The sequence below is a fragment of the Gopherus evgoodei genome, chromosome 14, assembly GCF_007399415.2.
Source record: "Gopherus evgoodei ecotype Sinaloan lineage chromosome 14, rGopEvg1_v1.p, whole genome shotgun sequence".
NCBI classification, from domain to species: domain Eukaryota; kingdom Metazoa; phylum Chordata; order Testudines; family Testudinidae; genus Gopherus; species Gopherus evgoodei.
The window spans coordinates 1,093,647-1,228,919 of NC_044335.1; the positions used below are offsets into that span (position 1 = coordinate 1,093,647).

General features: G+C 54.3%; 13 protein-coding genes across 16 annotated transcripts; 7 read left to right on the forward strand and 6 right to left on the reverse strand.

Moving 5' to 3' along the window:
* Positions 1-1,249: 1,249 nt before the first annotated feature.
* Positions 1,250-20,235, forward strand: PLTP (phospholipid transfer protein). Its single transcript, XM_030532835.1, is given in 20 exon segments — positions 1,250-1,410; positions 3,999-4,120; positions 4,505-4,604; positions 4,942-5,000; positions 5,003-5,069; positions 5,888-5,967; positions 5,970-6,042; positions 6,123-6,133; positions 6,136-6,187; positions 7,757-7,839; positions 8,119-8,171; positions 8,174-8,212; positions 8,409-8,575; positions 8,990-9,053; positions 9,265-9,429; positions 9,622-9,689; positions 9,817-9,859; positions 19,494-19,557; positions 19,631-19,707; positions 19,932-20,235. Coding segments are annotated over 19 exon segments (1,539 nt in total). The 5' UTR covers positions 1,250-1,410; positions 3,999-4,011; the 3' UTR covers positions 20,097-20,235.
* Positions 20,236-21,013: 778 nt separating this feature from the next.
* Positions 21,014-27,766, reverse strand: CTSA (cathepsin A). The gene is given in 23 exon segments (XM_030532836.1): positions 21,014-21,757; positions 22,151-22,173; positions 22,176-22,212; positions 22,214-22,252; positions 22,476-22,565; positions 22,769-22,868; positions 22,962-23,107; positions 23,396-23,474; positions 23,802-23,863; positions 23,865-23,894; positions 24,233-24,267; positions 24,270-24,296; positions 24,299-24,315; positions 25,220-25,287; positions 25,289-25,312; positions 25,755-25,796; positions 25,799-25,912; positions 26,042-26,128; positions 26,600-26,650; positions 26,928-27,039; positions 27,604-27,630; positions 27,632-27,729; positions 27,731-27,766. Coding segments are annotated over 23 exon segments (1,428 nt in total). The 3' UTR covers positions 21,014-21,673.
* A 485-nt stretch (positions 27,767-28,251) lies between these two features.
* On the forward strand, positions 28,252-33,322 carry NEURL2 (neuralized E3 ubiquitin protein ligase 2). Its single transcript, XM_030532834.1, is given in 3 exon segments — positions 28,252-28,517; positions 28,519-29,224; positions 32,035-33,322. Coding segments are annotated over 3 exon segments (897 nt in total). The 5' UTR covers positions 28,252-28,442; the 3' UTR covers positions 32,151-33,322.
* Positions 32,976-35,980, forward strand: SPATA25 (spermatogenesis associated 25). Its single transcript, XM_030532837.1, has 2 exons — positions 32,976-33,122; positions 34,546-35,980. Exons 1-2 carry the CDS (start codon positions 33,002-33,004, stop codon positions 35,364-35,366), a joined length of 942 nt encoding a protein of 313 aa, XP_030388697.1. The 5' UTR covers positions 32,976-33,001; the 3' UTR covers positions 35,367-35,980.
* On the reverse strand, positions 35,084-40,567 carry ZSWIM1 (zinc finger SWIM-type containing 1). Its single transcript, XM_030532832.1, has 3 exons — positions 40,288-40,567; positions 36,967-38,996; positions 35,084-35,169 (listed from the first exon to the last, which is right to left on the reverse strand). Exons 2-3 carry the CDS (start codon positions 38,821-38,823, stop codon positions 35,131-35,133), a joined length of 1,896 nt encoding a protein of 631 aa, XP_030388692.1. The 5' UTR covers positions 38,824-38,996; positions 40,288-40,567; the 3' UTR covers positions 35,084-35,130.
* Positions 40,568-42,281: 1,714 nt separating this feature from the next.
* On the reverse strand, positions 42,282-47,831 carry ZSWIM3 (zinc finger SWIM-type containing 3). Its single transcript, XM_030533381.1, has 2 exons — positions 47,103-47,831; positions 42,282-45,164 (listed from the first exon to the last, which is right to left on the reverse strand). Exons 1-2 carry the CDS (start codon positions 47,255-47,257, stop codon positions 43,142-43,144), a joined length of 2,178 nt encoding a protein of 725 aa, XP_030389241.1. The 5' UTR covers positions 47,258-47,831; the 3' UTR covers positions 42,282-43,141.
* A 286-nt stretch (positions 47,832-48,117) lies between these two features.
* On the forward strand, positions 48,118-53,026 carry ACOT8 (acyl-CoA thioesterase 8). Its single transcript, XM_030533213.1, has 6 exons — positions 48,118-48,300; positions 48,459-48,595; positions 50,050-50,275; positions 50,596-50,753; positions 52,342-52,533; positions 52,607-53,026. Exons 1-6 carry the CDS (start codon positions 48,125-48,127, stop codon positions 52,723-52,725), a joined length of 1,008 nt encoding a protein of 335 aa, XP_030389073.1. The 5' UTR covers positions 48,118-48,124; the 3' UTR covers positions 52,726-53,026.
* On the reverse strand, positions 52,787-60,733 carry SNX21 (sorting nexin family member 21). Its single transcript, XM_030533214.1, is given in 7 exon segments — positions 52,787-54,695; positions 55,149-55,306; positions 55,837-56,112; positions 57,734-57,794; positions 57,796-57,849; positions 57,852-57,919; positions 58,485-60,733. Coding segments are annotated over 7 exon segments (1,350 nt in total). The 5' UTR covers positions 58,546-60,733; the 3' UTR covers positions 52,787-54,023.
* A 381-nt stretch (positions 60,734-61,114) lies between these two features.
* Positions 61,115-65,477, forward strand: TNNC2 (troponin C2, fast skeletal type). The gene is made up of 6 exons (XM_030533215.1): positions 61,115-61,221; positions 62,977-63,031; positions 63,319-63,462; positions 63,549-63,663; positions 64,098-64,234; positions 65,166-65,477. The coding sequence occupies exons 1-6, from the start codon at positions 61,219-61,221 to the stop codon at positions 65,195-65,197; spliced, it is 486 nt and encodes a 161-aa protein (XP_030389075.1). The 5' UTR covers positions 61,115-61,218; the 3' UTR covers positions 65,198-65,477.
* Positions 65,478-66,956: 1,479 nt separating this feature from the next.
* LOC115635299 (regulator of G-protein signaling 9-binding protein-like) lies at positions 66,957-69,525 on the forward strand. Its single transcript, XM_030533770.1, has 2 exons — positions 66,957-67,629; positions 68,470-69,525. The coding sequence occupies exons 1-2, from the start codon at positions 67,389-67,391 to the stop codon at positions 68,982-68,984; spliced, it is 756 nt and encodes a 251-aa protein (XP_030389630.1). The 5' UTR covers positions 66,957-67,388; the 3' UTR covers positions 68,985-69,525.
* A 76-nt stretch (positions 69,526-69,601) lies between these two features.
* UBE2C (ubiquitin conjugating enzyme E2 C) lies at positions 69,602-73,705 on the reverse strand. Of its 2 annotated transcripts, none has more exons than XM_030533771.1 (6): positions 73,608-73,705; positions 73,106-73,133; positions 72,882-72,968; positions 72,555-72,759; positions 70,221-70,280; positions 69,602-69,825 (listed from the first exon to the last, which is right to left on the reverse strand). In XM_030533771.1, exons 1-6 carry the CDS (start codon positions 73,703-73,705, stop codon positions 69,767-69,769), a joined length of 537 nt encoding a protein of 178 aa, XP_030389631.1. In that variant the 3' UTR covers positions 69,602-69,766. The 2 variants fall into 2 exon arrangements, with proteins under 2 accessions (XP_030389631.1, XP_030389632.1); XM_030533772.1 differs by lacking the exon at positions 73,608-73,705 and adding an exon at positions 73,346-73,400.
* Positions 73,706-75,053: 1,348 nt separating this feature from the next.
* DNTTIP1 (deoxynucleotidyltransferase terminal interacting protein 1) lies at positions 75,054-87,056 on the reverse strand. Of its 3 annotated transcripts, none has more exons than XM_030533326.1 (13): positions 87,051-87,056; positions 86,709-86,779; positions 85,476-85,572; positions 84,466-84,564; positions 80,369-80,437; positions 79,770-79,826; positions 79,200-79,261; positions 77,944-77,989; positions 77,364-77,422; positions 77,053-77,113; positions 76,531-76,602; positions 75,927-75,982; positions 75,054-75,545 (listed from the first exon to the last, which is right to left on the reverse strand). In XM_030533326.1, exons 2-13 carry the CDS (start codon positions 86,762-86,764, stop codon positions 75,407-75,409), a joined length of 873 nt encoding a protein of 290 aa, XP_030389186.1. In that variant the 5' UTR covers positions 86,765-86,779; positions 87,051-87,056; the 3' UTR covers positions 75,054-75,406. The 3 variants fall into 3 exon arrangements, with proteins under 3 accessions (XP_030389186.1, XP_030389184.1, XP_030389185.1); XM_030533324.1 differs by lacking the exon at positions 87,051-87,056 and adding an exon at positions 86,949-87,035; XM_030533325.1 differs by lacking the exon at positions 87,051-87,056 and adding an exon at positions 86,958-87,032.
* Positions 87,057-92,012: 4,956 nt separating this feature from the next.
* LOC115635128 lies at positions 92,013-116,301 on the forward strand. Its single transcript, XM_030533431.1, has 5 exons — positions 92,013-92,059; positions 96,351-96,490; positions 97,002-97,215; positions 114,417-114,601; positions 115,800-116,301. The coding sequence occupies exons 1-5, from the start codon at positions 92,041-92,043 to the stop codon at positions 115,854-115,856; spliced, it is 615 nt and encodes a 204-aa protein (XP_030389291.1). The 5' UTR covers positions 92,013-92,040; the 3' UTR covers positions 115,857-116,301.
* The last annotated feature ends 18,972 nt before the right edge of the window (positions 116,302-135,273 follow it).

The following is a 135,273-nucleotide window of genomic DNA, read 5'->3' on the forward strand; positions in this document are numbered from 1 at the left end:
AAGGGGATATAGGGAGGTCAGTTGGAAGGAGGTTGCTGCTGGAATGGGGACAAAGAGCAGCCTGGATGAGGGCAGACCCAGATGGATAGTGCTGAGAGTTTCTAGGCCTGGGGGCTCTGAGAACTTCCTGTGCTGTGTTCAGAGGGACAAGAAACTCTCCTGGGTTACGCTGGCTGAGGGTCACTGCAGGCTAGAGAGCAGGGCTGCGTTGCTCCCCCTGGGTGGAGAAGCCCACAGAGAAAGCTGGGCATGCAGAAGGCTCAGAGGTGTTGCAGTCCCAGGAGGTGGCATGGCCAGAGGGTCTAGCCTCCACGGAGGGCTGTCACCCTGAAGGGGGTTCCTCCCAGGGACTGTACGGAGCCAAGAGAGTATGGGGCCTGGCAGGCTGTGATAAGGTGCAATTCAGGGACAGGACTGTGGCCAGGAGCAGAACTCTCCATACAGTCTGTGGCGTCTGCACTAGTGTCACTGAAGGAACCAGCAGGAGCCATTCCCAGAGAAATCCCACCTGGGAGCCTTTCCCTGTGACTGAGCCCCCAGGTGGGGGCAGCTCGGGCCTGGAGCATGGACATTCCTAGGGTTGCCCTGGTGACTGCGGGGTTAAGAAACTCACTCTGCCCTTGGCACTTCCCTTTGGGCTCATGGGGACCAGCAGCAGGCGAGGTGGGGCTGGGCAGAGGAATGCATCCAGAGCCCCTTGGGAGCTGACTGCGTAGCACCAACAGGCTGCTTCCTGCCTGCCACCTGCCTCACCAGGAGCACAAACTGGCCCCTGTTTGCAGCCTCAGCAGTGGCCAGGGCTGTGGGTGTTCTCCGCTGCCCCAGAAGGTCAGGGCTGCAGCATGGAGGTGGGATGCTGATTGTGCGGGGCCAGTTCTGGGGATAGGCTCGAGGGCCCCGGCACCAGGACTGAATTTGCTAGAGTGGAGCATAACGCCAGTCTGGCCCCTAAGTGCAGACATATCCCCTACTCCCACCTGCCTCACGCCTCCTCCACCACAGCAGGCCAAGTGCTGCTTTGGTTTGCACACATGCCCACGGCCACTGCATACACACGCTGAGCAATTGTGTGCACCAAGGAGCAGGGCAGGTGGCTGCATGTGCAGCTCAGACAGCTGATGTCTGTGAGCCCAGGCACTTTGTGCCCTGGGCAGGGGAAACTGGGTTTGCAGAGTCTGCTCTTGGCATGCCTGAGACCTGCATCCTCTCGCTGCCTCCCAGCCCCCTGTCTCCTCCCAGCCCTGGGCTCATGAGGAGTGGCAAAGAGTGGGATATATAAAGGAAGGGGAAGCGCAGCCAGCCCCTGAGAAACTGTTGGAGCCGGTGGTTCTCTCCTGCCCTGCCTCCCTCCACGTGATTCAGCCTCCCAGCCCCCGGAGGGAGAGCCAGGAACAATAACCCCAGGGCACTGTAAGTACAAGGAATTCAGCTGGTATAGTGCAGCCAGGCTAATCCCCCGGCCCCCACAGACGGGCCAAGCACAGGCAGCCCTGGCCCAGGGAAGGAAAGTGCCTTTGCAACCAGACAGGGAAGTGTGGGTGTCTCTGGGGGTGCCCCCAAGTTCTTTCCATGGCCCGAGCCCAGGAGAAGCTGTAGAGGCCAGGAGAGAGAGAGGCGGGAGAGGGCCCCGCTAGAGGGGGGGTCCCCGTACGGGGCCTGCAGGGAGCCCAGAGGGCCGGTGCTAGCTAGTTCTGCTGCATGAAAAGGCCCCTGCTCCTGTTACAACCCAGGAGGGGGCAGCGGGGGGTGTTGGCCGAAGGCGCCGTGTGCACAGGGTGGCTGTGCTGCTGGGGTGTCCGGCTGGATTGAGGGGGGGAGGCTGTGAGAAGGCGGAGCTGGGGGGTTCTGGTTCGTTAGGTGCCCAGCCCGGGGCCGGGATGGATCTCTCTGCCCTGCTGCCAGTGGCCAGCCCGGCCGGGGCCGGGGTCGGGGCCGGGGAGGGGATGGATCTCTCTGCCCTGCTGCCAGTGGCCAGCCCGGCCGGGGCCGGGGTCGGATCTCTCTGCCCTGCTGCCAGCGGCGGGCCGGGGCCGGGGTCGGGGCCGGGGAGGGGATGGATCTCTCTGCCCTGCTGCCAGTGGCGGGCCGGGGCCGGGCCGGGGCTGGCGATAGCACCCACGGCTGCAGCACTGTCCTGCTTGCCATGGCGTGTGCCGAATCCTGCCGATTCCTGAGCACGTGCGTGGCCTGGCTGCTGCTCGCGGGCGTGGAGAGGGGTTGTGCAGAGCTGTGCCCGGGGACCAAGCTCAGCCAGCTCCCCCCCCCTGTCTCTGCTTTCGGAGTGTGCCCAGCGCTACAGGACAGGGGCCCTGCCCCAGCCCCAGCCCCAGGCAGGCTGGCTAGTGCCGCGGAGCGCTGAGGCTGATTTGCTTTCCAGAGCACGTCTGGGTGCAGGGGCTGGGGAGGGAGTCCTGGACCTGGCGGCTCTGGTGGAAGAACAACCGACCTGCCTACAGTGCCTGGGGGGAGGGGTGACACAACTCTGGCTTGTCGCTGCTGCGGATAATCGGCCCCCAGAGGGCCCGGGGATTTGCAAAGAATGTCAATCTGCCCAAATCCGCTGGCATTAAAGGCAGAGCACTGAGGAAGCAAGGGGGAGGCGGGGTGATGGGCCGGCTGGGTCAGGGAAGGAGTGGGGGCACTCTGACCAGAGTGGGCGAAGCTCTGGCCAGGCAAAGCTCCAGGCTGCTCCTCACAGTCCTGATCTAACCCAGATACATACAGCGCAATGCGCAGCCCCTCGCGGGGCCGGGAACAAGGCCCAGTGGATTGGGTGGCATGAGTGGGCAGAATCCACCCTCTCTGCTCCACTTCTAACCTGTTGTAGAGCAGGACCCCCTCTGGGGGTGCCCATCGCCTCCCCATATCGGTCTGGGCATGCCCATGGCCCCCTGTGGGGTGCCAATCATCCCCTCCCCCCTCTGGGGGTGCCCTTCCCCTCCTCTCCTTGGTCTGGACATGCCCATAGCCCTCTGTGGGGTGCCAATCACCCCCTCTGGGGCTGCCCATCCCCCTTGGTCTGGGCATGCCCATGGCCCCCTGTGGGATGCCCATCACCTCCTCCCCCTCTTGGGGTGCCCGTGGCCCTCCCAGCGCTGCTGCAGGAAGCTGGCTGCAACCAGCCATTTATTTTGTGCTCCGAGCCCAGCAACGGTTCCCCTGGGGACAGAGACAAGTGTGGGCGGCGGGCCAGGCCGCGGGGGGGATGCGGGGGGCGGGCTGGACACAGATTCCACCCCTCCCCGCTGCAGGCGTGAGGCCAGGGAGGGGGGCGCAGCATCAGGCCCCGCGGCGGGGAAGGGGCCGGCGAGCCGAGCCCCTGCCCCGCACAGACGGCCGGGAGCCCGGAGCAACGGCTGAATGCAGCTCGTCCTGCCAGAGCCAGAGGTGGGACCCCAGGCGCCCTGGCCCCGCTGCCCCGTGCCCGGGATTCGGGAGCTGCACCAGGGCCGGGAACCGCGGCGCAGGGCGGGGTGGGGGTTGGTTTCAGCAACAGCACTACCCCCCCATGGCAGCTGGCTCGGCTGGGCCCCCTGGGGCAGCTGGCACACTCCGCCCCACAGCGACTGCCCTTGTCCCTCTCCGGGCCCCTCTTTGGGGCACACATTGGGAGAGCCCTGGTGAGCTGGCACTGGGGGCCGAGGGGGGAACGGGGGGCCAGCCCCGGGAAGCCAAGTGACCTGCCTGGAGGAAGGGGGACCAGTCACAGAGTGCCACTGAGGGAGCATCTGGGCAGGATGCCTGGGGGCTCTGGCCAAGGCTTCCTGCCGGGGAGGGAACCACAGTGCTTGGGGGGCTCACAGGTGGCAGGGTCCTGGGCGAGAGTCAGTTCGCAAGGGATGGTAGGAGGCCTCCGTCACCCTGGCTGTCTGCGCCCACTGGGGAGCCGGGTGTACTGGCATCTCCGACCAGCGGGAAGGCACAGTGATGTGGCGGCTGAGAATGGTGTCCGGCTGCCTGCTCAGCTGGTCTCAACAAGCCTGCTCTGATCTCTCCAGGAAGAGACGTGCCATGGCTCTGCGCAGCCTCCTGCTCCTGATGCTGCCCTGGCTGGTCTCTGCAGGGAGAGCTGCTGCCCCTGGGTGCAAGATCCGGATCACCTCCAAGGGCCTGGAGCTGGGTAAGGAGCGGGTGGAGCCGGAGTCCATTGGCCTGCTCAGGAACCACAAGCTGCTGGCGCAGCACCCGCAGGTGGCAGCAGACCAGGGCGTGCCCACTGTTCTGGGGTTCCCCACAGCAGGATGCTCCCTGCTGCTGGTGCTGAGCCAGCGGGGTGGAGTGGGATGTTCCGCTGTCCTTAGCCCACCCTCCCTGGGGAGCCCGCTGGGGCTGGGGCTGGGGCTGGGACAGATCTGTGCTGTTTACATGCATCCGGGCTGCCAGGAAAAGGACCTGCCTGGCCAGTGCCCTGGGGCTGAGGGGTGGAGTGGGGGTAAGGGCCCCAGCCTCCTTTCCTCCCTGTGGAGCCAAGGCTGGGGCAGAGAGCAGGGCTGTTCTTTCGCAGTGAAGCAGGAAGGGCTGCGCTTTGTGGAGCAGGAGCTGGAGCACATCAGCATCCCCGACCTGCATGGGAAGGAAGGGCAGTTCCAGTACAACATCAGCGGGTAAGTGGGGGCCGGGGGCAGGGCTCTGGGCACTGCTTCACCAGCAATGATGGGGCAGGCAGGGGCTGGAGGGCCCGAGACAGCAGCGTGTGCAAAGGGACAAGGAGCTGGCGGGGGGTGGCTTGGGGGGTGAGCGGAGGGAGGGTCCCAAGGAGGGGCTGGTAGCCCTGGGCTGGGTGCAGCCCTGAAGAGCCAGGCCTTACGGTGTGATGCCACCCAGGGGTGCAGGGGCCTCTCCCATTGCAGTGACTGTGATGTGAGAAGCCGAGCTAGAGATGCTAGGCGGGGACTGGGGCGGAGGCGGGGCATGGGCCTGATGCTGCCCCTGCCCCCGCAGGGTGAAGGTGACGGACCTGCAGCTGGCGCTCTCCAACCTGCACTTCCAGCCCCCGCAGCACTCGCCTTCAACATCAACAACGCCTCCATCAGCCTGCGCTTCCGGCGCCAGATACTCTACTGGTTCTTGTGAGCTCCCCCCAGCGCAGGGTTCGGGCCCTCTCCCTCCGCCCCCCCCAACGCTGGGTCAGGCCCCTCCCCCTCCGCTCCCCCCCAGCCTGGGGTTGGGCCCCTCCCCCTCCGCTCCCCCCCAGCCTGGGGTCAGGCCCCTCCCCCTCCCCAGCCTGGGGTTGTGCCCCTCCCCCTCCGCTGCCCCCCAGCCTGGGGTTGGGCCCCTCCCCCTCCGCTCCCCCCCAGCCTGGGGTCAGGCGCCCCCCCCCCCTCAGCCTGGGGTCGGCCCCCTCCCCCTCCACTCCCCCACCGCCTGGGGTCAGGCGCCTCCCCCTCCCCAGCCTGGGGTTGGGCCCCTCCCCCTCCACTCCCCCACAGCCTGGGGTCAGGCCCCTCCCCCTCCTCCCCAATGCTGGGTCAGGCCCCTCCCCCTCCACTCCCCCACAGCCTGGGGTCAGGCCCCCCCCCTCCCCAGGGTGAGGTCAGGCCCCTCCGCTCCCCCCCAGTGGGGGGTCGGGCCCCTCTCCCTCCGCTCCCCCCCAGTGGGGGTCAGGCCCCTCCCCCTCCGCTCCCCCCCAGTGTGGGGTCCGGTCCTGGGCCCTCTCCCCGTTCCTCGGCCAGCGGCGGTCAGGCCTCCCCCTCGCTGGGCTCAGCCGCTCACTCTGACATTTGCCTTCAGGCTCTTGACATCCCCAGCTCTGGGCTCTGGCTGGCCCAGCCCCCGCCCCCGCCCCCCCAGCTTCCTCAGCCCCACACAGGCTCTGGGGCGGGGGCTCCGCTGGGAGAGGTCCATTTGCTTGGGGGCTGCTCACCTGTTTTAAACCGTTGCGTCCCAGCTACGATATTGGCTCCATCAACGCCTCTGCCGAAGGCGTCAACATCGGCACCCTGCTGACGCTGTCCATGGACGATGCCGGCGCCTGAAGATCTCGAGCATGGCCTGCAATGCCTCCATTGCCCCGGCTGCAGACTGGCTTCACGGCACACTCAGGTACCGCTCGGCAGCCCAGCGCCCCCCAGGAGGCTCTCTGCTCCCCTAGGGCTCTGAGGACTGGGACTCTGTCTCCACAGGAAGGTCTATGAATCCTGTCTACCTTCATCACCACAGGAATACGCTTCCTTGTCAACCTCGGCATGTACGCCGTGGGCAGAGACATCCCCCTTGGGCTGGGGGCAGGGCTCAAACAGTGGGGCTGAGGCAGGCAGGGAATGGTATCAGCTGAGGTCACTTCCCCCTCGCAGCCCCCAGCCCCAAATCATGAACTGCAGCTCAGGGTTGTGGGTGCAGGCGGAGCGGGCGCAGGCAAGGCAGAAGGGGGCTGTGGGCACAGGCAGGGTGGAAGGGGTTTGCAGGTCAGGGTGGTGGGGCGCAGGCAGAGCAGAAGCAGGTGGGGGGACGGGAGCTGCGGTCGGGGGGGACGGGGGCTGTGGGTCAGGCTATGGGGTGCATGCAGAGCAGGGGCAGGCGGGAGGGATGGGGCTGTGGGTCAGGGCTGTGGGGCGCAGGCAGAGCAGGGGCAGGCGGGGTGGATGGGGGCTGTGGGTCAGGGCTGTGGGGCGCAGGCAGAGCAGGGGCAGGCGGGGTGGACGGGGGCTGTGGGTCAGGGCTGTGGGGGTGCTGGCAGAGCTGGGGCAGGCGGGGTGGAGGGGGGCTGTGGGTCAGGGCTGGGGGCGCAGGCAGAGCAGGGGCAGTGGGGTGGATGGCTGTGGGTCAGGGCTGTGGGCTGCAGGCAGAGCAGGGGCAGGCGGGGTGGATGGGGGCTGTGGGTCAGGGCTGTGGGGCGCAGGCAGAGCAGGGGCAGGCGGGGTGGACGGGGGCTGTGGGTCAGGGCTGTGGGGCGCAGGCAGAGCAGGGGCAGGCGGGGTGGATGGGGGCTGTGGGTCAGGGCTGTGGGGCGCAGGCAGAGCAGGGGCAGGTGGGGGTGGATGGGGGCTGTGGGTCAGGCTGTGGGCTGCAGGCAGAGCAGGGGCAGGCGGGGGTGGATGGGGGCTGTGGGTCAGGGCTGTGGGGCGCAGGCAGAGCAGGGGCAGGCGGGTGGATGGGGGCTGTGGGTCAGGGCTGTGGGGCGCAGGCAGAGCAGGGGCAGGCGGGGTGGATGGGGGCTGTGGGTCAGGGCTGTGGGGCGCAGGCAGAGCAGGGGCAGGCGGGGTGGATGGGGGCTGTGGGTCAGGGCTGTGGGCTGCCGGCAGAGCAGGGGCAGGCAGGGTGGATGGGGGCTGTGGGTCAGGGCTGTGGGGCGCAGGCAGAGCAGGGGCAGGCGGGGGTGGATGGGGGCTGTGGGTCAGGGCTGTGGGCTGCCGGCAGAGCAGGGGCAGGCGGGGTGGATGGGGGCTGTGGTCATGGCTGTGGGGTGCAGGCAGAGCAGGGGCAGGCGGGGTGGATGGGGGCTGTGGGTCAGGACTGTGGGCTGCCGGCAGAGCACGCCATTGCACGGTGCCTGGGAGGAGCTGGTCCTTTCGCTCCATCCTTCTCAGGGCACGGAGTGCTGGGGGGCAGCGGCGAGCCCTGCCCTGTGCTGTGCTTTGACACCAGAGGACGAGCAGCTCCGGACGCCACGGGCAGGATGTTCCTGATTCCCATGGGGCCAGCGGCTGGGACCCGGGAGAGGGAGAGGCTTCCAGGGAGGCTGCAGGGACGCCCGTCAGGCTAGATCTTGCTCCCTGCATGTGTGCCGGGGGCCCCTGTCTCGCCGACCCCGACCCAGCCTGTGGTGTCTGTTTCAGATCTGCCCGGCGCTGCACTACGCGGGGCTTGTGCAGCTGAACTCGCTGCTGGGCACTGTGTCGGGTGAGTCCGCGTCCCTGTGGCTGCGATGGGGCTTGGGCTGACGAGACCAGACTTGGGCCCGGCTCTGCCTGGCCTGGGCGCAGACTGTACTGTGCTGCCGTGCTGGGCGGGGGCAGGGGCATACTGGGGGGGGGGGGCAGTGGGCTGCCCAGCGGCTGCTCTGCTTGGGAAGCTGGGGGCAAGACTGAAGGGGCCCAGAGACGGGGCGGAGGGGCGTCAGCCTGGCTGGGCCGAGCTCAGGTCTCACCGGGCAACTGACCCTGCTTTCCTTGGGCACAGTGCGCAGCCCGGTGGATGAGCACATCAGCATCGATTACTCCCTCCTCAGCAACCCCCGTCGTCTCCCCCCGACACCCTCGATCTGGACTTCAAGGTAATGGGGTGTCAGGGAGGGGCTCCAGCGTGGCTGAGGGAGCCACGTCCTGTGATGCCCTGGCTCTGGGGTGCGCACTGATACCATATGTGGGGACGCCGGGCTCCAGCCCGGGCTGCAATGGCCGAGTGCCCCGGGGAGCCTGTTCTGTGGGGCTGGGGTGGGGGCCGGGACTCACTAGCTCTGTGCTGCCCAGGGCATGTTCTACTATCGGTGGAACGAGACGCTGGTGAACCAGGCGGTGGCACCAGTGATCAAGGAGATGGAGCGCATGGTCTACGTGGCTTTCTCTGAGTACTTCTTCAACTCTGCCATGGACGCCTACTACCGGGCGGGGGTGCTGAGCAAGGAATTGCAGGGGAGGAGGTGAGGAGGGACGGGATGCTGGGCGTGCAGAGGGGGAGGAGGGGCAGGGACATTAGGAGTACAGATGGGGGGAGGGGCAGGGGTGCTGGGTGTGCAGAGGGGAGAGGGAGAGGGAGGGGCAGGGACACTAGGAAGACAGATGGGGGAGGGGCAGGGGTGCTGGGCATGCAGATGGGGGGGCAGAGGTGCTGGGAGTGCAGAGGGGAGGGGGCATGCAGATGGGGGAGGGGCAGGGGTGGTGGGTGGGCAGAGGGGAAGAGGGGGAGGGGCATGCAGATGGAGAGGGGCAGGGGTGGTGGGCGTGCAGAGGGGGATAGAGGCAGGGGCACTGGGCGTGCAGATGGGGGGAGGGACAGGATAACAGCAGTGCACCGCGGGCAATCTCTTTACCCAGGACGGTTGCGTGTTGTTTCAGGTGCCCAAGGATCTGGAGGTTTTGCTGAGAGCCTCGTTCCTCGGAAGCATCATCATGCTGGTGAGAGCGGTGGCCGCGGGGCGGGTGACCTTGGGAGGAGGCCATTTCCGTGGAGGAGGTGCAGCTCCTTGGGCTGGGGGGCCAGTGCAAGCCAGGGCCCTAGGAGTATGGCAGTGAGGCTGCTAGTGAGAAGGGCCAGCTGCCTTCAGGGCCCTGGCTCAGCCCTGTGCTGCCTGCCCCCTGCTTCCCTGACCCTGCTCTCTCCTGGCAGAGCCCCGCTGTGGTGGACGCGCCCCTGAAGCTGGTGCTGCAGGTGTTGGCACCTCCACTCTGGACAATCAAGCCCTCGGGCACCTCCGTCTCGGTTGTTGCTGTCCTTAACATCTCCCTGGTGCCCGTCAACCACCCCGCCATCCAGCTTTCCAGCATGACCATGGTGAGCTGCTCCCCGGGCACAGCAGGGAGCCCGGCCCACCTGTTACAGTTTGTGCAGTTGTGCAGAACCTGGTCCCATGAGCCCATGGCCAGCAGTGAAGCTGCCGCTACAAAACGACAGGGTGGCATGGGGCAGGGCTGTCTGCTCGGTGGAGTAGGCATTAATGGGGCTGTGGCCTTGTCTCCCCTCCAGGATGCCAAGCTGAGTGCCAAGGTGTCATTGCGAGGGAAAGCACTGCAGGTGCAATTGGATCTGAGAAGGTAACTCCCCTGCCCCTGGGAGCCCCTCACTGGGGCGTCTGGGCAGTGTCCCAAGGCAGACTGCAGAGCCGTCCCAGGGCTGGAGCTTGGAGCTGTGTTCACAGTGCTCTCTCTCCCGCCTGGACAGGTTCCGTATCTACTCCAAGCAGTCGGCACTGGAGTCCCTTGCGGTGAGTGGGGCAGCGCGGGCTGCAGAGAGCCCAGGGCATCAAACTGATGGGCCCGATCCAGCAGAACCGGGCTGGCAGGAGCTGAGATCTGAGCCCCTCCCTTCCAGCTGCCCTTTGTGCAGCTCCCAGATGGGAAGCCCCTGGCCTTGTGGCACAGCCGCAGAGGACCAGCTCTTCTCCCTCCCTCCCCCCCAGGGAAATTCCACCAAGGGATTGGGGAGAGCAATGGGAGGCCCCTGCGGTGGTGAAGGGAAAGAAGAGGGGAGTGGGGAAATGTCCAGGTCAGGGGGGATGGTGCCTAAAGTGGGGCAGTGTGTGGAAGAGATGGGGGGCTCTCACTTAAAAAAAGAACCCCCAGCCCAAGGCCTACAGCTGCCCTTGCTTGGCCCTAACTGCTCTGCTTTGTGCCCTGACCCCAATGCGGGCCTCGGCCCAGCAAACTTACTACCCAGGCCGACCACAAAGGGCACAAGAACAGTCCGCCTGGCCCAGTGGCCAGCGTCAGGGAACAAGCAGAACAGGCAATTACTGAGCGATCTGTCCCATCTGGCAGTCAGAGGCCTAGGGACACCCAGAGCCTGGGGCTGCATCCCCAACAATCTGGGCTTAAAGCCGCTGATGGATCTTTCCTCCAGGAACTTATCCAGTTCTTTTCTGAACCCAGTTATAATTTGGCCTTCACAACATCCCCTGGCAATGAGTTCCACAGGCTGAGTGTGCGATGTGGAACTTCCTTGTGTGTGTTTTAAACCCACTGCCAAGTAATTTCACGGGGTGAGCCCTGGTTCTTGCGTTATGTGAAGGGATAAATAATGCGTCCTAGTCACTTTCTCCACCCTAGTCACCATTTTATAGATCTCAGTCATATCCCCCCTTAGTTGTCTCTTTTCCGAGCTGAACAGTCCCAGTCATAGAACCATAGAATCTCAGGGTTGGAAGGGACCTCAGGAGGTATCTAGTCCCACCCCCTGCTCAAAGCAGGACCAATTCCCAACTAAATCATCCCAGCCAGGGCTTTGTCAAGCCTGACCTTAAAAACCTCTAAAAAAGGAGATTCCACCACCTCCCTCGGTAACCCATTCCAGTGCTTCACCACCCTCCTAGTGAAATAGTGTTTCCTAATATCCAGCCTAGACCTCCCCCCAGGGCCAGTGCAAGGATATTTTGCACCCTAGGCAAAACTTCCACCTTGTGTCCCCCGTCTCCCTTTCCCCCCGGAGCATCCCTTATTATAAACTTTCAAAAATGAATCCTGCGTCATGTGGCATTGTTCATTAGAATTAATACAGGGGGGTCAGAGGAGATGATCACAATGGTCCCTTCTGGCCCAGGGGAACTTGTGAGCAAGGAGGAGCCTGAGAATGCCCCCAACTTGCAGGGTCTCTAAATGTTCCCAGGCTCTGAGTACTTTGCTCTCTGGGGGAGACCCAGGGGCAAGGAGGCCAGAGCTGGGCTCTCCCAAGGAGCAGGTGAGGATCTCCCTGGGGATCAGGGCTGACTCCCCGCGTTGGCACAGTGCCACCGGTGGGGGGCAGCATTTGGAAGGGGCACATTTGCCAGCCCTTTCCCCTCTGTCACGCTGCGGGGTTTAGTTTCACTTTCCCTTACCTCTCTCTCCTGTGAAAACTGACCATTTATTCCTACCCTTTGTTTCCTGTCTTTTAACCAGTTACCAGTCCCTGAGAGAACCTTCCCTCTTATCCCATGACAGCTCACTTTGCTTAAGAGCCTTTGGTGAGGGACCTTGTCAAAGGCTTTCAGAAAGTCCATGTACATTATATCCACTGGATCACCCTTGTCCACATTTGTGGACCCCTCAAAGAATTCTAATGGATGGGGGAGACATGTACAAAAGCCGTGGCCTCTTCAACATATTGCATTAATTTATGTGGCTGCTAATTCTGTTCTTTACTGTAGCTTCAACTAGTTTGCCTGGTACTGAAATTAGGGTCACCGGCATGTAACTGCCAGAATTACCCACTGGAGCCTTTTAAAGAAAATTACCTATCCACCAACCATCTGGTACAGACATAGACACTGACTGCGTGAGTGCTTGGGGGTTGGAGCACCCATGGGCAACCAAGCTCCCCTCACCCCCTGCCCCACCTCCTCCTCCCCTAAGCGCACTGTCTCCCGGCTCTTTCGCCTGACTCCCGCCAAACAGCTGTCTGGCAGTGTTAGCATGCTCTGGGAGGGAGGGGTAGGAGTGGGAATGTGGCAGGCTCAGGGGAGGAGGTGGGGCTGGGGCAGGGATTTGGGGAAGGAGTTGGAATGGGGGCAGGGAAGAGGTGGGGAGGGTCCGCTGGTCCCGCCGCTCCGGTGGAGCATCCGCAGCCATGCCTGCGGGAGGTCTACCGGAGCCGCGGGACCGGCAAGTGGCAGGGTGCCCCCCGCGCGGTGAAATGTTTAGAGCCGGCCCTGTTCGGCGGCGGGGGGCCCTTCCGTTCCGGGACCCACCGCCGAAGTGCCCCGAAGACCCGTGGTGGGGGCCCTCTGCCGGCGAATTACCGCTGAAGCGGGACCCGCCGCAGAAGTGCAGCCTGCTCTTCAGGGGTAATTCGGCGGCGGGGGACACCTGCCGTGGGTCTTCGGGGCACTTCGGCGGCGGGTCCCGGAACGGAAGGGCCCCCTCCCCCACCTCTGAATTACCGCCGAAGACCGGGTTGCACTTCGGAGGCAGGTCCCGCTTTGGCGGTAATTCGTTGGCGGGGGTCCTTCCCCCCAGAGCTGAAGGACCCCCCCCTGCCGGCAAAGACCGGGAGCAGAAGAAGCTCTGGGGTCCGGCCCTGCAAGAGTTTTCCGGGCCCCCCGGAGCAAGTGAAGGACCCTGCTTCAGGGCCCCCGAAAAACTCTCGTGGGGGCCCCTGCGGAGTCCGGGGCCAATTGCCCCTCTTGCTCCCCCCCTGGGCGGCCCTGGGCCCCATGGAAGGGGTAGCATAGAGGCAGGGCCGGGGACAGGGGGCTGAGCACCCCCAGGAAAGCGGTGAAGTCGGTGCCTAGGGGTACAGAGGCTGAATTAAGCAACACGTTGCATAGCACAGTCAGTAGTTCTGCAGTTTCCTTCAGAATTCGTGGGTGAATCCCAACCAGTCCCAGTGACGTTTAATTTAAAAATATGTCCCAAAAGCTCCTCTCTTGACACCTCAAGCTGGGACTCCTAGAAAGAAGATCTCCTAACGTCCTCTGCAGCAAAGAATTCATTTAATTTCTCCGCAACAGACATGTCTTCCTTGAGTGCTTCCTCAGACCCTGGATCGTCCAGCGGCTGCTTGGCAGCTTCCTGTTTCTCATGTCCTGAGCTGTTAGCTTTGTGCAGCTTTTGCTTGTTCCTCCTCAAAGTCTTTTTTGCCCTAATTAGATTTTACACGTGACGTGCCGGAGTTTCTGTTCCTCAGGAGAATCTGACTTCTAATTGTGAAAGGATGCCTTTTCAGCTCTAGCCCCCTGCCTCTCTTTAGCCAGGTGCCATATTTGGTCCTCTTATTGTTTTTTTAATTTGGGATTTAGTTCGTTTGAACCTCTGTTATGGAGTTTCCATGCAGCTTGCAGCTATTTCACTCCCAACTGTTACTTTTAATTTCCATTAACTCGCTGCCTCCCTTTCGTGTAGTTCCCCTTTCTGAAGGTAAATGCTACGGGAATGGGTTTCTTCGAGCCCCTCCCCCCCGATAGTAAATTGAATGACATGATGAGTATGAAAAGGACAGGAGTCCCTGTGGCACCTTAGAGACTAACACATTTATTTGGGCATAAGCTTTCGTGGGCTACAGCCCACTTCATCAGATGCATGTAGTGGACAATACAGTAGGAAGATATATATGTATTGTGATGGGGCAAGGCCAGATGGCTACAGTAAAGTATTGAGGAATAGGTATGTTTAGCCCCAGGCTAAACAGATCCCTAGTATCTTGGTAACCAAGCAGAGCCCCTGCTACACAATCCCTAGCTCTGTGTGCAGGTGGCAGAGTCCCCCGCGGTGCACCAGAGGCTGGTCTTGGCGGGAGTCACCAGGGTCGGAGACCTCCTGGACTACAACCGGGGCGACTGGCTGGATCCCCTGACGCTCGCTCAGCGCATGAGGCTCTCCAGACCTCATACTCCCCAGCGCGTACTCCAGGAGGTGGAGGCCGCTTTACTGCCTGCTGCTCGGGCCTACCACCACTGGGTCCTGCGGGAGGGCACACCCTGCCCATCCTCCACCCCGGGCCCCATGGACCCAATCGACACCCTCACCCTTTCACTGCCAGCCGGCTGCATGATCTGCAGCCGGTTCTGTTCCAGACCGCGCCACGGAAACATCTGTACACGCTCATGCTCCATACCCTTCTCTACCTCACCCTCGCGTCCCGCCCCGATACCAAACGGCAGGACCTCCTACCACCTCTCGAGGGTAAGAAGCCCCTGTGGGCCAGCTTGTACTCTGCCCTAGTCCCGAGGCCCACCGGGGATATCGGTTGGCGGCTCCTTCATGGGGCTGTGAGCACGGGTGTGTACTTGGCGCAGTTCACCCGTCCCTAGCACCTGCCCTTTCTGTGGTGAGAAGGAGACCTTGGCGCACATTTATTTGGAGTGTGCCAGGTTGCAGTCCCTGTTCCGGCTCCTCTTTTAATATTTTCTTCCGTTTTTGGTTGCACATTTCCCCTCACCTGTTTATCTACACGCTCCCCATCCATGGCCCCACAAAGTCGCGGGATCCCTTCTCAACCTCCTCTTGGCCCTGGCCAAACTGGCCATCTACAACACCAGGGAGGGAGGTTGGCCGACGGATTTCCTGCGACTGTAGGGCTTATTTCCATTCCTCGTCTGTTCACACTCTGGGCAGAGTTCCTCTGGTGGCGTCCACTGGCTCTCTTGATGCCTTCGAGGAGCAGTGGGCGTTGTCTGGGGTTCTTCTGCTCGATGTCCTCATCAGGTTCCCTTCATTTAGCCCTATAACTTCACTCCCGATCCTGTTTTTTCATTAGTTGTCCCCCGTAATTACTTAGTGTCCCAGACCTGTGGGTCCTCCCCTTAGGCTGGGGGGAGGGGCTTTAGAAGTCCGCCCACCCCCTCTGGATGCCAAAAGGACCCTGGTAACCAAATGGCAGTTGCTCCAGGTTAATTAAGGCACCTGGGGCAAACAGATCTTTCTAGAAGGCAATGGAGAGAGCTACATTGATTGGGACACCTGCAGCCAATCAAGGGCTGGTTGGAACTAGTTAAAAGCCTCCCAGTTAGTGAGATTTGTGTGAGGAGCTGGGAGTGAGAGGCTGTGCTGCTGGAGGACTGAGGAGTACAAGTGTTATCAGACACCAGGAGGAAGGTCCTGTGGTGAGGATGAAGAAGGTGTTTGGAGGAGGCCATGGGGAAGTAGCTCAGGAGTTGTAGCTGTCATGTAGCTGTTACAGGAGGCACTATAGACAGCTGCAATCCACAGGGCCCTGGGCTGGAACCGGAGTAGAGGGTGGGCCCGGGTTCCTCCTAAACTGCCTAACCAGACACAGAAGGAGTTGACCAAGACTGGAGGTTCCACCAGAGAGGAAGATCACTGAGGTGAGCAAATCTGCCAATAAGCGCAGGATCCACCAAGGTAGAGGAGGAACTTTGTCACAATATACACAGAGAACATGAAACAATGGGTGTTGCCATACACACTAGAAGGAGAGTGATCAGGTAAGGTGAGCTATTAGCAGTAGGAGAGAAAAGAACCTACTCAGAGGCCATGGCTATACTTACAGTTCTGCAGCGCTGGTAGTTATAGCTGTGTTTGTACAGCTGTGTAGGGCCAGTGCTGCAGTGTGGCCACATCTGCAGCACTTGCAGCGCTGTTGGGAGTGGTGCACTGTGGGCAGCTATCCCAGCATTCAAGTGGCTGCAACGTGCTTTTCAAAAGAGGGGGACGGGGTGGGAATGTGACAGGGACCGTGGAGGAGACAGACAGAATGGATTTTTGGAGTTGACACTGTTCTCAGCTCCCTGCCTTGCAAGTTCGAAGGACTGGAAGACACACAGTGCCTAGCTTCAATCATTTTAAAGTTCTGACCCCTTCCCCCACCCCTCTCTCATTCACTAAATGCAATTATGTACTGCTAAATACCCATCAGACCAGATAAGCATCTGTTCAACACGGACTTCCCCCTCCCCCTCTGCCGTGTGAGCGTGCTGTTTCTCTCTTCAAGCAAACAGCTGTGAACATTCCAGAGCAATTCCCCTGCCTGCCTCCGCTCGCTCAGCAAACAGGAGCTGTGTTTGTTTTTTAAATAAGCAGTTTGGCTGAACTCCGAGCTCTCCCTTCCGGTTTGTTGTGGACAGGAATTCTGGGATACCTCCTTATACCCTGGAGGTCAATAAAAGCGCTGGTGGGGTCCACACTTGCTGACCAGCGCTGGATCACCAGTGCTGGAATCCCTACACCCGAGGCTTGACTGGGTGTACAGCCAGCACTGCAATCAGGGAGTTGCAGCGCTGGCCGTGCTTTGCAAGTGTGGCCACATCCTAAGTTGCAGCGCTGTAACCCCCTCACCAGCGCTGCAACTCTCTAGTGTAGCCATGGCCTGAGCAACTGTTAGATTCACCTCTGGGACTAGGGCCTTGGCTACACTGGCGCTTCACAGCGCTGCAACCTTCGCGCTCAGGGGTGTGAAAAAAAAACACACCCCAAGCGCAGCAAGATACAGCGCTGTAAAGCCTCAGTCCACAGCACTGGGAGCGCGGATCCCCGCACTGCAAGCTACACCCGTAGAGGCTGTGGAGTACGAGCAGCGCTGAGAGAGCTCTCTACGCCCACAGAGGCTGTGGAGTACATGCAGCGCTGGGAGAGCTCTCTGCACCCGTAGAGGCTGTGGAATACGTGGCAGCGCCTGGGAGAGCTCTCTAACACCCATAGAGGCTGTGGAGTACGTGCAGCGCTGAGAGAGCTCTCTACACCCATAGAGGATGTGGCGTACGTGCAGCGCTGGGAGAGCTCTCCACGCCCGTAGAGGATGTGGAGTACGTGCAGCGCTGGGAGAGCTCTCTGCACCCGCAGAGGATGTGGAGTACGTGCAGCGCTGGGAGAGCTCTCTGCACCCGCAGAGGATGTGGAGTACGTGCAGCGCTGGGAGAGCTCTCTCCCAGCTCCCTCCCAGCGCTGGTGCTGCAACCACACTCACACTTCAAAGCGCTGCAAGTGTAGCCATACCCAAAATCTGGGCACTCCTAGAATTGCCTCCCCTTGTGGAGACTTGGCTTGGGACCGCTAAAGACTGAGGATGGAATGGAGGTTAAGGATAATCTAGGCATGGCCCAATATCTAAACAAATACTTTGCCTCAGTGTTTAATGAGGAGCTTAGGGATAAGGGTAGGATGACAAATGGGAATGAGGCTATGGAAGTAGATATTACCACATCCGAGGTAGAAGCCAAACTCGAACAGCTTAATGGGACTAAATCGGGGGGCCCAGATAATCTTCATCCAAGAATATTAAAGGAACTGGCACATGAAATTGCAAGCCTATTTAATGAATCAGTAAACTCGGGTTGTACCATACGACTGGAGAATTGCTAACATTTTTAAGGAAAAGGAAAAAAGTGATCCGCGTAACTATAGGCCTGTTAGTTTGACATCTGTAGTATGCAAGGTCCTGGAAAAAAAAAATGAAGGAGAAAGTAGTTAAGGACATTGAAGTCAATGGTAATTGGAACAAAAATACATGGTTTTACCTAAAGGTAGATTGTGCCAAACCAACCTGATCTCCTTTGAGAAGGTAACAGATTTTTTTAGACAAAGGGAACGCAGTGGATCTAATTACCTCGATTTCAGTAAGGCTTTGATACGGTTCCACATGGGGAATTATTAGCTAAATTGGAAAAGATGGGGATCAATATGAAAATTGAAAGGTGGATAAGGAACTGGTTAAAGGGGCGACTACAATGGGTCGTACTGAAGGGTGAACTGTCAGGCTGGAAGGAGGTTACTAGTGGAGTTCCTCAGGAATCAGTTTTGGGACCAATCTTATTTAATCTTTTATTACTGACCGAGGCACAAAAAGTGGGAATGTGCTAATAAACGTTTGCGGATGACACAAAGCTGGGAGGTATTGCTAACACAGAGAAGGACCGGGATATCATACTGGGAAGATCTGGATGACCTTGTAAACTGGAGTAATAGTGATAGGATGAAATTTAATAGTGAAAAGTGCAAGGTCATGCATTTAGGGATTAATAAGAATTTTGGTTATAAATTGGGGATACATCAGTTGGAAGTAACAGAGGCAGAGAAGGTCCTTGTAGTATTGGTTGATCACAGGATGACTATGAGCCGCCAATGTGATATGGCCATTAAAAAAGCGAATGCAGTCTTGGGATGCATCAGGCGAGGTATTTCCAGCAAAGATAAGAAGGTGTTAGCACCGTTATACAAGGCACTGGTGAGACCTCATCTGGAATACTGTGTGCAGTTCTAGTCTCCCATGTTTAAGAAGGATGAATTTAAACTGGAACAGGTACAGAGACGGGCTACTAGGATGATCCGAGGAATGGAAAACCTGTCATATGAAAGGAGACTGAAAGAGCTTAGCTTGTTTAGCCTAACCAAAAGAAGGCTGAGGGGAGATGTGATGGCTCTTAATAAAATATCAGAGAGATTAATATCAGGAGGGAGAGGAATTATTTAAGCTTAGTACCAATGTGGACACAAGAACAAATGGATATAAACTGGACATTAGGAAGTTTAGACTTGAAATTAGATGGAAGTTTCTAACCATTAGAGGAGTGAAATTCTGGAACAGCCTTCCAAAAAACATATCTGGTTTTAAGACTAAGCTTGATAAGTTTATGGAGGGATGGTATGATGGGAGAGCCTAATTTTGGCAATTGACCTTTGATTATCAGCAGGTAAGTATGCTCAGTGGTCTGTGATGGGATGTTAGATGGGTTGGGATCTGAGGGTATGGCTACATTTGGAATTTCAAAGCGCTGCCGCGGCAGTGCTGCAAAAGTGTGAGTGTAGTCAGAGCGGCAAGCGCTGGGAGAGAGCTCTCCCAGCGCTGCATGTAAACCACATCCCTTACGGGTGTAGCGTGCAGCGCTGGGAGCCGCGCTCCCAGCGCTGCTGCCCCTGATTACACTGAGGCTTTACAGCGCTGGTATCTTGCAGCGCTCAGGGGGGGTGTTTTTTCACACCCCAGTTGCAGCGCTGTAAAGTGTGAGTGTAGCCACGGCCTGAGTTAGTACAGAGAATTCTTTCCTGAGTGCTGGCTGGTGAGTCTTGCCCACATGCTCAGGGTTTAACTGATCACCATATTTGGGGTTGGCAAGGAATTTTCCTCCAGGGCAGATTGGCAGAGGCCCTGGAAGTTTTTCCCCTTCCTCTGCAGCATGGGGCACAGGTCACTTGCTGGAGGATTCTCTGTACCTTCAGTTCTTTAAACCACAATTTTCAGACTTCAGTAACTCAGACATAGGTTAGGGGTTTGTTACAGGAGTGGGTGGGTGAGATTCTGTAGCCTGTGTTGTGCAGGTCAGACTAGATGATCATAATGGTCCCTTCTGACCTTAAAGTCTATCAACACTCAGTCTAAACCGGCTGGTCGTTCCCAGGACATAGGGGGGCAGTGCATGTAGGGATAGCCCTGGGGCCCACCACAGCTCTAACACTTCTTCCTCTCTCCCCCAGCTCTTCCCATTGCAAACCCCCCTGAAGACACTGCTGCAACTGACGATCATGCCCATCCTTAATGGTAGGGACCTGGGCTGCAGGAAGGGGCTGGGCACCGGACCCAGGACACTCTGACTCCCTTTTCTTTTCTGCAGAGAGGACAAAGAAGGGCGTCCCGATCCCCCTGCCTGAGGGCATGGACTTCACCAAGGAGGTAGTCACCAGCCACATGGTACGTGTGCCCCAGGGAGAGGGCCCAGTTACTATGCAGAGCTCAGGGCCCCACAGCTCTACCCTGAGCTCTCTGCACCCACCCCACCCCCAGCCAGCCAAGTCCAGGCAGTGAGGTGTCACAGTGCTGGGCCCCATGACTCTTTGGCTCAGGGATGATTTGGGGGATGGCAGCAGAGATAAGGCCCCTGCTGGGCTAACATAGCTTCTCTTTGCACTCTGCAGGGATTCATCACAGTGGGGGCAGATCTCCATTTCTCCAAGGGACTTCGGGAGGTGATTGAGAAATACCAGCCTGCCCAGCCCAGCCCAGCAACAGCCCCCCCTGACTCTAACTCTTCCCTGCTGAGTTCCTTTAAGACTACGGAGCCCCAGGCCAGCCTGAGCTAGGAAGCAGGTGCCTGCTCAGCCTGTGCCAGGGAGATGGCAGGAGCCAGCTCCTGCAACCCACAACTGGCCCATGGATGTAGCTACTCCAGGAGGCATGGCAGCAGCTGCACTGTGACACTAATAAACAGGTTAGACACTGCCTGGGCAGTCTGGGCATCACTGGCTGAGGAGCCTTTTCTAGCAGCTGTCAGAGACTGTTCCCCCTGCCTATGCAGCTGACGGGGGCCCAGGCACTGGGGCTAGAGGCAGCTTAGGGACATGTAGTGCACCTGCATGCCACAGCAGCAGAAACAGCCCTTGCAGTAACCAAGGCTCCCCACCCCCGATTAGGGAAATCTGGGTCTCCAGTCCTGAGAGAGCTCCCCCCAGCTCAGCTCCATGCTGGCCCCAAGGACACCATGGAGCATAGCTGCATTGGCAGGGTAGCTTGCAGAGATTCCAGAGGGAGGTGTTCTTGTGAACCCACGGCCTCTTGCCTGACACCCCTCAGCCTCTGGAGCTAGCCCCTACTGCCACCCCCTCTCAGCTCTTACATCTGGGCAGTGAGCACTAGGTGCCTAGCTGCTCCCTCCCACCTAGCTGGAATAGCATTGCCCTGGCCCAGGCTACCCCTTTCACGCTGGGGCCCTCAGAGCTGCTCAGGGGCTTGCACTGCACTGCCCAGCACTAGGGGCAGGACAAGGGTTAGTTGCCTCTGGGGAGCAGAGAGCCAGGCTGGGGTAGAGGTGAGGCCCAGACAGCAAGGGGAAAGGGGGGGGGGCAGGGGGAAGAGGGAAGAGATGAAGGTCTCCTCCAGCCCCTGGGAAGCTCCCATTCTTTCCCCTACTCATACCCTTAGCTCATGGGAGCTCCCTAACCCCCTGGGTCCCAGCCCTGGCATCGTGAGCTGGGGGAAAAATGTGCAACAGGCACACGGATCCAGGTTGAGCTGTGACATTTTATTGCAAGGCCCAGGGAGCAGCCCATGCCCCAGGGAATGAGTGGGGGGCAGGGCTGGGACTGTCTTCATTTCACACCACCTTTATCAGGACACATGAGAACTTTCCCAGAGTCTACCTGAGACACAGCACCAGGGGCTGTGGGCTACAGCAAGGCCTCCTGCAAGTACAGGATGATGGGGTGTGAGGCCTAGGAGCAGAACAAGGCCAGGGGATGGGTGTTGTTCCACCCCCAAGGAAAGAGGGCAGCTCCAGGGACCAGGGTAGGAGGCAGCAGAGCCCCAGGAGGGAAAGGCCACAGCAGGAGCTCTGAAGGGTGAAACTAGCCCTGCTGGGAAAGACAGCAGCCTCCCAGCCACTCAGCCCTAGCCCCTACCCCTGCAGTGCACAGCCTACAGGCAAGGGCCTCCTGCAAGGTGAAGGGCAGGTCAGTTTTCTCCAGCTAGAGGAGCTAGGGAGCAGGAGGACACCCACTAGCCTGTGCCAGCAGCCAGAGGCTTTGCCTCAGCAGTGGAAAACCTGTATCTGCTGCAGGTGCTGAGCAGTGAGAGGCCCTGGTCCTGCCAGGAACTGGACCATGGCCTGGGAGGGGAGAGAAGCCACCTCAGGCAGCAGTGCAGGCCCCCCTCTGCCAGGCTGTCAGTAAGGCTGCTGTTGAATGAAGCGGCTGAACATGGTGAAGGCAGCTTGTGGTTGGTCTGTGGGCACCATATGGCCGGCTCCCTGCAGAAGACAGTTAAAGGCACCAGGTCAAGGTGAACCATGCAGGGCTGGAAGGAGCATCCAAGCAGCCTCACTAGGTAGGCCAGCAATTCTCAACCTCTGCCCCTGCCCCAAGAGATCCCAACTCTCTGCAATTGGCCCAGCTCCCTCCTGCCTGCAGGAATGAAGGACACTAGGTCCTAGAGGCTAGGCTCACCAGCTCCAGGCCTCCCCTCCCAGGCCAGCTCTAGGGGACAGTGTGGCCTCAGGCCAAAGCAGAGGAGGTGCTGAATCCCACCCCAGCATGAAGATGACAGTGCCCTGCCCCTTCATTGCCAGTTGGGGAAATGCATAAGGCAGATCAGGCCCCAGGTGCTGCTATGAACACATTGCCAGCAGCCCAGGGCTGGTTACCTTGATGGTGAGGAAGGCAATGTGGTGAATTCCTTCACAAAGCCCCCAATCTGGTCTTCAGTCACCATCGTTGTACAGCCAGGGCCTGCGGGCCACTTGCACCTGGAACCAGAGCCCAACACCCTTAGAACTGGCTCTGTGCCCACCCAGCCCCTTGTGTCACCTGATCACAGTTCTGGGTGGGGCAGGCCAGTCCCTGGACACTCCTCCCAGCAGTACTGCTCTTTGGCCACATCTTTACCCTGATGCTGTCAATGCAGCAGTCCCAGGGCTGGTGTGCCCCATCAGCACCTCACGCCCAGCAAGTCCCCCTCCCCCTGCTTACCTTCTGGTTCAGGGAGTCCACGAACCACTCATCCCCCAGGAAGTTGCAGGCCATGTCGATGTCACCATTGTACACCAGGATCCGGTATTTCTGCCAAGAGCAAAGGGTGTCACCTGGGCTGGAGGAGCAGCAGACTCTGCAACCTCATCTCGGGATCTGCTCAGAGCAGCTGGCAACCAAGGGCAGGGAGGGCTCAGCAGCTGACTGCAGAGCTGAATGTGTCACAGACACAGGGTAGCTGAGGCTCGTGAGGTGCCCTGCCTCATGGATCACTTCTCCCAAAGGGGCCAGGCTAGGGTCTGGGATCCCCCAAACTCACATGGTGCCAAGAGCTTCAGGTACTGGTCGTTCACAGTCATGTACTGCCGCTTGTAGTTGTGGTTCACCTCCGAACTGTGAAGGAACAGGTAGAGTTATGCCAGCAGAGACTCACCCAGTCCTGGCCAGGAGTCCATGTCCTCTCCAAGCCAGAAAACCTCCGCCCACCTGCATATGTGCCACTCAGGTGCCTCGGGAGAGATGTGCAGCGCCTGCCTCACTTCAGGGTGTTCGGTAGGTGGTGGAGGTGTGGAGTTGGTGCAAGGGGGTTCTAGGCGAACCCCCTTTCTGGCTGCTGGCATCTGGAGCAGGTTCTGGGAGAGGAAGACGTTATGAGAAGGAGGAGAGAAGCTGCGCCATGGGGCAGAGACCCAGTTCCTCACCCTCTGCACCAATGCAGCAGGAATTAATCACCTCTGCCCAGGCTGACCATGGGCAGCACTGCAGGCTGGCCAGAGTCAGGGCCCAACCAGAGGCTTTAGAGACACTGCCTGCTCCTGCAGTCTCAGCAGCTTAGCCAGCAGGACACGGGCTTCCCTCTGAGTCAGGGCAGGCAGGTGCCTGTTCCCCACCTCCAGGGAGCAGAAGCCCTGACAACTTACCTGCCTCCAGGCGTATTTCAGGGGCTGGTGGATGACGGAGATGCCCAGGTCATGGCTGATGAGCTGGTCCTGATCATACCTGCAGCAGAGCAAGAGCAGCCTGAGAACCAGGCCTGAGCACTTCCACCCCTAACCCTCATTTACTCAGCTTCCCCTTTCTAGGGCAGAGTATTAGACTCAGGCACTGGCCTCGGATCCTGTTGAGGAAGAACAGAGCCCCAGATAGCAGCCAGGAAACTCCAAACCCAAAGCCCCTTTCTGGAGGGATACTCATCCAGGGCCCCGCAAAGATGGGCCAGCAAGGACCTCTCTCCCAGCTGCTACTGGGCCACAGGACTTTGGAGCAGTGCTGATCTCCAGACTCAAGTCAGCCACCTGGAGAGGGGCTGGAGCCAGCTGTTCCTACCTGTAGCTTCCAGGGACACCGCCAGGACATGGGGCATAGAGATTGTAGAGGTTCAGGCCTGACCTCCTCCACGATCTGGATCATCTCTTGCATCTGCAACAAGCCATGTGGGTTGAATCCAGCAGGCATTACAGCAACTCACAGCTCAACGTACTATCATGGTCTGCAGGGCACTGGACTGATTCAGGAGCTGCCATGGCCCCATCTGCTCAGCCGCCTGCCCCTTTAAACCCTGCCTTTGGATCCAATCCCTCATGGCGCCACACCCATTGAAACAGCCAGGGAAAGGACCTTGCTGCCGTGCAGAACCCAACACAGGGTGCAGGGATCAGGCAGACTCTGCTCTGCCCTAGGGAATGACAGTACTGCTACTGCAGGCAGTGTGGTACTCCAGGGCCTCCCCAGCACTCCTGGGCCTGGCCAATACTCACCCTGAGTGTGCAGTTCAGGTTGGGGTTTTTATGGAGTTGCATTGTCCCTGGGAGCAGCAGAAGCCTGCAGATCTGTCCACAGCCTGGAGCAGAGACCCTTGTGAGTGCAGGAAACAGCAATGCAATAGGCCAGGACATGAAGAGCACCAGCCCATAGGAAACTCCAGTGACTACCAAGCAACTGCACACTTCTCTGCTACACAGGCTCCTGGGCATCACCCCATCCTTACTCCCACAGGACAGCAAGGAGAGTCCTATCTTCAAAGCACTCACGGCCTGCATGCCAGAACACCTACAAACCTAAGGCTCTGGGCTGACAATCATGAAGGATAAACTACTCCTCAGCACAATGGAGCTGTCCACGATCAGGGAAAAGCAGGTGACGGAGCTGGCTCAGGAACGGCTCTAGACTGTGGGACAAAAGACCACCCCAACCTCCCACACCTCCTGCGCCAACGTGCCAGTCATGCTGCTCCAACCAGCTTTCTCCAGTATAAGAGCATTGCCAGTAAGAAATCAAACTTGAAAACCCTTCCACTGCACACAACCCTCCCCCTGGGGAGGGGAAGAAGCAGCCCCATGTGACAGATGGTGCCCGGACAGTGCTCAGACACTGCAGAGGGGAGGACAGGAGGAGCCCCCCCCAAGTAGAACAGAATGGAACTCCCATTCACAGCCAGCAAGCACAGTCCTGGGGGGCATGGGCCAGTCCTCCAATCCTTTCATCATAGCAAATCCCTTTCCTTGGAACAGGCTTCAGCCCCCCAACAGCAAGGAACTGGCTGCTGGTACCTAGCTGTGCTGGGGTAGCCAAGCTTCAAGCGGCAGCAACCCTGGCCAGGGAGGCTGGGCCAGAGCAGAGACTGGCCACCGATGCCCCATCTGCATTCTGATCCTGAGTCCCAGTCCACAATCCTGAGTGCTGGAGGCCAGCACCCTCTAGCAGCAACTCAACAGCCCACAGCTCCAGTACCTGCACATTCTTACCTGGTTCCCAGGAGGCCGTGGTAATAGGCAAAGTAAACCAGGGAGTTGTCATTGATCTCATAGGAGGAGGAGGCCATTTCCCACAGCAAGTCCCTAGAACACAGGGTGCAGGAGTCACAAACTTGCTGTGCATTCCCCACACCAGGACAGAGCAGGGACCAAGGCACCTGCTGAGCAGGAAGCACTTGCTTTGGGAGAGGAAGGGGGCAAGCTGGCCTGGGAAGGGGTCTCCACAAACCCCACCCTGGAGAGGGATAGCCCAGAGCACAGTTTTAATACCCCCCAGTATGGACATAGTATGATGCAAAGCCATATGCAGAGAGCTATCCTCTTGCCACACTCTTCCCTCTGCTGGGGGGGCATCTCCACTGAGGCCACGTGGTGTCCATCCCCCCCGCCTCATCAGCTCAAGGAGTGGCCCATGTTACAATGGGCCAGCAGCAGGAAGAACCTGGGGCTAGTAGGAGTCACATGGCTGCCCCCTCTCCTCACCATATGCTCCAGGGAAGGCGGTCAGAGCCTGCATGTCCCTTACCTTCATGTTGATGCTGGAGTCCTGCATCACCCACTCAGCCAGCTCGTGGGTAGGTAAACGCCAGCATAGCTCTCCCCGGTAAGGAAGAACTCGTTCTTGCTGTACTCCGGAAAGAGGCGGAAGAACTCCTTCAGCGCCAAGTAGTTATCACGGGCCACCTACAATCAGAGGGGAGGCTGAGGCAGGCTGCGCTGCAGGCACCCCAGCTCTGGAACCAACTCCATGCTGCAGGAGATGGGCAGTAAGGGAGACAGGTGTCACTGCCAGGAGCCCAGAATCTCACTCACCTGGCTGTCATTAGTGGCATAGTCTTTGTTATCAGAGTAGGAGAAGCCAACACCTGCTGGGGACTCCAGGTACAGCATGTTGGCAATCTGCAGAGACGCCACAGATCACTCAAGGAGAACAGGTAACAGCCAAGGACTCTCCACTCTGAGGCCCCCTGAAGGGTGCCAGATCATGGTACTAGCTCGACTCCGAATCAGGACGAGGCAGCGGTCTACTGTAGCACCTGCTAACGTGGTCAGGTTAAAACCTGTCTCACTTGTTTCTGATGTTGGCTAGAATATGCTGGTTAACTCTCTACCACCACAACTTTACGTCCTAGTCTAGACAAAGCCTAGGAGGCAAAATGGAAGTAAATAAGGGAGAAGCCTGCCAGAGGCTCCATTTCTATGGGAAAAATGAAGGCAGGGCTTATATGCGGGGGGGGGGGGGGGGGGGGGCAGCACTAAGGCCCAGCACCCTCCTTGGCCTCCACCCCAGCACAGCTGTTGCCAGGTGCACAGGACAGGCCATTCCAATGGCAGGCGGAAGATCAGCCCTTTCAGGAAGTGAGTCCATACCTTATTCCAGGAATAGTCATTGTACTGCAGGGTGGTCCCATCCGGCTGGATCTGATAAAGGAGAAGCCGCTGTTACTGTAACAGAAGAGCCAGTGCAGGAGATGCTTCCTCCAAGGGGGACAGGCTGACCAGCCTGAGGGTGCAGCAGAACCATCCCTGAACCTAGGCACTAGGTTCAGGAGACAGTAAGGCTCCCCCTCCCTGCAGTTCCAGCCCAGTCACCGCCAAACCTTGGAGGGACATTGTTCCCAGCAAACCAGGGCAAGGCATGGATGGGGGTGGGGACTTAGGGTGGCTCAGGCCAAGGAGAGGGATGGTGGTGTCTTACCATGAAGGGGCCATGCTCTGTCAATAAGCCAGACATGGAGCTGCAGCCAGGTCCCCCGTTCAGCCACAACACCAGAGGGCTGCTCTCAGGGTTGCTCTGAGCCTCTGTAAACCTGGAGACCCAGTGATACTCAGACCTCAGTGGTTCAGGAGTCAAATTAGCCATCAACATTACCCCAAAGAGTCAGGGATGTGGGAATTCATTGCTGCATTTACTATAGCACTTTCAACCCATATTGAAACAGTAGGACATGGAAGTATTTTGTGTATAGATCTAATTCTCACAGCAAAATGACTGACAACATTTTATCAACTACAACTGGCTAACCACCGCAGGCAGCAGGTATCACAGATCAGGTCCTGCCCACGCTCCACCCAAAAGCTTCCTCCTACTTCCTGCTCTTACCCCCAGTGGCCCAGCACTCAGGCAGTTCCCCCTCCCCAGCAGCCAGGGTGGGGGGGCTCTGGGCTCTAGTAGGAAATGGGGGAGGGCTAGCCTCCCCCAGGTTAACATAGCACACACAGCCTGGTTAGTGAACAGTTAAATCTAGCAGTGTTTTAGGATCACCAGCTGGAAAGAGCCACCCTCAGTGGAGTATCGCTGCTATGGCCAGGGTACCCCACGACCCGAGCCCCAACCCAGGCGGGGGAGCGGGGGCTCCTCGCCCCACCCCTACCAGTAGTGCAGACGCTTGTGGGGGCGATGCGGAGGTAGCCGAGAACTGCCGGAAGGAGGGCTGCTTGGCCAGACCCCGGCAGGTAGGTCACTCGTCGGCGGAGGGCGCAGCCGCGACGCGGGGGGCCGGCCAGCAGCAGCGCGCAGAGCAGGACGGGCCCCATCTGCGGGAGGAGAGACAAGAGTGATCCGGGGGGAAGGGAAGCCCAGCCCCGCCCAGGCCCCGCTCCCCCAGCCCCGCTCCCCCGGCCCGGCCCTGGCCCCCACCCCGCTCCGCTCCGCTCCCCCAGCCCCGCTCGCCCGGCCCGGCCCGGCCCTGGCCCCAGCCCCGCTCCCCCAGCCCGACCCTGGCCCAGCTCCGCCCCCCCGGCCAGCCCAGCCCGGCCCGGCTCTCACCTCCCGGCGGCGGCGGCAGACTCCCCTTGACTAGGGAACATAGCACGTGATTCCCGTTATATGAACCCGGGCGGTCACGTGACGCTGGGAGCAGCTGATCGTGGAGGGGCGGGGCAAACTCCGAATAGAGGCAATCAGAGCCCAGCGGCTCCCAGTCCCCGCCCTCAATTCCGGCTTCCGCCCGGCGCGCCAGGCCCTGCGGTCGCAGCGCCGCCTGGCGGAGGAATCAGGCGCTGGCCTGGGGCCGGCTGCAGGAGGGGCGGTGCCCTGCAGGGAAGGGTTTAAGTCCCATGCTGGCTGCAGAGCTCTGCCCCCCACAGCCCATGAGTGAGGGGAGCTGGTTCATTTCTCCAGCTTCGGCTCCAGGCTCTCGGCAGCGGCTTAGTGGCACTAGGACCGTGAGAGCTTCAGGGGGGCTCCGCTTTCCCTATTAGGAGTGTACAAATGTCACCACTCTCCCCACACCAGCTGTACAGAGCCAGGTGCTTGAGCCTGACTGGCCTGCTTAAAAATAGCCACAAACCCTGTGCTCTCTGTGAATGCCACAGAGATGGCTGCTGCCTGCCACCCACCCACCCGATTCCACCACGTCCATGGCACCAACATCCGCATTGACCCCTCGCACACTCAGGCCACCAGGGTGGAGAGCTTTGCCAACGGGCTATGTTTCAGCCAGGAGCCCCTGGAGCCTGGACAGATCTTCCTAGTGGAGATTGAGGAGAAAGAGCTGGGCTGGTGTGGCCACTTGCGGGTGGGGCTAACAGCACATGACCCAAGAAACCTGGATGTGGTGCCAGAGTATTCGCTCCCAGACCTGGTCAGTATGGGGGACACCTGGGTTTTTGCCATCACCAGGCATCACAACCGTGTTACTCCAGATGGCTCGGACGCTCGGGTCCAAGGCTTCCTCTCAGAACCCTACCTGCTCATAGAACAAGTCAGGATTCCCCGAGACAAGCTGGTGGGACGGAGCAGGCCCAGCCAGTACAGCCACATGCTGGATGACTTGTACAAGACAAATGTGCTGCCCCCGACAGCCCGGAGGAGCAGGATTGGGGTGCTGTATGCCATCCGGTCTGACGGGATGGCAGACATGCACATCATCATCAATGGAGAAGACATGGGACCGAGTGCCAGGAGCCTCCCTGCCTCCCGCCCACTCTATGCAGTGATCGATGTCTTTGCTTCAACCAAGAGTGTCCGTGTCATCCAAGTGGAATATGGCTGTAGGTATCTGTGTTTCCTCCCCTCCCTGTAGAGCCATCCTGGACAGGCCCCCTTTGGCTGGATCAGAGCTCAGGAAGATCAGAGTGGGGTGGGGCTCCAAAAAACTACTTAAATCCAGTAAGATTAAATGTCACAGTCTCAAGGGGCACAAACTCAGATACCCTGGTGCTGAGCACAAGACTGACAGATTAGACAGGAGAAAGCACTCATTTCCTGCTGGATGCAGCTTCAGCCCTGAAAATTAGACTTAGCTCAGATTCCCCAACACTCATTTCTCTGACCTTCCAGCCTTCCTGCCTCTTTTCTCTACACTCCTGAGGCTCTCACCTCTGTGTCCTGATCTCCACGGTTTCTGCCTCCCTGCCCTGCCCACCTATAGTTTCTGAGCTCCTGACTACTCTCATTTTTGTGACATTTCCAAGTTGGGATCAGCTTGGAGAGGCAGTTCTGGGCTGAGGTTTGGGTGCAAGGAGCAGAAACTGTGTTGCCATTTATGTGCTGCAGAACATCCAGGCACTCCTGTGTTATGGCCTCTGGTGAAGATGTTCATAGACAGGGATAGTAGGTATGGGACCATCCAGCTCACTTCAGTAGCGGTAAAATTATTTCCATCGCACAGCTGTCCAGTGGATGAGGTGTGAAATCAATTTGGTGTGTTAGTCAAACTCCTGATGGGACAGGTGGACATGTCACAAAATCCACCATTGCTAACTAACCACCTCATTGGCTACCTTAGAGAGGCCATGTACTAAGTGAGACAAGGGGCTGTGGAAGAACTCCTGACAGATGTTAATGGCTAGTAACATAAGAATTGCTATGCTGGCTAAGATGCCACATTTGTTGTAATGGACCAGTGCTTATTGGCTGATACCTGGATTCTAGATGTGAGGCCACGTGTACACCACTACAATAAAACCAAAGAACAACTGTAAATATGGACCAGACAGAAGAGTGACTTATCGATGTAGGGGAAGCCTTCCCTTGTTTCACTGGCTTAAAGTTCAGATTATTTTGGCACCAAGGCTAAAATCCAGTGGTTTCTCTGCTAGTTGTTTTGAATTAGTTCTGTGAATGTCCAAACACAGGGAAATAAGATATGCTCTGCTGTGCAGGCTTTTCAGTCCTAGGATGATATTTTGAACCTGACTCATGTATTTGCATGTGCAATTATCAATCATTAAACCTACTTTGATCTAACAGGACCTCAATGCTCTAATGAGTGACTTTGGTAGCAAGCAGCCTCTCATGTTATTCCCGGACTGGACCACACCTTTTGTGGAGGGCCTGTGTCCTGCTCAGAATGTGAATCAATATCTTTTTCCCCATCAGCCCTCTAGGCTGGAAGCTGTGGGGGCAGTTGCAGTACCAGGCAGGTTGCCTCAGGATGTTCACTAGGGCTTCGTAAGATGGCTGGAACTGATGCAGGAGGCAGACTCTGGCTCTTCTTTCACTTAAGGCTTAAGTTATTTCTATTTCTGCAAAGCTTTCTTAGCATATAAAGAGAAGTTTTACTGCCACTGTTTATTGGCCAGGAGACCGTTTGCAGAGTAAACATAGAAAGAACAAGTTGCCGCCCTGATGCTTGTGGGTCACAAGGGAGATTCAGGGCAAGTGGACATGGGGAGGAAGATATTGCTGCAGATAGCAACAGGGACACTTCTTACCTAGTCCCCTGGTCATAACAACCCGAGAGCCCAGTGCCTCCAAGTTGAGGTAAACAAACTATCTGAAAATACTCCCAAGGTCAGGCACGTTCTCTGAACCGTGGTAACATGTTTGGGCTCAGTACTGCTCTACTTATATCTCTGCCTCAGACTGCGCCTCAAATTCCTAGAAGGGACCAGCACTTAAGGCAGCCATTTTACACAGAGACATTGAGCAAGAGTTCAGATTAATGACAGCCTACTGGTTCTTAACCACAGGGCTGACATAATGGCCAGATCATTCCAGCCTTTGAACTCTCCATCGCTCCCAGAGAGATAGTTAGGGGTGGGGCACTGTAGCAGGATAACGTGGCATGAGCAGGCCCTGCTGCTGCCTGGGCTGTCCTGTGGATAGTGAATTCACTCTCCAGGATTCTCTGGTGACTTTTACCAGCACCAAATAACTCAAAGAATTAAGAAAGAAAATGTCTAGAAGCACACTGTAGATTTTATTTTTTCTGTTGAGTGTTGAGAGCCTTACAGGAAATCCGATGGGACTATGTGGGGGGTACGATCAGAGCCTGAGGCCCAGCAGGAGCACTGTTGCGAGGGAACAGAGAACTCACTGACTAAACCAGCTCTAACCAGTTAATCGTAACACTGTTGTGAAACCAGTCTCTCTGGGAAACCCCAGCCAGAGCTCAGAGGGATCCAACATTCAATCCTGCTGTGTTTGCTAACTCAGGGACAGGAAGAGATAGAAAGGTTTGCTGGGGATCAGAAGTTCACGCAGCATTTAGATGAATTAATAGGGCCTTTTCAAAATCCATCATGAAAATGCACCAGCACAGGCACATAAACTGCTCTCCTAGCCTTTACTGGGAGGATAGAAAAGTAAGTGCTTCCATCCTTCACTCTCGTGTTGTGCTTCTGAGCAGTAGCTCTCCCAAGGAAAGCAGGAGAGCCTTGCCCCAGCGTAATCAGCAGGCAGATCTTTGTGAGGCTGAATTAATGGTGTCCTTGAAGCAGATTAATCTGCTGCTGTCCCAGACCAAACTGCCTTCCAGGAGCCACTGTCCCAGTGGCTCTTCTGTGACAGAGCCACCTGCCTCCTAAGGTTGCCTCACAGCAGCAAGCTCAGCTTCTTCCTTTCCTTCCTCTTTCAGTCCCTTCCTTGCAGACCCTCTGTCGACTGGTCATCCAGAAGCACATTGTCCACCGATTGGCCATCGATGGGCTGGACCTGCCTCCACTCTTGAAGAACTTCTGCAAATATGAATGAGATGGCAAGATCTCTCTCAGCAGGCAGGCCCTTCAAACGTGCAGCCCGTGAGTGACCAAGAATGGCCTTCCAGTAAGGGGTCCATGCTTCCAGAACTGCTCTTCCATCTTCACCCAAGGAGCCCCAGGAGCAGAGGTGGTCCTCCCACTTCACAGCAGCTGACCATAACCTCAGCAGTTACACCCATCCTGACATACATTGTGCCATGGAAGTCTGCAGTGCCATAAAATGGCACAGAGACCACTGGAATGGCAGAGCCTTACAGCACAGACAGTCCATAGCAGAAGGGAAGGAATGGTAGCAGTGTGGGGGGGGATTCCCTGCACACAAAAGGACACGGAGGGATTGGTGCATGTGCAGATTGTTGTTATAGAAATGAGAGGATAATAAAGCGCTTCAAAACAGAAGCAAATTGTTAGGAGTACTGACAGGCATGGCCTAGTCTCAGACTCCTCCATATAGCAATGGGGAGAGGGTAGCACGGAATATCCCCCTGAGGTTGTGTCAATTGCTGTCAGTTACTTCAGAGTTATATAATTCAGTGATGATAAACTTGCCCTAACCAAAGGGGTTGGGGGATGTTCATTTCCCATCAGCATCCTGCACAAGAAGGTTCTGACGTGACAATCCAGGTAAATGTGGAGCCATGGCTGCTGCTTCCAGGCACAGAGGGACTCAGCGCTATTAGAAATGGAATAGATGAAGCAGAGGGATAGTTCCCTGGTTTGGAGGATCATGGGATCTTAGTGGGGACGGACAGAGTTAGAATTGTGGCATAAGCAGGGAGGGAGGTCAGTGACTTGCTGGTTCCAGTGTGAGGTAAGGTCAGGGCCTGTGATGCTGGTTCTAGAATGGGGAGAGGTCAGTGCTGGTACATCATGGGGAGAAGAGGCACCAGCCTGATTTCTACACTGGTAATGTCTTATTTTGTGAAGGAAAAAGCTTCTTCAGGTTTTTTAACTTCCATCCAAGGTAACTGTTTTTCCTTCCAATATGGAAGCATTTTGTACAGAAACCAGAAAGTGATTGGAAGGGGACTCAAATATCTGTTTGCTGCATGGCAAATTTACCCATCAAATAGGAGATTTAGGATTAAGGGCTCATTACATCACAATCCACACTTCATACGGAGACCCAAATAAAATGCCATCCTGAGGTGGCACGTAAAACAGGACATGACTATATCATAATTATCTCAGCAATCCCTGCTCTGCGCAAGACCTTTCCATGGTCCAGGAACAGTTATAATAGTACAGTCCTATCTGCCCTGCATATTAACCGTGTTGGAGCTCCCCGTCACTGAGCTCTAATCTGCCATCCCAATCTGGATGGGAGGTGATTCCACCACCCTTCCCCACCCCTAACCTAGCTGTAGCTTAGCTGGTCCATTTTTACAGATGACTGTAGAAATGTCTCTTGCTGGGTCAGCATCACTCTGTCCCATAATAGGGCAGCAACATCCAAGTCTGCAGGATCTTCCTTATTAAATTCCGCAGGAAAGCCTGCCTCATACCCCTTAGAATTAACAGCTGGCTCTCCATGTTCAAAGCAATGGTCAAATGTTAACTGACTCTCACCACGCTACAGAGAGGGCGCTGAGAAGAAAGGCTAAAGGCCTCAAGCCTGGACTCCTTTCTTTCAGCCGGAAACAAAGAGAGCCAGCATCATGTGAGGATCAGTTCTTCGCAGACTATATCTGTCAATCCCACCAATGGCTGGGCAGGTGTTTGCACACACAAAGCCAGTCTCTCTTTGAAAATCGGGCCCTAGCTCACTAAGAAAAAGTACAGAAGAGCTGGGATTGGAATGCAGCTGCCAGTGCAATGTCCCATCATTAACCCATGCGGCATCCAGCTCACAGGGTGGAGTGGGATGCAGGAGGAGCGTTCTCCTGAGCCCAGCAAGTGGAATGAAAATTACAGCCCAGGTCTCATTCCACTGGTGTAATTTCTCTTAGGAAAGATGTTTACTCAAAAATAGAGGTGACTTATTTCCAGTGCTGCACGTGGAAAGGAGGATGTAATGGACAGCCATGTGGTATGAATGCAGCGGAAACCCTGGTACAAACTACGTATATTGTAAATCAATTCTGCCACAAACTGATTTCTTGCTCTTCAGGCACCTATCTAGGAACATGCAGGACAACATTTTCAAAACTAGGCCTCAGATTTGCAATGCCCAGTGCTGGAGCACACCACAGAAGTTAATGTGCTCAATCAGAGAGCATAGCAAGACCCCTCTGAAAGCATGGTCCCTTGGTTTCAGTGGTTGAAAGGCAGTTTATGCAGAGACCTGCCTTAGCCCTGGAGCTCACCTGCTGAGGATTGGCAGAAGCACAATTTGCTATTAATATTCAGTCTGCTCCTACATTTTATCTTTTCCTTCCCCCTCACAGATGCCAGCAGACAGCTCCAAGTGGCAAAGAGCAATCTACTAAGTGTTTATCAGTCTGGGGAGACATCTCTTCTTGCTGGGCTTCTGGTTCCAGAAGTGCTCAGAAGGAAAACACAGGAAATTGCAGCTCCTTCACATGTAGAAGCAACCCTTGTGTATCAGCAGAAGACACTAAAGCAGCCTTGTAGTAGTGCCCAGCAGAGTCCAAGGTTCCCTCTCAGTAGCAGATCAGGATACAGGGACGTAAGGTGGGAGCCTTATAGTGGACACTATTGTGGAAGGTATTCTAGAAAGTTTCCACAGCATAAACGGGATGAGATCTCTATATGGGATTATGCACCCGAACGGGTCAGAGAGAAGCAGCCATGTGGCCTCTCTGGCATCTATTCATGTATCTCTGTGAAAGGATATCCTCCAACCCAGCAAAGGAATGGGCAGCACATTGGTGAGCTGGGCAGCCCAGGGGGAGACTTCCCACTGGCTACCGGTGGATTTCCTCCCAGAGCTGCTTTTCTTATGCCCATAAAATTCAGTAAGAACAGAGGTCAACAGTCAGTGCAGAACCCTCCTCCAGACATCTGCATCCTCACTCTTGCCATGATGATAGCTGGCATCCCCACAGTGCCTGTGCCAGGGATTAAAGAGGAGGATCTGCTCAGAGCTGCACAGAACTTCATGACAGAGAATCTAGAGCAAGGTATACAGGGGGAGATAACTCCAAAAAGGACAGGGGATGCACAGTTCTGGAAGAAAGACAGACAGAGGAAGAGACCAGTAGACAGAAGCTTCCAGCCCCCTTCCATAGCACACTTTGAGAAGTAAAGCCAAGGAGAAATTCACAATTCAAAGCAAAAGGCTTCCAGGAAAATATTTGATGCTATATTTACATAAAGGAGTTTATATTACAGAACTCTAGCTCAAAAGGAAATTTCTGACCATACAGTAGTTCTGTTCCTGTGAATGGAGTGTTGATTCTGATGTTAACAAAACTGTAAATGAACCATTGAGCCAAAACACCCCCACAAACAATTTGACATGACATGAATAAACCAGGCTGAGCTAGGGTGGAACAAATTACTGACCTAAATAGCACCTTCTGTCCTATTCCCTCACCACTCCCTGTTGATTGGTACAGAAAATTATATCTACATCTCCCTGCCCCCAGGGTCTTCTTGCCTGAAGGTGCTAGAGAGGGACCGTGTACCAACCCATCCAAATATCCTCATGTCGTGCAGCAGCTTTTACTGGCTAGGACTGAGACTGCTCTGTCCTCTGCATGCCCCCCTTGTCCCGCTACAGTACATTTAAATCTCTGATTTCTCCACTTCGCTGTTTGTCTTACAGTAACTCTAATTTCAGATTTATGGATCAGGGGGTAGCCATGTTACTCTGGATCTGTAAAAGCAGCAAAGAGTCCTGTGGCACCTTATAGACTAACAGATGTATTGGAGCATAAGCTTCGTGCGTCTGATGAAGTGGGTATTCACCCACGAAAGCTCATGCTGCAATACGTCTGTTAGTCTAAAAGGTGCCACAGGACTCTTTGTTGCTTTTTACATATTTATGGTAACATTGATTTGTTCCCTCCTCCCATGTCAGTGACACAAGCCTGTTGAGGAGAGGGCAAGTTTATGTGGAATTAAGAGCTGACATAACCAGCCAAACCACTCCAGTGCTCCTAGCAGAGGCTGCAGACAGCAGCTCCCTGGTAGCATGGGTTGCTACCCTCTAGGGTTTGCGGCTCCTTAACAAGCAGGTTCAGTTAAATAATTAGAGGCACCGAAGTGAGAAGAGAAAAACAAAAGATGTGGTTTCAAAACAAAGGTCTGACTTCACATGAGCAAATCCTGTTCTACCAGACTAGTGGGAAGCCCCACGTCACCATGACAGGAAAGGGAAGGGAACCACAGGCTGGCTCAGATACACACACCTACCAGTCTAACCAAAACAGATACATATCCTGGGACTAAACCACATGAACCAGCTGAAACAACAGATAGCAAAAGGATCCCATGAGGGTCTGAATGCACGAACTGTGGGTCAGACAAGTTAGTCCCAGGTTATCACTCTCCTCCCCCATTCCATTCCCAGCTGGGTTTCCTGTTGGTTGGGCCAGAGACAGAATTCCTACCTACTTCCACCTCCTTGGATCTCATAGCAAGAGGAAGTGTTCACCCAATAGACATTTAGGATCTGAAGCCAAAGGGGAAACCATCATGATGCAGATTTAAGGCCCACATTTATACAGTTTCTAAGGAGAATAAAGTGGAAGACATACCACTGGAGTAATTACATTTAAACAGACATTTTTCTAGTATTTCACATCTAACTTTTCCCAAAGGCTCAGAAAGCAGGAGAGTCACACATCAAAGAGGCTGAGAGCAGAAGCACAGAGTTCTCCAGTTCTGAACTACAGCTTCACCTGAACATAAGGTCCAATCCAGCTATCAGCCAATTCTCGGAGGGTGTTGTACCTCCGATCAAACTCTTCACTGCTGCACTGGTTAAGAAGCCGACTAATCTCCGCTGTAAGAAAGGACACTGCTAAGGATTTATCCAGGGACTCATTCCAGGAGCTTTTCAAAACCTCCAAGAGGCCATCGGTGCCATTCTGTCCTGCCTGAGAGAGATTAGGTTCCTTCTGCCATTGCTCACTCAGCATCTCCGGCTGTAAGATCTTCTTATCAGAGTTCAGTATAGCCAGGATGTGCCTGCAGGGCAGCTGGAAAGCTTGACTGAAGTGGCAAGTGCAGCTTTTCAGGCCCCTTTGGTTCACTTTGTGGGTGTCTTCAAGGATCTGTATATTGACTATGTCTTCATTAGTGCCTATTAGCTGCACAGACTTCTGTGCCACTGCAAACTCGTTCAAGCATAGTCTGGCTGCAGGCTCTGTGCAAATGTCTCTCAGTGACTGCCTGATGCAGTCTTCAGTCTCTTGGTTACACTCCACATCTTGGTCACCCTTTGGGTCTTCAGTGATGATCTCCAGTTTAATTTCATGGGATAAAGGATTCAAGGGGCTCTGAGGGTTTGCTAGCTGGTTCTGAGGAAGCAGAGGACTCTGAGGGGCAGGCAAGGGATTCTGAAGAACTAGGGGATTTGGAAGGGAATTCTGACCTAGCCATTTCTGATGAGCTGCTGTGAGACTGAGAGAAACTGGTGAAGAATACTGAGCTGGCTGGTTTTGAAAAGGGAAGATCTGAGGGGCTGCCAGCTGATTCTGAAGAAGCAGGGGGCTTGGAGAAGCTGGCAGGGGATGTGGAACAAGAACCAAGGGATTTGGAGGGGAATTCTGATCTGGCCATTTCTGATGAGCTGTTGTGAGACTGGGAGAAACTGGTGGAGAACTCTTAGCTGGTTGATTCTGAAGAGCTATTTGGGTGTTGTGAGAGGTTGGTGGCGAGTCCTGAGCTGGCAGGCTCTGAAAAACTGTCTCAGTAGACATGGTACTGCTAAGAGGGTTAACAGAGAACAACATAGCGTCAGGGGGCCTCTTTGAAACACACTTCTGGTAGTGTTTCGCTAGAGAAGTGATGCAGATCTCCAGAGACAGTCCAGTGCAGAAGACCTGGCTTAAGCCCCGTGTGATGATCTCCAAGTCTTTAAAATACTGATTGCATTCCATCCAATTCCTCCATCTATGCATAGCCCATATCTTGTCATTGAGAAGCCAGTGAGTATGAAGCTGGGGAAGCAAGTCTGGTTTCACAAAGTCACTCAGGATTGTATGCATCATTCTCAGGTTGCTTTCAGTGGCTGCACACATAGTGTTCCTCAAGGCATTTAAGATCAGTCTCTCTGAGACGCATTCCAAAGACATCTGATGAATCTTCTGCTGCAGGTGCTTACATACATGGAAAACAGATAGTTGCACCTCTGCAGATGGAAATGCTTCAGAAAGAGTCTGCAACAATCGAAAGTGTGGATCTACCAGAAAGGTCTTAATTTTCTTCCACTCAGGGTTGAAGGCCTTGAAAGTCCTATACATGTGAGCCAGGCTTTCTGCAGATTCTTTAGCTGGGACAGCAAAATGAATTACCTTAGTCATCTCACCCTGCAGCTTCAGGAAAGGTCTGTCCACCATGAACATATATAGAGCTTTGCCCCTGGGATTGTGGGTTCTGTGGATGAATATAACATCAGGAAAATGCACAAATATGTTTCTCATGAGAATGGTCTGGAAGCTGATAGAGTCCAGCTGAGAGTTTTTATCTAATTGATAAGCTACCAGCGAACCACAATCAAAGCTCAGCAGTTCCTTCACGGTAACTAGGGCCATTGTTAATATGAGGTGTCTATTCCCCCTTTTGTTACAGCATTCACCGCCTGATTCTCTTTATGATTGGGTGATTCTCTATGATCCAGCCACATTGGGAATGCCAGAGTCCTGGTTACCATCACAACATCCACACTGCCTCAGCCAGATTCATACTGCACTGTATGGTGATGGGCCTATTGGGAAGGAGGAAGAAGGGTGAGTAGTTAGATGGCAGGACAATGAAATGCAGCACTTCCCAACACTGGCAGACACAAGACTAGAGATTAACAGAGTGATGCCCAAACTTTGCCCGATGACGTGTGTAGCCTGCAGGGGGCAGAACTTCTCTGGCATGAAGCCCAGGGAACTGTACTATGTGAGGTGGGGCCAAGGGACGGGAGAAGTCCCAGCACCCACTACTCCAGTCCTGTCCTAGTATGTGTGGAGGAGAGGGGCAGGTGGGCAGCCCCACCTCCCAGCATGTGCTGCTCCAGCCCCACCCTAGTGTGTGTGTGGAGAAGTGGGGGCCCCCTCCCAGCATGCACTGCTTCAGCCCCACCCTAGTGCATAATAGGGGGGTAGCCCCCTACCAGCATGCACCGCTCCACCCCCGCCCTAGTGTGGAGGCCCCTCCCAGCATGCAAAGCTCCAGCCCCCTCCCAGCATGCAAAGCTCCAGCCCCGCCCTAGTGTGTGGTGGGATGCCCCTCCCAGCATGCCTGCTCCAGCCCCCTCCCAGCATGCACTGCTCCAGCCCCGCCCTAGTGTGTGTGGAGGGGGAGCCCCTCCCAGCATGCCTGCTCCAGCCCCCTCCCAGCATGCACCGCTGCAGCCCCGCCCTAGTGTGTGTGGAGGGAGGCCCCTCCCAGCATGCAAAGCTCCAGCCCCCTCCCAGCATGCACTGCTGCAGCCCCGCCCTAGTGTGTGGAGGGAGGCCCCTCCCAGCATGCATTGCTCCAGCCCCGCCCTAGTGTGTGGAGGGAGGCCCCTCCCAGCATGCATTGCTCCAGCCCCGCCCTAGTGTGTGGAGGGAGGCCCCTCCCAGCATGCATTGCTCCAGCCCCGCCCTAGTGTGTGGAGGGAGGCCCCTCCCAGCATGCATTGCTCCAGCCCCTCCCAGCATGCCTGCTCCAGCCCCGCCCTAGTGTGTGGAGGGAGGCCCCTCCCAGCATGCATTGCTCCAGCCCCGCCCTAGTGTGTGGAGGGAGGCCCCTCCCAGCATGCAAAGCTCCAGCCCCCTCCCAGCATGCACTGCTGCAGCCCCGCCCTAGTGTGTGTGGAGGGGGAGCCCCTCCCAGCATGCACCGCTCCAGCCCGGCCTCGCTCTGGGAGCGGGCGGTGGAGGGCAGCCCCGTGTCCCGGCATGCACTGCTCTAGCCCGCCAAGCCCGGAGCCTGCAGGAGGCCTCTGCACGAGGACAGAAGGCCCCGGCGTGACGCGCTCCCCGGGCCCGCCCCGCGCGAGGAGCCCTCCTGGCCCCTCTCACCTTAATGCGGCGCCTGGCCCGTCATCGCCGCCATCTTCGCTTGGCCCGGGGCACTGACTGACAACCAACCACACCACCAATCGGACCCCCAGCCAATCAGAAGAGATCTCGCTCTCTGTTGGGGAATCTACCAATCACAGTCCAGAGAGAACGGACAGACTAACCAATCAGAGTATAGCATTGCCGTAAGCGGGAGTCTGGTCTCCATGGTTACACGTCCTCCAATGGGAGCTGCGGAGGAGGTCGCGGCAACGTTTCCTGGACCCGGCGCACTGGGACTCCGGCAGCGCAGGCCGGTCACGTGACAGTGGTGGAGTGGGTCATATGACCCCCACGGAGTTTACAGGCGGCGGGGGCGTGTCGGGCCCGCCCGGAGCCGGGGAAGGCGCTGGCCAGGCGCTGCCCCCAGCAGAGGCGGAGCCCGCCACGCTGCCCCTGCACCCAGCCCCGCACGGCTCCAAGATTCCCGCCCCCTGCAGCCCCAGCAGGGAGCCCGCGCTCCTCCGGGCCCGGGTCTGGGGCGTCTCCTGCCCACCTAGCGCTCCAGCTGGGGACTAGGGGTGAGGCACGGGGGCTTTCCCTGCTCCATTCCTGCCCAGCTCTCTTACCAGGGATTTGGGGGGCGGGGGGGGGGAAGCAATTGGCCAGGGCCAGAGGCACAGGCTCCATCATGTCTGTAAGTAATTTGCTACTGTCCCACCAAGGCGTGGCCCTGCTTCAGCCCAGACCCTGGAGCTGCTGCTTCAGGGAGGCCCAGATCTAGACCCTGCATAGGAGATATGGTGCCACGTCAGAGATGGATTTGGGCATCTCTACACAAGCTCATCTCTGACCTAAAAATGAGCCTCAAGGTCATACAGTTTTAAAGTTAGCATGCAGAACCCAATCATTTGGTCTGACCTCCTGTATACCACAGGCCACCCAGTACCACCCAGCCCCCCCTGCACCAAGGCCAAATCAACCAAGAGGATGAGACCCATAGATTGCAGCTTTCAGAACACTAAGCTAAAGTGTGCCCCAGACAGAGAACTGGAGGGAGTGAGGCTCACCTCTGGCCAAGGCCCTTCCAAGTAGCAGGAAACTGACTTACTGATAGATACAGGTGAGCTTAAGCAGCAACCCACTCCATGCTGCAGTGGAAGGTGACACCCACCCCCAAGTTCTTGCCCATCTGACTGGGGAAAAAATTTCTTCCCAGTTTGGAATGGGGAAATCAGACCCTCAGCAAGACCCATAAGCCAAGCACTTGGGAAAAAGAATTCTGTACCACCTCAGAGCGTTGGCTCACGCTGTCCCAATATTCCAATTTGATGACATTACAGATGACAGTCTCATAGGGCTCCTCTGATCAAATGACACAGCTAAGTCTGTCCCCTCTGTTGCTTTCAGGGGAGGAAAAGTGAGTTTATCTGATCTTTCAGAAAGGCAAAATAACCTCCATTATGTGTGCACATTCCCCATTGTGGAAGTGTAAGCTCCCCTTAAAGCCACCATGGATTAACATAGGGTCTGGAGCATGATAATAGCTTAGCAGCAGTTTAGTGCAGACAAGAGTCTACTCTGAGGAGTTAGTTTTGCTTCCTGTGGCACTGCCCCATGCTGCTATTCCAAGTTTCCCAGTTGAAAAGAGGTCCCTGGCAGCATCAACTGAAGGGAAAGGGCCTGTTTATCTTTCCTTTTGAGTATGGACAGTGGTTCTACGACACCAAACAAAAATCCTCAATTAAGTGAGTTATTTGTATACAAAGATATTAAATTAACACTTGTTATGGTGGAAAAACAACTTTTCCATTCAGAGCTCCCAAACCACTTCCACTTAGGATACTTCCACACTGAATACAATTCAGGAAGGCACATGTGTTTATAGGGCTGAAGTCCAAAGACTGCAGCTGATAGCTGCCTCAGCAATACTTTATATGATTTTGGTTAGAAGCCACTATGGGACCATAAGCAAAAGAAGCATTTTAAGCCAAGCATGAAGGACAGGCTATGGCCCAAGACAAAATGGATAACAAATTTAATGACAATAAAGTCAGAACCATATTTTAACAATTAATTTGGTCTAAATACACAGCAGCAAACTGACCACTGCTAGCAGTGGTCTCAGCACAAACAGAAACATACAAACCATAAATGCATTATTGCACTTTCTTCCAGCTGCTACTTAGAGGAGAGCAGCACACAGCCCTTAAATAGTGCACAACAGAGGATGTAGGGAGGAAGGCAGCTGGACTTGCATCTCTCTGCCTGTTCAAAGCCAAAAACACCGAATTTAAAAAAAAAAAAAAAAGAGAGAAAGGAAAGTCTTACCACAGCAAGCAATGAACAAGTTCACTCCAAATTTAAAAACCAGAACTAGTTTTCAGAAACCAAAGAAGTGAGTTAGGAAACTTATTTTATCACTATAACCAGGTTTTGAGTGTAAAGCCCAGGTTTGAGTGTAAATACCAGGTTCAGCTGAGTATTCAGGCCTCTGTGGCAGATGACTGAGCTAAGGAGACCATCCCACCAGGGAGCATTACTGGCCTGATTTCAGCAGCCCTGAGGTTCTTACACAGGCACCTAGCATGTACTCGGCAACTGGGAATTGCCATATTATAACCACCTATAATCTCTTACAAAAAGAAAACAAAAACCCCATAACATGGCTAGTCTGAGAAGACACATGAGCACACAGGAAAGTCTCAAGTTTATTACCCAGATCTTCAACAGTCTTTGAAGTTAACAGTTAACCCTGAGTCTCCTGGGACTGGAAATGGGGAGAGAACCATAAGAGGCTGGGGGAGAATTAAACCATCAGCTCCCACTAACAGCTTGTTGAATCTCCAAGTTTGAATACAGAATGTCTGGCATTTCAAATCAGGAACATGTTAGTACCGGTCAGTGATCTCTCAGAGGTTGCACCTGCATCCTCTGTTTCTATTTCTTCCTGCTTTACCCAAAGAAATGGCAAGTCCCCCACATTTCTGAAGTTAGGGCATTTCCCAGCCTCTTCCACTGGCTCTGAGGATTTAGCCCAGATATCCACAATCATTTTGAGTGTGGAGCTGCGCTCCTCTAGCTCTTCCCCATCGCACTGCATCAGGAGATTAGCAAGCTCCTTGCTGAGGGACTGGATTTTGTCATATCTTTCTTCCGCTGCTGCTGGTTGGTTACCCATTGAGGGCCCAATATCGTCTAGGAGGTTATCTCCCAAGACTGAAAGGTGCCGGTACTTCTTCTGCCAACGCTTGCATACCATAGCTTCCTCCACAGCCTTCTTGTTGGCATGCAGCACAGACAAGATGTGCCTGCAGGGGAGCTGGTACCGGCAGTGGAAGTAACAGCTGCAGCTCTTGCAGTCTTTGCTGACCTGGTGTGTGTCTTCTAGTAGCTGAACCACAATATTGTCTTTCATGACATTAATGAGCTGAGTTGACTTCTGCACCACCTCCCACTCATTCAGACACAGCTGGTAGCCTAGGTCTGTGCAACTCTCTCGGATTGCTGCCAGCATGGTGCCAGGGGGATTTGCAGGTTTCTGTTTGGCAAGTTGGTTGGGCGGTTCAGGACATTTGTTTTGAGGTTGTGAGGCAGCAACAGGGGTACGCTTCATGGAGGCACGGGTACGCACCTTAGGCTTTTCCACATGTTTGTTCCGATTCTCCTCTTCAACACTTGAGAAACCCTGGTTCAGGTTTTCTAGACCTTTGGTATTGAAGCAATCGGCATATTCAACAAAGTGAAGGATACTGGTCTCCAGGGACAACTGCTTGTTGAAGAGACTGGATATTTTATGAGTGATGAGATCCAGACTGTCTACATATGTGCTGCAGGAATGGAGACCCTTCTTTGCATGCATGTACCACAGCATCTCACAGGAGAACCAGTTGGCCTGAAGATAGTCGTACAACTGTTTGTCCACCAAGCGCTTTACCAGCTGAGACAAGATGTCTAGATTTGCATTGGAGGTGGAAAAAACCACCTCCCTCAAAGCCAACTTCAGTTTATGCTTGAAGGAAACAGTGGCCACTGTTTCCTTTACCTTCTTCTCAAGGAATCGGACAGTGTGGTAGACAGAGAGAAGCACCTGGGTTGAGGGGAAGAGCTCCTGCATGGTGGCTTTGTGAAGGAATGACATGTCCACAAAGACCACCTTGACCTTCTGCCACTCAGGATTGAACTCTTTGAAGACAGTCAGCATTTTGCTTACATTCTCACCAGTGTCCTCCTTCAGGACAGCAAAGTGTACCATCTTCCCTACTCGGTCCTTACTCTCCACAAGAAAGGCGTAAAGTACATGCCCTCTCTCACTCTGCACCCTATGCAGCAACAGGCTCTCAGGGAACTTGACAAACAGGCTCCTCATCTTGCTGGTCTGGAAGTTCAGTCTGTCTAGGTCCTGGCTGCTGCCCACACTAATAGAGGCCAGTGAGCCCATGTCCACCCTCAGGAAGTTTTTCATGACCTCTGCAATTCTGACTAAAGCCGAAGTTGAGACACTTTCCTTCACTGCCTCAGGCTGCACAGCAACCTTGCTGAGTGGAGCAGGGGATCCATTCAAAGTCATGTCAGCCATCACACACTCCTCACTGACTGTTACAGTGGCTTCTGCCTCTCTTGATTGTTGTCTACGCAGTTTTGTTGCAGGGCTGCCATCTGCCATGCAACTTGCAATTTGGGTTGTGGTTCTCATCACTAGAGAAGAGCTAGTACGGGCCAAGGAAGTTCCCCCCGGGTCTACATGGATGTGATTACTGTTCAGTTCAGTAATCACCAGCCGGTCTATTTCCTCGTTATACTGCAGGACAAAAAAAGCTGGGCACAAGCTGGGTTGTGGTTTCCTCTTCTTACTGTATTCCCGTGTCCGGACACAGCCAAACTTCACCTGGATGAACCTGGGGAAATGGAGAGACAATGGAACAGGATGTAGTCTGATCAAACAGAACTGGTGAAGAGCTGTCTCCCTCTCTGACATGCCAACACTATAGCCAAGGACTGCAGGACAAGCACATATCATGCAGGAGATGTTCGGTGAAATCTTTTCATCCTAATATGGCAAATGTTCTACACCCAGGTCAAGAGAAAATGCTAAAGTGATACTTATAATGTTTGATCACTGTCCTAGGTTGGACTGAAATCTCCATCTCAGACATTCCCAGTCCTCGGAGGTGGCAAGGTCAAAGCATATCATTGATACAATCACTTCATGAAATTTTATTTGCTATTACACTAATCCTTTGCAGCCCAAATTACTCCTACTGTGGTCTGCTACATCAAGAGGAGCAGATGACAAGTTACTTTAGTTCAACATAGTAAATGAAGCATTTCCTATCATGCATCAGGAATTTATGTTTAAAGAATGCAAGTCTGGAGGAATTAAGAAACTGGAGTCTGATCCTTCAGCCTTTTACTCACGTGACTAACTCCACTAACTTATACAGAAGCAGAATTGGGCCCATTACTTCAATAGGGCTGCTCGAATACTTAAGGTCTGATTATGCAGGTCTTACTTAAGGTGCAATGGAAGGCAATATTAAAATCCATTAGTGTGAAGGTGGCTGGGGAATTCAAATAGACACTAGTTAAGGCACACAACAGACAGTTCCTTGGAAAAAGAAAATTGCAAGAAATAAAAGTTAACAAATATAGTCTCGTAAGTCATCAGCTCACCGATCAAGGTTAAAAAACCTGTCCTGGAAATTAAAGGTAGGCAGGGGAGGGAGAGGTGGTGAGCATAACCACAAACAGTCAGTAGGGAAAGAACCATGAACAACAAAAATGCAAAATAAGGGAATACTATCAGAGGAGCCAAGGGGAAGGTGAGAGAGTATATTATGGGAGGAGATGGGTACTAGCCATTAGTCAAAGGTGAAGGTGTGAAATTAATACAGACTCAAAAGGGGACAAGACTCTGAAACTGGCAAGTGTGGCACATGCCCAGTGAGTGCCTGCATACTGGGTATTTGCATTTAAGTTAGGCACACACAAATGTACCCATCTGACTTAAAAATCTGGCCCATGATTTTTAAGTAGGAAGTGACAAAGCCACAACTGATCACTTCAAACAGGTACACATAACTCTCATGCCTAGTGGCTAGAGCACCAGACTAGGACTCAGGAGACCTGGGTTCCATTTTTGGTTCTATCACTAGCCTGCTTTTTTTAATATGGAGATATACCTATCTCACAGAACTAGAAGGGACCTTGAAAGGTCATTGAGTCCAGTCCCCTGCCTTCACTGCAGGACCAATTTTTGCTCCAGATTGGCCCCTCAAGGATTGAAGTCACAACCCTTGGTTTAGCAGGCCAATGCTCAAACCACTGAGCTATCCTTCCCCCCTGTGCACTAGGAATGACATCTCCTTGATCAGTGCCTCGGTTTCCCATTCTATAAAACCAGGATAGTTACATTGACCTCCTTTGTAAAGCATGTTGAGATCTACTAATAAGCACTAGAGAAGAGCTGGGTATTATTATCCCAAACACTTCTCAAAGGACCCACTTCTTCCCCAGTGAAGCACAGCCATCTCTGGGATGGACCAAGGCAGCAATTTAACTACATATGGCATGCAGTTTCAGACAAAAAGTGAAAAAGAATCCCATTTCCAATGTAGACTGCAGAAGCTATTTAGTTAGGCAGCACAGACTGAGTCCATGCTGGGACTTGGTCAGGCACTAAGGTTAATATCGTATCCCTGGTAGCAGGCCAGAAGATCTTTAATGACCACAAGTGGTCAGGAAGGATCTTGGTCTTACCTCAGGAAACAGAAGAGTAATTTCATAAGTGCCTGAGGCCCTCTTTCTTCCCACCCCCAGAGCACAAACAGCCTTACGTGATGTCCTCACGGATGCTGGTCCCATGTTTCCGGTTGTAAAAGCGAACAGAGACGCAGTTCTTTAAGCCATAGTGGCACTTGTTCTCTTTCTTGTAAGTGTTGAAACACTCCTTGAAGTCATCATAGTTTCTAAAGCATGAGCCAATGTCCATGGCTACTCAGTCCCCTGCATGTGCTCTATCGCCACTGCCAGGCTCTCTGTAGCCTCACCCGAAGTTTAGAGCTGGGAATATGACTTTGATAAAAGAACTCCAGCTTCATTGCACAGTATGCCACGCACTTCAACTTCTATTATAGGCAATATCCTGCATGTCTCAGGACCAGGGCCTTTGTAACCCCACCTCAGATTCCCAGATTTCTACTTAGCCTCATTAGCCCCCCCTTCTTTTCCCCAACTTTACAGGGCATCCCAAGTTGTAACTGAACTTAACCCTTTCTGCTCCCCATTCCACCCCAGCAACCCACTTCCAGGTCAGGGTAGGCTCCCAGGCTACAACTGCAATTTGACCAGCCCTGCTCCCCCCATGCCTGGAATGAGCCCAAGCCCCAACCCTGCCTAGGGAGGCAGACTAGCCCCTCTACTTCCTCCCCCCCCCCCCACGGGAGCTCCAGCCTCCTGCCCTGCGGCTCAGCCTTGGCACGGGACTGACCCCACCTCCCTCTATGGCTGATAATGAAGATGGAGACAATACGTGAGCCAGCTCAGCTCATATTAACCCAACCACAGCCACCGCCCTCCTCAGCTAATTGGCCAATCAGAGGCTATGATCCTGGATTGACAGCAGCCTCACCAATCAACACACAGTTTTTGATCACGTGACTAGTAAGTGACAATTGAACGGTCCAATAAGATCGCACATCCCGCCCCCATATTTTAGGTGGGTACTTCCTGCTTCTTCGAGAAGATACCGGATGTACAGGATGATGGATAAGTCCTAAAGCCAATCAGCGGGTGTGTTCGTGTGAACGCCTATAGTAGCCCGCCTTAGAGGTCGTTTCGCGTCACGTGACTAAAGAAGATGGCGGCCTCCACGAGCACTGGCGGCTTCCGGGTTCTAGCGGCGGGGGCCGGAGCCGAGTCTCCCGGGAGCGGGGACGTGCCCGAGGGGGGGCAGCCGGCGGCCCCCGGCGACCTGCGCAGCGTCCTGGTCACCAGCGTCCTGAGCCTGGAGCCCCTGGACCTGGACCTGTTCAGGTGCCTGTCGGCAGCCCCGGGGCCCGAGCCGGGCGGGGAGTCCCGCCCCTGGCTCCCCGCGCGAAGCGGCAGCTCCGTGGGCCCGGCCCGGCCCGGCGAGTCATGCCGTGCGCCAGTGTCCCCTCCCCGGGCTGAGCCGCCTCTGCCTCTCCCTGCAGGGGGAGGCACTACTGGGTCCCTGTCACACGGAGGCTCTTCGGCGGGCAGATCGTGGGCCAGGCTCTGGTGGCAGCTGCCAAGGCCGTGAGCGAGGACGTCCATGCCCACTCCCTGCACTGTTACTTTGTGCGAGCAGGTAAACATGACGTCAGGAAACCCAAACCCCGCTCCCTGCGGGGAGTCGGTGCTGGGCCCAGTACAAGGGGCATTTCTTTGATCTTGAGTGCGCTACCCTAGCACAAAGAGCGACGTGCAGGGAGTGGGATACAGGAACTCCGCACTTAACATCATCCTGCTTCATGTTCTTTCCTTGTCGCTGACCTGTTAGGGAGCATGCTCGTTTAAAGTTGCGCAATGCTCCCTTATAACGTTGTTTGGCAGCCGCCTGCTTTGCCCACTGCTTGCAGGAAGAGCAACTTGTTGGAGGTAGTGGTGGGGGCTTCGAACCACGGTGGGTGGGCAGCCCCCCTATTAACTACCCTAACTACACTGTGCAGCAGCTGCCCAGCAGGCTATCAATTGCTAGGCCTCCCCCCGCTCTCCTGCCTCCCACTGCCATGTGCTGCTCCTGCCCTCTGCCTTGGAGCGGCCCCTGGGAGCCTCCTCCTTGCTGTGCAGCTGGTGGGGGGAGAGGGAAGAGGGGTGCTGATGTCAGGGTGTCACTCTCCTGCCACTCCTGTACCTCATCTCCACAGAGCAGGGGGGAGGGGGGACACAAAAGGGCTCAGGACGGAGGGAGCTTGCTGGCAGCAGCTGCTGTCTCAACTTGCTGATCTACTTAAAAAGGCAGTGTACTTACAGTGGGGTCACCGTACTTAAAGGGGCAATGCATGTCTCTCCTTCTCACACACTTACACTACATGTGTCTCTGTCTCTCACACGCTCCCCGACCGCCCAGCACTTTGCAAAGTGGAGGGAGTGGTGCTATCCCATGGGATAGCCTGGGTTCATCATCACTGTTCAGTTTCTGCACGGAATATTTGCAGCCACTGCCATGCGTCTACTGTGTCTCCTCCCTCCATTCGTGCTGCCTTGTAGAGTGTGAGGCTACATTAATAATGTGTTAACCCTCGAGGGCTCAGCCGAGTGCTAGTTCATCATTTAGCAGTAAGGCATTCCCTGGGAAATATCACCCCCTCCTCCACCCTCTGATTCCACCACCTCAACCAAGCTTCGAAATCATCATTGCCGTGTACAGTATTTAATTGTTTGTTTAAAACTTATACTCTCTGTGTGTATATAAATTATTTTGTCTGGCAAAAAAGATTTCCCTGGAACCTAACCCCCCTATTTACATTAATTCTTATGGAGAAATTGGACTCGCTTAACATCGTTTCACTTAAAGTCGCATTTTTTCAGGAACATAACTACAACGTTAGGCGAGGAGTTACTGTCCGTAGTTGCAGAAACAAGACACTTTGTCCCAGGTCAGAGGATGAGAGAACTACCATGGGGGCAAGGCAGAGGGTCCCCTCTTCTGTCAATGTAATCCCCTTCAAACTGCAGCGGTTAGGGCTCAGGTGCTTGACTGCCCGTGGGTAGCCAGGACGGAGATGTTGCTCCATGTCACACAGCCTTTCCCTGTTCCAGGGGATCCCACGGTGCCAGTTCTATACCAGGTGGAGCGCACACGCACAGGGAAGAGTTTCTCTGTTCGCTCAGTAAAGGCAGTTCAGCATGGGAAGCCAATCCTCATCTGCCAGGCCTCCTTCCAGCAGAGCCAGGAGAGCCCCGTTCAGCACCAGTTCACCATGCCTACTGTGCTGCCTCCGGAGGAGCTGCGGACTCAGGAAGAGCTAATTCAGAAATACCTTCAGTGAGTGAATGCAGAGGAAGCAGGGCAGCAGTTTCTGCCCTCACGTGCGTGTGCTGGGGACTGGTTGGGGAAAGGCAGCTCTCACAGCCTGCTAGGCAGACTCAGCCCTCAGGGAGGGGTCCAGCAGCAGCAGAGGAGAGCGACTGTGATTGTCTGCCACTGGGAAGCTCCCTGAGAGCTCTGCCAGAGCACCTCCATCCTGGGGCTGTGAGCTGACACTACTGCAGCTGGGGTGGGGATTCCCCGCCAAAGCAGCTTGGCCAGCTGGGCTGCCCTTGTCAGAAATCTAGGACTAGTGTCATTGTGTTTGTTTTCTCAAGGGATCCCAACTTGGTGGAGAAATACAGGCTGGGACTCAACAAGATTCTGGCCCAGGAGGTGCCAGTTGAGATCAAGCCTGTGAACCCATTGGAGATACTCTGCCAGCTGCCTCAGGAGCCCAAGCAGCTGTTCTGGGTTCGGGCACGAGGCTATATTGGTAAGTCCTGTGTCAAGGATTCAGTAACCGCTTCCAGCGTGCACCCCCAGGGCATTCCCCATGACCTACTCCAGGTTCCCAGCAAGACAGGGTTGCCTAGCAGGTGAGCAGGGAATGGCAGCTAAGAACTCCTGGGGCCTATGCCCAGCTCTGCCACTGACTCATTCTGTGGCCGTGAGCAAGTTCTAGTCAACACTTGCCTGTGTCCCCCTCTGTAACTTGGGAATAACGATACTGGATTTCATCCTAAAGGCCAAGTGCCGCAATGCAATTGGTAACTGGTGCTGCCTTGGGGTGGCCAGAGCAGTGCCCCTTGGCGGAGGCCTGAAGCCCTTTGGCCACACATCCAAGATGTGGGGCTGGAGTTTTACAGAGAAGCCTACTCCTGGGGGAATTCTGTACGTGTAGAATTTATGTCCCCTGCAGATTTCTTTGCTTCCCTGCAGAAAAATGACTTTCTGAGAGTGGTCATATAAGTCTCCCCAGCAGTATGTTTCAAGTGCCCAGGTAAATCACTGTAGGGAAGAGGGTGGGATTAGGAAAGACTCAGCTCGTGGACTCAGCTACTAATCGTGGCTGGGGAGGACGGGACTTCCTCTTCCTCTGCACAGCGTCCGGGGCTGGGTCAGACCCACTCCCAGGTTTCTCCCCCAGGTGCAAGAAGCTCTGCAAACTCCCCCCACTGCTTCTTGCACCCCTCACTTCTCAGCTGTAGGAGGAGGGATCCCTGTACAGGTAGCAGCTCCCCCATCCACCCAACCCCCATATATCCAGACACCCTCATAACCGGACCCTCCTGATGAGCCCCACTCCCCCTGCACCTGGACCTTCCTGACAAGCCACCAGATTCCCACCCCAATAAGCCCCAACTAGTTTCACCTGGACCCCCACTGTACTGAGCCCCACTCCCCCAGCACCTGGACCCCCCACTACTCCTCCCACACTAACCCCCTGTTGAGCTCTCACCCCCACATCTAGACCCCCCCCCCGCTGAGCCCCAACTACCATCACCTGGACCCCCCCTGCAGAGTCCCATTGCCATTGCATTCAAAACCCCATAAGCCCCTGTGCATCCAGATCTCCTCCGCATTCAGATCCCCCACTGAGTTGCCTGCACCGAGATTGCCCTACAGAACCCTCTCAATCCAAACCTGGATCTCCCCTCACTAAGTCCCTCCATCTGCCTTGCTGAGCCTGCTTGTGTGCCCACACCTGGCATGGAGGGGCAGGGCCGGTCCTTGCGCTGTGTCTGGATTGGGTGAAGCCTCACCGCTGAGTCCCTGTTCCAGGTGGGAGCTGCCAGTGATCTCCCAGCTCTCGCTCCCAAGCCTGTGAGCACAAACATGTGCACAGCCCCACTGCATCCCTAACCCAGGATAGGCCAACAGTTCAGGGTGCAGCAGGCTCAGTCACTGTGTTCTTCAGCTCAGTGGCCAGGTATAGCGCAGCATCGGAGGGGGGCCTGGCCCACGGTTCTCAGAGGAGCTGAGCCCTCAGCAGCTCCACAGATGTGTCCCCCAGGCACCCGCTCTGCAAGGATGAACCTGGCACGACAGGGCTCATCTCTGTGGTTCTGGTTGCCTGGCAGGGGAGTGTGATATGAAGCTGCACTGCTGCGTGGCTGCCTACATCTCCGACTACGCCTTCCTGGGCACGGCTCTGCTCCCACACCGGCAGCATCCTGTCAAGTTCATGGTGTCCCTTGACCACTCCATGTGGTTCCACGCCCCCTTCCGAGCCGACCACTGGATGCTGTACGAGTGCGAGAGCCCCTGGGCCGGTAAGTCCTCTCCCTGCTGCAGGGGCTGGGGAGCTGCTGGGCCACAGGGTAATGATGCTGTTTCCCTGGGCAGGTGGGTGCCGAGGGCTGGTGCATGGGCGGCTGTGGCGCAGGGATGGAGTCCTGGCTGTCACCTGCGCACAGGAAGGCGTCATCAGGGTGGAGCAGAGTCCAGCTGAGAGCAAACTGTAGCTGGACAAGTCAGCAGCAGCTGCCGCCACATCCCCACCCTGCTCGGGGGGTGCGCAGAGATGGGCGCGACCAGGCTCTGGGGCAGGAGTGGAGAGAAGCCTCAAGCCAGCAGGATCTCAGTGCAGCTGGGAGCCTCAGCACAGCCTGTGACCGCTGCTGCTGCACCGGAGGAACCACGCAGTCACACGCAAGCCGCCGGAATAGCAGTTTTATTGACTGTTAGTTACAGAGTGTCCTGTCAGATGCTGTCCTCAACCTCCCCCCCACCTCTAATAAAGCCTCCATGGCCCATCAAGACTCATCCCAGCCTCCATGGCTTTTATAGCTCTGCTCTGCAGCAGCGCCCTGCTGTGGCTACGACTTACTCAGAAGGGAGCCCCCAGTGGGAGCGGAGGAGGGTGGAGACCCAGAGGGGCTCTGAGGAGAGCCAAGCGGGCTGAAGCTCAGGCTGTGCCAGGGAAGAAAGCTGCTGCAGAGCCCTTACAGCTTCCCTTTCTCAGTTATCCTGCCCCACCCGCTCAGCTGCAGCTCCTGCTCTCCCCGTAGGCCCAGGAGGGGCAGGCTTTGAGAGGCCCCAGGGGAGTCCCAGAAGCCTAGCACGGCAAGGCCTGGCAGAGGGTGAGGGTGAGAAGGATCGACTGTCTCCTCATCTCAGACAAAGCACAAGGTGGGGGGTGGGTCTGGGGATCTCTCCTCCCACCCCCCCACTGCTGCCCTAGCCCCTAGGGTTGTTGCTGAAAGGCTTGAGAGCTGTCTCCTTGCCGTAGGGCTAGGGAGGGCTAATCTGAACATGCTCTGGGGAGTCTCGGCCCCTTTTCCTACCAAGTCTTCAAGTATTAAAAGCTCCCAAGGAGAGCCCCAGACTCTGCCTGGAGCAAGCGAATCCCTTTAGTACAGTATCAGTATGGCCCGGCTAGTTCCAGTGGCTCCCTCCCCTAAAGGCAGAGGGGAGTCAGCCTGGATCCAGGGAGGCTGCGCGCCCAGCACTGGGGGACGAGCCGTTTCCAAGAGCACAGGTCAGCAGTGCAGAGACCAGCTCCCAGGACAGGCAGGTGCTGGGCCAGTCCAGGGCCCCGCCCCACCCCGCCCCTCCACCAGGACCCTGCTCTCCCCACTGCACCTTCCAGACACAGCCCTGCCACTCCACACTGAGCCCAACCTGCAGCTCCCCCTCTACCACCCTAGGCCGAGGCTCAAGACACACCCCAGCCTTGACCTACAGCTGCTGCTCTTCCAATGCACAGTGCAGTCTCCTTCCTTGAGCCCCACACTGCTCCATCCCCCCACAGCCTGGGCACTCACTCCAAAGCCTCCTTGATCAAGAACTCCTTTAGGGTGGGCTGCTGCTGCAGAGCCACTCCCGCCCCCAGCAGCCCCTGCAGCCTGGCCTCCGACTGGTGCTTATCTTTCCCCACCTTCCAGGACAGGTGGACGTGGGCCTGAAGGAAAGGCTCCAGCAAGGGGTGGCTGTCTTGGGCCTCCAGGAGCTGCAGAGCCTGCTCACAGGAGCGATGAGCCTCACTCAGCTCATCCAGCTCCTGATGACAAACCACCAGGCCGGCCAGCGTGAGGAGGAAGTGGCCCGAGTTGCAGACGCCCAGCCTGTCCTGGAGCCGGTAGGCGTTGCTCCAGCTGGCCAGGGCCTCGCGGTACAAGCCGGTGCAGGTGAGGCGCTGGGCTGCCTGCAGGTCGCGCAGGAAGAAGAATTCCAGGAAGTCAGAGGAGCGGCGGATCTTGGTGATGGAGTGCAGGTGGGACAGGAACTGCTCAAAGGCCCGGCTCCGCTTGGCGATGGTTTCTGCCGTGAAGTTCCTGCGCAGCCTCTTCCTGGGGAAGGAGACACCCGCCATGTCGCAGCCAAACTGAAGGCGCAGGCGCCGGTTCAGTCTCTCAAAGTCCGAGTAGCGCCGGGCAATGGCAGCAGGGGCCTTGTCAAACTGGCCAGAGCGGATCAGGTAGATGGTGTAGAGCTATGGGGAGAGCAGAGCTGTGAGGGTGTGCAGGCTCTCCCTGCCCCCGCCCGAGGGAGGGGAATGCTGGGGGCAGCAGCTCAGCGAACTGATCACGCCCCTGTGCACATGCTGGGCAAGGGGCCAGGCAGCAGAGACCCGCTGGGGGCAGGGAAGGGGGAGGAGAGCAGGCTGGGGAACAGCAGCAAGAGTTACCTGAGGCTCGTCTGAGCCACCAGCGCCATCAGAGCAGCATGGGGAGAGACAGAGACAAGAATCAGCTCCAGCCCCCCCCCAGTCACCCTGCCCTCCCTCCACCCCTGGGGGCAGCACACTCCCAAGGGTCTTGGGACCTAAGCACTTTTCCAGTTGTGGGAGGAGCAGGGGGCATCCAGCGCCCTGCAGGATTGGGCAGCCTGTACCCCGTCACCCCCTCCAGAGTCCCAGCCTGGCCCCCTGGCAGGTGTCACTCACCACGTATTTGGAGGAGCGCTCACTGACGACGCTGGCGCTGGTGACCTCGAAGAGCAGCCGCTGGGGAACGAGGCTGCTGCGCGATCTCCTCCACAAGTCCTGGAGCTGGCGTGTCAGTAGGTTACTGCCCTGGCGCTCAGCTGGAGCAGGGCTTGGATCTGCACCGGAGACAAGCCAAGCACTCACCCTGCAGGCCAGCAACACTGGCTAAGGGAGGGGGAGAACTCACCGCCCAGGCTCCCCTCCTGCAGAGAGAGGCCTGGGGAGCGCAGGGCCCCCTGGTTGGTGCAGGCACATGCAGTCCGTTGGCACTGGCCCCTCATGTCAGCCCACATCACATACAGGTCACATTGGTGCTTTCTCCCATGCTGCCCTCACCCTTCGGTGCCGCCCCTCCCAGGCACATTGCGCTGAGGCCTATAACCAACCTCAGCCCACTGCCCATCAGGCTGCCTGTGTATCTCACTGGTTCCTTGTGCTCCCCTGTCAGCTGGGGTCTCCTCTCGAAGCTCCCTGGGGCTGCCTATACCCTGGGTTTGTACAGCACCTAGCACCAAAGGGCCATGGCTGGGCCTTGCTGGCACTACTGGAATAAAAGAGCCTCCAGCCCCACCCCAGCAGAAAAGGATCTTGGCTGGGCCAGCATCCCCACCCCAGACCCTAGTGAACAGAGGACCCTGGCACCTGCCTCCAGGGTTCTTGGGCAGCCCCAGCTCACACAGATCCCCCAGCTCCTGGCTAGCGGAATCATCCTCATTCTCCTCTGCCGCCTCCTCCTCCTCGTTACTGGTGAAGCTCAGGGTGCCGCTAAGCCGTGTGGACAGCCTGTCAGTGTCATCCTCCAGTTCGGAGCTCTCTGGGAATTCCTCCACCTCTGAGCCACCTCCGCCCTGTCCCTCCCGGTCGCCCTCTCCAGCCAGGGCATGCCGCAGGCGGTGCAGGAGGCGGGAGGCCATGGGCTCGGCTCAGCAGCTGCAGGAGGAGAGGCTGGTCAGCGGGGGGGGGGGGAACGAACCTGGGCGATGTGGCTTTGCACAGAGAGCAGGTGCTGCATGGGAGCAGGTGCTTGCACCCAGAGGGGGGAAGGGAGAAGGGAAACGACCACGGTGAGCAGTCAGAGCTGAGGGTGGGGAGCAATTCTCCACCTGCCACAGGCCAGGGAGACCCCAGGGGGAGGAGGGGGGTCAAGGTGGAGGCCAGGGTTCAGGAGAGGGACAGGGGCAGTCAAATGCTTCCCAATCAGCTGCTCCAAGTGCTTTGTGGTTCGCTACAAACTTGCAGGGAAATGAGGCCCCAGGCCCCCAGCCTCAGCGGGGTCGCTGCCCCCTCTGCTTGCCTTGCCTTGCCTTGCAGGGGCTGCTAGGTCAGCAGCCCATGGAGGGAGTGGGGTAACTGGCTGGAAGGAGGGGCAGCTGGGGGCCAATGGGGAGGGGCAGGGGTCAACTGGAGCCGGCAGAGGCATTTGGAGGTCAGTGGGGGCCGGGCAGCCAGGGGGTTAATGGGGCGGGGTGGCTGGGGGCATTTGGGGGTCAGTGGGGGCCGGGCAGCCAGGGGGTTAATGGGGCGGGGTGGCTGGGGGCATTTGGGGGTCAGTGGGGGCAGGGCAGCCAGGGGGTTAATGGGGCGGGGTGGCTGGGGGCATTTGGGGGGACAGTGGGGGCAGGGCAGCCAGGGGGTTAATGGGGCGGGGTGGCTGGGGGCATTTGGGGGGTCAGTGGGGGCAGGGCAGCCAGGGGGTTAATGGGGCGGGGTGGCTGGGGGCGTTTGGGGGTCAGTGGGGGCCGGGCAGCCAGGGGGTTAATGGGGCAGGGTGGCTGGGGGCATTTGGGGGTCAGTGGGGGCCGGGCAGCCAGGGGGTTAATGGGGCGGGGTGGCTGGGGGCATTTGGGGGTCAGTGGGGGCCAGGCAGCCAGGGGGTTAATGGGGTGGGGTGGCTCAGGGCGTTTGGGGAGTCAGTGGGGGCCAGGCAGCCAGGGGGTTAATGGGGCAGGGTGCCTGGGGGCATTTGGGGGTCAGTGGGGGCCGGGCAGCTAGGGGGTTAATGGGGCAGGGTGGCTGGGGGCATTTGGGGGGTCAGTGGGGGCCGGGCAGCCAGGGGGTTAATGGGGCAGGGTGGCTGGGGGCATTTGGGGGGTCAGTGGGGGCAGGCAGCCAGGGGGTTAATGGGGCAGGGTGGCTGGGGGCATTTGGGGGGTCAGTGGGGGCCAGGCAGCCAGGGGGTTAATGGGGCGGGGTGGCTGGGGGCATTTGGGGGTCAGTGGGGGCCGGGCAGCCAGGGGGTTAATGGGGCAGGGTGGCTGGGGGCATTTGGGGGGTCAGTGGGGGCAGGGCAGCCAGGGGGTTAATGGGGCGGGGTGGCTGGGGGCATTTGGGGGGTCAGTGGGGGCAGGGCAGCCAGGGGGTTAATGGGGCGGGGTGGCTGGGGGCGTTTGGGGGTCAGTGGGGGCCGGGCAGCCAGGCGGTTAATGGGGAGGGGGTGGTGGCAGCAGCTGGGGGGCTTGGGGGTCAGTGAGGGGGGCGGACTGGCCGCGGGAGCGCAGCCCGCACTGTCCCGGAGCCGCTCCCCGGCCGCTCGAGCTGCTCACCGGGGCTGCGGTCCAGGCTGCGATGGCCGCTCAGCCGCGGCTCCTCCTTGGATCCTCCCTGCCGCAGCTCCGCCTCCGCCCGGGAACCCGGATCCTGCCCAGCCCGGGGCTGGCTGATCCCGACCGGGCTCCCTTCTGTGCACGATGCGTCGTCTAGATCCGCCTCCGCCCAATCCGGAGTTAATCCTGAGCCACACAGCAGCGTCCAACCAATCCGGATCCATCCCTCTCTCCCACCCTGGATGTCCCGGAACCCCGTGCGCAGAGCACCCAACCGCAACAGCCTTCTCCTCCCCTGCCCCCGACCATCCTGCCAATCCAGACTCAATCCAGATCGAACCCAGTGTGTGGATTCAAACTTGGTTTAGTAGGATTCAATGCTCCATGCCCAAGATCTGGATCCAGCCCAGGGGCTCTCTACACATACACCTAATCCGGATCAAAATATCCCTGAGCCAGTGCACAGCACCCAATCAGAACCAGCCCAGCAGTCTGTATCCTCCCAGGGTGGGTTTATCTAAAAACTGCCCAGTGCCTGAGTGCATCCAAGAGAGCCTCAGGGAGCTCCCCACATCAGGGGGCTCAGCCCTGGGACCCCCATACCTGAGGGGACCCCCCTCCCACTCTCCCCACAGGGACATGAATGTTTCAATACTTGGCATGAGCAGCTGGCAGTGTGAGGGCAGGTGCCCAGGGTCTGGCAGACACTGTCGTGGGGCCAGGATACAGAGACACACTCAATCTCACTCACCCGCTCCCTGTTCCTGGGGCCCGCAGGCCTTCAGGAGCCCCATGGGTCCTGTCCCTGGCATGGGTGAGAAGCTGCTAGCTCCCCAGGGCTCTGTGTCTCTCCAAAGTCAGAAGTCGGCCACAGCCTGGGCATCCTTCCCAGCCCCAGCCTAGACCCAGCTGCTTCTCTTCCTTATTTAGAGAGAGAGGCACCCGCTCCCTCCTCGGCAGCTTTTCTTAGGAATGTCTATTAATATCAGACGAAGCCCAGCCCAGCTGCTCCCATCACTCGGAGCTGGGACCAGTGCACCCCGGACTCTGGCCCCACTCCTGCCTCCTCGGGCTATGGGCTCTGGCCTCAGTGGCCACCCAGGCCTGGAGGAGGCTCAGCCCTTAGGCAGCATCTACCCTAAAGCCTGAGAACCACTGCTGGTTTGAGAGGGCCTGGAGCCACCTTTCCCTCCCACAAGGAGGCCGGGCCCTTCTCTGCCCTTAGCAGGGTGGGGGCCTAGGAAATGGACAGGCAAACTGGCCCCCAGCTCCACTAACCCGGCAGGGATCAAGCACAGGTTCCATGTCAGATGCAGGTTGATTCCCCTCAGAGGGAAGCTCTGTGCCCTCCCCCAGGAACCACGGGGGCTTGGTGCACGCAAAGGGGGGAGAGGGAGCAGGAACAGAGAGAAGGGGGGTGGACTCGCTGATGACGACCCTGCTTCCAGAGTAACACACTTGCTGATGCCCAAAGCGTCACACACCTGGGCACTGACTGTGCAGTTCCCAGCCTTGCAGTGCCCGGGGAAGTTTCCCTCAGCCTGCAGCCAGCATGGACCCTTTGTGCCCCCTCTGCTCTCAGTCATGGCTGTATACATGGTATCCACTCCAGGGTCTGGAATGGCCTGGCCAGGACAGTCTGGGCTCCAAGTAGCCATTTCTGACCCTGGCCATTCCCATGGGCCCCCAGGGCTGGAGGGGGACTGGGGTTCCCCTTCTTTTGCTATTGCTGTGTTCCCAAGGACAGCACCCTTCCCTACATCCCAGATGGGTGGGAAACCGGATCCCCATGTAAACAGGAAAGTGACGACAGGAGAGCTCCAGAGGGTGCCAGGAATCTGAGCCTCCATGCAGGACAGGGCTATCTAGCCGGGGCTCCCAGCCTCTCCTCCAGCCCTGTAGTGATGGTTCCCCTCCCCAAGCAGCCTGCATATGGGTTCAGCCCTCTCCTCTGGCCTGTGCTGCTGCCCCCTCCTGGAGAAAGGATTAGGAAGATGCTGTGAATGCAGCTCCCTGGGTGGATGAGAAAATCCAGGCCTGGCTCTTCTCCCAAGGGCTGTGCTCAACTGTGGAGTGGATGGGCTTGGCAATGCCAGAAGCAAGCAAGGGTCACATGACATCCTCCTCCCCTCCTTGGACTGAACCCTGGGCACTTTGCTGGCACTTGCCATCCATGGTGCTGTGACAGTGCCTCCAGGCACAGTTGGTGCTACAGCGGGACCCAGCGCTAGACAACTGTCATGCCTGGCCCTTCGGCCACCATGCCGGGGCCACTTGGAGCCAAGCTGGTCCCATCCCCTCTTTCTCCAGGCCAGTCTTTCATTGCAGGGCGTTTCACTCCCCAGGCGCAGAGCCAGGTGGTTCCTGCTGCTCCTTGTGCTCTCCAGCCGGAGGCTTCTTGGGGTGAGATGTTTGGAGGACAGTCAGGATGGGCTCTGGCCCCAGCGTGAGGAGCCAGTTCCTGGAATGCAGGCAAAGGAGCCATGGGGCTGAGGAAGTGCTGGAGCTGGGGAAAGACAGGACAACGCAGGGACATCTGAGAACTGGGGGCGAGGGGGCTAGAAACAAGGAATAAAGTCAGCCCCCCCAAATAGCTGTAGACTTTGGCTGGCAGGAACCCCAGAGCATCTGGAAAGAGAGATAAACACACCAAGCCACATGTCCCAGCTGGGTTGGAGATGAGCCAGTCATGGGACAGTGGCACCTAGGAAAGGAGGCAGGCTGAAGGCTGGGCAGGGGCAGGGGCAGAGCGTGTGGCATGGCATGATTTGGCCTGGTGCAGAGTGGCTGCTTCTGCCACTCGGGGGCCTGGAGCTCACAGGGGTTCCTGAGCTTATAGCACAAAAGCAGGAGACGTTCTTGGCCTGGGACGGGGAGCAGGCGACTTCCTCCTTCCCCAGTTCGACCGCGCCTTCCCCTGCCCCACCCCCTCTGCACTCCCCAGCCTGGGGGCCCATATGGAAGTCACCCTCCTTGCCGTGCTGAAGGCAATAGGTCGGTCCCCCCCTCGCCCCCTTTCTCGGGTGGCTGTGGGCTCTTCCTTGGCAGGCCGGCCAGCCCTGGCCCCGGGACGCCAGCTGGCTCTAGCTGGAGCCCCCTCCCTCCTGGGCCAGCCCACGGCAAGTGCTTAGCCCATGCAGGAGGGAGAAGCCGAGTCTCCAGTGTTCTGCTCCCTGGAAGGGTCGAATTCCTCGCTCGACTCCCTGACCTGCTCCTAATCCCCACGACTTGGCCAATCAAGCTTTTGCTAAATTAGGTAAAATGGCCCTGCCACCAATCAGGGGGTGAGGGCTAACGGGAGGCAGCTGATAGGCTGTTGTGGGAGCAGCACCCGGTGACACCCAATGGTGTGGTGCTGGGAGGCAGCGTGCTGGGCGAGGACAGTACAAATTGGGGGGCCAGGGGTGGAGGGGAAGCTCCTGGGGTCTGTGTGTTGCAGGTCGTGGTGACTCTGGTCTGTGGGCTCTGCGGGGTGAACAGCCAGCATGGTAAGAGCCTGTGTGAGAATGGCCTGGCAGCCTATAGAGCAGCCTGGGGCCAGGCCCTGCAGGAGGCCCCCCTACAGCAGGGGCCAAGGGCTTGTGCTTTCAGAGTCTGATGTCCGGGAGCAGGAGCTGGGCTGGACTGTGAGGGCATGTGTGCGTGGTGGAGGCACGTTCCCCCGGTGGGAGATGGCCAGCTCAGGCCCATTGGAGAGGCTGGCACAGGAGCCACGGGACGGTCAAGTCCTGCAGGGCAGCGGTTATGCTTCAGGAGATGCCACTGCCCATGGGATCATGCACGCGGGCGACAGCGCTGAGCACAGGGCGGCTCCCAATCAGAGCGTTAGCAGGGCTGACGTCGGTTGGGCTGGTTGTATGAGATGAAGGAGGATTGAGGCTGTAGGGCCAAGGTGCCTGTGGGGGATGTGCTGGTGGTGGGGGAGCATTTAGGAAAACAAGGTGATGATGCTGCAATTTGCAGAGTTGTCCCATACTGGCCCCCCCCCCGCCCCTGAATAGTGCTGAGCCAGGGGTGTGGAACAGGGCACGGGTTCTAAGGGGTCAGGAGGGCTGGGTGAAGAATGGGCAGGGGCTGCTCCCATCTCACTCAGCCGAGAGAGGAAGCCCTGAGGCAGCCCCTGTCCTGCACAGGGACCCTGGCGTCCTAGCATCCAGTCACTTGGGTGGGTCAGTGCTGCACTGGGGGGCAGGAGGCTGCGTTTCGGCTCCAAGGAAGCGGAGGTCTGGCTGGGATTCAGGAGCAGCATTGAGCACAGGCTGGCCAGTAAGCTGAGCTCTGAGTCATAAGACACCCGTCTGCAGGCCTGCAAGCTCCCGCCAGCTGCTTGGGCCTGGCCCTCAAGGAGTAACTCAATCCGATTCCCAACAGGTGCGTGGGCCTGGCGTCCCGCTGCTCCCCTAAAAGGGAGCTGAGTCTCTGCTAAGAATAGATGCATGCGTCCAGATCTGGGAACGCCAAGCACGCAGGTCCTGCTGCTGGTGTCGATGGAGCAGCCTGGCCTGGGCTAGTGAGAGCTGGGAGCCGGGCGCTCAGGCTCATGCCCGGCCTCGAGGCTGCTCCCCCCAATCCCAATGACCCAGAGAGGGAGAGGACTCTGGGGTGGGGGGGGGGACACGACCATGTGCACCAGCAGGGCAAAGGATTGTGGGAAGTGGGGGAGCTGCCCCTGGACCTAAGCCTGAGAGCAGGTCATGGCAAGGAGGGACCCAGGTTCCAGCAGCAGCAAGTGGCCATGAGTGGCCTGTTCATGCAGGCCCCTCCCCGCAGCCTGCAGGATCTTGGAGCCAGCTACGGAGCTCACCAGATGCTCGGCAGGTCAGACGGGGCCTCCCCACGGAGGTTGGCTGGGGACCTCCCAGGACGGTGCACAGCTAACAACGCTTGTGAAGTGCTGATAGTCCGTGTAAATCACGTATGTAACACGCCCACGCCTGCCTTTCCCTGGCACACGCCCTGCACCCAGATGCCCATGGACCATGGTGAGCAGTGGCCTGGGTGGCAGGTGCTCTGTGGCAGGGCTCTGGGACGTGCGACCGAGCCCAGAGTGCATGGCTCTGAGCTCAGGTGCTGGGGGTGGGTGGCAGTGCTCAGCCTTGGGGTCTGGGTGGCTCAGGGACCCGCCTTGCTTGCACCCTGCTGCAGAGAGGAGACAGACCTGGCAGCTCCCTGCCTGCTGTGAGAAGAGGTGGCAAGGCCCGGGCTGGAGCTCTGGGTGAGCAGCTGTTTTGTTTACCTTGCAGACGACGGACCAGCAGGCAGAAGCGCGGTCCTTCCTCAGCGAGGAAATGATTGCGGGTGAGTGTAACCGAGCCCCTCTGGGCACAGGGCAGGAGGGGCTGTCAGAGCTCCCCGCAGAGAGGGGAAAGGACAGGAGCTGCTGACCCAGGGTGACTCTGAAGGGGGACCTGCCCCCAGGACTCCCCCAGGACCTGCCCTCTCCTGGGAAGGGAAGAGGGTGATAGACCTGACCAGCACATCCTACTCCCAAGCCTGGGAGGGCACTGGGGGATGCCAGGGGCTCAGAGGCAATGGGCGCTGGGCAGAGCTGAGGATCACTCTGCTAACTCAGCCCTGTCCTGCAGAGTTCAAGGCCGCCTTCGACATGTTCGACGCGGATGGCGGCGGGGACATCAGCACCAAGGAGCTGGGCACCGTCATGCGCATGCTGGGGCAGACCCCCACCAAGGAGGAACTGGATGCCATCATTGAGGAGGTGGATGAAGATGGTGAGCAGTGTCTTCCTCTTGGACCAGTCGCTGGGGGTGGGGCCGGGACTGGTGGTTCCTGACCTTGGGGCGGCTTCTTCCCGCAGGCAGTGGCACCATTGACTTCGAAGAGTTCCTGGTCATGATGGTGCGGCAGATGAAGGAGGATGCCAAGGGCAAGTCGGAGGAGGAGCTGGCAGAGTGCTTCCGCGTCTTCGACAAGTGAGTCAGCATGGCCTGGGCCCAGCCCCACCGGCCTGGCTTGGGGGACACGCATCTCCCCCTGCGCAGATGGGGGCGGAGACCTGCAGTGGAGCCCAGCTCAGCTCAGCTCAGCGTGGGGGGTTCACATCACTGCTGAATTCTTCTGAGTCCTGCTGCCCCCGCAGGCTGCAGGAAGGTCCCTGGCCCAGTGGCCATTCACCAGGCTGCCTCCCCCATGGCCACCGACCTCTATCCCATGAGTGATGTTGCTGCCTCTCTCTCAGCCCAGGGGATGCCCATCTCTGCCCCAAGTTCCCTCTGAGCCTGAGTCATCCAGGCTCCTGCGTTGGCTGCTAGAGCAGGGGCCAGGCTGGAGGCCCAGAGTCCCCTGCAGCCCCTGCTCTCCGCCCGCCCACCCGGCCCCGCTCAGAGCCGCATGCCCTCCCCCACAGGAACGCAGATGGGTACCTCGATGCCGAGGAGCTGACCGAGATTTTCCGAGCCTCTGGGGAGAGCGTGACTGAGGAGGAGATTGAGGAGCTCATGAAAGACGGGGACAAAAACAATGATGGACGCATCGACTTTGATGGTGAGGCCCAGGGCTCCCTCACCCAGGCTTTGTGGGGCTGCCCAGAAGGATCTGTGCTCAGAGCTCTCCTAAGCCCCAAGAGCTCCATCTCCCCAACCTCTCCACTGAGCTGAGGGATGTCACAGTTGGGTGCTGGGGCCAGGGTACCTGATAGTCCAGCGCATGGGGATGTTTGTGAGCGTTGTGCTGCATGATGGGTGTGGTGCTGTCACAGAGTCCCCAGGCGATGCTCTGGACTGCTCCCCACCAAGCCAGTCAGGACTTTGGGGAGCCTCCTCTCCCTTGGAGCAGACTTGTTCAGGGCAAGAAGCTCACACGGCTTCACCTCCTGGGTCTCTCCTTGGAGCATTCAGCATCCTCTGCCCCTCCGTGCGCTTCCCACAGCGAGCCCGCCCCAGCGGGGTCCTGGGGAAGCCACCGGGTTCTGCACCCCCACTTTGCAGTCAGACGTGACTCTCAGCCAGCCAGTAACACTGAGGTTTATTCGATGACAGGAACAATCTAAAACAGAGCTTGTAGGTACACAGAACGGGATCCCTCAGCCATGGCCATTCTGGGGCCCAGTGAGCCAGACCACCCCGTCTGCCCTCACTTCCCGTCCCCAGCCAGCCCCAAACTGAAACCCCCTTCAGCCCCTCCTCTCTGGCCTTTGTCTCTTTCCTAGGCCAGGAGGTCACCTGACCTCTTTGTTCTCCCACACCTTTAGCATCCCCTTGCAATGGGGAAGGGCCCGGGCCATTAGTTGCCAGGAGACAGAGTGTCGGCCAGAAACTGAGGCCCCCACACAGTATTCAGAGGAGCCATTAAGAATGGTCCCATTTTGTCACAGGTGCACCCCCACCATCCCCAACCCAGCCCCTGAGCTCCCAGCAACCCCTCCCCAACCCGCACCCGCCCGGCACTGACCAGGTGTCTGGCTGCTTGTCTGCAGAGTTCCTGAAGATGATGGAAGGTGTGCAGTAAAGGACCGACGTTCCTGCAAGCCAGGCCCTGCTCCATGGCCGCACAGCCAAGCCAAGCCCACTTTGGGAGCAGCCTCCAGCCAGAGCACCTGGTCTCCCCTGCCCTGTGAAGCGCTCACTTTGTACAGTTCCACTGCTCCCTGAGACTGGCTCCCTTGTGGCCGTGCCCCGGGGCTGGTGGGCTGTGGACTCACCTCTCACATGGCTGGAAAGAGCCTTTCCCCCATCTGTAAACGCTGTGTATAGTATTGAAGCCTCATTAAAAGGGTCAAAGGTTTGAACCTGCTGGAGCCTGGATTCTAGCTGGCTCTGATACGGGGAGTGGAGCAGGCGGGGGACCCTCTGGCCAGAGACCCCAGCACAGGCAAGCAGGGAGGAGTCTGCAGGAAGCAGGTGGGGGGATGTGGGCATGACACTGAAGGAGCTGTCCGGGCCTTGGCGCATGTCACTGGAGTTGGGGCAGGGAAGGGGAGTGGGGGGAGTGTTGCCAGGGCCTGGGGTGCGTATGAGCACGTGTGGCCGGTCCAGCCCTCCTACAGCGCTTGGTAACCGCTCAGAGCAGCACCTGGCGCTCCACTCAGCAAGAAGGGCCATTGTGCCACACACTGCTGCCATCTCCTGACAAGTGGTCCCTGCCCCCGGGCTTGCAGCCTGGGTTAGTGCCAGGCAGGCACGGGTCACAGAAGCAGTGGTCTCAGCTGGGCTGCCTGTGCACGCAGGGAGCAGCTGGGCTCATGCTGACTGGGGGGCCCAGGGGGTTGCACTCTGGGCTGCCTTTCCCACATGGCCACTGGGGACCAGGCCAACAGTGAGCTCAGATTTTCCGCAGGGGAGGAGCTCGCTCACTGGCAGCTCTCTGCACCTCACGGGGGCTGTGGTGCAGGAACCAAGCAGCAACCCAGGCCCTCCCTTGTGGGGCTGCAGGGTCAGCCGGAGGGGCAGGGCCCGGGACCAGGGCACCACCGAGGAATCCCTTTACCTCAGGGCAGGACTGGCGCACAGGGCACAGGGGCTAGGAACATGGGGGCGCTGTTATTCTGGGGGGTGAGTCACACTGAGCCCCTCCAAGCCAGGGACCTCGGCAGCCATCACTAGCCTGGCATAGCAGAGAAGCTGCATGGTGATCGCACGTCAGGGCCCCCTCTGCTCTCCCTTCCAGGAACAGCTTCTGCTCCACTCACCAGAGCCATCACAGCTCGGGCTGCCGGCCCCACCCCAAGGAGGCTTGGGCCAGCCCCTGTGCTGCAGGGCCACATGCACGACCATGGCCCAGGCAGCGGGGCACTGCCTCCCCCCAGGAGGGGCTTCATGCTTTAGAGGATCACTTTCAACAGCCCCTTAATCATTCAGGGTGAGGCGGCAGACAGCCAGACTGGGGCAGGCCCTGGGCCAGGGGTCTGGGCCTGCTGCCCATAGCGATGCCCCCTGAACCCATCAGCAGGTGGGATCCCACAACCAGGGAGCCCGGAGCCACAAGCACAGGCCACGGCAGCCCGAGACACATTCCCAGCTAGGAGAAGATGCAACTTTGGGAGCCCCCAAGCCAGGACTCCCCCTCCGGCCTCCTGGGCTAAACCCACCCATGGAAAACAGCGAGGCAGCGCCATGCCCAGTGGTGCCTCTTGGCTGCCTGCCTAGACCTGCTGCAGCTCCCCTGGGACCCCAGAGCCCGCCCCTAACAATCTGCCTCAGGCTCAGCCTAGCCCCGCCAGAGGAGACTCCAGTACGGAGAGGGGAGCGAGGGAGCGGGCTGTGGCGGCGCCGACAGCCAGAGTTTGCAGGACTGGCAGCGCTGGCTCAGGTCTGTTCCCACCGAGAGAACTGCATAGCATTGCGGTGACAGGACTGGTGCTGGTGCGTGGGAGAGTCCGGCTCCTCCAGAGTGCCGACAGCTTCGGCACAAGCCGCCTTCCCATTTGGAGAACAGCTGGAGCTGACAAGAGGGGTCCTTCATCACAGACAACAGCAGGCCCCAGCCTGCACGAGGCCCCGAGTGGAAGAGAGAGCCCTTTGGGGCACAGCCCCCCTGGCTACACCCAGGTGTGGAGGACCCCACGTCGACAGCAGGCCCCAGCACCAGCCTGCTGTGCAGCCCAACCCACCGGCTGGTGCCGTGTTCCCGTCCACCAGCAGGCACTGGAGCAAGCCACGCACAGCTGAGGCCCTGGTGGAGCAGGTCCTGGCTGGGCTGCATGCGGGTGCTGGAGAGGGAGCACCCAGCAGCAGGGTCCCTGCCTTGGCAGATGTCCCATGTGCCCGACTCCCAGAACATGGGGGAGGTGAAGAGGGAGTGTGAAGCCACCTACACCTCCCTGAGCACAGTCATTGTGTGGCACAGACAGCTGGTGCTGCAGCTGGGGGCTATGGCTGACTCGCCCCGGCTGCGGGAGGAGCTGCAGGAGCAGAGCAAGGAGGCGCACGAGCTCAGCAAGGGTAAGGAACTGAGCCCAGCCCGTTATCAGCTGGTGACTGCCTGCCAGGAGCAGGGCAACGGGGACAGGGAGGGGGGGATGAAGCCATGCTGTCCTGCCTGTGGCTGCCCCACGGCCAATGCTCCCAGCTGAAGGGCACAGCAGCATCCAGTCCAGCCCAGCCCCTGGGTGCTCACTGCACAGGGGCTGTGCACTGGGCACCTGTTCTTCCCCAGGCCTGGGGCTACAGCGCTCGCACAGCTGGGGCTGGTCTAGCAGAGCGCACAGACCACCCTGCCCATGGCCAGCTCCTGCTTTCCTCTGCATTCAAATGGGAGCCGGCTCCCGAGGCCCACCTCCCTCTTGTCCCGCATCTTCTGCCCCAGAGCCAGGACTGTCACTAGTAGCAGTAATGGGCAGTTCTGAGAGCCACTGCCTTGTCCCCCTGGAGAGTAACAGCCAGCTCCCATTTCCAGGTAAGGGAGCTCCTTGAGCTCAGGTGGGGCATTGATCCAGGGCTCATCCCTCTGGGGGCCGTGGGGAGGTTGTTTAATCTCCTCCCACTGCCCCTCACCCCATTAGACCTACCTGGCAGCTGGGAGCAGAGTTCTCTGCCTGTGAGGGTGTGCATGGGACCACAGCCCTGGGTGAGAACACACCACATGGCTGTCTTGGGCAAGGCCACTGGAGAAGCACACGGCTGGCACTCAGGGCTCACGGTTTGGCCCTCAGGATATTCTCAGCTGGCTTACTGCTAGGGAAGCTGTTTGGTTACCTTCCACTCGAGCCCATCCGGTGCTGTGCTCTGCTCTGCTCGCTTCCCTCCCAGGGATGGTAACACTGATTGCACGTCTCCCTGCAGGCCTGCGGAACATGCTTCTAGCCAGGCTGAGGCAGCCCCTGGCCAGCCCAGAGGAGCGGCAGGAGCTGGAGAGGCTGTGGGTGCTGTCCCTGTCAGCTCTGGAGCTCTTCCACCAACACCTGCACAGGGCCCATAATCTCTGCCAACTCTTCCCCCTGCAGGGGCAGGGGGTGCAGCTGCTGAGCACTGGAGTCACAGGGAAGGCCACAGATGGAGGGCACAAGCCCTGGAGGAGGCCAAGCCGCAAGGGTGCCAGGAGCACAGAGCAGCTAGGTGCTGCCCCTGGCCTGGAGGAGCAGATTGAGCATGTGGGGACCATGCTGCTGGAGATGGAGACCAGAGTCAATGTCCCTGTCTGGACAGTGGAGGCCACAGAAGAGGCCGGGGCTGAAAGCAGCTTGGCCTTTGAGGCAGAGGGGTCGTGCAGCGAGAGACAGGCTGCAGAGGAGGCAGGTGGCCCAGGGTGCTGCGGGCAGCGTCCGGGCTGGCCCACACTCTGCTGTACATTGTCATGACCAGCCCCCCATGCAAAGGGGCAGGACTTTGCTTGCCCCAGGAGAAGACCCAGAACAGGGACCCTCGGCCCCAGCAGTCCAGAAAGGCAAGTTTCTTTGAGCACATGGAGTCCAGCGGGGAAAACCAGGAAGAGGTGCTCTAGCTTGGGGTAGGAACAGGTTGGCTGAGGGCTCCCCTGCCAGCAGGGCAGTCAGCTCAGTGAGCACGTAGGACAGTGGTGGCAAGGTAGGGGAGCACTGCAGGGTGGTGAAGAGCCCCCCAGCCCTGGAGGGAGTCACGGCAGAGGAGACTGTTGGGGGATTAATAAACCCCGTTGTTCTCTCACTTGTGTTCATTCCCTGTAGAGCCTGCAAAGTGCCCCTGCCCCAGGGAACCATTTCCACACCCACAGCAGTGGTGGTGATGGAGGTGCCTGGAGGTCATAGAGATCTGGGCTTGGAATCCCCATCTGCTGGTGTGACTGGCCCCAGGTGGCAGGAGATCAGCAGCTGAGAGCTGCCTCAAGCCAGGCCCTCTTGGTTCTAAGTGCCCTGAGCTCAGTTCCATGGCAGCCTGGCCAGAGAGGGTCACCGCAGCCCAAGACACCACCCAGCCAAATGCAAGATCTGGGCAAAACCAAAGTTAAAAAACAAAGAGTTTATTTATATAGTAACCATGGGTTCCACCTGCAGAATTAATTTAAAAACAGCGTATGATACAGAGTCCTGTACAGAGCAGTCAGAGGACAGTTCCAGGGAGCAGACAGGGACAGACAGACAAAGAGCTGCAGCTTGGACAGGCATCAGGTCTCCTGGTTCTTCACCTGCTTTGCGTATGTTTCCTGCAGGTATTTCTTGAAGGCTGGGGAGGGAGGGGAGAGCTGTTGGAGAGGGGCAGGCTCTGCAGAAGACCACAGAGGGGTTCACCCTGGGCTCTCTGCACTCAGGCTATTGTAGCTCCTGCAGCTGGTGAGAGGAAGTCACCCTGTGACAGGCTAGGAAGGAAGACACCCTCCTCTACTGGGCCAGAGCTCAGCAATGAAGCCAGGCTGAGTGAGTGGCCAAGTCCCAGGCCTCCCATCAGGTACCGTCCCTGGGGAGGGTGATTGTTACCCAAACAGGCCTGAAGGCAGCTGTCCTCCTCTCTATGCCTAGGCGCTGGAGGGCAGCTGTAAGCCTGTGCTGGGCCTGTAGGCAGCTCAGCCAGGAGTAACCCAGAGCCATGGTGCCTAATGGGCCCCGATGCAAGACACTCACCTGCTTGGTTCTTCCAGAGTTCGGCCGCGTGTGTGTTCAGGGGGCTCTCAACGTTCGGCTCTGAGGATTGGGAGATGTGAGGGGAGGGGGTCAGTGTGAGGAGAGAGGAGGCTCCTGTTTCTTAAACAGCAACGCACTCACCCTACTCCATAAGAACGGCCATACTGGGTCAGACCAAGGGTGCCCCAGAGGGAAGGAACAGAACAGGGAATCACCAAGTGATCCATCCCCTGTCACTTATTCCCAGCTCCTGGCAAACAGAGGCTAGGGACACCATTCCTGCCCATCCTGGCTAATAACCATTGATGGACCTGTCCTCCATGAACTTATCTAGTTCTTTTTTGAACCCTGTTATAGTTTTGGCCTCCACAACATCCTCTGGCAACAAGTTCCACAGGTTGACTGTGCATTGTGTGAAGAAATGTGTCCTTTTGTTTTAAACCTGCTGCCTATTAATTTCATTTGGTGACCTCTAGTTATTGTGTTATGAGAAGTAGTAAACAACACTTCCTTATCTACATCAGTCATGATTTTATAGACCTCAATCAGGTCTCCCTTTAGCCGTCTCTTTTCCAAGGTGAAAAGTGCTAGTCTTATTAATCTCTCCTCATATGGAAACCCTTCCATACCCCTAATCATTTCTGTTGCCTTTCTATGAACCTTTTCCAATTCCAATACATCTTTTCTGAGATGGGGTGACCACATCTGCGTGCAGCATTCAAGATGTGGGCATACTATGGATTTATATAGAGGCAACATGATATTTTCTGTCCTATTATCTATCCCTTTCTTAATCATTCCCAGCATTCCGTTTGCGTTTTTGACTGCTGCTGCACATTGAGTGGATGTTTTCAGAGAACTATCCATAATGATGCCAAGATCTCTGAGAGCAATAGCAGCTAATTAGACCCCATCATTGTATATGTATAGTTGGGATTATGTTTTCCAATGTGCATTACTTTGCATTTATCAACATTAAACTTCATCTGCTATTTTGCTGCTCAGTTACCCAGTTTTGAGAGATCCTTTTGTAGCTCTTCACAGTCTGCCTGGAACTTAACTATCTTGAGCAGTTTTGTATCATATGCAAATTTTGCCACCTCACTGTTTACCCCTTTTTTCCAGATCATTTATGAATATGCTGAATAGGACTGGATTCAGTACAGATCCCTGGGGGACACCACTATTTACCTCTCCATTCTGAAAACTGACCATTTATTCCTATCCTTTGTTTCCTATCTTTTAACCAGTTACCAGTCTCTGAGAGAACCTTCCCTCTTATCCCATGGCAGCTTACTTTGCATAAGAGCCTTTGGTGAGGGATCTTGTCAAAGGCTTTCTGAACATTTAAGTACACTATATCCACTGGATTCCCTTGGTCCACATGCTTGTTGACCCCCTCAAAGAATTCTAGCAGATTGCTGAGGCATGATTTCTCTTTTCTAAAACCATGTTGACTCTTCCTCAACAAATTATGTTCATCTATATGTCTGACAATAAATATTGTTTGTTATAGTTTCAACCAGTTTGCCCAGTACTAAATTCAGGCTTACAGGCCTGTAATTGCCAGGATCACCTCTGGAACTCTTTTAAAAAAATTAGTGTCATATTAGCTCTCTGCCAGTCATCTGGTACAGAAGCTGATTTAATGATAGGTTACAGACTAGTTAGTAGTTCTGCAATTTCACATTTGAGTTCCTTCAGAACTCTTGGGTGAAAACCACCTGGTTCTGGTGACATATTACTATTTAATTTACCAGTCTGTTCCAAAACCTCCTCTGATGAAACGTCAATCTGGAACAGTTCCTCAGATCTGTCACCTAAAGAGAATGGCTCAGGTTGGGAATCTCCCTCACATCCTCAGCCATGAAAACTGATGCAAAGAATTAATTTAGTTTCTCTGCAACGTCCTCATCTCCTTGAGTGCTCCTTTGGCATTTCCATCATCCAGTGGCACCACTGGTTGTTTAGCACCAGTGTTTAGCACATGCTCCCCACATAATGCCCTCCTCCCCGGCTCACACCCCAGCCTGCTCGCTGTCATTCTATTTGTAGCATGGTAGCACCTAGGAAGCCCGGTCTGGACAAAGCCAGGAAGGCCTTGTACAAACCTAACAAAAGAGCAGTCCCTGCCCCAGGGAGCTGACCTGACAGTCCCAGTATCAGATGAGACAAGAGATGGGGGTGCACAAGGAAATGATGAAGCAATCAATACTGGTCAGCTGATGGGCCAGCCGGGGACAAGAACATGCTTTGGGTGAGCAAGGAGAGCAGAAGAGGCTGCCCAGGGACTCAGAGCCACAGGACACCCTGGGGATCCCCAGGCAGCCTCACCTCCCAGCAGGCTCTGAATGGACAGCAGGATCGTCCGGACGTCGTAGAGCGCAGACCACTTGTCCTTGAGGATGTCCAGGCAGATATTGCCCTGCGTGTCCACGTTGGGGTGGTAGCAGGGGGTGAGGAACTTGACAGTGGGGGCATTGTAGGGATACCCGTCGGGGAACTCCAGGGAAAGCTTATACCTCAGCTCCTCGTACACCTGGGCAGGCAGGGAGGGAGGAAGTAGCGAGTTAGCCTGAGGGACCCAGGCCCCTCCGTGCCCCAGGGAGGCCGGGCAGACACACGGGGCCCCACTGCACAGCCCGGAGCCCCCTCGCTCACCGTCCCAGCGGCGCCATCGATGGTCCCGATCCAGCGGAAGAGGTTGTCGGACTCGGGGAAGGCGGAGATCCCTTTGTCGCCGGCCATCTGCGCAGGGACGGGACCCGGTTAGGAGCCAGCGAGCGCCCCGGCCCCACCCCCCAGGGCGGGCCTGGGGCCACCCTGCCCCGCGGGACCGGCCGAGACCCGCCCCGGCCCAGCCCAGCCCAGCGCCACCCACTCACCATCAGCGCCACCAGCTCCTGCTGCAGCCTGCGGGGACAGAGGGGCAGGGTCAGTGGGGTGCAGCCCGCAGCTCCCCGGCCCGGGCCTCCGCTCCCCGGCCCTCCCGACCCGCAGCTCCCCGCCCCGGCCCCGGCCCCAGCCCGCAGCTCCCCGCCCCGGCCCGGCCCTCCCGACCCGCAGCTCCCGGCCCCGGCCCGCAGCTCCCCGCCCCGGCCCCTCCCGGCCCGCAGCTCCCCGACCCGCAGCTCCCCGGCCCGCAGCTCCTGCTGCAGCCTGCGGGGACAGAGGGGCAGGGTCAGTGGGGTGCAGCCCGCAGCTCCCCGGGCCGGGCCTCCGCTCCCGGCCCGACCGACCCGCAGCTCCCGGCCCGGCCCCGGCCCCTCCCGGCCCGGCCCTCCGATCCCCGCCCCGGCCCCTCCCGGCCCGCAGCGCCCCGGCCCCGGCCCCTCCCGGCCCGGCCCTCCGATCCCCGGCCCGCAGCTCCCCGGCCCGGCCGCTCACCGCTTCCCCACGGAGCCGCGGGCCGCGCTGCCGCCGGGCTCGGGCCCCTTGCGGGCGGCGCCGGGGCGCGCCGCGGGGTCCGCGTTCTGCGAGGCCATAGCAGCGCTACTTGGCCCCGCCCGCGTGCCCGCGGCCGCTCGCTCCCGCTCCAGCGTTTGAAACGGACCTCAGCCCCCTCAGCCAATCAGCAGCCCGTTTTTTTTGATTCAGCCAATCGCGGCTCGACGGGGGCGCCCAGGCAACCGGCCTCCGGCCCCATCGCCTCAGGATTGGCCCGGTGGAGCGTCAATTACCCGGGATTGGCTGTGAGTGGTGACGCGCACGAACATGGCCGGGAGGCGGGGCAGGGCCCTTAAAGGGCCAGTAACCGGCAGTTCCAGCTGGGGGGCGCGGGTGGGGGGAGAACCCCAGCCTAGGGACGGACAGGGTGACCAGGCCACAAGTGTGAAAAATGGGGACGGGGGGGGGGGGTAACAGGAGCATATGTAAGAAAAAGCCCCAAGTGTTGGGACTGTCCCTATAAAATCAGGCCAGCCAGTCACCCTACCTGGGGACCAGGGTGGAGGGGCCTGGCTGCTGGGAGAGGGTCAGGCCAGCCCAGGGCTCCACCTTGCAGCCTGGGCCTGCACTGCCTGGCCTAGGCAGCTGAATGGGCCTTTGCATCTACAGCCTCCTCCACCCCGTGCAGCCAGCCCAGCCCCAGGGAACACACACGTGTAACAAAGAAAACACCATATGCCATGTGCCAGAGAGCCCAGACTCTGCACCACAAGCAGCTTGTTTTCCATTGCAGCCCTTGAGTTCTCTATTCGGTAGCAAGCTCCACAAGGCAGAGATCCCCCCACACTGCCTGGGCAGGGACTAGGGTGACCAGACAGCACATGTGAAAATTGGGGGGGGGGGGGTAATAGAAGCCTATATAAGAAAAAGACCCCAAAATCAGGACCTATGGTTACCCTAGCAGGAAAGCTCTGTGTACCTGAAAGCTTGTCTCTCTCCCCTCCAACAAAAGACATAACTTCACGCAGCTTGGCTCTATGGAGCTACGTGCAGAGTGGGGTGCTGGATAAGTCATCACTTCTGTCTATAAAATCACAGCTCCACAGAGGGGAGCCAGCTCAGCACAAACAGGAAGCAGACTCCATCTTTCAATGACAGCAGCCGATAGATGCCAGCAGACTGGCTGTGGCTAAAGCACTGAGGAATATAGCAGCACAGCAATTCAAACTCTAGACCCTCTGCTATATCAGCAATGGGGACACTACCTTCTCCATGAGGAGGCAGGAGTAGCAACTCGAATGTTCTTTCCCAGATCCTGGCCCCAAGAAGTGGGAGAAACTCTCACTCCTTCCCCCATAAGCTCTGTATAAGGAACAGCTCCATGTCCCTCTTTCCCAATACAGCTATTTTCCCCCACAGTAACTGCCTTTGCATGGGCACGGCAGGTTCTGGCAGCAGCATTTATTACAAATCTGTTTGTACACAGAGGATCTGAAACAGGAAGTTCACACAAATAGAAAAGTGCAGCTCTGAAGAGAAGCAGGAAGCAGCCAGTGACTTTGCTTACTACCAGCCACCACCGACTAAGGGGAATGGCCCAAACGGCTCTCAGGAGGTTTCATCACAGCTGCTGCACTGCTTTTCCCTGTGGGCAGCATTCTGGTACCTGGGCCAACAAACGCACAAGCCCCAACATGTCCAGTGGAACACAATGTAAGGAAAGAGAGGGAAACTCCTGTGAGAGTCCACGTTGTGACAGGATGTGACTGGGTGCCGCTTGGCGGGGAGGGTGAGGTTTCTTATGTTTCATGGGTTCCCTCTGGAGGCTGAGAGTCCCCTTCATGGCGAAGTGTCTCCATATATTTCTGCATCTTTTCAGTCATCCATGCCGGTGGGATAAAAGGTTTTAGTTCCTCCAGCTTCAAATCAAGAGAGCCCCTGGTGAACAAGTGGGAGATAGGAGTGAGCATGTGGGGAGGGACACAGACACTCTCTGGTCAGTTTCAGGAAAGCTCAGCACCCACTACTGAAGTAAGATTTTCCAGAGAGCAGGGCTCCCATGAGAAGTCTGATTTTCAGGAGAGTGCAGCAAGGTGGGCACACACTGGGTGCTGAGAAGTCTCATCCCAGTTGTGGGTGCTGAGCACAAGATCATGCTGAGATCATCTGGTAGTGCACAATACTAGGCAGGACCTTGCTCGCTCTCTTGTGCCCTGGGGACAGGGCGACTCCCCCATCCCCTCCCCCAGTCATTTCTTGTTTTATAAGGGCAGAGGGCAGGGGTCTCAGCACAGTTGAAGTCTTGGTTCCTTGCCTCACCTGTAATCATCACTGGCAGCCAGATCCTGAATATCCTCCTCTATGAGGAGGTAGGCCTGCAGCAGTTGGGAAACAAGAGATGGTTAGGAGCCATTCTGGTTGATCATACACAGGCTAACAAGATTTTCCACTTGGCTACTCAGAAATGAGATCTGCTGGCATGAAGTAATGGCACTAGCTCTGTAAATAGCACCCCTCCCCCAATACCTCAAAGAAACCAGGTCAGGTGTGAGCAGAATTGCTCCTGAGAGTCCAGGGGAAGTGGTTTTCTGCATCTCACGGTTCCACCTTGCTCACTCTTAAAAACCCTCATCATCATAACAGTCGCATCAAAGCTGATGATTTCCCAGGCTGAAGCAACAGCTGCCAAATCTCAGCCGCAAGTGACAAGGTGCAGAGAGTGGCCTGCCAGACGGTGCTCTGAAAGGGGCTGCTGTATGGACGAGCCCATCAGCAAACCCAGGCCCCTGGAATCCCTGCTGCTTACTGCACTGGGTTCTGCTTATTTGCACACACTAATTCTGAACCAGTTTACTTTACTATTCTCTCCCAGTCCCCATCAAGACCCCAGGCTGTGGCAGGAGCCAGGCCCGGCCACACTCACCATCTTGCCCCCTGTGGCCCTCATGTGCTGCTGTTCTGCCAGCCAGTGCTTGTCTTGAGGATCAGCCGCATACTGCAACAGAGCAGTAAGGTGAGAACACCACAAGCAACATACCATCACCATCATGGGGCAGCTTCTGGGTGTGGACACAGAGCCCAGGCCCAGTCCTTCTCTGTGGAAACCCAGGGGGTAACCCGTCTCCCAGTAAGAGATCTTCCTATGAATAAGGACTCAGCACCATCCTGCTTACTCCTCAAAGCAGAGCCTCTTGTGCCAGCCAAATTCATCACTCCACAGGAAGCAAGTCTAGTGTATGACATTAGCTTTAAACACAATTTTTAAATCTATTGTGAGGTAACATCCACAATGTGCTCAAGTCCCTGCCCCAGGAGCCGACAAGCAACGTCAGCAGGGTGTGAGAGGGAATAGAACATACAAGCACAAGTATATATTCCCCACCCTCGTCACAAGCAAGTTCTGAGCAAACCCCCAAAAAGGAAACGTTGTGCTGATGTTTCTGACCTTAAAGAGATGGGGGTGTTTGATGTAGAGTCGCCCTCTGGTTCCTCCCATTCCGAGAGCCCTGAAACAAGAACATGATGGGGGAAGGGGGGTTAGGCCTGTGCACAGGGGCAGCTGAAGAGTGATGTATGGAGGCTTCCTTCTGTTCCCAGAGCCAGTGCCCTTCCCACTCTGCTTCAGAGTGCAGAGATATTTAACTAGTCAGAGGAGCACCATGGGCTCCAGCCCCAGAGATAGTGCCGCTGCCCCCTTCTTCCCCTCACCCAGAACCACAGGGCACAGATCCAGCACCCCACAGGGCAATTCCTTACTTGTTTGCTCGAGATCCCAGCACAAAGGTTGTGGACTCAGTCAGCCGGGCTGGATCCCACTACAGAACAATTGGAAAAGGGGCAGAGATTAGAAACCCAAAAGATCCAGCACCCCTACTTTGAGCCTCAGATTTCTGTGGCAAACTCCTGCAGGGGCCCCACTGGCTCTAGTGGGGCTGACAAGCGGCAGGCTCATGGGCTCCATGGAGGAGAAAATACACCTCATATCTTGACTGATTGAACAGGTAGTGGAGTTTCTCTGCCCTTCCCAGCGGAACGTGCTGCTCTGGGACAGACCATCCATAGCCAGGAGGAGTCTACATCCTCCAAGCTCCTGGGCTGCACTGGGGAGTGCTCACAGGCTGTGGGTATGGAGGCAGGAGACGAGGGCCTCCACCCCGCCCATTGCTCTCCCCGCTTTGTCACTGCAGGGAGGTGGCAGAGCTGGGTAAAGCCTCTGTTCCTGTAGGTGGCAGGATGATCCCTGCCAAAGGCAACGGGGAGAAGGGAGGCTGCACGGAGCACTACTGAGCCGAGCCAAGCCAAGCCCAGTGAAAGGACAGCCAGCTGCACACTGTACCTTTGGTCCCTCCCGGCGCGCTGGCTCACAGGATTTGAGCTTCCACCTGATGGGGAAAGAACACATAATAGGCCTGAATTCCCAGAGGGCTCATGCCAAGAAGCCACAAAAGAATTGAAATCAACCCTGGATAAAAAGCACTAGGAAAGGGCCTGCCAGGAGCAGACCCTGTGGGGAGGGCTGGTCATCTTGCCAGCCCTAGATTTCACTAATCCAAGCTGCCTATGCCTAAAAAGATTCTGCTCTCCTGATCGGGCTATACATCCCCTCCCCCTCTCCAGACAGACAGAGCACCCCTGAATATCCCTCCACCCCCACGCGCCCATTTTGCTGGTTCTAGATCCTCTTCCGCATGAACCCCTCTCCTCTCCAGAGTCCCACAAGACTCATGGCCCTCTGCTCTCTTGTATCTCCCCTGGCTCCTCTGATCCCCGCCTTGAACCTTACTTGACAATACTCGGCCACACATTTCAGGCCCTTCCGTGACCCTCCCCCTAGCCTCACTGACCAGGCTCATTTAGCTGAAGAAAAGCTGTGCAGGTCTCACAAAGAAATGCTTCTCTTGGCCAGGAGGAGCCCCCAAGTTGAGCTCCAGACACTCTTCTTCCTTCTTGACTCAGACCTTCCATTTCCCTCCAGAGGCCCTACCCTGAATGCCAAGCTTGACCATGGGTTTTCCCTCTGCATCCCCCATTGCTGCAAATGTCATTGCCACCTGCGTGACTCACTGGCCCTGTGTGCAGCTGCCTTGACTTGGCCCAAATTCTATGCAGGTCTCCATCTTCTCGGCAAATCTTCGTCAACTCTGTTACTGCAATTTCCTTCTCTATGGCTTCTGAGTCCCTGCCCTCCTGTCTCCAGCATATGCACTATGCTGCCTTCTCACTGGTATGGAGTGGGGTCATAGCACTCCCATCTACAGGTTCCTCATTCGCTTATTTGAGCTTGCATTTAAACCCCTTTGTGGCCAGGCTCCAGCCGACCATGTGTGTCTTCACTCCCCTCGCCTGAGCCTCCTGTTTGCCCATATGCACAATCTCACCACAGCCAAGAACCTTGTGCCCTGCAGCTCTCGTGTTTGGAGCTGCCTGCCTGTAGGGCTTGGACTCAGAGAGAGGACGAGTCAACCTCAGCTGAAAGCATCTTGCCCACTTGGCAATCCATTTGTGCGAGACACCAGGAGAAAGATAGCTGAGCTGGGCTGCCCTACCCTTCTTCAGCCAGCCCTGTGTCTCCCCTCTTATCTCCACACTTACGTGGCCACACCTGAAGCTCCACGATCATTCAGCAGGCTCTGCCCTGGAGGTCGCCCCTTCCTCTGCAAGAGAGAAAGCCCTCATTTGATCACTCACCTGAGAAGCACACATCTATTCCCTGCTGGTAAGGCAGCTCTCCCAACCACATGATGAAACTGTTAAGCGCAGCTTTAAGATATGCTGAGACAGGGCAAAATAGCCAGCACTGCAGAGCAGAGTGGGGGCCACAGGCTGCCCTGGGGGCTGCCCCCTTCTTAGCCTTCTCTCAGCAATAGGGAGGGAGCAGCCAGTGAAGCGTGCACAAGAAATGATGGCCAAATAATAATAATTAATAATAGGAGATATACCAATCTCCTAGAACTGGAAGGGACCTTGACAGGTCATCAAGTCCAGACCCCTGCCTTCACTAGCAGGACCAATTTTTGCCCCAGATCCCTAAGTGGCCCCCTCAAGGATTGAACTCACAACCCTGGGTTTAGCAGGCCAATGCTCAAGCCACCGAGCTATCCCTCCCCACTCTGCTTCCCCATGAAGCAGTGTGTTGGGGTGGAGTCCTTGCATGGTCCTTACCTTTTTGGGAACAGGGCTTCCCCGCCTACTTGATTCCTCTTCCATCTGCCGGGCACGCTGGCAAAGAAATTAGCAATGGGATGAACACAGCCCTTCTCCCTTCCCAGTCTCTAGCCACCCAGACAACTACTATCTTCTCCACTGCACCTAGAAATGCACGCCACTCAAGCAGGTGGAGCCACCCCAGCCTGATCCTTAGAGATGGGCACATGAGGTTCTACCTGCTCAAGGCACAGACCAGGCCTGGGCCCCTCACTGCTCTGTCCAAGTCCTCTCCTTTCCCAGCCTTCACTCTCCCCAATTCCATTTCCACATCAGTAGGACTGACACAGAGGCAAGAAATCCACTTACACAGAGGTCTCCTCTGCAGCCAAGTGGCTTTACAAAGGACAGACTGGCTAGGAGATCCCTGCTCCACCCCCATTACAGGTTCTGGTTCCATTTCTTGATCATCACTATCAGCAGGTAAGAATCGAATACTGCTGTGGGCCTCTCCTAGCTTCTGCCAAGCCACTGCTAGAGAAAAAGCAATTAGAAGCCCAAGCCCAGACTCCCAGCGCAGGTCCCTGAAGTTCAACCCTCTGTGATAGCAGCTCTACCTTTGGCACTGGCTGCTCGTGGGTCAGTCTGGGTATCACCTTCTTGCCATCAGAGAACAGCAGCTTGGCCTGTGGGGAGAGAGGGAAGGGTTATCTGCCTCCAGGAAGCTGCTATACTTCAGGGGCCCCAAGAGGACCAGGAAGCAGGCTAGATGTGGGACAGGTTCTTTCCCCAAGAGGAATTCACAGATGGATTTGATTCTTTAACAGCCTTTACATGTGGCGTATCTGGCTCAAATCACTGGACTAACATGAACGCAGAGTCACAAAGGCCAGAAGGGACCCAGCTGATCACCTAGTTTGACACTGCCCCGACCACTCAAATAACACAGGTCAGAGAACTTACATGAATTAATTCTTGTTTGAACTGGAGCAGATCTTCCAGAAAAAACATACACGTATGATTTAAAAATGTCCAGTGATGGAGAATCCACCATGACCCTTGGTATATTGTCACAATAGTTAATTACTCTCGCTGTTAATAATTTGCACCCTATTTCCAGTCTGAATTTGTCTCGCTTCAACTTCCAGCTGTTAGATTGTATTAGACTTTCATCTGCTAGACCAGAGGTGGGCAAACTATGGCCTGTGGGACCCTCTTGCCCGGCCCCTAAGCTCCTGGCCCCTCCGCCGCAGCCTCAACGTGGCGCATCGCTGGTGCAGTGCTCTGGGTAGCAGGGCTGCAAGTTCCTGGGGCAGCACAGCTGCAGAGCTGCGGCCTGCCCTGGTGCTATGTGCTGCACGGTGGAGTGGCTGGCTCCAGCCGGGTGGCACAGCTGTAGCACCGCCAGCCACTGGTGCTCCAGGCAGCGTGGTAAGGGGGCAGGGAGCAGGTGGCATTGGATAGAGGACAGGGGAGTTCGGGGTGGTGGTAAGGCAGCAGGGGTGTGGATAGGGTTCGGGACGGTCAAAGGGCGGGGAACAGGGGGGTTTGAATGGGTGCTGGGGTCCTGGGGGGTAGTCAGGAAGGAGGAGGGTTGGATGGAGTAGCAAGGGGCAGTCAGAGGCAGGGGTACTGGGGGCAGTCAGGGAGAAGGGGTGGTTGGATGGGGCAGGGGTCCCGGGGAGGGGCAGTCAGGAATGAGAGGAGGGGTTGGATGGGGTGGCGGGGGCAGTCAGGGGCAGGGGTTCCGGGGGTGGTCAGGGAGAAGGGGTAGTTGGATGGGGGCAGGGGTCCTGGGGAGGGGCAGTGAGGAATGAGAGGAAGGGTTGCATGGGGCGGCAGAGGGCAGTCAGGAGTGGGGGTTCCAGTGGTAGTCAGGGGACAGGGGTGTGTGGATGGGGCAGGGGTCCCGGGGGGCATTCAGGGAACAGGGTGGTTGGATAGGGCAGAAGTCCCGGCCGGAGGGCACGTTAGGTGGCGAGAAGCAGGGGGCTGGATAGGGGCCCGGGGCCGGGCCACACCTGGCTGTTTGGGGGAGCACAGCCTCCCCTAACTGACCCTCCATACGATTTCTAAAACCCGATGTGGCCCTCAGGCCAAGAAGTTTGCCTGTCTCTGTGCTAGACTGAAGAGCCCCCCTTATACACTGGGATCAAGTCACCCCTTAACCTTCTCTTTAAGCTAAATAAATTGAGTTCCTTAAAGGCAGGTTTTCCAATCCTTTAATCATTCCCATAGTTCATCTCGGATCCCCTGTCTCCAACATCCTTCCTGATGTGTGGACATCAGAACTGGCCACAGTAGCGGCTGAACCAGTGCCAAATACAGAGTTAATGCAACCGCTTTACTTGATTTCCCCCTTTTTATTCATCCAAGGATTACATTTATCCTCCTGGCCACAGCATCACACTGCGAGCTTGTGTTCAACTCATTATCCACACAGGCCTCCAAGTCTTTTTCAGAGTCACTGCTTCCCAGGCTAGAGTCCCCCACTCTGTAAGCACGGCCCACGTTCTTTATTCCTAGATTTATATGTTTACACTGAACCATATGGTTTGCTTGCACCCAGCTTAACAAGTGATCCAGATTGCTCCATCAGTGACTTGTCCTTTTCATTAGTTACCACTCTTCTATTTTTGTGTCATCTGCAGACTATCAATGATGATTTTAGGTTCTTTCAGGTCATTGATAAAAATGTTAAACAGCGTGGAGCCCAAGAACTAATCCCTGCGGGACCCCACTAAAAGCACACCTGCTTGATGATGAGTGCCTGTTTACATTAGAGAGCAGTCAGGTACCCCTTGGGAATCCAGTTCATGTGTACCATGTTCATTTTGTAGCATTCTAAATGTACAGTACAAAGTCAAATGCCCTACAGCCACAGTAGTATATATAAGGCACATTAGTCTCTAAGGTGCCATAAGGACTCCTCGGATTTTCTACTATTCCCTTTATCAACCACACTCGTAACCTCATAAAAAAAATTCCAAGTTAGTGTCATAAGATCTATTTTCCATAAGTCCACACTGTTTGGCATGATTTAAAGGAGGGTACAATAATTATTTATAAATCTAACCCTCACTTCAGAGCCCTCAGAAGATTAAGATATGCTTCAGTGCAGAGAGTGGCTTCTGTTGCCCCGCATAGCATGCCCGCTCTGATGTAACATGTTAGTAAGTGCTCTCCAACTCTCTAGGGTGCAAACTCTGGCTGAGGAAAGGCAAAGCTGATCATTCACTGGGAGTCTGTAGCTCCTCTCTATTAATGAGCAGAAAATTGTGAAATCCAATTAAGATTTATTTACTTCAAATTTAATATCAGAGACACGCCTCTCCCGGAATGTAGGTGCCCCAACAGATAATTAGTATTACAACCAAACCCCAGCAGCATTAGAATAATTTTGCAGATAGGAACTCAGCCAGTTAGTCACCTACACAATGGGTTCCTCCTCGCCACTTCCTCATTCTGAGCCGCAAAACCTCAGCCCCTCCAAACCTGCATCAAACAGAGGACTGGGCATTGTGCCTCCAAGGTCACCACATTTGGGTATTTTAGGCCAGGGAGAGCAAGTTCCAGAGTCCTGGGGCCCTCACAGGCAGTGCCCTGCCAGCCGCCTTCTCTGTTCTATAACTAAGGGATCCAATTTGAGTGCCTCTCCAACACAGGCGGTGGAGGCCTGGCCCAGGGAGAGAGGTGTTGATCCCTGAGGTAAGGCCAGTCCCAGGCGATTTAGGGCTGCAGAGACCAATGGGTAGCCAGTGCCAATCCCAGCGCATGGGGTCCTGTGCTCCCAGATAAGTGCCCCGCTCAGTATGCGAGTGCCATGTTCTGCACCAGCGCCAGACTCTGGCTGGCTGTAAGGGGCAGCCCCATGCAGAGCACACGGCAATAGTCTGACCTTCAGGTGCCCCAGGCCTGGAGAACAGTGTCACGGTTGGGACGTGAAAGGGAAGGTCCCAATCCCCTGGCCAGGCACAGCTGCTGTAAGGCTGACTGGGTTACAGCGGTGATGGGATCATCCCAGCGCTGCTGGGGGCCTAGACTCACCCCTGAAATTCCTTGTTGGTTGGCTTTGCATCAACCAGACTTGGATAGAACTAGGGAAAGGGTGAGAGAGGAGCTGGCTCCATACCCCTGGCTCCTCATCTGGGTCATGCTTATGAGGCCAACATCACCACAGTGTGCATGAGCTGGAGAAGAGCATGCAGTTCCTTCCACCACAGCCCTCTGCTGGCTGATCCATACAACCAGCTCCCCCTCAGACCTCAGTGGTTCGGGAGCCAAATTAGCGATCAACATTACCCCAAAGAGCCACAGGAATGTGAATTCATTGTTTCATTTACTGTATAATTCTCAGAGCAAAATGACTGACCATGTATTATTATTTTATAAACTACAACTACTTAATAACACAGTAAAAGCACCCTGATTGGTTAATAATTAAATCACACACGTCATGTAATGCAAAGAGCTGCAGGAGACGCATTAAGGAGCCACTGGTGGCTGGTGAGCCTCAGTCTGAGTATCACTGACCTAGATACAAAGGCATGTTAGCAAGGACATTTTGTACTGTGAGGTTTTGGGCACCCAGCCTGTGATGCTCTGTATCCTCAGGAGATTGTGGGGCAGATATTTCCATCCCTGAGTTCTTTCTTACAAGGCTACTCCCAGAGGGTGGTGACCCCAGCTGCTTGTGGCAATAGCACATCCCTACCTGTTCTAGGCAGCTCCGACATGTTTCCTGGATGAGCTGCTCTGGGTCCACCTCCTCACCGACGTTCTCTCTCACGTTAACTGCTGCCTTCTGGAAAAACTGGGAAGGGGCCCAAGAGATGGTTAGAATGACGCTGGCTGCTCTAACCTCTTTTCACAGGGAGCTGCCTCCTTGGGACTAGGCTCTCATCTGCACGGACAAAGTCAGGGGCTGGTGACTCCAAGAGCCACCTCTGCTCATGCTACAACTGTCACGGAGTGTGAGGGAGTCCGGGCCCTGCAACCCTCACTTCCTGCAATTCACCGTGGCTCTCAGCCAGCCAGTAAAACAGAAGGTTTATTAGACAACAGGAACACAGTCCCAAGCAGGGCTTGTAGGTACAACCAGGACCCCTTAGTCAGGTCCCTCTGGGGGGCAAGGATCTTAGACCCCAGACTTGGGGTTCCCTGCCTCTTCCCAGCCAGCCCAAAACTGAAACTAAAAACCTCTCCCGCAGGCTCTCTTCCCTTGTCCAGCTTACGGGGCAAAGATATTGACTCCCACCCACCCTCCTTCCTGGCTCAGGTTACAGGCTCAGGTCCTGTCCCTCACCTAAAGTCATACCCTGCTCTCCCATCCCCCATGCAGACAGTCCCTACTGCGTCACAACAACCAAATACCGCATGGTCATTAGGATCAGCACTGAGCACATGGGATGCAATCCCATTAGGAAGTTCCGTGCCCCTTGGGAGCAGACTCCATCCTCTCTGGTCACTTGCTGTTGTCCAGCAGAACTAATTTTTAAAGTTTCATCTTAACTGTGTGCATTTTGTCTCCTCCAGAAGGGACTGGGAGCCCTCCGAGTGTGACCCTTTCAGAGTTAGACGGAGCAGCCCTCCCTGCCCTTTTTATCCAGTTTTATCCAGAGGGCGACAGGGCTGGGTTTCACAGGGTCAGTGCCTAACAGCACAGGCTGGAGGTAGACGGCTGATGTCCACTCAAGAGATTTCCCTTTCCTAGTGAGCTTTTACCTTCATGTATTTATTGAAGACAATCTGGATCTCCTCATTGATACTAGGCTGCAGAACAGCTCGCAGCAAATCCATGGAGATGGCAGGATCTGTAAAGCTGAACACGAGATAAATTACTCCACCTGCCCTTACTGCCACACAGTGCTCAGAAAATCCCTATGGCCCAGAATCCCACTCTACAATGCTGTCCCAAATGTTCTCCCCCATGTGGATGTCCACTGGAGTTTACAGACCTCTGCAAAGGACACAACTCTAACAACACAGGCTGCAAGCTTATTTTCACTCCAAATCTAGCAGCAGAATTACCCGCTGACTCCAAACCGAGGTCTCCCAACAGAAAAGAGGTGCTGGATACAACACCCCTCTGAATTCATCACTGCTTGAAGCGTCAGCTAGAGAGGAGTGTGGTTTGCAAGTGATGTAAAAGTATAACTGGGTTCAAAGAAGAACTAGATAAGATCCTGGAGAACAGGTCTATCAGTGACTATTAGCCAAGATGGTCAGGGACCCAAATTCACGCTCTGGATGCCTTTAAACCTCGGACTGCCAGAAGCTGGGATTGGATGACGGGGATGGATCACTTGATAATTTCTCTGTTTGTTCCCTCTGGGGTACCTGGCATTGGCCACTGTTGGAAGCCAGAATACTGGGCTAGATGGACCATTGGTTTGACCCAATATGACCATTCTTATGTTCTTTTGAATCTCCAATTCACCAGGATTGAACAGGCTGCTGAGCCAGTGACCTGTGCTACCACTAGACTCTGGGACACCTCACAGTGACCACCGCCACTTAGCAATTGCAGAGCATTTCAGTCTTCAAAGAACTTTACACACATTACTTCCCTGGGTAAAGAGCCCCATTTTACAGACAGAAAAACCAAGACTGAAATCAGCAAAATGCCTTGCTCAGCACCGCACAGGGAGTTACTGGCAGAGCTAGGATTAGAAGTCTGAGTTCCTATACACAGTGCCTTTGCTCAGTCCTCTAGACAATGTTGCTTCTTCCTGGTATGAAACCGCGTTTGCTTGGGTGTAATCCTATTGTTTAGCGGGTCTGGTGGGTGCCAGAGGAGGAGGAGATAATCCCCGAGTGCCTGCACAGCTCGGGATGCAGCCAGACCCTTCAGGGGGCCCAAGGCGTCTCCCGGGAGTGCCCGGTGTCTGGATGAGCCAGGCTGGGCAGCGGCTGCCGAGCGCGATCCCAGCACGGCGAGCTCCGGGCAGCTCCTACCTTGTGGTCATCTGCGAGCGCCGCCCCCGCCGCTGCACCTGGCGGTGCTTGATCATGATGTTCCAGGGGCTCTGCGGGGGGAGGAGCAGAGGGGGGGTTGGAGCGAGTGTGCCGGGGGGGGAGGGGGGCGGCTCTGGGCTGTCGGGCGAACCCTACGGGCCGCCCCGACAGCGGGGGCCCCCGGCGCGGCGCCGCCCCTCCTGCCACTGCCCCGCCCGCCCCCCGCCCGCTCTCACCCACCGTGCTCACCAGCTGCCCCTCCCCCTCCTCCGGGCCCCCTCCCCCCGGCGGCCCCGGCTGCTGCTCGGCATCCCGGGCGGCCCCCATCCCGACCCGCCGCACCGGAAGCCGCGGCACTGACCTGACGTCATCACCTCTGCGACGCACTCACCAGTAGGCAGCGCGACGGGCTGCTATGGCAACCGGGCCGCCATCGTGGGGGGCGGGGCTGAGTCCCGCCCGGCCCGTCGGAGCGCGGCCGGGCAGGGAGTCCGGCGGGGAGGCGCAGGGGCTGCTCGCCTGCAGGTGGCCCCCGGGCAGGACCGTCCGAGAGTCTCCCGTTCCCAGCGTCCGGCTGAGGGCCATTGCGGGGCCTGTCCAGAGACGCCTCCTTTGGTTCCTGCCAGCGGTGCCCCCAGCCCGTGGTAGGAACTTCCTCAGTTCCCTTCTCCACACCGGTCCTGAGTGTGCAGACCTCGCATAGCCCGGCGCTTCTCCGGCCCTATTGATCTCGCCTCCTCCAGCAGCTGTTCCAGACCCCCCATCATTTGTGTTGCCCCTTTCCGAACCTTTGCCACGTCCAGTATCTCTTCTGAGATGGGGCGACCACATCTGCTGCAGCATTCACGGTGTGGGTGTACCATGGAGTTATATAGAGGCAACAGGATATTTCCTGGCTTGTTATCTATCCCTTTCTTAATGACTAATCCCATCAGCCACGCCATCAGGGGCTCGTTCACCTGCACATCTACCAATGTGATCTATGCCACCATGTGCCAGCAATGCCCCTCGGCCATGTACACTGGCCAAACCGGACAGTCTGCAAAAGAATAAAAGGATGCAAATCTGACATCAGGAATCATTACACTCAAAAACCAGTAGGAGAACATTTCAACCTTTCTGACCACTCAGTAACAGACCTGAAGGTGGCAATTTTGCAACAGAAAGACTTCAAAAACAGACTCCAAGGAGAAACTGCTGAGCTTGAATTGATTTGCAAATTAGATACCATTAACTCTGGCTTGAATAGAGATTGGGAATGGCTGAGTCATTACATTACTTGAATCTATTTTCTTATGTTAACTAGTTTTACACTCTTGTCAACTGCCTGTAATTGACCATCTTGATTATCACTACAAAAGTTGTTTTCCTGCTGATAACAGGTCATTTTAATTAATTAGCCTCTTAGAACTAGTAAGGCATCTTCTCTGTGTGTGTGTGTATATATATATATATATACACACACACACACTCTTATACGCCGCTACCACGATACAATGCCACCCGATATAACACAAATTTGGATATAACGCGGTAAAGCAGTGCTCTGGGGGCGGGGGGGGGGGGGAAGGGCTGCACACTCCGGTGGATCAAAGCAAGTTCAATATAACATGGTTTCACCTATAACACGTTAAGATTTTTTGGCGCCCAAGGACTGCGTTATATCGAGGTAGAGGTGTATGTTCCATTCTCTGCATCCGACTTTGCATTTATCAACACTAAATTTCACCTACCATTTTGTTGCCCAGTCACCCAGTTTTGTGAGATCCCTTTGTAACTCTTCGCAGTCTGCTTGGGACTTAACTATCTTGAGTAGTTCTGTAAAAGCAGCAAAGAGTCCTGTGGCACCTTATAGACTAATAGAAGTTTTGGAGCATGAGCTTTCATGGGTGAATACCCACTTCGTCGGATGCATGTGACAAAGTGGGTATTCACCCATGAAAGCTCATGCTCTAAAACTTCTGTTAGTCTATAAGGTGCCACAGGACTCTTTGCTGCTTTTACAGGTCCAGACTAACACGGCTACCCTCTGATACTTGAGTAGTTTTGTATCATCTGCAAATTTTGCCACCTGTTTACCCCCTTTTCCAGATCATTTATGAATATGTTGAACAGGACTGGATCCAGTACAGAGCCCTGGGGGACACCACTATTTACTTCTCTCCATTCTGAAAACTCACCATTGATTCCTACCCTTTGTTTCCTATCTTTTAACTAGTTGCCAATCCATATGTTATGCTGGGATTTAGAATAATAGAATATTAGAGACCTCAGGAGGTATCTAGTCCAATACCCTGCTCAAGGCAGGACCAATCTCCAACTAAATCATCCCAGCCAGGGCTTTGTCAAGCTGGGCCTTAAAAATCTCTAAGGAAGGAGATTCCACCACCTCCCTAGGTAACCCATTCCAGTGCTTTACCACCCTCCTAGTGAAACAGTGTTTCCTAATATCCAATCTGGACCTCCCCTACTGCAACTTGAGACCATTGTTTCTTGTTCTGTCATCTGCCACCACTGAGAACAGCTGAGCTCCATCCTCTTTGGAACTCTCCTTCAGGTAGTTGAAGGCTGCTATCAAATCCTCCTTCACTCTTCTCTTCTACAGACTAAATAACCCCAGTTCCCTCAGCCTCTTCTTGTAAATCATGTGCCCCAGCCCCCTAATCATTTTCATTGCCCTCCGCTTTGTCCACATCCCTTCTGTAGTCAGGGGACCGAAACTGGATGCAGTACTCCAAGTGTGGCCTCACCAGTGCCGAACAGAGGGGAATAATCACTTCCCTCAATCTGCTGGCAATGCTCCTACTAACTAACTTCTTGTTAACATCTGGAAATGCTAGCAGCCAGGGTGCAGTCTGTGTTACTGTGCCACGGCCTGTGCCCAGCATGCTGGGCAGCTAATAAGCAGCTGGCTCCACCTGAACCCCTCCGAATGCCCTTTAAACAACACAGATCTTGATTTTCAAATGTATGTGCTGCACTGCCTGTTTTGCATGCGTGTGTGCATGAAAATCCAGGATTTTGCATCAGAATTTGCAGGCAGATGTTGTAGATCTATCCTGGGACACAGGAAGGATTTTGGACACGGCGTAAGCTGCTGCACTTGCAATCCAGTGCCACTGAAAGATCATCCTTACAGACTCACCACAGACCAGTCTGGGGGATATTTGGCACTTGAAATTTACATAAGATGATTTTTAAATCAAGGAAATTAGCAGAGTCTTCTGTCTGTCAACCCAAAAGGGGCTTATCATAAAGAAGACAACACGAACTGGAGAATATGTGCTGTGGTTATTTGTCATCTCTCCCACTTCCTGTCTGGTGCTGGTTCCATAAAGCAGCTAGGTGTTAAACTGCCTATAGATTTGCTCAGAGAAGCTTGAGAGTGTAACCCATACTCAGAGCAGCTGCAGAGACGTTTACAATCATTTACAGTCCTTGAAATATGTATTTGCTAAAGCAGCAAAATACAAATAAATAAAGCAAGAGGAGAGAAAAGTGGATTGAAGCTGCAGTTTAGTGTGCAGATGAAACACAAATATGTCATGGGGAGTTAATGAAGAGGAAGTCCAGCCCTTAGAACTTGCCTGACTAGTTAAATATTTTAAATCTTATACTACATGAAGAAACAGTCTTTCTCCACAAGGTCATTTGTACTAAACCTTCAAAAACCTTCATATGTATATATGAAGAAAAAAAAGTAGTTGTCCAAAATTGTACACATCTATAACTGCTGAATTTACAAGACCAATGGGATCTTTTGTCTAGTAAAGTATCCCCCATTAAGATAGCTTTAAACTTGAAAAATACAAGAAAAATTGTACTATTAATTCCAAATCAGGAATAGAGGGATCTTGTAAAGACTGGATTTGGTATCTAACTCAGTTCACCCTGTGGAAGTCAGAGGGACCACAATTGTAGACATTAACCCATTTGCTTCATCATATCACTAGTAAATATTTCCCTCATTCCACCTAAAATAAGCTGTAATTTAACTGGGAAAAAAAGTTGTTGCAGCTTCAATCCTCCATTGGGAGCTGGAGCCTGTTGTCTCTTCTGCACCTCCCTCACCAACCCAGGAAACATTAGGATTGGATGAACATGAAAGATGCCTCTCTTCTGTTTTGTAATCTGATTTAAAACTTCATCTTGATCAGTTACAAAGCAGAGCACAGTCAGAAGAGTTCAACATATGCATTTACGAACTAAACTTTTTTGCTTCAATAAAGGTTTGGATGTAGGCAAACAAAAGCCCTTTCTATTGATTTGAGTGGGTGAAACTTTAGCATTTCTTCTAGTAAAGTGAGCCAAGTGATGGGAGGGTTATCTCTTTCAGACTCTTCATTCAGGCCTAGTTCATGGATGCTGGAGACACTGGACTTCTCCAAAGCCTCCAGCCTACAATATAAAGGAACACTACCGTGTATTATATTGTATTATATTGTTTGACAAAGATTTACTAATTTATGGCCAGATATTATCTGCCTATGCTTATATTTTATCTATCAGCATGCATTAAAATAGCACCCAAAGACATCAGTCAGAATTGGCACCCCCGTGTACTGTGGCGCTTTTCATACATACAGGAAAAAACTCTCTTTGTCCCTGAAGAGTTTACAGTCCAAGACAAGACACCAGAAGTGAGTGTGATGAACGAGAGAAGTGGGAAGGAAGGCCAAGGCTAGTAATAAGCTCGTACCGGTACATCGGTTCACTGGAGCTTTGAGCCTGTATCTATTGAAGTCAGTGGGAGCGTTGTCCTTGACTTAATTGGGTCAGGATTAGGCATTTTGTGGGTAATGTGATTGTCTGAAATAATTAGAAAGTTTTTTCCGCACAATCAATCAATAATATCAGTTCTTCCTAAGCACCCTTCAGCATGGTCATCGTTGACTGGCTGATTTCTGGACGATATCCCAGCAGAAGTGTGGATGAGGAGTCTGAAAGAAGAGAATGTGTTGGCCTTACGGGTCAGTTCTATATGCAGTGAGCAACATGGAGGGAGCATGAAACGCTTTGTGGGAGGAGCAGAGCAATGGCTGCCCAAGTCTGAAAGGAAGAAATAACGGCGCTAGGAGTGTGAGTGGGGAGATGCTCAGTTACAATTTAATGAATTCCTTATCACAATCTGATGAACTCGTGACCCATTCCTTTGCCCCCATGCTCAGGCTGTGTGGCATTTAGGGTTCCAGCTAGTACGTCATATTGTGTAGCAAGGTTTGATGAAGAGCCAGCTTTCATTTTCTGCAAAGCCAAGCCCACTTGTTTCCATTTACTAGAACAGGAAGCTTAGAGGGCACAAGTACTCCTGCGACTGTAAGCTGCCCAGACCATGGAGATCCTGCACTTGGGTGAGTCCTCATTAGGCGTTTATTCATCACCTTCGTATTCCTTTCTCTTGTTGGCTGTGTTCCATGCCAGGGAGTGTACCCTGTAACAGGCTGTGTGTTCCAGCAAGGTGAGGGCCTGACAGTGAAGCAGATCAGGCCAATGTTAAGTAGAATTCCCTAGGGCAGGGTTTCTCAAACTTCATTGTACCATGACCCCATTCTGACAACAAAAATGACTACATGACTCCAGGAGGGGGAACTGAGCTCACCCAAACCCTGCTGCCCGGGGGTGGAAAGTGTGTGGTGGTGGCAAAGCCCGAGCCCCACCGCCCCAGGCAGAGGCGGGGGGAGGAGGGGCAAAGCCGAAACCCAAGGGCTGAAGCCCCGGGCGGTGGGGGGGCCTGTAACCTGAGCCCCACTGCCCAGGGCTGAAGCCATTGGGCTTCAGCTTTGGCCCCAGGCATTTGGGCTTGGGCTTTGGCCCCAGGTCCCAGCAAGTCTAAGTCAGCCCTGGTGACCCCATTAAAACGGGGTCGCCGCAACCCACTTTGGGGTCCCAACCCACAGTTTGAGAACCACTGCCCTATGGGATCGTGTGTTGTATGACTTATTTGTACATTCCAGGGGGAATGTTATTACTTGTCTGAATGGCTGTAACTTGGGAATGGAGTTTATTCTTAAAACCAAATTCAGTCAGGGCCTCTCCTCTAATAGCCTCCTCTCTTATTATTGTTTGATTTGCATCCTGGCAGTGCCAATAATATGCCAGATACGTGAGGAGACACATCCTCTGCCCCAGATGTCACCTAAAGAAGGATGCAAGATGATTTTGTGGTTAAGAAGATTTAGGTTCTGTTCCTGGCTCTACAACAGACTTGCTCTGAGACCTCAGGCAAGTTGCTTAATCTTGCTAAGCCTCAATATTCCCACCTAGAAAATGAGGATAATACTTTCCTACTTCCAGTGGGGTTGAGACTAAAAACATTAATGTTTGTGATGTGTTCAAGGCTCTATGGTAACAAAAACCCTACCCTACAGAGCTCTTAGCGCGTGATAGCAGGGTCTATGTGGCCAGTTAGTGCATGGCAAGCTAGTGTGCTGTAGATTTGCACCCTGACCTGCCATTCACTCTGGGTACATCTACATTTTGAGCTGGAGGGATGATTCTCAGCTCAAGGAGACATACTCCTGCTAGCTCTGATCAAGCTCTCGCGCTAAAAATAGAGCATAGCTGCAGCGGCATGAGCAGCAGGAAGGGCTTGCTGCTCTGAATGTGATCCTCCTGAGACACTAGGTGCATACTCTGAGTAGCTAACCCCACTCCCTGCTTGTTCCGCTGTGGCTACGCTCTATTTTTCATATGCTAGCTCGCTCTGAGCTAGTGTAGGCCTGACTCCTTGAGCTGGGAATTTACACCTCTGGCTCAAAGTGTAGACATACTCTAAGTCTCTTTGTAGACAAGACCTAAGACACAATTCCTTGCTGTGCTACAGACTTCCTGTGTGACCTTGGGCATGTCATGCAGTCTCTGTGAAATGAGAATAATGGTACTTGCGTACCTCATGGGGATGTTGTGAGGATAAATGACTTAACAGTTGAGACGTGCTCAGAGACTATGGCAATGGGGGCCATGGAAGATACTCACTTCTATGAAGAGCATCCACGTGCTGTCAGAGAAGCGATTGCTTTCTCGTTCATTCTCCCCGGCGTCTGAGACTCCTGTCTTATGATCCTATAGTGTGACTCAAACAGATTCATTGAAGCAGAGCATCTGAAGGACTGTATAGAATTCCATACCTCTGGCTTGAGAGGATACACTGGCTCTCTTTCCTACTAGTTTGGAACCTTTTTGTTAATTTTTTTTACTAAGGGCTTGTCTACACTAGACGGTGTTTGTAGTATAGCTATACCAGTTTAGCTATATCAGCAAACCCTCCTAGTGGACATACAGCTTATATTGGCAAAAGCTATAAGCCAGTATATTGCCAGTATAGTTTGTATTTAGTCCCTGAACAAAATAAGCTATATCAGCAAAATGACTTTTTTGCTGGTATAGCTGTATCTGGAGCTGTTGCTAGCATAACAATGTCAGTTAGAGGTGTGATTTTTTTCACACCTCTAACTGACATAGCTATGTCATAAGAACGGCTGTACTGGGTCAGACCAAAGGTCCATCTAGCCCAGTATCCTGTCTACTAACAGTGGCCAGTTCCAGGTGCCCCAGAGGGAATGAACAGAACAGGGAATCACCAAGTGATCCATCCCCTGTCGCTCATTCCCAGCTTCTGGCAAACAGAGGCTAGGGACACCATCCCTGCCCATCCTGGCTAATAACCATTGATGGACCTGTCCTCCATGAATTTATCTAGTTCTTTTTTGAACCCTGTTATAGTCATGGCCATCACAACATCCTCTGGCAACAAGTTCCACAGGTTGACTGTGCATTGTGTGAAGACATACTTCCTTTTTTTCTTTTAAACCTGCTGCCTATTAATTTCATTTGGTGACCCCTAGTTCTTGTGTTAGGAGGAGGAGTAAATAACACTTCCTTATTTACTTTCTCCACATCAGTCATGATTTTATAGACCTCTTGTCACGGAATTTGTGGGAGACAAGGCCCTGCACCCCCAGCTTCCTGCGATTCACCATCACTCTCAGCCAGCCAGTAACACAGAAGGTTTATTTAGATGACAGGAACACAGTCCCAAGCAGGGCTTGTAGGTACAGACAACAGGACTCCCTCAGGTCCATCTTGGAGGGCCAGGGAGGCCAGAGCCCTGTCTGGGCTCCCCTCCATGTTCCCAGCCAGCTCCAAACTGCAAACTCTGCAGCCCCTCCTCTCCCTTTGTCTCTTTCCCAGGCCAAGAGGTCACCTGATCTCTTTGTTCTCCAACACCTTCAGTTGGCACCTTTGAAAAGGAGAGGCCCAGGCCATCAGTTGCCAGGAGACAGGATGTCAGCCATTCTCTGTGCAGACAGCATCACACTAGCCCCCTAGGGCTCTGCAACAATCACACACCCCAGACACTTGAGAAATGCATAGGGGAAACTGACGAAGTGGGTATTCACCCACGAAAGCTCATGCTCCAAAACGTCTGTTAGTCTATAAGGTGCCACAGGATTCTTTGCTGCTTTTACAGATCCAGACTAACACGGCTATCCCTCTGATAGGGGAAACTGAGGCACCCACACAGCACTCAGAGAAAACATTAAGAACATTCCCACTTCATCACAGCTCTATCATATCACCACTTAGTTATTTCTTGGCCAAGCTGAAAAGTCCCAATCTTATTAATCTCTCCTATACGGAAGCCGTTCCATACCCCTAATTCCAATTCTAATGCCTTTCTTGAGATGGGGCGACCACATCTGCACAGAGTATTCATGGTGTGGGTGTACCAGGGATTTATATAGAGGCAACATGATATTTTCTGTCCTATTATATCTCCCTTTCCTCGTGATTCCCAACATTCTGTTAGCCAGAAAAACTTTTAAGTGTAGACCAGCCCTAAGTACGTCAGCTGTTCCTAGCTGCCACATAGAAGACTAGGCTGGGACGAGACCCAAACTCTTAGCCCACCTAGAAGTGCATAAGTGTCCATGGGACACTGGCCATGCTGAGAGCATTTTAATAAATATTTTGATACAGGTAAGAAAAGGAAGAAAACAAAACAAAAATCAAGTTAGGGGCTTAAATAAAATTGGCCTGATTTTCAGAGGCACTGATCACCCACAACTCGTTTTGAAGCCAGTGGGAATGGCAGATGCTCAGTTCCCCTGAGAATTAATTGGCTAATTTTGGATGTAGGGGCCTACCTTTAGGCAGCCAGGTTTGAACATGTAGATCAATATGTAAAACAAAGGCAAACTGTGATTTTTATAATAGTTGTAAAATTTAAAAACACATTTTGAAGGCAACTGAGTGACCTCGTTCTCATTCTGCTGTTACCAAGGTGCTTTAAATGTCATAAGTCTCTTCCATATCAATTCATAGCAACTCAGAGAAATAACAGTCACCTTTCTGTAACTCCTCGGACAGCTCAGCCAAAGGACTCTGGGATGAGGCGTGTGTCACGCAGAGATGGAGAAGGTGTGCTGGAACCTGCAAGCGCAAGTAGGTGCAAGAGGCATGTGAGTGGGCAGGCACAGAACTGACAAGGAATCCTCCCAAAGTGTCCTGGGTTCCAGCCCTGGTGGAAGCAGCTCCTGTTGCTATAAGGAATTCTGAAGCGGATTTATTGGTGGCCTTTCTTGTATATATGTCTGGGGAAGCAGGCTGCTAATAACCCTGATTCTCTCCTCTCATTTCTAGCTCTTTGTTGCCTATGGCTTCTGCAAAGAACAGCTGTGGCAGCTGGGTCCATAAGAGTCCAATGTGGGGAAACAGCAATCCTACCGTGTCCCACTGCTGCTGGAAGGATGCACAACTACTGGGCCGTTGGCTGGTACAAGGTAACCATATATTAACCGTCCTGGAAAGTCACAGCCATTCCAAGCCACAGCAAATTTCAATATAAGCTTCTCATGGCCATCAAACCAAGCGCATGTCTCCCTGGGATCTTGTCCTCCCTACATTATTTCACAAGCCGTGAATTGTTGGGCAGATAGGAGAATAGACCCAGTGAGGGACTGTGGCAGTGCTTCTTTCTGTCTTATTCCTTCTGACCCTTGGAGGAGGTGGTAGCTCCTCCATGCACGTTGTCTCAGTTGGGCTGCACCTGTTTCGTATGAAAGAAACATTCATTTGCACATGCAGCTCTGCTAGCTGGGTGACCCACTACCTAATTTATACAAGCAAATGAGGCGTCACCCACTTTTATGGTCACAGTCAGCTGTGCATGCAAATGTTTGCACAAAAATGGAAGTCAGCCCATTTGGATCTAAGATCTCTGGTAACATAGTCCATTGCTCATCCCCGTTCAACATCTGACATGCTAATAGTGCTTCTGTTGGGGCACTGCAGGTAGCCAATAAGAGTCATGAAACGGGGCTGATTCGGAGACACGAGAACAGCACGCATGTGTATTCAGGGACCCAGAGGGAATTCCTGATGGATGTGCAGCAATCCCTGGTCATTCCTGAGGTCCAGCCGGAGGACTCTGGTGCGTACCGCTGTTCCCTGTGGGCCAGAGTTGGGCATTTCAATCAGCAGGCAGACATTGTCCTGCAGGTATCAGGTGAGTTGGCAGCACAATATTAATAGGGCTAGAATCACAGCCAAACGTCACAGGGATACAAAAGCTTTGAAAAAAGACGTGGCACAGAGCTTTTGGCCTCCTCCAGCAAAAGGCAATGGGCTAAAGAAACTAGTGAAATTTGTAGTGATAACCCAGATACAGGGGCATAAAGTAGGTTGTTCAGTTCATTGCAGTTCGCAAGGGCTAGACTGAGCCTTTAACCTCAGCCCTGAGTGGGGAGCAGTATAGAGCTGTGCCTGCCCAGGAAGGACCTGTGATTTGGAGAGTCACCATTCCTCTCCTGCTCCCCCTCTTGCACCTGGGTGGGGGAAGTGAGCTGTGACACCTTTTGAGCCTTCAGTTTAGTTCCCCCCTCATGCCTGGCCAGGCCAGCCAGAACTCTGCCCACTTGCTCCCAGGGGGAGGGTGCAGGGTCGGCTCTAGCAATTTAGCCGCCCCAAGCACGGCGGCATGCCACGGGGGGCGCTCTGCCACTCTCCAGTCCCGCGGCTCTGGTGGACCTCCCACAGGCATTCCTGCGAGGGTCCGATGGTCCCTCGGGTCCGGTGGTGCTGCCGCAGGCGTGTCTGCGGGAAGTCCGCCAGAGCCACGGGACCAGCGGCCTGTCCGCAGAAACGCCTGCGGCAGGTCCACTGGAGCCGCCTGCCGCCCTCCTAGCAACCGGCAGAGCGCCCCCCGCGGCGTGCGGCCCCAAGCACGCGCTTGGCGCTGTGGCCTGGAGCTGGTCCTGGGAGGGTGCTTCCTCTGCTCTGCACCTGGACCCAAAAAAGTCACCCATAGGGTGTGAGGCCTTGCTCTCCTGCATAACCACACAGGACCAGGGTACAATCTTTCCCTATGTTTGTGAAATCGAAGTGCTGCTAGATTCACCTCTGTGTGCATTTCAATAAAGAAATGTTTGTTAAAATTATGGAGTCATTGACACTAAGAAAAGCATTTTACAAAGGTTCAAAATTATTAACATGTACAAAAGTGTTGCCGGCACAGAGCGCCCAAGGGTGGCAACGGTTGGGTCCGTTGCCCGGTGTGCTTCGCAACCAATTCAACACACCAGGGTGGAGAAGTAACCAACTTTATTTGAGCTCAAATAAGACGCCTGGAGCCACACAGGACTCAGATCAAGCGCGCCAAACAAACAGCTTACCTAACTATTTATACTGGAACCAAAACTGATACCCATTATAACATGATCTGTCACTCACACAGTCCCACCCAAGGCCAAGTCTGCCTAGTAACAGTTCAGTTTCCCACCCAAAGGTTAAATCTGCCCAGCAACAGAGGGAGTAGGAGTAGCCCCTCCCAACAAGGGCAACCTGAGGTCAAACATGGAGGAGTAAAACTCAAAATGGAGGAGCTGGTGCACTATGGCTCAGAACAAGAGAGCTTCATCGGCTCTCATGGCCTTCCATTCTCCCGAATTACCTGGGTTATGCCAAGTGCGTCCCCAACAATCCCTCCTTTGAGAATACTCAAAAAGCTCCTGCTTGAGTCTTCTCATAAAATGATGACAGCACTTGGTTTAAATCTGGGTCTGGGGAATGCTGAAGGTGGCCAGCCATCAGCATAGGTGTGACAGAGGTTGTAGAACCTTTCCCATGATAACCTTGCAACAGGTAAGTATCAGCAGAACAAGTAAACATAACACTACCCCTATTATTAAAAAGCGAATTAATTCTGAACCTACCCCACCAAGGTTAGGTAACCAATTGAAGAGGGATTCAAAAAGGGAAGGAGCTTGTTCTTGAGCCTTCCACTGACTAAAAGCTTGTTCAGCAGATAGTATGTGTCTGTTAATGTCCACTGAGTTATCTGGGACATAGGTACAACATTCATCCCCAATAAGGGCACAAACTCCACCTTGAGAGGCCAAGACATAGTCTAGAGCCTGTCGATTCTGCAGAGCTAAAAGTCTAAGTTGGTAGAGTTCAGAACTGAGGCTTTTCTCTATGGCTAAGGTTTCATTAGCAAACTGGGTTAAGAATACTGAAAGTCTACGGTAGAGTTGAGCCATTCGTCCTACCCCATAAGATGGAAGGAGGATCATACCTAACCTATCTCCTTCTCTAATCGGCTCTGGGGTAGCCCACAGAGATCTGCACTGTCTAGGACGACCAGGTGGAGGTTGGTCTAAAACACGAAGGGGAGGAGCAAGGAATCCTTCATAGCAACTTCCATGCCAATGATGTGGTAACCACTTATAGGCAAACTTACCACAGATATAAAAGGATTGGCCATTAGCCACTATACCATTAAATCCCTGCTGAATCATGAGAGAACTATTAGCAGAGAAATATAGGAACCCTTCTCCAGTGTCCTGACCTGAGGCATTGAAGAGAGGAATAGAAACATTGGCCACAGAGGATACATAATACTGACAAGTACTATTACCAGCAAACCAAGTATGATTTGCTGTCACAGACTGCTGATAACAGAGGAGCCCTGATGGAACCAAACGCAACCTGATAGGCTGTGGAAAGTGTGAGGCATTGCCAAAAGGATGCCAAGAATCATTACTTAAGGCATACTGTTGTTCAAGAGAGCAATTATTAAACAGGTTGGGCAAACTGGGTTTTAATCCAGGAACATTATGTGTGTAACAAGACTCGTTTCCCCCAGAAGCAAACCACCATTGACAATGATCAGACCAATTCTTAGGGATTGCCCTCCAAGGTAATCCTGCTGCATGGTAAGGGATTTGAGAGCATATCCAGCAGTTGGATAGATTAAACTCTCGGGCAAAGGAAACCTTTAGAGCCTCATAGGTGTTGGTTGCTAAATCAGGAGTGTTAGAACCCCAACCCGCATGCATTTGGGCCCTAATTAGAGGGACCATAACCAAAAGCATGAACGATGCCCTACCAAGGGAAAATGATACCACACCATACTGAGGGCTTGAACCCATAACGTTTCCTTGAGGTAAAGAGTAGGGAACAAAACACTATAAACTCAGAATTCAAAGTTACAATCAATAAAATTTGTACTATTTACCACCCTTCAGATAGGTACACTGTCCTTTTTCTGACCTTTGTGTCGTTTAAACAATAATCTAAGTCCAAGGTCAGTATTGTCCAAGTTACCAACAGGCTGGACAGTCCACTGATCCAACGACGGGGAATTCTTCACTACCTTGAGCCGGGAATGGTGTATCCAATTTTTATGTCCCTCAACCTTAGCTGCCGTATGGGATGTCAGCAGGACTGTATGTGGTCCCTTCCACCGTTCCTGCAGGGGTTCGTCCTTCCAGGTGCGAAGGAGGACCGAATCGCCAGGCTGCAGGGAGTGGACAGGCACGTCTAGCAGGATAGGTTGTGAATCCTTAGTGAACCTGTGAAGAGAGAGAAGAACAGCAGACAACGAGCACATATACTGAGATAACATTTTATCCCCTATTACCCACTCTCCTGCCAGCACCGGTATTCCATTCATTGGCCATGGTCGCCCAAACAAAATCTCAAAGGGACTTAACCCTAGCCTACCCCGGGGAAGAGCACGAAGACGGAGCAAAGAGAGAGGTAATGCCTCAGTCCACTTTAAGCTAGCTTCCTGGCAGATTTTTGAAAGATGTCTTTTGAGAGTTTGGTTTGTTCCTTCCACAACTCCACTGGCTTGGGGTCGCCATGGGGTGTGAAGTTTCCAGGAGATGCAGAGGGCGGTAGCCACATGCTGAACAACTTGTGAAACAAAGTGGGGTCCATTGTCTGATTCCATCCACAGAGGTAATCCAAAGCGAGGAATAACTTCCTTAACAAACTTGAGGGCTACCGTCTTGGCAGTACAGTTACGGCATGGAAATGCCTCTGGCTATCCCGAAAAACGGTCCACTAAGACAAGCAGGTACCGGAATCCTTGGGTATGGGGCAGTTCAGTAAAATCTATTTGCTACACCAAGCCTAGACCTGGAGTAGGTGGCAAGGTGGCTGGCTGTTCTTGACGTCCAGATCTAGGGTTGTTTTTCTGGCACACCAGACAATCTGCTTGTATTTGGGATGCCAAAGGTCGAAGTCCGTTGGCCAGGAAATACTTTTCTGCTAACTGGACTAGAGCCTCTCTTCCTGCATGAGTGGATTGGTGCAGGGTTTTTAACATCTGCCGGGTGAGGGCCTTTGGAAGGAGCACCTTGTTGTCAGTGGTGTAAAACCATCCATCCTTTTGCTTTAAGTCCAGATTATTAGCTAGTTTATGTTCTTCCTGCATATACTGAGGGGTTGGGAGGTCTTTTACTGCTGGGATGAGGGCTTGCATGGAGACTTCCATAGTTTGCGCTGGCTCTAAGGTGGCAGCTCGTTTGGCTTCTCTATCTGCTCGAGCATTTCCTTTGGCCACATCCTGGTCTTCCTTTTGATGAACCTTGCAATGCATTACAGCCACCTCTGAGGGAAGTTGTACTGCAGCCAAGAGTCGGAGAATTTGAGGGCCATATTTAACTTGGGAGCCCTGAGCTGTTAGCATCCCCCTCTGTTTCCACAATCCTGCATGTGCATGCAACACTCCAAAAGCATACTTGGAATCAGTGAAGATGTTAGTTCGTTTTCCTTATGACAACTCAAGTGCACGAATTAGAGCTATCAGCTCTGCAAGTTGGGCTGATGTTCCAGTGGGCAATGAATTTGCCTCCACGGTATCATGAAGGGTTACAACTGCATATCCTGCCCTCCTTTGTCCATTAACAACTGTGCTACTTCCATCTGTATACCATTCACAGTCCGCATTCAGGATGGGCTGGTCTTTAAGATCGGGATGGCTGGAATACTGAGCATCTATAGTTTCAAGACAATCATGTTCCTGTTCTTCTGTTCCAGGTAGGAGGGTGGCTGGGTTAAGGGAAGAGCAGGTCTGTATGGTGACTTCAGGATTTTCCAGGAGCTTGGCTTGGTATCGAGCTACCCTAGCCTGAGTAAGCCAGAGTTCTTCTTCGAGTGATTGCTCATATCCATTCCAGTTAGGTGTACGCGCCGCGCGTGCACATTCGTCGGAAAACTTTTACCCTAGCAACTCAGTGGGCCGGCAGGTCGCCCCCTAGAGTGGCGCCACCATGGCGCTCCATATATACTCCTGCCAGCCCACCCGCTCCTCAGTTCCTTCTTACCGCCCGTGTCGGTCGTTGGAACAGTGGAGCGCGGCTTAGCTGACCTCCACTTCCCTAGCTACTCGTTTTCTCGTATATAATTATGCAGTTATAACACTTTTATATATATATTTGTATGGTTATACGTGTTTTCTTTGCTAACATGGTTAGTTTAGTTAGCGGGGTTCAGGAAGTAGCCCCTTCCATGAGCCCAGTGCCGGAGCCATGCATGGCTCACCGGGTTTTAAAAGGGGCCCGGCTTGCCAGAAGCCGCGGCCGAAGAGAGATCTACATGACTCCTGTTTGAAGTGCCTCAGGGAATCACACTTGACAGATAAGTGCCCTATTTGCAAGGCTTTTAAGCCGAGAACAAAAGGTGCGGGACTTTCACTTACCCCTCCACCTTGGGCGCCGAGCGATGTTCAAGCGGCGGGCAGAAGCGCCTCCTCGGCACCGGACCCCGCCGGTACCACCAAGGCCTTTCGGCACCGACCGTCGCCGGCACCGATGTCGACTCGGCACCGCTCCCTTCTTCCGAGGTCGAGAGAGTCTACGATTCCTGCTGGTGCCTGGCGGCTCCCTGGCACGCGCCGTGGTTGAGCCCCCTGCTCCCGCTGCTTCCGTGCCACCTGCATCGCAGACAGAGAGCTCGCCTAAGTTGCGTTATCCGGCACCGTCACCTGCAGAGGCACCGATGACTTCGGCTCCGTCGATTCCAGTCCCCCAGGACCATGGAATCCGGTGCCTGGCAGCTCCCCGGCTCGCGCCGTGGTAGAGCTTACTGCTCCTGCTGCTTCTGTGCCAGCTGCACCACAGCTAGACAGCTCGTCTAAGATGGCTCGCCCGGCACCGACGACGTCGGCACCGTCGATCCCGGTCCCACGAGGGCCGTAGAATCCGGTGCCTGACGGCTCCCCGGCACGCGCCGTGGTTGAGCGTATTGCTCCTGCTGCTTCTGTGCCAGCGGCACCGCAGCCAGAGAGCTCGTCTAAGTCGGATCGCCCGGCGCCGACACCTGCTACGGCACCGATGACGTCGTCACCGTTGATCCCGGTCCCACAAGGGCCGTAGAATCCGGTGCCTGACGGCTCCCCGGCACGCGCCGTGGTTGAGCGTATTGCTCCTGCTGCTTCCGTGCCAGCGGCACCGCAGCCAGAGGGCTCGTCTACGTCGGATCGCCCGGCACCGACACCTGCTGCGGCACCGATGTCGTCGGCACCGTCGATCCCGGTCCCACAAGGGCCGTAGAATCCGGTGCCTGACGGCTCCCCGGCACGCGCCGTGGTTGAGCGTATTGCTCCTGCTGCTTCCGTGCCAACGGCACCGCAGCCAGAGAGCTCGTCTACGTCGGATCGCCCGGCACCGACACCTGCTGCGGCACCGATGGCGTCGGCACCGTCGATCCCGGTCCCACAAGGGCCGTAGAATCCGGTGCCTGACGGCTCCCCGGCACGCGCCGTGGTTGAGCGTATTGCTCCTGCTGCTTCCGTGCCAACGGCACCGCAGCCAGAGAGCTCGTCTACGTCGGATCGCCCGGCACCGACACCTGCTGCGGCACCGATGGCGTCGGCACCGTCGATCCCGGTCCCACAAGGGCCGTAGTATCCGGTGCCTGACGGCTCCCCGGCACGCGCCGTGGTCGAGCTAATGCTCCGGCTGCTTCCGTGCCAACGGCACCGCGGCCAGAGGGCTGGTCTAAGTCGGATCGCCCGGCACCGACACCTGCTGCGGCACCGATGACGTCGGCACCGTCGATCCCGGTCCCGCAAGGGCCGTAGAATCCGGTGCCTGACGGCTCCCCGGCACGCGCCGTGGTTGAGCTCCTGCTCCGGCTGCTTCCATGCCAACCGAAGCCTCTGAGGCACCGACAACATCGGCACCGTCGATTCCAGTCCCACAAGGGCTATCGAATCCGGTGCCCGATGGCTCCCCGGCACGCGCCGTGGTTGAGCGTATTACTCCCGCTGCTTCAGTGCTGATGGCACCGCAGCCAGACAGCTTATCTAGCTCGGTTCGCCCGGCACCGGCACCTACCGAAGCTCTGATGACCTCGGTACCGTGGATCCCGGCCCCACGAGGGCCGTCGAATCCGGTGCCTGACAGCTCCCCAGTACGCTCTGTGGTTGAGCCTGCTGTTCCCTGCACGCCGGAGATGTTACCAACGGCGAGGGCTCTCAGTGCCATGACAGAGTCAGTGCTGCCTGACCCGGGCACCGCCGGTACGGGTAATACAGTCTCTTCAAGGGACTGTCCCCTGTCAGTACAGCAGAGCGGCACCGTTCATGATCACGGTCCCGCAGACACTCCAAGTCCTGTCGGCACGCCGGACACCACTGGCAGTCCCGGTGCTGTTTTCCTCGGTACTGGTCACACTCGCTGCACCGGTCGGTATCCCGTTCGCCGACCCGCTATCGGCACCGTTCCGACATCTGGCACCGGGGCAGGTACCTTGACTCCTGTAGCTCTTCTCCGAGCCTCGAGATCTCGGTCGACCTCCCGACACCGTTCTGGTTGCGGGTCTGGATCTCGTTCCAGGTACCGATACGCCTCCCGATGCCGGTCCCCGGTGCCGAGTTGGGCAAGGTCCGAGTGAGTCAGAGACTCGGCCCGTGCCTTCTTTTGTACCTCCATGGCCGTCCGGACACGCATCCGTGTCATCTCATATGCGCAGATTTTATGCTCAGGACCACGATCCTGATATGATGGCCAGCGGGCGCCAGCCCCGAAGCAGAAAGAGCCTTGGCGAATGCAAGGTGTACTCTGCAGGGGCCCTGCACCTCTGGGTAGCAAAGCAACAAGCCTTGCTTAGCTGCGATAATTATAGCACCTGGGTGGAGGAGTTTCTCCCTCGAACCTCCCACCTGGAGTTCGCTGCCGTCTTGGAGGACGGGGGAAAGAATTTACCCTTTGTTGGTAAAGGCATCTTCGCGGCAGAGACAGCCCCAGACTGCGAAGCCTGCTGGACAATAGGGTCCTAATGCGTCTCAGCATGTATACGCCAGCGACCAAACGCAGGCCTTTATGGCCCCAGCCGCCATACTCTGTGCCTAGCCAGAGGCAGAACTCTGGAGAACGGCAAGGCCAAGGTGGTCGCAGACAAAAGTCAGGTCCCCTAAAAAGCCAAAGTCAAGGTCCCTCGCAATTACCACTGGGACAAAAGACGGACCTTCCAAGGTTCGCCGGAGGGCGGTGTACCAGTCGCAGGACGGGATCCTGATCCCGCTTTCTCCTGGCATGGCCCCAGTTACTTTCAGATCGCTGGGTCCTGCGCACGATGGAGCATAGGTACCACCTTTAAATTGCTCCAGCCCTGTCCCCCTTCAGCGGACGAAAGGGGCTAGGGGTTTTACTCCCGTTATGCCCTAGTCCCCCACTCGAACACAGGTCTCAGACCTCCCTGGTCCTGCATGGACTCAACCGGTTTGGGATAAGGTTGAAGTTCTGCATGGTATCCCTGGGAACCATTATTCCATCCTTGCCTCCTGGGGGCTACTATGCCGCCCTGGATAGGAAGGACGCGTACTTTCGCAATGCCATCTTCCCTCTGCACGGGAGATGCCTCCGCTTTATAGCCAGCGGTGAATACTCCCGGTTTACGGCCATAGTCGCCGCCTACCGTAGCTATGTCGGATATGCGTTTTTCCGTATTGGGACGATTCGCTTATCCGAGGAGACTCTGAGACACAAACCACTCAGCCCGTGGGCATCGTCACGGTCTTATTCACAGCTCAAGGCCTGATGATTACTATAGAGCAATCCACTCTGGTTCCCACGCAGAGGTTGGGCTTCCTAGGGGCGATCTTGGTCCCCTACCTAGCCGGAGCCTGCTTATCACAACTGCGGTTTTAGGCGATGGCAACAATCATCTGAGGTCTGAAGGCTTTCCCAACGACCTCAGCTCGTTCTTGTCTCAGTCTCCTGGGTCCATGGTTGCCTGCAAGTTTGTAACCAAACACGCCAAGCTCCGCCTCCGTCCTCTCCAAGTCCGGCCCACCTCGGCGTACCGCTTGGACAGGGAGCCAGTGGTCATGGTAGTCACCGTTCCCTCGAACGCCTTAGGCTCCCTAGAGTGGTGGCTAACTCCCTCCTTGGTGTGGACAGGGATGCGGTTTCATCCGCCCCAGCCCTCACTGCCCCTGACGGCGGACGCATCATCTCTCTGCTCGAGTGCTCATGGTCACCTCCGAGCTTAAGGCCTTCGGTCTTCTAGGGAGCTGGCATTCCTCATTAATGCCCCAAAAATGAGAGTAGTCCGCCTGGCATGCCAGGGGTTCCAGCGGCAGCTGCGAGGCCGTTGTATCTCGGTGTTTACAGCCAACACAATGGCCAGGTGCTTCATAAGTATTCAGGGGGGACATAGTCCTTCCCCCTTTTTTGTCAGGAGGCCATCCATTTCCGGGTCTTTTGCATGGCCCACTCGATGGAGCTGGCGACGTCCTTTCTCCCAGGCGTTCGGAACGTCTTAACTCTTTGACTCAGCAGGTTTTTCCTGTCTTACGAGTGATCACTCTGCCCCATGTGAGGCGTCCCGCTTTCCGGAAGTGGAGATGGTTCCTCACACAGACCTGTTCGCTCACCGCGAAAGCAGGAAATGCCAGGTGTTCTGCTCCTTCCAAGGTCTCTCCTCGGAATCGATCTTGGACGCATTCCTGATGCCGTGGAACGGCCAACTGCATTATGCCTTCCCACTGTTCCCACTGGTTCGTTACGTCCTGCTCAAACTCCGCAGGGGCAGAGCGTGCATCATCATGATCACTCCAGAGTGGTCCAGGCAGCACTGACATACCACGTTGCTCGGCCTGTCAGCCCAGACCTCATCACTCAGGGCAATGACAGGCTTCGTCACTCGGACCTGCAGCCTCTTCGCCTCACGGTGGCTCCTGCGTACCTGAGTCGGGGTGACAGGCAGCCTTCCACCTGGTCAACGTACCGAGCCAGGTGGAAGCGTTTCCTTTACAGCTGCAGTACGCTCGATCTTGCTCCTGCTGAGGTCTCGATCCCCTCTATTTGGCCTGCCTCTGGCCTTCAGCGGCAGGATCTGGCGGTATCATCGCTGAGGATACTCTCAGCAGCCATCCCTACCTTCCAGCAGGCTAAGATGGACGTTCAGTGTCCCACGCTCTATGGGTTCGAGGTCCCTCAAGGGCTTGGAGCGCTTGCACCCTCGGGTGCGCCGCCCAGCCCCGCCCTGGGACCTCAACCTAGTCTTGGCCAGACGGGTCTCTGAGATCAGAGCTCTTACGAAGGTTCCACAAAGACAAGGTGCAGTTATGACCGCACCCGGCTTTCCTCCCTAAAGTGTTTTGGCCTTTCATGTTACCCACAGCTCAACGCAATGGGCATAACCGTTGCACTCCTTGGACATCTGTGGAGTGCTCGCATTATATTGTGCTGACAGAATCATTGCCTAAGGCGCCCCAGCTCTGCCCCGGTAGCGGGCCAAAGGGAGGGCTTGCTTGTTTTCCTCTCAGAGGATCTCATCTTGGGTGATGGCGGACATCCCCACTTGTTATGATTTGGCTCATAGTTCCCCAAGCCACATCAACGTGCATTCTACCAGGGCTCAGGCTTCATCTGCCGCCTTGCTGGCTCGTGTTTCTACCCACGAGACCTGTCGCGAAGCTCCATTGGTCCTCGGTCCTTCCCTTTGCTTCGCAGTATGCCCTGGTTCAGCAGTCAAGAGAGGCTGTAGCCTCTGGCTCGGCAGTTTTATTCTGCCACATTTCACTCCGACCCCACCGCCTTTGTAAGGCTTGGGATTCACCTAACTGGAATGGATATGAGCAATCACTCGAAGAAGAAAAGACGGTTACTCACCTTTGTAACTGTTGTTCTTCGAGATGTGTTGCTCATATCCATTCCGCACCCGCCCTCCTTCCCCACTGTCGGAGTAGCCGGCAAGAAGGAACTGAGGAGCGGGTGGGCCGGCAGGAGTATATATGGAGCGCCATGGTGGCGCCACTCTAGGGGGCGACCTGCCGGCCCACTGAGTTGCTAGGGTAAAAGTTTTCCGACGAATGTGCACGCGCGGCGCGTACACCTAACTGGAATGGATATGAGCAACACATCTCGAAGAACAACAGTTACAAAGGTGAGTAACCGTCTTTCCTCCTTTGGTATCGAAAATGGCCTGCACCATATGAGGAGTATATACCTGCACCATTCCCCCTAGAGTTAACTTCTCAGCCTCTTCAAGCACTATGGCTGTTGCTGCTACTGCTCGTAGACATGCTGGCCATCCTTTTGCTACCTGGTCAAGCTGCTTAGAGAAATAAGCCACAGGACGCTTCCAGGTGCCAAATAGTTGGGTCAATACTCCTAAAGCCACTCCTTTTCTTTCATGTATATAAAGCTGAAAAGGCTTTAAGAGGTCCGGTAGACCCAAGGCCGGAGCCTCCATTAATTTTCTCTTTAAGACCTTGAATGCCTTGTCCTTCTCTGTAGACCAGTGAAATGGATCTTGCTCTGTGCCCTTAAGACCTTCATATAGTGGCTTAGTCCACAGTCTGAATTCTGGGATCCATATCCTACAAAAACCTGCCATACCAAGGAATGCTCTAAGCTGTTTGCGGTTAGTCGGTGGACGAATCTGACAGATGACTTCTTTCCTTTCATTTGAGAGCTGCCTTTCCCCTTGTCTTATATGGAAACCTAAGTATCGAACCTCTGGAAGTGCTATTTGAGCTTTATTCTGAGCTACCCGGTATCCTCGGAGTCCAACAAAATTTAGAAGGCTCACAGTAGCTTTAAGACACTGGGCTACTCCTATGGCAGCAACTAACAGATCATCGACATATTGCAGAAGGAGGACTTCTTCTTTGTTACTCCACTCCTTTAGATCATTAGCAAGGGCTTGGCCAAAAAGGGTGGGTGAATTTTTAAACCCTTGTGGCAAAACTGTCCAGCAAAGCTGCTTCTTTACTCTTTTACTACCCTCCCATTCAAACGAAAAGATTTCTTGGGAAGATGTGTCAACAGGAATGGTGAAAAGGCATCTTTTAAATCAAGGACTGAGAAATGGGTATATTGTGTCCCTATGGAAGCTAACAAGGTATAGGGGTTTGGAACAAGAGGGTGCAGTGTCCTAACACGCTCATTGACCGCTCTCAAATCTTGTACCAACCGGTATGTACCATTGGGCTTCTTTACTGGCAGAATGGGAGTGTTCCAGGTTGACTGGCATTCTCTAAGTATACCATACTTTAAGAACTTATCTATAATGTCCTGTAGCCCCCTTTTTGCTTCCCTATTGATCGGGTACTGCCGAATTCACACGGGGCTTTTTCCAGGTAGGAGTTGGACAGTAATAGGAGTCACATGGGTAGCTTTCCCTGGGATCCCCACTGCCCATACCAGTGGGTATACTTGATCTATCCATTGCTTCCACTCAGGGGCTTGCATAGCTGGAGGTTCAAACTTAAGGGCCATCATCCAGGCATTCTCAGGAGGCAGGGTGAGAGTTATTTCATCTGGGGTGAAGTGCATGGTGGCTCCCAACCGGCAAAGCCAATCTCGTCCCAGTAAAGGGGTTGGACAATCAGGGAGGTAGACCAATCGATGAGAAATATTTCTGTCTCCCAAGGCACATTCAGCAGGGGCATACACCGAGCACTTGGTTCCCTTCCCTGTGGCGCCTATTACAGATAAGGAATTTTCAACAGGCAGCTTGAGGGGTTGGTTAACAGCTGTCCTTGCTGCTCCTGAGTCTACCAAGAAGTCCATCTCCAGCTTTCCCACCCGCATTTTTACTCGGGGTTCCGGGGGTGGGATAGTCCGTCTCCCCTGACACCCCTAGTCCTTATCCTCCATTCCCATCAAGGGGATGGGTCCCCTGGTGGGACACTCGCTCTTCCAGTGTCCCTCCTTGCGACATAAAGCACACTGGTTTTGGCCTAAGCGCCTCTCCTGTAGGCCTGGACTCCCTCGCCCACGGCTCCTCATGCCTTGACCCCTTCTCCCTCCTTGTGGCCTTTTCTCAGTATTTGCCTGCACTGCTGCAACCATCAATTTGGCCTGCCTTTTCTCCTTCTCTTCATCCCTTAGAGTATATGCTCTATTGGCAATTTCCAAGATTTGAGCCATAGACATAGCCATTAGGTCCTCCTTTTTCTGCAGCTTCCTTTTAATGTCAGGGGCTGCACGGCTGGTGAAAATGCCTTTTATTATTGCCTTGGTAGCCTGGTCATCAGGATTTGCACTAGTATTTTGCCTGATGGTATCCCGAATACGCTGTAGAAAGGCTCTCTTTTGGTTCCTGTATTACCTCATAAGGCTTGGCCCAATTGTTATGCCTAACTGCAGAATGTCTGAGGCCATATAGGAGTAATTCCTTATAGACAGTTAAACGGGTATAATCCGGGGGATTGTTAGGGTTCCAATGAGGGTCTCCCCTAGGGACCGCTTCCTCAGGATTGGGGACATGTTGTGGATCCCTCTCATGCCTATGCTTTGCTTCCTCCCTAGCCTTTGACACCACCTGATTGCGTTCAACCTCCGATAAAGTTCTCAGTAAGATATTACAGTCATCCCAATCCAGCTTATGGCTAGCCAAACATCCTTCAAAGACCGAAATAAAATGACTGGAGTTTGTAGAAAACTCCCCAGCTTGCGCTTTAAATGCAGCCAAATCCACAGGGTTAAAGGGTACATGGGTGTAGACTTGCATGGTAGTGGCTCGTTGCCCCTCAGCTCCCTGATGGGCAATCACAGTCTCAGTAATAAGGGGATAAAGCCTGCAGCTTCAGTAACAGACATATTCCTATCACGCATCAACTCATAAGATGGTGGGGGTGCAGTAGCCGAAGGGGACACCGGTTCTGACATTACAGTTTTGAGAGGGGTTTCAGTAACTGCGGAAACCTCAGCCAATGATCCAGTTGGATGCAAATCACAATCATGCAACAAATTACAAACACACAATATATCCGACCTGCTTCTTAGCGACATAAAGAGCTGTACATACATATGTTCCATCCATTTACCAGTTTTCTGACAAAACAAAAGCAACTGAAGGATCGTGTTATACTTAAGTGATCCTTCTGGTGTCCACCTTTCCTGATTCTCTAGCTGATATTGAGGCCAGTCAACTGTACAGTACCTTTTTAGTTGCTGTTTCCTCAGTGGATCTGACCCAAAAACCTTCCAATACTTTAGAATGCATTCTAGCGGCGTACACTGTACCTGCCGCCCCATAGCATGCCCTTGACCCATTGTATGATGCTCTACTGTCCAATGGGAATTACAACAACTGGGCATCCCCAGCCTCGGGCAACCACTCCAGATAGCCTAAGACACCAGAAGGTAAAAGAATCAGGAATAAACCAGACTGGTCTTACCTTGTCCAACGGGGACCAGACCAAGACCGTTGTACAACCCCGCGATCTGGAGGGACCGGTTCTCTACTGACATCTACCTTCCATAGGGGAACCGATCTACCCTAACTCCCTCTTTCTTCTCCACTGTACGATCGCGTTGCACCGTTGTGTCCTCCGAGGTCGGTCTGACGCGTCTCCTTCGAGGCCCCCGGTAAACTCACCGGTCCGCGCTGGGCATCGGCTGCGACTGCCATCTGCCGGCCGTCAGAGGAGTCCGGGCAAGGCACAATTTTGCCTCGAGCCCCACGTTGGGCGCCAAAAACTGTTGCTGGCACAGAGCGCCCGAGGGTGGCAACGGTTGGGTCCGTTGCCCGGTGTGCTTCGCAACCAATTCAACACACCAGGGTGGAGAAGTAACCAACTTTATTTGAGCTCAAATAAGACGCCTGGAGCCACACAGGACTCAGATCAAGCGCGCCAAACAAACAGCTTACCTAACTATTTATACTGGAACCAAAACTGATACCCATTATAACATGATCTGTCACTCACACAGTCCCACCCAAGGCCAAATCTGCCTAGTAACAGTTCAGTTTCCCACCCAAAGGTTAAATCTGCCCAGCAACAGAGGGAGTAGGAGTAGCCCCTCCCAACAAGGGCAACCTGAGGTCAAACATGGAGGAGTAAAACTCAAAATGGAGGAGCTGGTGCACTATGGCTCAGAACAAGAGAGCTTCATCGGCTCTCATGGCCTTCCATTCTCCCGAATTACCTGGGTTATGCCAAGTGCGTCCCCAACAAAAGTGGAAAAAAGATGCAGGCTAGAGATGGCGAGTTGTTGCCAAACACAAGAAGCCTGTGACTGTCTCCTAGTGCTGCAGGACTGTGCCATCCCAGAGAAGGGCCTTTGGACTCCTTTTTGGGACTGTCCACCAAGCGGCCAAATGCAGCCCTGCTTGGTGTAAGTGTGCGCCACGTCATTGAAATCAGTGAGTCACATATGCTCAGGGCTGTATTTAGCCCATTGTCTTTGTTTGCTGCATTGCTAACTTGTGAAAGTGCCCTGGGACAGGGAAGAGAAATTGGGTTCCAGGTTATGGAAATGATTGCCTAATTATTACCATCAGTCCCTGAATTCCTCTACCATTTGTCATACAATGTACCTGACGGACAGTTTAGGCCTGTATAGGAACTTAGACAGATGTCACTTCCCCCAGGAGCTACATGCAGCCATGTCTGGGTTAGAAATCTGTACAACTGTCTAGTCACCAGTGACACTGCACAACGAATATTTGATTCATCTGAAAATCCAGGCAGGGATTTAGGGAGCCAGACTGTGATTTCCTGCATTGGAATCTGGCCAAGAAACCAAGGCAAACACTCCCGCTCTTGAGAAAAGGGTCCAGGGACCTCTAGGGATGGAGCATGGGTTCTGAACTTTCTCAGAAGCTAGAGGATCACCAGTGCCACTGCCTGCAGTACCTGGGTTTTTCTTGGAGGTCTCACGTCTAAGCATTGACCTGGCCTGCTCATGCTTAGCTCTGAGATCTAACATCATGCCTCAGCAGTGTGGCTTCGGGCTGTGAAGTCTCAGTACATTGAAACCTGATCACTGTGTGCTATTGCTGGGGTAGTTTGATATTTCAGATCAATAGCTGGGTGTGTCCAGAGTGAGTTGTTATTTGCTGCAGTTCTCACCTCCCAGGGCACCAGCCACCTAGATGGAGCAATTAACTCAGTGGTGTTTATCCTGCATTGTTGTTATTAATCCATGTTAGACTGAAAACAACTGGCTGTTTGGGATGAAAGCCATAAAGCTGCAAGGTGTGGAATACTGGAAATGCAATAGAAGAAGGTGGATCACTCAGTGCTGGCATCAGAATTGAGCCACAGCCGGGAAGAGTGGAGCAAACCTGTACTTAAAACCTGCTTCTTGCAAGGAGCCTTCCCACACAGATTTCCTCAGCAGCCTCCCACCCCGAATTGCTGCCTCTCTCACTGAGCCTGACTGGAAGCATTCTGAGGCAGGGATCTTGTCTTTCTAGGTTTCATGTGAAGAGCCACATACTGGTTCAGAGGTAGAGAAATAATGTCCAGTTCCAACCAATTTCCCCTGCATACCTTGCTCCTCAGAGTTCGGGGGAATAAGAACTATTGCCCGGCCAAGCTGCAGCTTTCATACTTCAGCCATTTCTGGGCTTGGTATCTCATCTGCTCCTCGTACCTGGTGCATTTGTGTCCTGTGCAGGCTGATCGTGAGGACCTCCTGACATGCTTCACCCCCCACCCACCGCCATTCTCTCACCCGCCCTCCTGTTGGCCAGTTAATTGAGTAGGGAGGTTTTCTCTACTTGTCTGCTCTCAAATGCTCTGGGCCAGAGTCTGACCTGAGTCACACTTGTGTAAATCCAGAGTAACTCTGTTTAAATCAGTTACTGTCCCAGTAACTGGTCTGACCCACTAACTGGTACAGCTTGGAGACAGTCGGTCAGCCTGAAATCACGCCCAAGGAAAAGGAGGGTAAATTTGGTGACGATATATTTAATTTTTAATTTCTCATGAACAACAACCCACCAGATCCCCTCGCGGTAGTCAGAGTTGGGGCTGCAGATACCAGTTGTGGCAGTTGGTAACCTGAGTATGGAAGCCCCATATAGATCCCAGTTTTTTGAACCCCTTTCTCCTCCAGCATGAAGTCTAGCTGACAGTAGTAGGGGCTGGGAGAGGTCACTTTCTTTTGGTCTGACCTCAGCCCTGGAGTAGAGCTAGCACTGCCTGTACCTGGCCTTTTGTCTTCTCAGAGTGCTCAACGCTCCAGTCGGCCACATTACCCAGGGGGATTCTGCTGCTGGGTTCAGAGCAAGGGAGCAGCGTGAACCCTAATTCGACCTGCTGCTGGGGGAAACCGGTTCCTGTCCTTGCTACGGTCCTGGGGCTGTTGGCTCTCAACGTGGGGAAAGGGCTGCTCAGCCTTGCCTTTGCTCTGGTGAGTCTCTGTGGAGCCAGAAGGGTTTTACAGGGTCAACTGGCCTGGGAGTGAAGATGGGAGTTCAAGGCTGCAATTTGTGAGGGAGAGCTCTCAACTGACCCCCTCTGAGGGGGAGTCCCAGCCAAATGACATGAGGCCCCCCAGGAATTAGTCTCTAGTTGGTTGAGGCAAGAGGAGGATGCAAGGAGAGCTGCTTGCTGATGAGATTTGAGAAAATAATAAACATGCTGCACTTGGAATCAACTTGCAGACCAAGAGCAACTTCAGAGAGAACCTGCTTAGCCAGCCCCCTGTCCCTCATCGTGTCTCTCCAGAGATGGTGTCTCCTGGGGCTGTGCAGGAAGAAGTGCCTCCTGGAGAGGGGTGGGAGAATGAGTATCCTGAATACAGTTTGCTTTCCTCTGTGTGAGAATGTGTCTATCCTCTTTGTGTTACACTACAGCCAAAGTGGGGTCAGACAGAGGACAAGCCTAGAGGAGAGAGAACAAGTGGGGAGGGAGTCCAGGGTGCTTTGGAATAATCTTGACTCCCACTCAGCAGTGAAACTTTTGTCCTCATTAATCCAGACTCCAAAACCCCTTGGGTTCCAACAGCACACTGAAGCAAAGCCTCACCCAGCTGGAATACTCTGGGTAAGGATGGGCTGAGGCGAGTCTCAGATGGAGGGCCCTGTTTTCCTTTAAAATATTGTAAATGCAAAACTATGTGAATAGCTGCTTGAATATGGAACAACAACATAAATGCAAAGGGGACTTGCATTTGCAAATTGGAGAATTAGGCTTCAACCTCCAGATCTGCCTGTGCAAATGCTCATTTATGTGCAAATAATCTGAGGGTAAGTGGAGGCCAGCTGAAAATGTGGCCTTTAAGGCTGAACAGGGGTGGCTCCAGGCACCAGCACGCCAAGTGCGTGCCTGAGGCGGCAAGCTAAGGGGGGCACTCTGCCGGTCGCTGCGAGGGCGGCAGGCAGGCTGCCTTCGGCGGCATGCCTGCGGAGGGTCCGCTAGTCCCACGGCTTTGGCGGACCTCCTGCAGGCTGCCGCCGAATTCACGGGACTGGGGACCTCCTGCAGGCAAGCTGCCGCAGGCAGCCTGCCTGCCATTGCTGTGGCGGCAAAATACCTACAGCCGTCCCTGACGCAGAAGCTGTAATTTCAGGAGCTAATATCCTCTCTGCTTTAATGATTCTCTCTAGGTGATTGTCATCATTCTGAAAGGAAAGAGAAGGAAAAAAGTAGGAGAAAGCCTTTAAGGAAGAAATGAGAAGACAATGGAAAGAGAGATTTGCTTCTTTGACAGAGGACTTGGAACTTGCTTGCAGGAACTAGGAGCAGCTGCATTTGCAGCTCGAACCTTTAGCGCTGTAAGTAGGGTCAGAGCTTAAATGACTCGAGTAGCTTTGAATGACTGGAAGTCAGCTAACTTTGCCCATAGCTGCAAGTCTGCTTTTAGCATTTCCTTTTCAAAAACGCCGTGTCTGCCTTGAATGTCCCAACTCCAAGCTCAGGTCTTGGGGGATGTGTGGAACGTTCATATCCAGACACAAGACTCTCATTCCACTCTCTTCAGCCACTTTGAGGCAGGGAGTGAACATGATCAACAGAGAAGAAGCTGGTGAGATTGGAGAAAGAGAGGTGCCATCTGCTCTCTGTGGGATGTGGACTCCTGCTGTTTTTCTCAGAGTTCTGTATATTGTTTTAAAATACAACCGCATACCATAACTGGTGAGACAAGGTGTGTGCATGTCTGAGTGCTGATTACTGCGTTCTCCCACTGCAGTGGGACAGCAGCTGAGGAGAGACTCTGCTTTGGGGGTTACTCTAACCTGGGTTGCCTCTGGATTCTCTCAGTACTTTTCTTTCCTAGTATTTTAATGCCACTTTCTTTGTGCTGTTAGGTCAAGTTTGTGGATGCTCTGAATGTGTCACCTCTCTCCTCTGCCCCCAAATGGTCTCAGGGAGTAGAAGAAACACACCTAAAACTCGGGGACCTGCATGGCTGTCTGGGTACACCATGGAATGCTAGGCAGAGTCGCTGTGAATGGCCCTGTCTGTCTAGGTTTGATGGTGCACCCATTGCTATCCAAGTGTCTTCACACCCCTCTGATAGATGCATTTGTAGTAAGAAACCTGTTCCTGGTCGAGTGTACAGTGTGCAAGACCTAAACGTGAGCAGGGCTCATATTGCCTCACAATTTACAAAAAGGAAAGAAAATAAACTAGGAAACTACAGGTCTGTGAATCTAAATTCAGTTGTCAGTAAAACTCTGGAGACCATAAGCAAGGGCGGGTGCAGCGAAGAGGTTGCAGAGACAGAAATTACTAGCAGAAACCAATTTGGTACATGCCAGAGTGATCTAATCTCCTGTTGACGAGGGCAAAGAGGCTCCTGATGAGGTGAATGTGGATAATGCTGGTTATTGAATGTCCTTCCATGTTGTCTCGACTCTTTCTTTATACCTTGACTTCAGCTGGAGCTTTGCTTCAGGGCTTCAAGGTCTAGTCCTTATAAAATCGACCTAATTTTGTAGTGTAGACAACATAACCTGCACAAGTCAGTCTGGGAGCAGAAGCCAGGCATGTGAGCTGGGTATAGCAGAAGCATAGTCAAATGAATGTAATTGAAAGGAAAAGGCCCTGTAAATGGCACCAGCTCGTAGAGCAGATTGGTCACAGACACTATCCAGAAGATTTAAACTTGTCACAGGAGAAGCTAGGCAAGGGTTGGTGGGCATAGCAGGAATAAATAGGAAGTCATCCACTTGGACCAAAGGGTGACTTTGTGGACAATGAAAGGGACTAATGGGGTTATGTTGGCATTGCCATGGAGTGGTTGCTGTTTGTTCAGCTGCAGCCCGGAGGACCAAGAGGATTGTATTCTGCACCAGGAGTATTGTAAAGCAGGCCCGTCCGGGACTCCTGCATCCAGTTCTGGGCACATCACCACCCTAGGGAATCACAACTTCAGGAGAAGGGGCAGAGAAGAGCTGCTGAACTGATCATATTTATGGAGAGCCTTAGTTCTGATCACAGGCTAGAGAGCCTAGTCTGTACAGTCTGGAGAATAGAAGGCTCCAAGGCAGGTGTGGGCAAACTTTTTGGCCCATAGGCCACATCTGGGTGGGGAAATTGTATGCAAGGCCATGAATGTAGGGTAGGGGTTGGGATGCCGGATGTGGGAGAGGGTGCAATGTGCAGGAAGGGGCTCAGGGCAAGGGGTTGGGGTGCAGAAGGGGTGCAGGAGGGGGTGTGGAGTGCAGCAGGGCACTCAAGGCAGGGGGTTGGGGTGCAGGAGAGGTGCGGGGTGCAGGAGAGGGCTCAGGGCAGGGGGTTGGGGTGCAGGAGAGGTGCAGGGTCCAGGACAGGGCTCAGGGCAGGGGGTTGGGGTGCAGGAGTGGTGCAGCAGGGCGCTCAAGGCAGGGGGTTGGGGTGCAGGAGAGGTGCAGGACAGGGCTCAGGGCAGGGGGTTGGGGTGCAGGAGTGATGCAGCAGGGCGCTCAAGGCAGGGGGTTGGGGTGCAGGAGGGAGTGAGGAGTGCAGGAGGAGTTCGGGGTGTGGGCTCCAGCCTGGCACCGCTTATCTCGAGCAGCTCCAGGGTGGCAACAGCGCGCAACAGGGCTAAGGCAGGCTCCCTGGCTGCCCTGGCGCCATGCTGCTCCCGGAAGTGGCCAGCATGTCCAACAGTGACTCCTGGGGGTGGGGTGGGCAGGTGGCTCTGCCATGTGCTGCCCTTGCCTGCGGGTACCACTGCCAAAGCTCCCTTTGGCCTCGGTTCCCCATTCCTGGCCAATGGGAGCTGCGGGGGGTGGTGCCTGCAGGTGAGGGCAGTGCACGGAGCCCTCTGCCCCTCCCCTCCCCCAGGGGCTGCAGGGACATGGTGCTGGCTGCTTGCGGGAGTGACGCGGGGCCAGGGCAGGCAGGGAGTCTGCCTGAGCCCCGCTGCGCCACAGGCCTGGCAATCCTGTGGGCCGGATTGAAAGCCCTGATGGGCCAGATCCGGCCCCCAGGCTATAGTTTGCCCACCCCTGCTTCAAGGGATGGGGAGGAGAATTTTTTATAGCATTTCAACACTTCCGAGGGACTTAGGTGAGGAAGGGGAATTCATGGAGACTCCTGTCATTGGGGATAAAAAAAAATGATATTTGCCTTAAAAATGCACAGAGGGCTTTTGTTGTTTCCAATCCTCAGCCCAGTGAGGCACTGATAGAATCTGACTGACTGGGCCTTCAGGGAAATGGGGTCGTACGTGTGCCCATGGCTTGTCAGTAAGCAAATGGGATCAGTCTCCTAATCTATGCATAGCCCTGTGCAAATCAGCCTGATTCTTGGGGCTCAGGAAGAAGTCCCCCACAGGTGGCCTTGGTAAAGAAGTTGGGAAGCTACTGCCTCCTCTGAAGCCTGGAGCAAGGACTCTCTGCTGGGCACAGGGAGTATATCCTATGTGACCTGTTCTCTGCGCTCACCAACGGCCCTGGGCATTGGTGGATCTCAGTCCCTCCACTTTCCTCCTTACGTTTCTTTACTTTATCTTCCAAGGCAATTTCTAAACATGACAAGGCCCTGTTCATATCCTTATTCTGTGTGGGCAGGGACAGAGATCTGGAGCTGGTTCCTTAGAACATGGAATTAGGCTAAAATATGGGAGGTCCTTAAAGCTGCTTCCTCCCACACTGGAACCAGCTCCACCTGAGTGTGACTTTAAATTGCAGCTGGCTCAGCTCTGGGCACTCAGACCCAGCTCTTGGCAGCACCATGAAGTCAGGGGGCCTCTTTCTTCTCCTGGGGCTCTTTACCTTCTGGACAGCGCTACAGGGTGCACCAACAAAAAGTGAGTACAGGCAGAGATGGGATGAGGGCATGGAGAGGAGACCTGGCATGGAGGGGCAGGGACAATGGGTGCTTGGAAATACCTGACACCTTAGTTGGTTTGTATCATCAGTGGCCTGACGCAGGGACCAGTAGAAACATCTCTATTGTCAGAGCCACTGGCACAGGGATGGGACTGACCAGAGCAAAGACAGGGTGAGGGGATGAGATTCCCTCGGAGCAGCAGACAGGATTACAGACCAGCTGGACTGGCCGCACACTGCGAGTTCCCGAGATGCTGAGTGACAGGCACTGAGGGCCAGGCATCCGAGGGCTCAGGCTGGCAGGCTCTGGACTGTTGTAGCTGGAGCCTTTTATTATCAATATAAGAATATGCAGGTGCCCAAACTCTGCACCACAGCATCAGCGAGGGGGAACAGGGTTGTCTGAGGTTGAGGAACCCAGGTGCAGATGGGGAGAGAAGAGGGGAGGCTCTACCCCTGGTACTTAATATGGGTCCACAAGGCTGTTTTTGCTCTGAACTCTGTTTCTCTTCTCAAATGTGAAACTCGGCAGGGAAGCCCATCAGGAACAGTCTTTTATGGGCTGCTGGGTGCTCCTGATTGCTCAGGACACACAAACCTGCTTTCAACGTACTCTCTTCTTGGCAGGGTTTGTTAACCCGGAGCAAACGTTGGGGTCCTGCTGGCATTTCAGCAGCCAAACACTAACTTTGCAGGCTTGGAAAGCATCCCCATATGACAGCGCAGCCCTTAGTGACACTACTGAACCACCCCTGCAAAGCCTCTGGTCATTTGCTGAGATCTCTGAGAAAGGGTCTGTTTGGTTTGGAGCATTGTGTGCCGAGTGTAGCCCAAAGGGGCATGTGGAGAAAAAGCCAAAAAAATCTATGCTGCTGTTTTCCCAGTGGGGCGCTTTATGCAAAACACTTGATTCCTTCTTGACTGATCAGCTGTGCCCATATTGCTAGGCCCTCAGTTAGCCCCGAAGGGCAGAAGCTGAAACGTCACCCTTGGCCCGGAGCATGTACTCAGGGAAGGAAGGTCACTTTCCTGTGGCTGAAGAAAATCAAAGGTGGGGATTGCAAAGTCCTGAGTGGTGGAAATGTCCATGCTGTCCATGTGCTGTGGAGAAATGCCCTGCATTACAGCTTCCACTGGAGTCAGCTGGATGAGGTCCTTCATTCTTCAGCCATGTATTGCCATGTTCCATGTTGACCATCCTGTAGAGTCCTTTTATCTAATTCAGCCCAAAGGCTCGAATGTGAGTGCCGGAGATCAGGCTCCTTCAGCCGTGTTTAGGCCCCTGAATAGATTTCCATGGAAGCTGTGGGTGCTCAGCACCTCTGATAATGAGACCACTTACTTAGATTCCTAAGTGTGAGCTTAGAGGCCTGGGTTTGGAAATGTGTGACTTTCATTTCTCAAGCAGCTTGCTAAAAATCCATTCCAAGGAGTTTCTAAGGCTCCACATTATCTGCGTTATCACACAGTGTATAGCTATTTGCTGATGCCACAAACCCATTGGATGAGTTGGAATTGTGTGTCTGTTTGTCTAACTGCCCTGGAAGAAGGTGGTAACAGTAAGAAATCTTTAAATAAATCAGAAGCAGGAAGCCTGCCAAACAGGCAGTGGGACAACTAGATGACAAAGTTGTTAAAGGAGCACTTGGGGAAGACAAGGCCATTGCAGAGAAGCTAAATTAATTCTTTGCATCCATCTTCACTGCAGAGGATATGGGGGAGATTCCCACATCAGAGCAATTTTTTTGGGGGGGTGATAAATCTGAAGTGCTGTCTGTCCCGGAGTCACCGGGCGATGCTCTGGAACTGCTCCCCACCAAGCCAGTCAGGACTCTGGGGAGCCTCCTCTCCCTTGGAGCAGACTTGTTCAGGGCAAGAAGCTCACACAGCTTCACCTCCTGGGTCTCTCCTTGGAGCATTCAGCATCCTCTGCCCCTCCATGTGCTTCTCACAGCAAGTCCGCCCCAGCGGGGTCCTGGGGAAGCCAGAGGGTCCTGCACCCTCACTTTGCAGTCAGACGTGACTCTCAGCCAGCCAGTAAAACAGAGTTTTATTTGATGACAGGAACAGGGTCTAAAACAGAGCTTGTAGATACAGCGAACCGGACCCGTTGGGGCCCAGACCATCAGTTGCTAGGAGACAGAATGCCAGGCATTTAGGTGCACTGGCCCTTTGCTCTGCAGCAATCACACACCCTTATTCCACCACCTAGATATTAAGAACTGCATAGGGGACACTGAGGCACCAACACAGTATTCAGAGCAAACATTAAGAACATTCCCAGTTGGTCACACTGTCCCACACATGTGTGTCAATAGAAGAGGTCTTAGAACAAATTGACCATTTAAACAGTAATAAGTCACCAGGATCAGAGGGTATTCACCCAAGAGTTCTGAAGGAACTCAAATGTGAAATTGCAGAACTACTAACTGTGGTATGTAACCTATCCCTGAAATCAGGCTTTGCACCAGATGACTGGAAGTTAGCTAATATAATACCAATTTTAAAAAGGACTCCAGAGGCGATCCTGACAATTACTGGCCAGTGACCCTAACTTCAGTACCCGGCAAACTGCTAGAAACTACATTAAAGAATAGACTGACCAGACACCTAGATAAACATGATTTGTTGGGGAAGAGTCAACATGGCTTTTGTAAAGGGAAGTCACATCAATCCATTAGAATTCTTTGAAGGTGTCAACATGCATGTGGATAAGGGTGATCCAGTGGATATAGTGTACTTGGATTTTCAGAAAGCCTTCGACAAAGTTCCTCAACAAAGACTCTTAAGGAAACTAAGCAGTCAAGGGATAAGAGGAAAGGTCTTCTTGTGGATCATTAACTGGTTAAAAGATAGGAAACAAAAGGTAGGAATAAATGGAGAGTTTTCAGAATGGAGAGAGGTAAATAGTGGGGTCCCCCAAGGATCTGTCCTGGGTCCTGTACTGTTCAACGTGTCTGTGAATGACCTGGAACAGGGAGTTGAAGAGGCAAAATTTGCAGATGATACAAAATTATTCAAGATTGCTAAATCCTAAGACGACTGCAAATTTGCAGGGGGATCTCGCAAAGGTGTGTGACTGGGCAACAAAATCTCAGATGAAGTTCAACACTGATAATTGCAAACTAATGCACATTGTAAAAAAATAATCTCCACTATACATATCCAATGATGGCTTCTAAATTAGCTGTTACCACTCAAGAAAGAGATCTTGGAGTCACTGGATAGTTCTCTGAAAACTTCAGTTCAATGTGCAGCCATGGTAAAAAAAGCTAATGGAATGTTAGGAACTATTAGGAAAAGGATAGAAAATCAGACAGAAAATTTTGACACGGTATAGATCCATGGTATGCCCACACTTTGACTACTTTGTGTAGTTATTGTCACCCTATCTCAAAAAGTATACAGTGGAAACAGAAAAAGTTCAGAGAAGGTCAGTAAAGATGCCTAAGGGTCTGGACCTGCTTCCATTGGATTAGGGCTGTTCATCTTAGAAAAGAAGAGATAAAGGGGGAATCAGGAACCCACAAGGGGAGAGGCAATTCTCGATTTAGTCCTGAGTGGAGCACAGGAGCTGGTCAAACTAGTAACTATAACAGGACCGCTTGGAAATAGTGACCATAATATAATAACCTTTAACATCCCTGTGGTGGGAAAAACACCTCAACAGCCCAACACTGTGGCATTTAGTTTCAGAAAGGGGAACTATGCAAAAATGAGGAGGTTAGTTAAACAGAAATTAAATGGTACAGTGACTAGAGTGAAAACCCTGCAAACTGCATGGACACTTTTCAAAGACACCATAATAGAGGCCCAACTTAAATGTATACCCCAAATTAAAAAACACAGTAAAAGAACTAAAAAAGAGCCACCGTGGCTTAACAACCATGTAAAAGAAGCAGTGAGAGACAAAAAGGCATCTTCTAAAAAGTGGAAGTCAAATCCTAGTGAGGTAAAAGGGAGCATAAACACTGCCAAATTAAGTGTAAAAATGTAATAAGAAATGCCAAAAAGGCGTTTCAAGAACAGCTAGCCAAAAACCTCAAAAGGTAATAACAAAATGTTTTTTAAGTATATCAGAAGCAGGAAGCCTGCTAAACAACCAGTGGGCCCCTGGACGATCAAGATACAAAAGGAGTGCTTAAAGACAATGAAGTCATTGTGGAGAAATTAAATGAATTCTTTGCTTCAGTCTTCATGGCTAAGGATATTAGGGAGATTCCCAAACCTGAGCCGTCCTTTGTAGGTGACAAATCTGAGGAATTGTCACAGACTGAAGGTTTCAGAGTAGCAGCCGTGTTAGTCTATATCCGCAAAAAGAACAGGAGTACTCCTGTTCTTTTCACAGATTGAAGTGTCACTAGAGGAGGTTTTGGAATTAATTGATAAACTCAACAGTAACAAGTCACCGGGACCAGATGGCATTCACCCAAGAGTTCTGAAAGAACTCAAATGTGAAGTTGCGGAACTATTAACTAAGGTTTGTAACCTGTCCTTTAAATCAGCTTCTGTACCCAATGACTGGAATATAGCTAATGTAACACCAATATTTAAAAAGGGCTCTAGAGGTGATCCCGGCAATTACAGACCGGTAAGTCTAATGTCAGTACCAGGCAAATTAGTTGAAACAATAGTAAAGAATAAAATTGTCAGACCCATAGAAAAACATAACTTCTTGGGCACAAGTCAACATGGTTTCTGTAAAGGGAAATCACGTCTTACCAGTCTATTAGAGTTCTTTGAAGGGGTCAACAGACGTGGACAAGGGGGATCCAGTGGACATCATGTACTTAGATTTCCAGAAAGCCTTTGACAAGGTTCCTCACCAAAGGCTCTTACATAAATTAAGTTGTCATGGGATAAGAGGGAAGATCCTTTTATGGATTGAGAACTGATTAAAAGACAGGGAACAAAGGGTAGGAATAAATGGTAAATTTTCAGAATGGAGAGGGGTAACTAGTGGTGTTCCCCAAGGATCAGTCCTAGGACCAATCCTATTCAATTTATTCATAAATGATCTGGAGAAAGGGGTAAACAGTGAGGTGGCAAAGTTTGCAGATGATACTGAACTGCTCAAGATAGTTAAGACCAAAGCAGACTGTGAAGATCTTCAAAAAGATCTCACAAAACTAAGTGATTGGGCAACAAAATGGCAAATGAAATGTAATGTGGATAAATGTAAAGTAATGCATATTGGAAAAAATAACCCCAACTACACATACAATTTGATGGGGGCTAATTTAGCTACAACTAATCAGGAATGAGATCTTGGCGTCATAGTGGATAGTTCTCTGAAGATGTCCACGCAGTGTGCAGTGGCAGTCAAAAAAGCAAACAGGATGTTAGGAATCATTAAAAAAAGATAGAGAATAAGATGGAGAATATCTTAATGCCCTTATATAAATCCACGGTAACACCCACATCTTGAATACTGTGCACAGATGTGGTCTCCTCATCTCAAAAAATATATACTGGCATTAGAAAAAGTTCAGAAAAGTGCAACTAAAATGATTAGGGGTTTGGAACGAGTCCCATATGAGGAGAGATTAAAGAGGCTAGGACTTTCCAACCTGGAAAGGAGGAGCCGAAATAGGGGATATGATAGAGGTATATAAAATCATGAGTGATGTGGAGAAAGTGAATAAGGAAAAGTTATTTACTTGTTCCCATAATACAAGAACTAGGGGTCACCAAATGAAATTAATGGGCAACAGGTTTAAAACAAATGAAAGGAAGTTCTTTTTCACACAGTGCACAGTCAACCTGTGGAACTCCTTGCCTGAGGAGGTTGTGAAAGCTAGGACTATAACAGCGTTTAAAAGAGAACTGGATAAATTCATGGAGGTTAAGTCCATGAATGGCTATAAGCCAGGGTGGGTAAGGAATGGTGTCCCTAGACTCCGTGAGAGGGTGGAGATGGATGGCAGGAGAGAGATCACTTGATTATTATCTGTTAGGTTCACTCCATCTGGGGCACCTGGCACTGGCCACTGTCGGTAGACAGGATACTGGGCTGGATGGACCTTTGGTCTGACCCAGTATGGCCATTCTTATGTTCTTATAAGATAGAGGTCTATAAAATCATGACTGGTGTGGAAAAAATGAATAGGGAAAGGTTATTTACCCTTTCCACAATACAAAAACCAGGGGTCACCCAGTGAAATTAATAGGCAGCAGGTTTAATACAAGCAAGATGAAGTACTTTTGCACACAACACAGAATTAACCTGTGGAACTCATGGGGTGTTGTTAAGACCAAAAGTATAACTGGGTTAATAAAAGGACTACATAAGTTCATGGAGAATAGGTCCATCAATGGCTATTAGCCCAGATGATCAGAGATGCGACCACATGCTCAGGGTGACCCTAAACCTCTGAATGCCAGAAGCCAGCAGTGGAGGATCATTCCAGAATTGCTCTGTTCTATACACTGTCCCTGAGCATGGCCACTATTGGAGACAGGCTACTGGTCTAGATCTGACCCAGAAGGGAAGCTCTGACATTCTTCAATTCTCTTTGAAGAAGCCACCATTTAAGGGAGTCCCATTTTCTGGGAGGGAGGGAGTCCCTGGGAGGGATGTACTCTCCCAGCCCTGCCTCTGCCTCAGTGTCAGATTGTTTTTCGTTCTCTCTGCAACATACCTTTTCTAACCCTGGATTTCTCCCAACGTGACCAGGATCTACTAGCAGATGTTTGCTCAAGTGTGGAGATGACCAGGACTGTCCTGCAGGGCATAAGTGCATCAGTACTAAGGGAAGGCTTGTCTGCAAACCTGTGACTGCTGGAGGTAGGGTCCCCTTTGAACACCAGACTCGCTCTCCACGGCAAGCTGCCTGCTCTCCTGCATGAAGCAGCATCTTTTTTGGATGGTCTCTGGGCTCTGTCAAGTCTTGAAGGCACAGGCCTCTATTGTCTATTGCCTCCCAGAGCTTCTGGGGAGGGCAACCCCTGTGCCAGCCCTGAAGGGTAGCAGCATACTCCCCTTTCCTTGGCTGGAGAATTCTACTGGCTGGTGCAGTGGGGAGTAGGGTCATGTCCTTCCTCTCTGGACCCCTCCCCAGTAGCTGTAGCCCCATGCAGTGACTGCAAGTGTGGGAGAAGCCCTTGCATCTCCTGTCTTGCCCTCCCACTCAAGACCTGGGAACAGCCTGGCCCTCTCCCTGCTGATCCTATACAAAGGATCAATAGCATGTTTTAAAACAGTGACACAAACAGTACAGAGAATATTGACTCTGGAAATTAAATGCCAGCCAGCCCCTCCCACAGGGACTCATACCCTCTGCAGTCTGCTTGCTGGGCAGCATTAACTTGCTATTCTGTATGGCGCACGGCACTTTGAGGAGAAAAACAACACGACAGACCCCTGTCTTGAGGAGCTTCCAGTTTAAGTGGGAAATAATCCAGTAAGGACAACATTAAAGAGAACGAGGGGGCAAAGGAGGACAAGAGTCACAACATGGACAAATCATTAGATAGGCCTGGTGCTCTGTGCCCATCTTGTTTGTTAGGCCAGGTGGAAGTCCAGCCCGTAATCTCCCCACCCCACCAGGTTTGATGACCCTTAATATGTTGCCTTGTAATGATGGATCCATAGCGCCATCCTCTGCTTCTCTGAATAACCTTTCCCAACAATATCTTCCCAGGCTGCTCAGAACTCAGACATGTCACTGAGGCCGGCTGCCAGGCTGATATAGTGGCTGCCTGAAGGACGAGCTGGTTTTTCAGGAGGAAGGCTGACCTGTCTCGGGTTATTGGGTGGGGGTTGTTGTGTTTGTAGGCTGAGCTGACGTTAATGCCACTGGTCAGTGGAGCTGGAGGTGTAATTTCCATCTCGGGTAGATGTACCCGCGCTAGCGCTGACTGAGCTCGGGTGCTGAAAATAGCAGTGTAGCTGAGGCTGTCTGGGCAGCGGGCCAGCTGCAGCCCCCTACATGAAGGGATGTAGAAATTCCCATCCAAGAGAGACACTCTGGTGGCAGTGCCCTTTGGAATCCATCCTTTCCAAGAGACCAAAACCCGTCTTCCCCACAGCCCTTTCCCTGGTCACCTTAATCTGGACTGTCCATGGTTCCTGACTCACTGAATGCTAGCTTTTAAAGTCCCTTCAGGACAAGAGGAAATAAACTCCATGGCCCACTGACCACTGAGACTTCTGTCCACGTCCCACTATGGCAATGGATTCCCATTGGAGACCCACACCGAGTTATCCTGCTCTATGTTTTCTTGGGAAACCTCGTATGCTTAGAGTACATGATACCCCAAGGAGGGTAATGACTGTCTCCTGTCTAAGCAGTGTGGCATCTTGGAGCAGAGGCTGATAGTGAAGAAAAGGTCCTGGGATGGAGAGGGACTCATATGTCCATGATGCCATGTGCATTGGAGCTCTGTATGCATGGCACAATTATGATGTGGAGTCAATGAGCATGGCATAGGTGCAGTGTGGAGCCTATAAACTGAGCCTGAATTCTGCAGAAAATTAGAAACTCTGTAACTGATTCAGGTGAATTCTGAAATGAAAGTTTTCACAGGATAGTACAGTCAGTGCAGCATTGCTTGTGTTCTTTATTTTGATATGAAATTCAGTTTATTTTACTGTGCTTTTCCATTGTCAGTGTCGCACGGATTTTTGCATTGTCAGCCTGTAAGTGCTTTATAGAATTTGTCGCAGGAAGGTGGAGGTTTTGGCAGTTGCAGAGGGGACATTTGGGGTTATGGCAACAGAGATGGCATCTTTGATCACCCAAACTGCGGTTGACACTGGAGGCCTGGGGGAAGAGCATCTCCTCTCTCCACCCCTCTTTCAGGCAGGTTTGGAGGGGAGTAGAGAGGCTTCAAGTCCTCATTCCCCACCACAACCAGCAGCCCTCGACAAGCTATCCCACTGCACTGCACAATGGTGCCTGCCACTATATCAAATAATGCCGGCTAAGTGCATTAACCTGATGCTTCTGCTTAAATGATCACCAATGAAGTTGATATTGAGTGTAGATATTTAGTGTAATGAAGTTGGAATTTAATGTATTTTCACTGGGACTAGGGGGAACCTACCTCAAGATTAATAGGGACAGTTCACATCTCTCAGCGGTATTGTTTCAAGCTCCCGGCAGATATGAGATTGAAGCTTTTGACGTTTTTCTGTGTGCCTGTAGGAGGAGTGGGATGGTGGTAGTGGAATGGGTTTTGGTGCCAGCTGGGAATGGGGGTAGGTGAACTACAAACGGGTCAGATGCTTGGGCCTCTTTTCGTTTCCTTTGAAGCAGTTCAGTCACCTGCTAGGAAAGGTCTTCCTAGCTCGCACAGAAGGCAGGAGGAGAAAAGATCCCTGACATCCAGGAAGTCTTGTTGGGCTGCAAGGATCTGATCCCCTTGTGCCAGCCAAGAACAACCTGCCTCCATGAGCTCAGCGCATTGATGCCACGAGCACTGCACATCCTGAAGGAGACTCAAGCGAAGACCTGGGAGTTGGATGCTTGTTCTTCCTGGCTAATGAAAAAGGGCCACGAGTAACTGGTGCCTCTCCGGACTGAAAGAGCTTTACTGAAGAAATCTTCCCTCCCTCCTTCAAACTCCCAAGAGTCCAGCCAACAATGAAGAAATCCATCAGGTCAGACTGAGAGACAGACAGAGCTTGAGCAATGGGCTCAGTCGCATCACTTACTGCACTTCTGGAAGTTGCTCAGACACCACAGGGATGGGTGCAGTATAAGAACCTGCATAGAATAGAATCAGGTACCAGATGTACAGCTACATAGAGACTATCCAGGGTAAGGGGCACTGCCCATAGCCTATAGACAGGTTGCTGCAGTGTGAAGGAAGTGCGAAGGGTGGATTGGGAGCAGCCATATGTGACTGAGGAATATCTGGGTCTCTGACTCTCCTGTTTTCTCTCCCATTTTCAGGGATCCATGGCACAGCTTCTCCTCTCTCTGGCTATGACCCAGGGAAGCACATATCAGAAGAAGATGAGCCGAAGGAAAAACTTGTGTTGGGGGTAACAAAACCGGTGTCTGGAGCAGAACCTGGATCTGATGAAAAATCTGTGTCTGGTGGAGAAGATGATGATGATGATGACTGTGATGAGAGGGATGAAGACTTCAACATGAGGGATTACAGCTCGGATGGGGCTGATAACTTTAATGGGGGAGATGGGTCTGATGTGAGGAATGCTGACCTGGCTGAGGCTAATGAGGTTTCCAGGCGAGATGAGTCTGACATGAACAATAGTGACTTTGCCAGGGCTGATGACTTTGCCGGAGGAGACGATGACGCTGACCTGAGCGAGGATGACTTTGCTGGGGCTGAAGATGACGTTGACTTGAGCGAGGATGATTTTGCCAGAGGAGATGATGACGCTGACCTGAGCGAGGATGATTTTGCCGGGGGAGATGATGATGCTGACCTGAGCGAGGATTATTTTGCTGAGGCTGAAGATGACGTTGACCTGAGAGAGGATGATTTTGCTGGAGGAGACGCTGACGCTGACCTGAGCGAGGATGACTCTGCCAGAGGAGACGCTGATGCTGACCTGAGCGAGGATGATTTTACCGGGGCTGAAGATGATGTTGACTTCAGCGAGGATGATTTTGCCGGAGGAGATGATGACACTGACCTGAACGAGGATGATTTTGCTGGGGCTGAAGATGACGTTGACCTGAGCGAGGATGACTTTGCCGGAGGAGATGATGACACTGACCTCAGTGAGGATGACTTTGCCGGGGGAGATGATGACACTGACTTGAGCGAGGATGATTTTGCCGGAGGAGATGATGATGCTGACCTGAGTGAGGATGATTTTACCGGGGCTGAAGATGACATTGACCTGAGCGAGGATGATTTTGCCGGGGGAGATGATGATGCTGACCTGAGCGAGGATGACTTTGCTGGGGGAGATGATGATGCTGACCTGAGCGAGGATGATTTTGCTGGAGCTGAAGATGATCTTGACTTGAGCGAGGATGATTTTGCCGGAGGAGATGATGACGCTGACCTGAACGAGGATGATTTTGCTGGGGCTGAAGATGACGTTGACCCGAGCGAGGATGACTTTGCCGGAGGAGATGATGACGCTGACCTCAGTGAGGATGACTTTGCCGGGGGAGATGATGATGCTGACCTGAGCGAGGATGATTTTACCGGGGCTGAAGATGATGTTGACTTGAGCGAGGATGATTTTGCCGGAGGAGATGATGACGCTGACCTGAGCGAGGATGATTTTGCTGGGGCTGAAGATGACATTGACCTGAGCGAGGATGACTTTGCCGGAGGAGATGAGGATTCTGACCTGAGCGAGGATGATTTTACCGGGGCTGAAGATGACGTTGACTTGAGCGAGGATGATTTTGCCGGGGGAGATGATGACGCTGACCTGAGCGAGGATGACTTTGCTGGGGGAGATGATGATGCTGACCTGAGCGAGGATGACTTTGCTGGGGGAGATGATGATGCTGACCTGAGCGAGGATGATTTTGCCGGAGGAGATGATGACTCTGACCTGAGCGAGGATGATTTTGCTGGGGCTAAAGATGACATTGACTTGAGTGAGGATGACTTTGCTGGAGGAAATGATGATGCTGACTTGAGCGAAGATGATTTTGCCGGAGGAGACGATGACGCCGACCTGAGCGAGGATGATTTTGCCGGAGGAGACGCTGACGCTGACCTGAGCGAGGATGACTTTGCTGGGGCTGAAGATGACGTTGACTTGAGTGAGGATGACTTTGCTGGGGGAGATGATGATGCTGACCTGAGCGAAGATGATTTTGCCAGGGCTGAAGATGACGTTGACTTGAGCGAGGATGATTTTGCCAGAGGAGATGATGATGCTGACCTGAGCGAGGATGACTTTGCTGGAGGAGACGATGATGCTGACCTGAGCGAGGATGACTTTGCTGGAGGAGACGATGATGCTGACCTGAGTGAGGATGATTTTGCCGGGGATGAAGATGACCCTGACCTGAGCGAGGATGACTTTGCCGGAGGAGATGATGACGCTGACCTGAGCGAGGATGACTTTGCCGGAGGAGATGATGACGCTGACCTGAGCGAGGATGACTTTACCGGGGCTGATGATGATGCTGACCTGAGCGAGGATGATTTTGCCGGGGGAGATGATGACGCTGACCTGAGTGAAGATGACTTTGCCAGAGGAGATGCTGCTGCTGACCTGAGCGAGGATGACTTTGCCGGGGGAGATGATGACGCTGACCTGAGCGAGGATGACTTTGCCGGGGGAGATGATGATGCTGACCTGAGCGAGGATGACTTTGCCGGGGCTGAAGATGATGCTGACCTGAGCGAAGATGACTTTGCCGGAGGAGATGCTGCTGCTGACCTGAACGAGGATGACTTTGCCGGGGGAGATGATGACGCAGACCTGAGCGAGGATGACTTTGCCGGGGGAGATGATGACGCTGACCTGAGCGAGGATGACTTTGCCGGAGGAGATGATGATGCTGACCTGAGCGAAGGTGACTTTGCCGGGGCTGATGATGACGCTGACCTGAGCGAGGCTGATTTTGCCGGGGGAGATGAGGATTCTTCCCTGCGGGATGGAGGCTCTGAAGGGGCTGAAGACTGTGATAAGTGAGGTGATAATTCTGACCTCTGGCATGATGACTCTAAACAGCTGATGGTTTGGAAACCTTTTGAAATCAGATCAGCCTCCAAATACATTCCTGGCAACCAGAGCCTCTCTTTTCTGCCTGACTTTTTCCAGCTCTCCCTTCTCTTTCACCAGTGATTGCCTGGGATCATGCTGCCTCATTGAATGAGAAGGTTACTGCTAAGGGATCACTCTCTCTGGGTGAAGGAAATCAACATTCAGGGATCTTTGCTCCCTGGCCTGAGTATGATGCAAGGGGATATTGGGGTTCTCTCTCTGGGCTCTTACTCTAGGCTCATCACCTTAGTGTCTGAGCACTTCGATTCAGCTTTCAGATCATTTTTTCTTGAGATATATTTTCTTTCTTATTAAATCTTTCCTGATGGGTTAGACAGCCCCTGGCATTGGTGTTCTCCACTCCTAGCAGTGTCCAGGTTCAGGCCAGTTCTTCTCGGGTACCTGTCCCATCACATGGTGCACCAAGAGCCATTCCCTCTGGGTACCTTCAGGCTGGGCCTGGGGCCAGTATTTTCATCTGGGAGCTGGAATTCCGAGCTGAAGGAAGACTCATTTACTCACAAATTCTCCTTCTGATGTGGATCCCCCTGCCCCAAGGTCAGCCAAGCCTGCTGGCTAAAAGTAATCATAGCCGTGGTTTGGGCTGCTTGGACGGGTCTCTGCGGCTCCATTATCCTGGGGACAGTGCAGACTTGAGGTAACGTGTTGGAACCCATACGTATGACTCAGTTACCCAGCTGTGCACATCAAAACTGAGCTCCCCATTCCTGGAAGGCTCCTGAGAAAGGATTGTGGAGGGAGCAAACAGGCAGTTCACACCTGGCACCTGAATCCAGGGTTAACAGTGTGTGAATAAGTCATGTCTTTACTAAACATGCAGAAAGAGAGCCAGGATGGCCTCGTGGATGAAACCCAGGATTGGGTCTGGGTATATTCCTTCTGTGCTCTGCCATGTTTGGAACCTCAGCTCTGCCATGTGTAACTGTTTGGCTTGGGGAAGACATTGTATATCTGTGTGTAGCTTTCCCCAGGTGTGGGATGGAATGGGGGGACCTACCTCATGGGGCCTGTGGGGACTCACCAGTTCAGGCCGATACAGCACTTAGTAAATGTGTAGTAACTATTAGAATGTAGGGGAAGAAATTGTGTGTAGGGCTGTAGGGGCTGATTCTCCACGTCACCAGCCCAGTGCTGGGCGCAGTCGTAGGCTGCCTGATTTCCATGAACAAGTGTTGAGGACACACCTTCAAGCTGTGTATTTGGCCAACTGGGTGTTCAAACAGCCACCCATGCAGGGCTGATCCACACGTTGCATGGACAGGCATCTTAATGGTGCCTGCAGATTAGAGACACAATTATGCTTTGTAAAAACCCTTCTTGTTTTCACTGTTCTCTTCCTTGGAGTAAAAAGTCCCCTTCCCATAACACTGTTGTTAACGGAGCTGTGTGTTTCCCTCTGCTGCTTTGCCCCCCATTCTGCGTGTAGCTGGTGCCCGAGCCACCTTCATATCTGGTTGAGGCAGCGTGTTCCCTGCCACGTGACGTGCACTGGGAGTTGGCTTGGTCTCTTTCTTTTAGGAATGAAAGCCTCTCTTCAATAAATGTGGATAATAAAAATAACCTCTGCTGGGATATCGCAGTGAACTTCTGTCTGTGGTTTCATAAGTCTCTGTGTCCCTGGCCTGTGCTCTCCCCTTCCCCTGCCAAACAGGACAGGAACTTCTCTTCTCTGTTGAGCCTAATTTCAAGGTACCATGAGACGCCCTTTCCGCTAGTCCCTCAGTTAGTGGCCAGGAACACAGACGGTGCTGATTCTGCACACGCTTAGCTGCTTAACTTTAATAGGAAAACTCACAAGCCAAAAGCCAAACACAGAAGTATTTGCAAGATTGCGCCCAAAATTAGTCCCTGCAGTACAATTTCTAGTGGCAAATTTGATCTGCAGTAATATGATCCCTCACAGCAGTACGTTCTATCCCCAGAGCCCAGTTAGGGCACCCCCCTGACGCACAAAAGCCCAAAGGCCAGAGCAAAATGCCAGAGGAGGATGGGAAGATGGTGGTGTCAGAGTGTGAGTGTAGCTGGGAGCCACAGAACTTTCACTCTCTGCCACTGGTTTAGGGGGGCCTGTCGCATCTGTCAGGAATTCCAATTGTTCTTTAGTGGTTTAAGTGCCCAAAACATGCTGAGCGTTCTGAGAGCAGAAGTCATTGTGAGTGTCCAATACCCCGGGGAGCCTGCCTGCAGGACGCAGCCTTCCTGCAAGGGTTTCATTAAAACAGGCACACAAAGGTGACCAAATAAAGATGGGAATGTTGGGAGGTCCAGGGCTTCCTCAGATGCAGCTGCTTCACCAGGAGCCTCAGACAGAGCAGGCAGTGGGACACATTCCCAAAGCTGCTTGTACACAAATATGCAAGTGCACTTGGGAGCCCAGTTCACGTGACTGTATGTGCAAATGTGTGACTTGCACTAGACAGCCAGGTGTGCAGGTGCACAGGCCAAATTAGGCACAAAAACTGGGTGTAACCCATCTGAGTTAGCAGCAACAAGGCCGGGTTCAGTACCTAGGGGTTCCGTTTCAATAACAAAATACAAAACCGGCTCGAGCCCCCACCCAGTGACCTAGGACAATTACACACCATCCCCCCGGGTGCCTCTAAGAGGCAATACTTCCCCTCTCGCAGGCACGGAGTCTGTGTGTAGCAAAATCCTTTTAATAAAGGAGTAAAAGAATGTGGCATTATGTTGGGGAAACACCACAAACAGGATTCATAACACAAACCATGAGCAAAAGACCCACTCCCAAATAAGTTTGGCAGTGTCCTTTTCCCCTCAGGATATTAAGTCCAGCAACTCAAAAAAATCACCCAAAGTCCCAAAAGTCAAACACCCCAAAAGTCTCCAGTCCAGCAACCCAAAAATCACGCAAAAGTCCAACAACCCAAAAATCTCTGTTCCTGGTCAGTGCAGCCCCAGAGTTCAAAAGTTTATCTGCAGTTTTACCTCCCAGCCTTGGGTGGGGGAGGGATGTTAAGGGGCACCTTACTTGGTCTGAGACCAACTGTCCCACCTCTCCGTGGGGTTCTGCTGCAGCCTTCACCGTGAGCCACTCTGCCAGCCGCTCTGCTCCACCAGCCATCCCATGAGTTGTTCTAGCCGTCCTGCAAATTGCTCCACTCTGCCAGCTGCTCCACTCCA

Excerpts from the sequence above, each read along its gene's own strand:
- SPATA25 (XM_030532837.1), top strand. The coding sequence starts at position 33,002 with ATGGGGAGAGGTCAGTGCTGGTACATCATGGGGAGAAGAGGCACCAGC. Across the intron at positions 33,123-34,545 it reads TTTTTTAACTTCCATCCAAG|ATGCCAGCAGACAGCTCCAA; the intron begins GTAACTGTTTTT and ends TCCCCCTCACAG.
- ZSWIM1 (XM_030532832.1), bottom strand. The coding sequence starts at position 38,823 with ATGGCCCTAGTTACCGTGAAGGAACTGCTGAGCTTTGATTGTGGTTCG. Across the intron at positions 35,170-36,966 it reads GGATTGGACCTTATGTTCAG|GCACTGTGGGGATGCCAGCT; the intron begins GTGAAGCTGTAG and ends TCCCTGGCACAG.
- ZSWIM3 (XM_030533381.1), bottom strand. The coding sequence starts at position 47,257 with ATGGACATTGGCTCATGCTTTAGAAACTATGATGACTTCAAGGAGTGT. Across the intron at positions 45,165-47,102 it reads AGCATCCGTGAGGACATCAC|GTTCATCCAGGTGAAGTTTG; the intron begins GTAAGGCTGTTT and ends CCATTTCCCCAG.
- ACOT8 (XM_030533213.1), top strand. The coding sequence starts at position 48,125 with ATGGCGGCCTCCACGAGCACTGGCGGCTTCCGGGTTCTAGCGGCGGGG. Across the intron at positions 48,301-48,458 it reads CTGGACCTGGACCTGTTCAG|GGGGAGGCACTACTGGGTCC; the intron begins GTGCCTGTCGGC and ends CTCTCCCTGCAG. Across the intron at positions 48,596-50,049 it reads CTGTTACTTTGTGCGAGCAG|GGGATCCCACGGTGCCAGTT; the intron begins GTAAACATGACG and ends TCCCTGTTCCAG.
- TNNC2 (XM_030533215.1), top strand. Across the intron at positions 63,032-63,318 it reads CAGCGAGGAAATGATTGCGG|AGTTCAAGGCCGCCTTCGAC; the intron begins GTGAGTGTAACC and ends CCTGTCCTGCAG. Across the intron at positions 63,664-64,097 it reads TGCTTCCGCGTCTTCGACAA|GAACGCAGATGGGTACCTCG; the intron begins GTGAGTCAGCAT and ends CCTCCCCCACAG.
- LOC115635299 (XM_030533770.1), top strand. The coding sequence starts at position 67,389 with ATGCGGGTGCTGGAGAGGGAGCACCCAGCAGCAGGGTCCCTGCCTTGG. Across the intron at positions 67,630-68,469 it reads GGCGCACGAGCTCAGCAAGG|GCCTGCGGAACATGCTTCTA; the intron begins GTAAGGAACTGA and ends GTCTCCCTGCAG.
- UBE2C (XM_030533771.1), bottom strand. The coding sequence starts at position 73,705 with ATGGCCTCGCAGAACGCGGACCCCGCGGCGCGCCCCGGCGCCGCCCGC. Across the intron at positions 72,969-73,105 it reads AGGAGCTGGTGGCGCTGATG|ATGGCCGGCGACAAAGGGAT; the intron begins GTGAGTGGGTGG and ends GTCCCTGCGCAG. Across the intron at positions 70,281-72,554 it reads CATTCAGAGCCTGCTGGGAG|AGCCGAACGTTGAGAGCCCC; the intron begins GTGAGGCTGCCT and ends CCCAATCCTCAG.
- DNTTIP1 (XM_030533324.1), bottom strand. The coding sequence starts at position 87,035 with ATGGGGGCCGCCCGGGATGCCGAGCAGCAGCCGGGGCCGCCGGGGGGA. Across the intron at positions 85,573-86,708 it reads CGCTCGCAGATGACCACAAG|CTTTACAGATCCTGCCATCT; the intron begins GTAGGAGCTGCC and ends TCTCGTGTTCAG. Across the intron at positions 75,546-75,926 it reads GCTGCCAGTGATGATTACAG|GGGCTCTCTTGATTTGAAGC; the intron begins GTGAGGCAAGGA and ends CTTGTTCACCAG.
- LOC115635128 (XM_030533431.1), top strand. Across the intron at positions 96,491-97,001 it reads GGGCCGTTGGCTGGTACAAG|GTAGCCAATAAGAGTCATGA; the intron begins GTAACCATATAT and ends GGGGCACTGCAG. Across the intron at positions 114,602-115,799 it reads TCAGCCTTGCCTTTGCTCTG|GTGATTGTCATCATTCTGAA; the intron begins GTGAGTCTCTGT and ends GATTCTCTCTAG.